The sequence below is a fragment of the Callospermophilus lateralis genome, chromosome 4, assembly GCF_048772815.1.
Source record: "Callospermophilus lateralis isolate mCalLat2 chromosome 4, mCalLat2.hap1, whole genome shotgun sequence".
NCBI classification, from domain to species: Eukaryota; Metazoa; Chordata; class Mammalia; order Rodentia; family Sciuridae; genus Callospermophilus; species Callospermophilus lateralis.
The window spans coordinates 53,449,735-53,570,529 of NC_135308.1; the positions used below are offsets into that span (position 1 = coordinate 53,449,735).

Here is a 120,795-nt window from a genome sequence, read left to right on the forward strand (position 1 = left end):
TCCTGGACTGCTCCACGGTAGTAGATGGTAAAATGCCTGCTCTGTCTCCCAAATAGGAAAGCTGGCTTTTTTCTTCTGGTTATATTTACACAAATAGATGGGTTCAAGAGACTTGGTTTCTTGTATCTAATTGAACAAAATTAAAATGCCCGCTACCCCTATACTAACAACCATGTGGGACGAACTAGACCACTATTTGGGGTTCAGAGCTGCCACCTGGCATACAAGGCCAACCCTGCATTTGTTATGGGCCACAGCAGTTCTAGAAACTGGGAGGGGTACGTGAACAGGGAGTGACAGCCTTCAGCTGGTGGTGAGTCAAGTTTCAGGTGCTGGTGAACTTCATCCCTTGTGCTATGACCCATGAATCTCTCCATCCTTCAACAAATGTCAGGTGACCACACCACCTTATAGCATGTGTCACACTGTTCTCTCTGTGTGCCCAAATCCACTTTCCTACTACAGCTCACCTCCCTTCCAGCCCTGAATCTAAGAAAAGGCAACTGGTTGGGGATATGATTCAGCGGTAGAGCGCCTGCCCAGCATGCATGACGCCCGGGTTCAAAAAAAGAGAGAAGGCAACTATTGCCTGTCTTGGCTGTTGGCATTTCCAAGGTGATTATGAATCACATCCTGCAGGCCCTGGGTAAACAGATTCTGCTGCTGTCAGCAGAGCAAGCCTAGCCCAAGTCCAGCTGCTTCCTGTCTGGGTCTGAGCCTCTGCATTGGGCCTAGTGATGGGTCGGTGGGTTCCAGTCTGACTAAGGTCATCTAGCAGTACTTACACTACATTACCCCACAGCAGAGAAGTCAGATGCTCTGGCAAGCTAGTCATGTTGTCACAAAGAGCCCTTTTACACACATAGCTGCCAGGGTGGCTGCTCTGATTACTTGGGAGGTGGGGATACCAGGAAGCACCTGGCTACCAAATGTCGAAGCTGCAAAGACAACGGGCCACATTGTTTCTATCTGTCTTCATAGAGGATCCACTAAGGAACAAACACCCAGCTAGGAGACTGCCGGATGTGTTTCTTATCTTGTAGACATGTGATTTCACAGAGGGCGAGTACACTGCGTCTTAAGTTGTCTCCTGCATCACGAGCACCATGGGTGTAGTCCAAGCATTGCACATGCACAGTAATGCTTTGGGGAATTATACAGAGGGCCATGCTTATGAAAACTGTGTGAAATCACTGCCATTTTAGACAAGCTCCTGCTGTTTACATGACCTGGTGGTATCAAATCACCTTTCCTGGGGTTCTTGGGCCCCTTTCAAGGACAAAATTGGTACCTCTGAGAATTCTACTCTCCATCCCAACTCCCACCCTCTGGAGTCTGAAGTGCTCCATAGGGTGTGGGAAAGGGTCACCACCATTCCCCTCCCTGGAATTCCCCCTAGAGGACAGGACATTTCCCTTCCCGGAGACTGCCTGCCATGCCTGCCACTTACCGCCTGCCCGCTTATCTTCTGGACTGTTGCGCAGATGGCTCTGGCTGGCTTCCGTGGAGGGCTCATCACTGGCTGGGCTGGTGACTCCAGGAATGGTGGGCAGGTCCCTTGGGGGTGTTTTGGCCACAGGTGAGTTTCTACATTCCATCAAGAATTTCCGGTCATAGATGATCCTGGTACCTGAAAGGCACAGGGAGGTTGGTAAAGCCACCTTAAACCCCCCTGTCTGCCAGTTTTTCTACTTCTTGGAGGCAGGGTTGCAACAGAGGCAGTTGGTTCTCTTATAAAAACCTGGACCAAGAAGGAGAGAGGCTCATCCAGCAGCCTGACTATAACCTAGGAGTCGGCCACCTCTTCATGGCCTTGACACTCGAAAGAAACACTCACTGGCCATCAGACTGTACCTTTGTCTTTGTGTGTGTGTGTGTGTGTGCGTGCGCGTGCGCAAGGGATTGAACCCAGAGGTGCTTAACTACCGAGCCATATCCCCAGCTCTTTTTAAAATATTTTGTTAGAGACAGGGTCTCACTGAATTGCTTAGCACGTCACTAAATTGCTGAGGCTGGCTTTGAACTTGTGATCCTCCTGCCTCAGCCTCCCCAGTCACTGGGATTACAGGTGTGCACCTTTGTCTTCTTAGAGCTCTTGGTCCCTAAAATCCCTCAACTTGCTCACCCATCAGAATTCAGTGTTAATTACCCATGACAATCATACTTGAAAGTGGAAAAGATGCATTTCTATTCATTATTCCATCCTATCCTTATAGTACTTCCTGTGGGATACTCAGAATAGGTATCTTTAATCTCATTTTCTAGATGAATAAAGGGAAAATGAAGCTATTCACCCAGACTAGCAAAAATGCGAGTTTTTCCTGCTGGGGCTTTGTGGCAGATAGGTTACCTGCCCCACAAAGGCTTTCTTCCTTTTGAAGCCCCCTGCTACCTTTGCTGATGTCACCACACTTCAGAGTTTGTACAATCTGTGTTCTATTCATTACAAGGTAGTCTTACTCCCTAGGTGAGGAACTGTCTCACTGAATTATTCATCATTCTTAAACCACACCCAGGACCCCTCCCATGTAGACCTGCCCCCATGATACCATTTGAGGGAGTGTTTCCCAAGGCGAGGGACCCAAGATCCTAGGGATGCATCAGATGACAGTGAACGGAGCGGGTTGTTCATGTTGTGCCCATTACGTCCAAATCAGCACTATGTGTCTTTAATACCTTAATAGCAGTTCCTGATTACTCCCTTCAAAAGAGCAGACCTCAGGCTCAGAGCCTTCAGCAGGCAATGGAATCTAGCTAGAATTTAAAAACTGTCATTGTGTGTCTTTTTATAGTTACCTTCTATTTATGGCAAGTGAATCTGGTTTCCCATATATAGTAGTGACATCAAGTTTCCTTTTAACATACAATATATAATTTAATGATGATATGTAGGGTATATACTACACAACATTATGTGATATATAATAAAATGTAATAATACAAATCAAAATTAAAGGGCTGAATACATAGCTTAGTGGTAGAATGCCTCTGGGTTCAATCTCCAGTACTATAGAAAAATAAATTGAATAAATAAAGTGTTAGAAAAATATTAAAGATAGTACAAGTAGGGGCTGGGGTTGTGGCTCAAGCGCCTGCCTGGCATGCGTGCGGCCTGGGTTTGATCCTCAGCACCACATATCAACAAAGACGTTGTGTCCGCTGATAACTAGAATAAATATTGAAATTCTCTCTCTCTCTCTCTAAAAATAAATAAATAAATAAATTAAATAAATAAAAATTAAATTAAAAAAATACCTTTAAAAAAAAAAAAAGATAGTACAAGTAGGATTCAAATTATAGAGCCGGGTGCAGTGGTGCATGCCTGTAATCCCAGCAATTCAGGAGGCTGAGAGAGGAGGATCATGAGCCAAAGAGGAGCCAGCCTCAGCAACTTAGCAAGGACCCAGGTAACTTTAATTTTGAGACCCTGTCTCAAAATTAAAAAGAATAAAAAGGACTGGAGATATGGCTCAATGGTTGTGTGCCTCTGGGTTCAATCCCTGGTATCAAAACAAAACAAAACAAAAACCCAAAAACAAATGATTAGAGTCCAGTATATATACAGTATATATATAAAGTCTCCAAACAGAGGGATATGTGGGGACCCAAGGGGCAGGGTGTAGTTTCCTCACCTGTAAAAAAGGGTGTTGTATTAGGCTCAGTCAGACTATTTTTAAAGCACTAGCCTTGTGCCATCTATTTTTAGGATCTCGTGTTTTGGCAGATGCTTAAATATGCAAATAGTATGGGGTTACAGGCAGAAATTCTGGGCTCAAATCAGGTCTCACCACATTCCAGTCCCTTAACTCTGAGTTGTGGCTACAAGAGGATAAGAACAAAATTCATACCTCACTAGAGTATCACAAAGACTTAATAACAACCCTCAAGATTCATTGAGGGCTGGAAATGCAGCTCAGAGGTAGAATGCTTATTTGGCATCTGCACGACTCAGGATCTGCTCCCCAGTACCAAAAGGGGAGAGGGGAGATTCTCCTACAAGAATAAAGTATGTATCCATGTAACTTAGAAAATCGCTTGAGGCCAAGGGTCCCAGCAGCTGGGGAGGCAGAGGCAGGAGGATTGAGAGTTTAAAGACAGCCTCAGCAATTTAGCTGAGGTGCTAAGCAACTCAGTGAGACCCCCATCTCTAATAAAATACAAGTGCCCCTGAGTTCAATCCCTGATACCCCCTACCCCCCCAAAAAACCCCTTGAGTTGGGCCTGTAATCCCTGGATGAGGCAGGAAAATCACAAGTTTTGGGGTCAGCCTGGGCGATTTGGTGAGACCCTGTTTCAAAATACAAAGGACTAGAGATATATATCTCAGTGGTAAAGCACCCCTGGGTGCAAACCCCAGTACCAAAAAAAAAAAAAAAAAGAGAGAGAGATAGATTACTTGGGAGACCCTATACATAATCAAAGAAAAAAGTCACAAGCCAGGAATAGGAAGCTCCTCAGAAGCCAAGGAACACAAATAAATGTATGTATATGCACTGCATGAATAAACACTTAGATTTTCATGTGATATGCATACATCAATTACCATCACCATCTATCGTTACTCATCATACCCATCTGTGCTCATAACCTATACCATGGTTCCTCCCATAACTCCCCTCCCCACAAGGAGGATGACATCATTATTATCATCAATCTGCAGATGAGGAAACTGATATATATCAATATATCAGAAAGGTTGAGCCATCCATCCAGAGGTAGACCCAGCCTGCCTTTTTTGTTTGGTTTTGTACTGGGGATTAAACCCAGGACACTTTACCACTGAGCAAAGTCCCCATCCCCCCTACCTTTTTTAAATGAAGCTTTAAAAAAAAAAAAAATCTTTATTTTATTTTTATGTAGTGCTGAGGATCAAACCCAGGGCCTCGCACATGCTAGGCAAGCACTCTATCCCTGAGTCACAATTTCAGCCCCCCATCCCTTTTTTATTTTGAGACAAAGTCTCACTAAATTGCTTAGGACCTCACTAAATTGCTGAGGCTGGCTTTGAACTTATGATCCTCTTGCCCCAGCCTCCTTGAGTCACTGGGATTACAGGTGTGCCCCACTGTACCCAGCTAGACCCATTCAGTCTTGACTCCAATTCTAAATATTATGCATTTTTAAAAATTGTCAAGGCATAGATCGGAGGTAGTAGATTGCCTGGGCAACTTGGGGTGTTCCCTCTCAAAATATAATTTTAAAAAGCTGGGGATATAGTTCAGTGGTAGAGCTCTCTTGGGTCTAGTACTGAAAGGAAAAAAAAAAGAAAGAAAGAAAAAAGGCAGGGCAGACTGGGGTACCAACTCTCAGCCAATGCTCCTTCCTACTGGGAATAGTAAAAGGGTCTTCAGGCCTTTACCTAGACTTTCAGTGTGTCCAGAACAGGATGTTCCCCAAAGGAAGATGCCTGCCTTGAGTTCTTGCCCATCCATCCCCCTATTGTACCCACATTCTGCTGTTGGATGTGACATCTGTGAACTGAGCCCAGTTCCTCCCTTCCTTTCCCCTGGGCCTCTCCTGGCTCAAGCACACTTCCCCTTGAATGGGGAACATGAGGATTAGGAAAGTACAAGGACAGAATTCCTAGAACTGCTGTTCCCATTCCAGGGAGAGGGAGAGCATTTCACAACAGGGTTCAGGGGGAGGTTTAAATGCCTGGGCTCAGGCTCAAGCCAGTGGCCTGTGAACTAAGTACTCCAGTTCTGAGCAGGGGCTCCAGGTCGTCCTGGAGGCAAATTCGCAGACATGCTGGGGTCTGCCTAGACTTCTTTCTCTCTCTCTCTTCTCTCCCTCTCGGCTACATGCACTGGAGAAGCATGTGCCTGGATGGCTTTTCTTGCTGGGCAGTCTATTTAGCAAGCAGAACAGACTTGGCAGGGAGAAAAACTTGGTGAGGAAAGCAGAGCATGCTTAGTCCAAGATTTTTCATCACCTCTGGCCCCACAGATTCTGCAAAGAGAACCAAGATCCCAATATATCTCAGGGGCCAGGAATCTTATGAAGCTAATGGATACCAAATGGAGGTGATCAGTCAGTTGCAAAGGGTCCTTTGGGTTAGTCTGTCTCCCTTAGGGACCCTGACATGTGACAGAACAGGTCAGTTTATTTGAAAATTAAGGGCTGAAGGCGTGTAGCTCAGTGGTAGAGCACTTGCCTACCATATGCATGGCCCTAGGTTTGATCTGCAGCACTGCAAAAAAGATAAAAAAAAAAATAAACAAGAGGGACAAAGTTTTTACAGAGACTTTCAGAACAAAACAGATAAAACAATTATTCTCAAAGCTGGCCAAGCTCTTTCCCCATCCCTTACCTAACCCCTAGCACTTCAAAATGCACTGTGTTCAGAGGAGGGTGAAAGTATCCCTGAAATCCACTACCAAGAGGGAGTGCCCTTCTGATGCCTCTTATTACAAATAGCAACAACAGCTGTCCCTGTGGGAATGGGGAGCGGCTATTACATATAGGCTGAACTGTATTCCCCCCAAAACTCATGCATCGAAGACAATCCCCAGTAACCTAGAATATAACTACATTTGGAGAAAGGTCTTTTAAAAGATTAGGTTAAGGGATAGGGATATATAGCTCAGTCAATAGAGCTGGGTGCGGTGGCTCAAGCCTGTAATCCCAGCAGTGGGGAGGCTGAGACAGGAGGATTGAGTTCAAAGCCAGCCTCAGCAACGACAAGACAAGGCACTAAGCAACTCAGTGAGACCCTGTCTCTAAATAAAAAATACAAAATAGGGCTGGGGATGTGGCTCAGTCCCCAGTATCCCCCCCGCACCCCCCCCCAAAAAAATCTCAGCTTTGAGTCCCTCTGATAAATACCTGAGCTAAACAATTTCAAAGGAGGAAAGACTGGCTTTGGCTCATGCATTCAGAAGTTTCAGTCCATGCTAGGCTGAATGCATTGCTTTGACACCTGTGGTGAGGCAGAACACATTGGCAGAAGGCCATGCAGGGCAAAGCTGTAACTCTCATGACAGCCAGGAAGCCCAGAAAGAAATGGGGTTCCAAGTATCCCTTTCAAAGGTACCTCTCCAATGTCTTTCTTCCTAACTAGGCCCCACCTCCTAAAGTTTTGATCACCTCCCAATAGTACCATCAGCTGGGGAACAAGTTTTCAACACATGAGCCGTTAGGGGACATTTAAATCCAAACCAGCATGGTGGCATAAGCCTGTAATCCCAGCAGCTCAGGAGGCTGAGGAAGGAGGATCACAAGTTTGAGGCCAGCCTCAGCAAATTAGTGAGGTCCTAAGCAACTCAGTGAGACCCTGGGTGAAAACAAAAAATAAAAACGGCTAGAGACATAGCTCAGTGGTAAGCAACCCTGGTTCAACTCCCAGTCCCAAAACAACAATTAACAACAAAAAACAACCCATAAGATATTTGGACACAGACCCACAAAGCAAGAACTAACTAAAGACAAAGGGAGAAGATGGCCATCTGCAAGGCAATGGGAGGTGTCTTGGAAGAAACCAATTTTACTTCCATCTTGGTCTTCCAACTGCCACTTAGTCTAGCAAATTTTATTGTTTAAGCCACCTAGTCTGAAAACTAATACAGGCCCACTTTCCTCTTCCATGCTGAAGAACAGAAAAAGAGAAGCTATCTGCACACACACTGAACCCAGAGCCTCCTGATTGCTAAGCATTTCCACTGAGCTCCACCACCAGCCCCAACACACGTTTTCTTTAAGGCAAGAATCCTGGTTTGTAACCTCTACACCGTTTGCTCCAAAACAAAGCTCTGAAGCACCTGCACCCTCTGTATTCTCACTCCTACCCGACTTTGGACTGCTGGGGACAGAAACTTGACTCCAGCCTATTGCTAGTACCCAGAAAATCAAGGACACTCAAAAGGCAGTGACGGGAGAGGCAGGCCCATCATAGACCCCTCTGAGGAGTATCCCCAAAGCCTGACCAGCAGCACCCTTGGAGCAGACAGGCTGACGGGGGGTGGCAAGGTGAGGCCTGGTGACCTGACATCGTGGCCATCTGTGGGGTTGGCTATGTGGCACTGGACACAAGGCCTTGAAAGTTAGGCATGGGATTTGTGACTCAATGTTTTCAGGAAGGCTGTGCCATCCTTAACCAACAGCTGGTTCACAGCCCTGGGATTCTAGTCTGCTTCTTCACCTGGCGGTCTCTGCTGGCCATATGTCAGGACAAGCACCAAATTCCCTCAAAGGACTGTCCTCTGAGGTTTGACCCTTGTGGAAGGCTGACAATACAGACCCCATAACTCCTCCCATACCTGTTGGAACAGGTGGCTTCTCTCCTTCAACAGAAGTTATTTCCTTTCTCCTTCAATCTAGGCAGCCTTCCCTCCCCTGGTGCCTTGCTTTAGCCAACAGAATACTTCCTAAATGATGCTATAGGCCATAAGAGGCCTTGCAAACTGCCATCTTGGTAAGCTCATGCTAGACTAAAGATGAGCCCAAGAGAACAAAATGACGTGAGAGCAAGGGAACTCCCAGGCTTCCAGCTATTCCCAGTAATGTCCCAGACATGTGGATAAGGACAATCCAGATGCTGACTGCACACAGCATATGAGTCAGCTCAGGAAAGAACAGGCAGTCATGCCCAACCAGACCAAAGAATGGACAGCAATAACAAACTATCATTGTTTAAGTTATTGACTTCTGGGGATGGCTTGTTATATGACAATATATAACGGATACAGCCATTTTTACCCAGTCAACTGTCCGTAAGTACCCAGGAAGTCCTGATATTCTTGGACTTGGGATCTAGGCTCTCCCAGTGAGATTACAAGGACATACCAAATGGATTTCAAGTTGCACTTTTTGCTGTGTCCTTGAGCACCCCAATGCCAGTAGGCACAGTTGCCTATTCTCATCTAGTCAGCAATGCTCGTGCAAACAGTTAAATAAGCACGAATCCCAGAGTTTGAGACTCTGGCCCAATACTGACTCAGAACAAGAAAAACTTACTTTGACTCCTTGTGCAATAACTGAATATGTAATATGAGTACTAGGCCTCTCTGTAATACTGAAATAAGTGGGGAAACTCAGAAAAAGTTAGCATCTGCCCCTGGTACATCTGAGATAAATTATACCCTATAACTGAAAGGAAAACTTAAACATTATCATTAACCAACTGACATCCAGGAATGATGACAAAGAAACTCGATTATCTAGAGGGGAATGCTTTCATTCCAAGATTCTTTTAAATTCTTCACCCCCCCCACTTCTTTTATTTTTCTTGCAGCACTAGGTAAGTGCTAGGCAAGTCTCTATCATTGAGTTTCACCCCAGCCCAATTCTTGAGCTTCTGAACACCTGGCATTACACAGTGGGGATATAAAGACCAGTAAGACTGCTCTGAAAGAACTTCCCGTCTAACCTACAGAATAAACATGAAAACAAACACACGTGATTCATTTCTTATGAATCATGATGGAGAGAACACCAATATGGTGTCAGACCAGAAAGTAACAGCTTTTTATTTGTTTGAACTTGCAAGGATTCACGTGTACAAACTGGGCATGGTGCGTACGCCTGTAACCCAGCATCTCAAGAGGCTGAGGCAGGAGGACTATAGGTTTGAGGCTAGCCTCAGCAACTCAGCAAGGACCTGTCTCAAAATAAAAAATAAAAAAGGCTGGGAATGGGACTCAGTAGTTAAGTGCCTCTGGATTCAATCCTTGGTACAAAAAAAGAAAAAGAAAAAGAAAAAATTCTGTTTCCAGTATCACCACTCTTTCCTATCTTATTTTCTGGAACATCAAATCAAAACTCTTTCCTCTCAGGGTAATAGTATAGAGGGAAGAGTTCTCACTTGAGTATCACATAAATCCTGTGGGTGATAGGGTCCAAGGGTAGGGGGAGGTCCAATCACTTCATTCTATAGCTATCCCTTTGATGATTATAATTCTTTTTGTCCCCAGCTCTATTGAGATATAATAGTTACAAAAACTGCATACAAAGTGTACAACATAATGATTTGCTATCATACTGCAAAACATTTATGAAACAATTACCACAAATTAACACATCCATTACTGCACTTAGGAGTGTGTGTGTGTGTGTGTGTGACTGTGGATTTTTCCATATCTACTCTCTTAGCTAATTTCTAATAAAAATATAGTATTAACTACAGTCACCATGCTAAACATTAGCTCCCCAGAATTTATTCATCTTACAACTGAAAGTCTTTGCCCTTAAGCCATCATCTCCATTTCTCCTAGTTACAACAGTGGCCATGCTACTTTCTCTTTTTGTGGTGCTGGGGATGGAATCAAGAGCCAGGCACACTGGGCAAGTCTACCACTGAGCCACACCCCCAGGTAACCATACTACTCTCTTGGAAACCTACAATCCCATTTTAGGCGTGTCTTCATCTTTCTAACTAGCAACCCCAGGCTGGGGTTGAGATCATTCTTCTAAGTCTGGGTGTGGTGAATGCCTTAAAAACAAGAAGTCTTGGCCAGGAAATAGTAGTGCATGCCTGTAATCCAGTGCCTCAGGAGTCTGAGACAGGAGAATCACAAGTTCAAGTCTAGCCTCAGCAACTTAGCAACGCCCTATCTCAAAGTAAAAAAATAAAAAGGATTGGGGATGCAGCTCAGTGGTTAAGTGCCCCTGGTTCCATTCCCAGTAGCAAAACCCTAAAACCAACCAACCAAACAAACAAAAAAGCCCCCCAAACAACAACAACAACAACAAAAAAGGAGGCTTAGACCTCAGAGGGAGTTTGGGGTACTCTACACCAGTTTCCCGTTCTACCCTACCTCCCAGTCAAAGTCTTTAATGAGGGACATAATGCAGAATGTCCCACTTTAAAAGGAAGCTCAGAACTAATAATAATAACAATAATAATAATAATAATAATAATAATAATAAATAATTTTTTTTAAAAAAAGGAAGCTCAGGTCAGTGTGAGAAAAGGGCCCATTCTATCTCCCTCATTGCCTTAACATCCAAAGGCTCTTAACCGGTCCTTAGCTGTCTTTTACAGTAACTTCTCCCCTCTATGACTAAAGCCTCAAGACACTGGCTGTACTCTAGCTTCAGTGCCCAGCATACCTTCCTTCTTCCCAGCACTGCTTGTTCTATAACCAGAGACTTGTCAGCTGCTCCAAGGTCAGCTTCCCAGGCACAGAACTTTGTTTGTCTAACAAAATAAGTGCAATTAACACCTGCAGCTCTACCTGCTTACCTCTGATTAACCTTACCAGGGTGCAGGTCTTAGGTATGACTTTCACCCAAGCAACCCCTGTACTCTTTAGGGTCAAACATCCAACACAGGCAGGGAATGTGGATATGGACAAGGGAGGAGGAAAGATTTCTTGACCCATTTGAAGGTTTTGTTGTTTATGGTATCACTGGAATTTTCACAGACTTAAATATTCACACATAACAAATCTCTGGATACCTAACCTCAGCTCAGTGGCTCAGTCTACAAAGGGCTAATGACCATAGAAAGCAAACAGAGCCACAGGAATGGATATGGATCACTTTTTAGCCTCCAGAGACAGACACTTGAGGGCCATTCCCAGCTGAGTGACTTATTGCAATAGCTCTTCAGGGAAAGCTGCAAGTAAGCCATACAGACATTTTATCAAAAGCGTGTCTCTCCAGACCTAGCTCAAGAAAATTTTACCTATATAGAATCATCATTTTTTGCCAGAGATCTGAAAGGACAAGGGAAGCTGTATAGAATCCCAGGAATTCCTGAGTACTCAGATTATGTTTTATGGAACAAAAGCTGGGAGCTAGTTATAAATGCAAAAATCTCAGTCCCACCCCAGACCTACAAAATCAAAATCTGCATTTAAAGGCATCATCAGATAATTCCCAAGCATAGAGAAGACTAAGAACAGTACTCAGGAGTTGAACAAACGACTGTCAAGGTGTGACCATTTTTCATTACATCAATAGGTGAGGTGAAGTGGGATTGGGAGGAAGATTTCATGCCTAGGCCAACAAGTTTGCAGACTTTGGTAGAAGCTGGGTTTCCTTAGGTTATGGACTGTGATTTGTGCTGGCTCCACAAAACACAATACAACTATTGGGGAGGCTCAGGCAGGAGACCCAATTACTGGTTTGAGGCCAGCCGGGTCAACTTTGAGCTTGTCTCAAAATATAATTTTTTTTTTTTTTTTTTTTTTTTTTAGAGAAAGAGAGAGAGAGAGAGAGAATTTTTTAATATTTATTTTTTAGTTTTTCGGTGGACACAATATCTTTGTTTGTATGTGGTGCTGAGGATCGAACCTGGGCCGCACGCTTGCCAGGCGAGTGCGCTAACGCTTGAGCCACATCCCCAGCCCCCCAAAAATAAAAAAAATAAATAAAATAAATAAAAATTTTAAAAGGCTGGGGATGTATTTCAGTAGTAGAGTGCTTGTCTAGCATGTATGTGGCCCTGGGTCCAATTGCCAAAAGAAAGCTAGTTTGGGGCTCCTAGCCCTGCTTTCTTCCAGTTTTCCTTAGAAACTAATGTTAAACTCTGATGCAGGAGCTTCTAAAGACCCTTAGGGAGGTTTTGCTGTGGTATGCCAAAAGCCCCAGTCCAAAGTGGGAAATAGATCCAAGTTCCTTGTAAACAGTACCCCTGACTATTGCTTACCTATCTATCTCACCGCACTCAGCAACAAAGGGGGCAAAAAAGGGCTACTTGAGCTTTCAGGACTGCCTCACTTTTAAGAACTCCAAGAGTATCAGGAAAAGGTCCTGCCAAACATCATGAGGAAGACAAAGGGAAACAACATGGACTACAAAAGGGTTCCTCAAAGGAAAGAAAATTCAAGTCAAGGGTGGCAAGAGCCCTGAGAACTTTCCCTGGGATACTTTCTAATAAAAGAAACAGCAGTGTCCTCTTCTCCACCGATTGCTATTTCTGGTTCAATCTAGGGAAACGGTATGACAATGCACAACAGACACGTGCTCAAGCTTTCGGGGACCCCAGCGTGGCGATCTACGGAATAAAAGGCACGATTGGGCAACAATCTCTAAGATTACTCAGTAGTCCCAAAGACCTCGCATCTGGCTCTGATCGCTGGTGGTGGAACAGCTGCCTGAGAAAATGAGTATGTGGCCTGGCGGCGGGCTAGGAGACAGCCTTCAGTCCCTCCCCCAGGGACACCCCTTCGCCACTCAGCAGTGCGCCAGGATCTCTAGTGTTCTCGAGTAGTTTGGGAAGTAGCGTTAAGCACTTAAGGGAGGGAAGAAAGGAAAAAGGAGGTGGGGTCGACGGGAGGGAAGTGGTGAGCCACGAGGATTTCATCATGCAAACGGGCGGGTACATTTCATCAGCGCCTGTGCGCAGGGACTCCCGAGCTGGGAGGGAATGCGGGACTCCCGGAGGCAGCTCAAGGCTGGCCCCCTCCGGTGCCAGCTCAGCTTCCTCTTCCTCATCCACTCCCAGGGAGATCACACGGTACCCCCTCCCCTCGGACAGAGGAACGTGTTCCTCCGCACAGCTCTGCCAGCGGCGCCCGGCTCCTCCGTGGGGATCCCACACGCGTAAATACGGAACATGCCACAGGTGCCGGAGGAGCGCTGCTCAAGTAAGCACCCTCGGCCCCACGCTTTGGTAAAAGGGCGCGTGTCCAACGCAACACTAGGAGTCCTCGGGAAATAAAAAGGGCTCTGCAAGAGGCAATTATTCCAAAAGAAAATGCCCATAGCTTTAGAACTCCAACCCAGGCCTTTCCTTGATCCGTGGGCCACCCTGTCCCCACCCTATCCCGCTCAAAACTGCAACATCCCTAGGCATGTGGCAGTCCTGTAATCGTGCTTGTCAGTGTTTGGGGGACACTCCGCCGTCTCTTGCAGGAGAAAACTGATGGGACAGTTTGCAGCCAGGGCTCTGGCCGATGCGCCCAGAGACCTAGAAGGCAGACCAACTCCGTGACCACTGCTGCCTCCCTGACGCCCCTTATCCGTTCTTTCTGGCTACGCCGCCCTCGAGTGTGGACGCCGAGTCCAATCAGCGATTCCTGATCCCTCCCGCTGGGTCCACCCAGGGCCCGCGTGCGACGCCCCAGCCCGTTCCTACCTCCCGGGGTGGTGCTGAAGAGCGTGCCGCCGGGAGTGGTGCTGTAGTCCCCGGGCGGTAGCTGCACGCCATCGCCGAGGACCACCCTGCGAGTGCCAGGGATGGCCCGGCTTGGAGTCTGGCTGCAGCTGCTGCCCCCTGACATGGTCTCCAGTTCGCTGCACAGCAAAGCTCTCGCAGCCCTCCCGCGCCTCCCACTTCGCCCCGCCTAGCTGTGGCCTCGCGGGCCCTAGACCTCCCCTTCCGGCTCGGCCCTCACGCCCCCTTTTCGTTCAGCTCCGCCCCAACATCTCCAGGCCGCTCCTTCCACGTGGGTTTCCCTAGGGCTGCAGACAGAGAGAGGTCGCTTCACCCTACACAGACTTCCTCTTGGGCTCCCGCTTCCTGCCCAGTGCGCTGGTGGCGGGTCGCAGAGTTTGCCTAGGTTAATCCCTTGCTGATTTGGGGCGGGGGTGGGAGTCGGGTTCGGTATTTAGCGCTGTGCGGGAATCCCAGCCGACCTGGCTCTCTCAGAAAGACCTGTTTTCCACATTAGGATTTCTGGCTGAATGTGACCCTCAGCTCTTGCTGTTCCGTGCTTTGGTTTCCTAGATGAGAAAGTGGGAATTAACTGCTCCTTCACCCCTCTTCCCTTCCTTCACCTTTCACTAGGAGAACAGCGTTGAAGACATGGTGAAACAAATGCATGTTCCTGGACTTTAAAGGGTTGTGGGAGTAGTGAACAGATTGAGCAGCTGAGTGCTAGGGCTTAAATTATTTATTTTTAAATAAATAAAAGTATTGTATAACAAGGGGCCGGGGCTGTAGCTCAGTAGTAAAGTGCCTGCCTTGCATGTGTGAAGCACTGGGTTCGATCCTCAGCACCACATAAAAATAAATAAAGATATGGCCATCTACAACTAAAAAAAAAAAAATTTTAAAGGATTGAATAATAATAAAGATTAGGAATTGAACCCTGGGCGCCTTACCACTTAATTACATCCCCAGCCTTCTTTATTTTTTTGAAGCAGGTCTTGCTGAATTGCTGAGGCTGTTCTTGAACTTGGAATCCTCCTGCCTAAGGTTCCAGAGTCGCTTGGATTATAAACTTTCAGGCTGCATTTAGAGCTGAGGTGGAGGGATAGGGGTGGGACTTCAGTGGAGACTGAGTGGGGGGATGAGGTAAGAATTGGTCAAAGGAATTTCCCAAGTAGCCCTTGAATTGGGTTCAGTGTCCCGCAGCACACTGGCAGACGTTCAGTAGGCACTCCTTGAATAAATGAATTTATCTTCGAAGAGGTTTCCATGCCAAGAAAGAAAAATGCAAGGAGGTCGCAAAAACCTGATGACTTAAAAAAAATTATATCATGTGGTCATATCTTTTGTGGGGGGTGGGGAGTACCGAGAGTATCCAAGAACACTCAATCACTGAGCCACATCCCCAGCCCTATTTTGTATTTTATTTAGAGACAGGGGCCCAAAGAGTTGTTTAGATCCTCCGGTCTCAGCCTCCAGAGCTGCTGGAATTACAGGCTTGCGCCACCGTGCCCAGCATGTGGTCATATCTTTAAGAGCCGGAGGAGAAAGAACAAGTTTAAAAGGAAATTGGGGTCAGATTGTTGAAGAGTCTTTCAAAAAATGTTACTGGTAGGAGATATCATATCTCTTAAGCAGGGGGGAATGACATGATTAGAGTTGCTTTTTAGAAGGACAAATAGGGACTGTTGAGTCTACAAGTGGACTGAAAGAGGTCAAGGTCTGAGGTAGGAAGACAAATTGGGTTTGGTCTCACTCCTAAACTAAACTCTAGGCCTGCAGTGTCTAATATAGTAGCCACAACCCACAGGTGTGTTGAGCCCTTGAAATGTGGCGTGTCCCAATTGAAGTGTGTGCTACAAGTGTAAAATACACCTCAGATATCAAAGACTTAATATTAAAAAAAAATGAAATACCTCAGTAATTCATTTCTTTTCCCCCCATAGCTTTATTGAGGTGAAATTGAAGTACAATAACATGCACATATTTGAGCTATGCAATTTGATCAGTTTTGACACATATGTAACCGATATAATCCATATAAAAAGCATTTCCATTATTTTTTAAAAAACTTGAAATCATGCAGACTGTTGTTTCCTGCATGATTTAAGTAATTTGTTTTTACATTGATTACAGGTTCAAATAATATTTTTTAAAATTTATTCGTTGTAGACACAATAGCTTTATTTATTTTTATGTGGTGCTGAGGATTGAACACAGTGCCTCACACTTGCTAGGCAAGAGCTCTACCATTGAACTACAACCCCAGACCTCAAATAATATTTGGAGAATAAGGGGATATGTATAATATGTTATTAAAATGAGCAGAATGCAGTGATGTAACACCAAGAGGCTAAGGCAGCAGCATGGCTTGAGCCCAGGAGCCTGGAAACCAGTCTTGGCAACACAGTGAGACCTTATCTTAAAAAACAGTAAAAACAAATTCTACTTATTTCCTTTTTATAGTACTAGAGGTTGAACCCAGAGCCTTTTTTTGGTAGTTGTAGATAGACATATGCCTTTATTTGTTTATTTTTATGTTGTGCTGAGGCTCGAACCCAGTGCCTTACACATGCTAGCCAAGTGCTCTGCTGCTGAGCTACAGCCCAGCCCTACTTTACATTTTTGAAGTTATATGTTACTTTTTTTTTTTTTTTTGGTGCTGAGGATTGAACTCAGGGCCTGATGCATACAAGACAAGCACTGTATCACTGAGCTACATCCCCATATTTTACATTTTTGACAAATTCTCCACTAAATTCTGTGTCCTAAGGCAGGAGGATGGCTTGAGCCATTTCAACTGTGGTGATTTCTACCAATTTCCAGAGCAAGGATTTATTCATATCAAGTCTTGTAACTGAGTACAAGGGGATGTGGGGTGGGGGAGTGTTTTTCCTATTCTTACAAGGTCAATGCAACACTTTTGACATCAGATAAAGGGGCCTTTTCCTTTTAACCAACAAGTAATTCTGCTGCAGGCATTCTGTAATGATACCAGCTGGATGTCCTCTAATTCAATTCAGTTCTGACATTACCTGCCTGGAGATAGTGTCAGAACCCCAAAGTTGAGGGCTGTCCTGAAACAGACTGTAGTTGGGGCTACTCTAAAATGAAGGACAACTTCCTCATGCTGAGTGAAGGCTGAAGATATCCCCCCCCATCACCAAATTCCCCACAACCTGGGAGACACTAAGAAAGCTGAGAATGGAGATTCTCCCTGAGATAGGAATTTGGAGATGTAGAAAAGGAAAGGTAGACTGAGTCTTAAGAGGAGTGCCTATGAACCATTGAAATGCAGAAAACACCCTTTTACTGTACTCCTGAGCAATCCAGCCCATGCCCTTTTTGAGCCCTTGACCCATGCCCTTGCTTACAAAAAGGAGAGGGCAATGCCCAAGTGCAGGGAAAACTGCACAAACTTGGGTAACCCCCACCCTGACTCCATCTCTACTGCAGCCCCTAGCAACTGTCCCTCTATAAATATCAACATCCCGCACCAACAGGTTGCTGTCTTTCCCTGAGGAGATGGCCTGCCTTATCCCTTGAATATGTATTCTTTGCATTACCCCCAAAGCTTCTCACTCTTGAGATAGCCCACATTCTCCCTTGAATGTGCCTCTGCCTTCCTAGAGAAAACTTTTTCTGTCTCTCTGACTAGTACATGCTGAAATTCTCTACCATCATGTAAGTCAAGAACCCCACTTGTCCTGAATCTAGTTCTCCTTTCTGAGAACTCCTTGGCCCTTTGGTGACATGACACCCCCTCCCCAGGCCTGACTCGCACAGGCTATTGGCATATAAATATTTCCTGTCTTTTGCCTCACTTTACCTGTCTTTTAAAAGCTTTGATTGCTCTCAGACCTGAAGATGGAATTTTTTTTTTAATATTTTGCTTTTTAGTTGTAGTTGGACACAATATCTTTATTTTATTTTTATGTGGTGCTGAGGATCGAACCCAGGGCCTCACACGTGCTAGGTGAGCGCTGTACCACTGAGCCACAACTCCAGCCTCTAAAGATGGAATTTTTGAAACCAAAGTTTTTTCTATCTTCCTTCAAAGCTGGCTTTGAATAAAACCGATTTTCTTACCAGTTTCATTCCTAACATTTGTAGAGCCTCTTCCCTCAGGCAGCATTAGTGTCATTGGGGTAATAGTCCCACAAAACTGCCCACCCTCCTTCAGGTTGCAAGCACAGACCATCTGGTTAAAAACTGGGATTTCCGTGATCCCATTCCTTGAGTTCCAATAATTTGCTGAAATGGCTCCCAGAACTCTGGGAAACATTTACATTTACTGGCCTATCAGACACTACAAAAGATACAGGTAAAGAGATGCATAGGCCGAGGTATGGGAGAAGAGGCCTGGCATCTCTATGCCTTCTCTTGGCACCGACCAACCAAGTACTAGATACCTGTTCAGATGTCTGGAAACCCCTCTCCACCTCTGTACTCTGTCCTTTTGGATCTTTTTTTGCAACTGGTGTTTGAATCCAGGGCACATGGAACCACATTGTCAGCCCTTTTTTAAAAAGTCTAAGACAGGGTCTCCCTAAATTGCTTAGGGCCTCAGTAAATTGCCAAGGCTGGCCTCGAATTTACTATCCTCCTACCTTAGCCTCCCAAGTCTCTGGGATTATAGGCATGCACCACCACACCTGGCTTGTCTTTTTGGGTCTTTATGGATGCTTCATTAATTAGGTATGATTGTTTATATCATTGGCCATTGGTGATCAACTTAACTTTCTATGCTTCTGCAGGGAACAGGGTGGGGCTGAAAGTCCCAACCCTGTAATCAAGACTTGGTCTTTCTGGTGACCAACCCCCATCCCAAAGCTAACTAGGGACCCCCTAGCCACCAAAGCACTCATTAACACAGAAAAGATACTCTTATCACTCCAGAGAGTCCAAGGGTTTCAGGAGCTGTGTGTCTGGAAACAGGACAAAAATTGTACTTTATGGTATCACAAAGTAGCAACCCCTGCAGGGCAGGGACCATGTGTTTACCCACTGTCACTCTCACAGTACCTACCTTAAAGAAGTTATTGATGATCTTTTTTGGGTGTTGGTGCTGCCTCCAAAAGCCACACTTGGGTGTTTATTTGTTTGTTTTTTTAAGTATTACAAATAATTTATCAACTGGGTACTGAACCACATCCCCAGCCCCTTTTATTTTTTATTTTGAGACGGGGTCTTGCTAAGTTGCTGGGGCTGGCTTTGAACTTGTGATTCTTCTGCCTCAGCCTCCCAAATTGCTGGGATTATAGGCATGTGCCACTACACCTAGTTTGTAGACAAAAGGTTTTTTAGGCTTTATGAGGTCCAGGTGCTGCAGTGTAACAGGAGGCTATGCAATATCAGCAAGAGGTGAGACTTCAAGTATGTGGACATGCAGGAATAAAAGAAGTGCCATTGAGTCTGCCTACCCAGCCACACATGAAAGTATGGATTCCAAGGTGTAATGCTGTTTGTTTGTTTTTTTTTTCAAAAAATTTTTTTTTTTTTTTTTTTTTTGGTGCTGGGGATCAAACCCAGGGGTGCTTTACCACTGAGCCACATCCCTAGTTCTTTTTATTTTTTATTTTGAGACAGGGTCTCACTAAGTTGCTGAATGGCTCACTAAATTGCTGAAGCTGACCTCAAACTTGTTATCCTCCTGCCTCAGCCTCTCAAATTGTTGGGATTACAGGTATGCCCCATCATGCCCTTTGTATGCTGTTTTGTTGTTATTGTTTTTGGTACTAGGGATTTAACCCAGGGTTGCTTTACCATTGAGCTATATCCACAGCCTTTTTTTATTTATTTTTTTGAGGCAAGGTCTCTCTAAGTTGTTGAGGGTCTTGCTAAATTGCTGAGGCTAGCCTTCAACTTGTGATCTGCCTGTTTCAGCCTCCTGAGTTGCTGGGATTACAAACCCATGCCACCATGCCTGGCTATATGTTGTTTTTAAAACAAAACAAAAAATTTGAGGTTCACTTACAATTAGCTTCAAGACAGTTATAAATCCTCATCCCATATTGTCTCACATGGCCCTCACTCCTTGGGTGCTGCTTGCAGTATTCTCTTTTATGGCTTATTTCTCTACAGGATTCCTCTGAATTCATCTGAACTGACTTCACCCACACAGTGGTTTTGGAGAGTAGAGGGAATGCCTGGGTTTTCCTTCTTTAGATGGCTTTGGGTGTGTCCACCTGAGATGGGTTAGGCTAAGAAGGCATCTGTGTTGGTTGGGAGAGCCAAAACACCAGAGAGAAACTTGGATGGCACTGGGGTCCTCAGTGCCAGCAGGGGATCAGCTACTGGGACTTAACGGAGTTTCATGTATGTGTCTGTCAGGGTCACCCAAATTGGGTAATTTGAAAAGTTTAATAAAGTGGATTTACAACAGGGCGAATTGAGTTCAAAACTTGTCCTGAATCAGGTTGGTGCATCCACATGTAATCCCAGCAACTCAAGAGGCTGAGGCAGGAGGATTGCAAGTTTAAGGCCAGCCTCAGTACCTTAATAAGACCTTTAGTAACTTAGTGAGACCCTGTCTCAAAATAAAATTAAAAAATGGACTGGGGATGTAACAGTGGTAAAGCACCCCTGCTTTCAATCCCTGGTATCAAAATAAATAAATAAATGACCAAATAAGTAAATAAATAAAACTGGGCCTAAAGGAACAAAGGAAAGAGGGTGGGTGGTTCTGGAATCCAGGGAGACTACAAGCTGTGTGGAGAAACCACCCGCTAGGAGCTCTCACCTTCAGTCTGGGCCACACATGGGAAGGAAGTTGGGAAATAGATAATCATAGTTTGCTTACTCACCACATGACCTCAGATATCCCTTCCAGTTCCTTGATGGCAGAATCCAGCTGGAAAAAGATCACAAGGAAGACCACTGATGTATGCTCTTAGAGGCTCCTCCTGGGGCCCAGAGCAAGGGAGAAATGGGAGGAGAGTGGAGGCTAAGGGCCAACAGAAGATTCTGGCACAGTGACATAGAGAGAAAACAGGGAGAGGGTATGCAGAGCAGACCAGAGCAAATGCCAGGCCTGAACAAATGTGTGTGTGTGTGTGTGTGTGTGTGTGTACACGCACCTGTGCACATGCAGAATATGTGTTGAAGATCATAGTGCTCTCTTCCTGCGTTGGGGTGTGGGCTGTGCCTGAAGCCCACAATTCCCTTATACACAAGTGAGGTGTCAAGAGCCTCAGTCCACATGTTCTTTCTCACCCCAAATACTTCGCAGATTGAGGCCTGAAATTGTCCTATTTTAGCATTTTTTTTTTCTTTTCACTAAAGGTTCTGTGAACTGTAATGGGGACCTTGGGGTTTCTGACCCCACAACTAAGGAAAAAAGGAAATGAGCATTTACTGAGCTTCTACCCCAGGCCAGCGCCGTGCAGGAGGTTTCACATTGATGGAGTCATTGAAATGTTGCACAAACATTTAAGAAAAGTATGACCTCATTTCACACAGGAGGAAAATGAGGTGTGAGGTTGGGATGTGGTTAGCCTGCCCAGGCCCAAAGCCCAAGTTCAGGTATTTTAGTACCATGTTTAGTTGGAAGCCCACACAATTCACCACTCCACTTGAATCCCAGATTTCAGTGTTTCATATTAGCTGAGGAGCTTGTGAAATAGGTGGTATCTTTGAGAGCAGGTTTTAATGTAAGGAGAGAGGAAAATAATTCTAGAGAAGAGCAAAGAATACAGTGGAGGCAAGGACAGTGTGTTAGCTTGGCCTGCTTGAAGAAAATGCCACCAACTGGGGGCTTAGACCACACTGGAAAGTTCAAGATCAAGGTGCCAAAAGATTTGGTTCATGGTGAGGGTCACTTCCAGGCTTGCGGACCCCTGTCTTCTCACTGTGTCCTCAAATGGCCATGGGGCTGGGTGTGGTAGCACATGCCTGTAATCCCAATGGCTCAGGAGGGTGAAGCAGGAGGATTGCAAGTTCAAAGGCAGCCTCAGCAACTGCAAGGCACTAAGCACCTCAGTGAGACCCTGTCTCTAAATAAAATACAAAACAGGGCTGGGAATGTGGCTCAGTGGCCCCTGAGTTCAATTCCTGGTACCAATAAATAAATAAAAACAAATTAAAAAACAGGACCATGGGGCTCTGGTGTCTCTTCCTCTTCTTATAAAGACACTAATCTTATGTGGGCCTTATCTCATGATTTCATTTAAATCTGCCTCCCAAAAGCCCTGCCTCTCATTTCCATCACACAGTATTAGAGTGTGCTTCCATATATAATTTGGGGGACAATAAGGACATAAACATTAAGTGCATAACAGACAGGAATCTTGAAAACTTTTGCATATGATGGGTCCATCTTCTAAGAGGTGACAGTGTCCCTCTATCCAACCCCCTAGAAAGGCTCCAGTGTAACTACCTTCCTCTGCTCTTCTCCTGACACCATCCGAAACCTGCATAGAACCTTCTAGCCTCCCTGGATCTCACATAGCAACCCTATCAATAGTGATATAATGGAAGAGAAAAAGCTGATGATATAGTATTAATTCTCTGAGTGTTTCTTCCACCCTCCACTATGGAACTAGGCCTCCAGCATGCAGGGCAAGAGCTCTACCACTGAGCTACGTACACACCCCCATTTTACTAAATAAATAAATAAATAAATAAATATTTTTGAGACAGCCTCCCTAAGTTGCCCAGTTGGGTCTCAAACTTGAGATCCTCTTGTTTCATTCAGCCTTCCCCGTGGCTGGGATTACAGGTGTGCACCACTGTACTAGGCTAATTCTATGAGATTTATAGACAGAAAGTCCTGGGTTCAAAATCCACAATCTATGTGCCCTTCACAAATCACTCTGAAATTCACTTTTCTCACATGCAAAACAGGGGTACACTAGTTGCCTGTGTCTAGGGCTGTGGTGGATTTAAGTAAAGGGATTCTTAGAAGGCTGCCTTCTGGTTCCCAGGCCTGGGATTCTGATTTTTTTTTAATATTTATTTATTCATTTTTTAGTTTTTGGCGGACACGACATCTTTGTTTGTATGTGGTGCTGAGGATCCAACCCGGCTGCACGCATGCCAGGGGAGCGCGCTACCGCTTGAGCCACATCCCCAGCCCCAGGCCTGGGATTCTAAAGCATCAAGCCCTCCATTTCCTTTATTGGAGACACAAAATGTTACATTTACTATGTGTCCCACCGACTAGGGGCTTGGCTTTGGCACAGATAAATGCGTCCCCCACCACTGGAAAGGAGGGTTGGCGCACACACGCACTTACACACACACACACACACACACACACACACACACACGAGAAAATCCGCCCACGAATGAAAAGGAAAAAGACAGGGCTGTGATAGGAATGCAGGTGGCTGAAACAGCGGATGGCTGGAAATTGCTCTTCTGCAGCCATCCTAGAGCAAGGGAGGAGCTAGGGGAACCCGAGGAACCCAGGGAGCGAGCAATTTCACCGCGACGCTCCCCAGCTCATTAGCTGCTGAGACAGAGCGCCCCCTCGTGGCCGTCCCTCTCAGCCTATAGGCTTTGCTTTGTAAAATATTTTTCTTTTTAATAAAACCAATTCAGGGGCTGGGGCTGGGGCTCAGTGGTAGAGTGCTTCCCTCGCACGTGTGAGGCACTGGGTTCGATCTTCAGCACCACATAAAGATAGATAGATAAATAAATAATAAATAAATAAAAAAATATTATGGCTATCTACAACTAAAAACATATTTTAAAAACCCCAAGAAAATCCCAATTCATTTTACAGTGGGAACCACTGTCTGTTCTTTCTTTCCCTCAACAAATGTTTACTGCGAGTATTATTGGCCAGAGGGTATTCTAGGTACTGGGGACAGAGCAGTGAAAGAAGCAAACCAAATTTTTGGATTGTTCTTTCTCTAAATTCACACTGTACTTGATTAGTAACTTCCTTTAGAACCCCTGAAACCTGTGATTTGTTCCTTTTTTTATACTGCCCAAAGTGAACATTTTAACTACTATGCACAGAACCCAAATAAAATAAAACCAGAACATCTTCTTGTAATATTAGTGTAAATTTGATGATTGAAGCTTGTGTGTGTGTGTGTGTTAGGAATTGAACACAGGGACCTTTAACCACTGAGCCATATTCCCAGCCCTTTTTAATGTTTTATTTTGAGACAGGGTCTTGCTAAGTTACTTACGGCCTTGCCAAGTTGCTGGGGCTGGCTTTGAATTCATGATCCTCCTGCTCTAGCCTCACAAATCCCTGGGATTACAGACATCCAGACATCAAGATATCCAGACATCCGTTGGCCGCCAGGCCTGGTGCAATGATTGAAACTTTTGCTCAGAGATTATTTTGGGGGGTGGGGGGTAGTACTAAGGATTGAATCCAGGGGCGCTTTACCACATCACCAATCCTTTTTATTTTGAGATAGGATTTCACTAAGTTGCTTAGGGCCTTGCTGATTTGCTGATGCTGGCCTCAAACTTTCAATCCTCCTGCCTCAGCCTCCAAAGTCACTAGGATTACAGGTATGTGCCATTGTGCCCAAATTTTGCTCAGTTTTAAGTGACTTTTTATGTCTTAGTGTTCTTTCCTTGATTATGAATTGTGATCATGATTTTTATATGGTTTTTAGGTTGTTGAATGCATACACTACTTCTGGGGTGGTGGTGGTGGGTCCTCTAGTTCTGTATTCTCTAATACAGTAGCCAGTAGTCACTTGTGGCTATTTACATTTCAGTGAAATACAATTTAAAAGGCAAGTCCTTTGTTACACTATTCCAGTGCTCGATATCCACACATGACTAGAGTCTGTCTCACTGGACAGTGAAGATACATAATATTTTCACCACAGAAGGTCCTATTGGATGATCCTGTAAGCAGTGAATGGGGACCCAGCTGTGGCTGTGAGAATGTCCTGTGGTTAGTGTGGAGGGTCCTTTTTTGGTCTTCTTACCTGCAGTTTGGAAAGTGCCCTCTGGTTGCCATAAGGAAAACACAGGGTGGGAATCAAAAGACTTCTTCCTCCTTGCTAACCCTGTTGTATGAGATTCCTGCTTTCTCTGGCCCATTTGGTATAGTCTCTTATTCAAGTTCCCACCAGTTCAAAAGAGGGAGCTGGTTCCCAGGCTGATCAGCTCTGTGGTTGCCTCTTTCTTGATAGATTTTGGTTGCCAAAGCTTTGCCCCTCAGCCCTGGGCTGCCAACTCTGTTCTTGTCCTTTTGGGCTCTAACTTTGGCCTGAGAAGCAACTTAGGAAAGTCTTCTTATTATAGGCCCTGTATAGGAGGAAACATTTATCTCCTACAAGAGAGTGCATGGGCAATGAATTTATTATCTTAAGGGTATCTGAAAAGTGAAAAGTCTCCACTTCTTAAACCATTACCATTTACTTTCTTAATTAATTAATTATTATTATTTGGTAGGGATTGAACTCAGGGGTTCTTACCCACTGAGCCACATCCCCACCCTTTTTTATATTTTATTTTGAGACAGTCTTACTGTGTTGCTTCAGGACCTTACTAAGTTGCTGAGGCTGGCTTTGAACTCACAATCCTCCCGCCTCAGCCTCCCAAGACAGGGATTCCAGGTGTGCGCCACCACTACTGGCCATTATTATTTACTTTAGCAGCAAACAAAGCTGGACTGAGCATCCTGAACCACAGGCTCTTCCATTTCTGCTGCTAACCAGCCCTGTGACCTTGGGCAAATCATTAACTGCATCCCCAGGCCTCAGTGTTTTCATCTGGGATGAGGGATAAAGGATTGGATGATTTCCAAGGTCTTTTGTAGTTCTAGAATCTATAACATGGTCAAATTTTTTGTGACCCTGTAGACAAAGAGGTTGAGATCAAGATAAAATAAATACTCTCCCCAAAGGGAAATTATCTGCTGCAATAAGAAAAAGAAGAACGGTGTAAAGAGTGGAAAGGAAAAAATAAAATTGTCCTTATTGGCAATTTTCTTTATATAATAGAATAATTTTCTTTATATAATAGTATAATAATGTCTGCCTCAATCACATTTCACTATACTAACAAGAAACATGTAGAAACTGAAATTTATCTGGGTGTTATGGTATATACTTGTGATTCCAGTGACTCAGGAGGTTGAGGCAGGAGGATGGCAAGCTTGAGATCAGTCTTAGCAGCTTAGTAACATCCTGTCTCAAAATAAAAAAATAAAAAGGGCTGGGGATATAGCTTAGTGGTAAAGCACCCCTGGGTTCAAGCCCCAGTTAAAAAAAATAATAATAATAATAGGAAAGAAAGAAAAAGAAACACTAAAGCAACCTTGGGCAGGGAGAGAAGAAAATAGGAAGAATTACTCTATCATATATTAAAATGAAACAGAGACTGTAGGATTCCAGGATGGAAGAAAGGCTAGCCTTGGCCAGCCCTTCCCTGAGAGAGCACAGGTGGAACCTCAGAAGCCTTGGCCTTGTCTGACAGCTGAAGCTTCAGTGGTCACTGGAGCACTGGAAGTCCATGGGGAACCCAGGAAGCTCTTTCCCAGAGAAGATTCCCATCTCTTTGAGTTCCTTCATGGGAAGCAGGAACTTCAGTGAGAGGAATATATGACGTGTGGGAGACAGAAGTGTGTGTGTGTGTGTGTGTGTGTGTGTGTGTGTGTGTGTGTAAGTGGGGAGGGAACACTGGGGCTTGCACATGCTAGGGCATCCCTAATCCTTGGGGGATAAAAAGTTTTTTGAGACAGGATATTTGTAAGTTGCTGAGGCTGGCTTTGAACTTGGGATCCTCCCGCCTCAGCCTCCCAAGTTGCTAGGATAATGAACATGTGCCACTGTGCCTGGCATCCCACCCTTTTTAAAATTTTATTTTGAGTCTAAGTTGCTTGGGGTGGCTTACACCCTACCCTACCATTCCCTCTCCACCCTCAGGCCTCTGCACCCTCTGCCCATATTTTCTGTGGCTCTCACTTCCTATTGCCCAACAAGGTCTATGTTCTATGAGCACCTCCAGAGTACCTCTACACACTTGATACATTGCCCAGGCTGTTCTCAAATTTGCAATTCTCCTGCCTCAGCCTTCTGAGTAGCTGTGCCACCACGCCTGGCAAAAGAGGTTGAGATGATTGAGATGAATGACCTTGTTTTAGTTCTTCTCGGGCATCTTGTATCCAGAGGGCATCAGCAGCCCAACACCCCAATTTGTGGTTTAAGAAGCTTTGTATCTGCCCAGCAGCAGCTGCTGAGTCCATTACCCAGAGCTGAGCAGAAAGAACCTACATCAAGATATACCTCCTTCCTCCTGCTAAGTTCTGTTTTGAGGCCAGTGAGGTGATCAGGAGCCCTCACCTACATTGTTTGGAGGCGTTTCCTCTTCCAGTACTCAAGGGCTCATTAAAGGGTGGAGGCTTGGGTGGTGGCCAGGAGAAACAGAACAGTCACTAGAGTGGAAGGAAGGCACCAGTGACTCTTTGTCTTCAAGCTGGAGGCATCTTGGCGAGGAAGGGTTCTGTTTTTATATTGGGGAAGTGGAAGAGGTCATGGCCAGATTACATTGGAGGGATTTCCTCCTGCAGCCTATAGAAGTGGCCCAAATCCTAGAAGGAGCTGAAAAGACAACCCCTTAACCTGTGGGGTGTGGAGTTCTCCATTCCTTGGATCCCATTCTACTTTCCTGGTGGTCAGGGAGGATGTCTAAACACTCCCCTCTCCCTGCAGGTCCAGGAATGCCTCTCTTCCACCACACCATCCTGGCACGCCTTTTTGGCTACTAGGACTGCTACTTTGGGTTTCAAATGGCATCACAACATTGGAATCAATTTCTAATCTGGGGCAGATGTGAGCCTAGGCATGCGTGGAAAGTAAGTTAAGCCAAATTAAGCACTAATGATTCCTAAATGATAAATAATTGCTCTAACAAGACCTGCATAGATATGTTGCTGCTGTGGTCCAGCACAGCCTGGGAGTTAAGTGGGCCATCAAATCACCGGTTATCCCTCTGCCCATGTTTTCTGTGGCTCTCACTTCCTGTTGCCCAACAAGGTCTATGATTTATGAGCACCTCCAGAGCACCTCTATACACACACACACACACACACACACACACACTCTCCTGCCCCACCTTGGGTAGCCTAGAGAATGTTCCAACAAGCATTTGATGTTAAGGCAGCTGTCCCTTCCTCCCTATAAAGAAGGCCTGGGCCAGCTCACACCCTACCCTACCATTCCCTCTCCACCCTCAGACCTGCAAATGGGGTTGGGGGATAGCTGGGGACCTCACTGAGTAGGGGGGTGGTTGCACCTGGTGGTCTGCCAGCATGACATTTGAAAACCAGTGGACACAGGTAGTGGGGCTGTCAGGAGGGCAATTTCTATCTTTTACCCTCTATCTTTTTCCAAAATTTACTTAGGACACTGGAGAAAATGGAGGGAAGGATACCAAGAGGAAGGGGGAGCTTTGAAGCAAGCTAAGTAATAGCAACTTTCTATTTGAGATGATGCATTCCTAAGGCTGGACTCATTCTTGTCTGCTCCCAATGGTGAATGGCAGATGTTAAGGGCCACAGCCGAGTCGGGATGACGCATTTTGCCAGAAGAAATGGTTGAGAGGCAAGCTATTAAGATGATGCTGGATTGATTCAATTGTATATAGACCCCTGCTGTCCGACTGGGGGGGGGGCGCTACTTTGGAGTTCTCGTGGGGATTCCTGGAAAGTTTGCGTTGGTTGGTGAAGTTCCCGGGGAGGGAGTTCCGGTTGGTGTGGTGTGCCTGGAAGGACCCCATGGGTGGCGTTCTAGTGAGTTCAGAAATAGTTTATTCCTGCTTGAGCGGCTGGTGATTTGTGCCCAGCCAGATGTGAGGCATTGTTAACTGACTCAAAGACTCCAGATGGACTAGTGAACCCTGTGGGTTTCATGGAAGTCCTGGTTGCAAGTCCCTGAAAAACTTGGGCACGCGTGACTCAACATGAGAACCCAGAGACTCCCCAGTAGGCCTCCAATTGACCTGTGTTTCCTTATTAGCCAGCTTTCTGTCACTATAACAAAATACCTGAGAGAAATCAACTTATAAGGAGTTTATTTTAGCTTATGTTTTCAGAAGTTTCAGTCCATGGTCACTTGGCCCTGTTGCTTTGAACCTGTGGTAGCACAGTGCACTGTGGAGAGAGCACATGGCCGAGGAGCCCTGCTCATTTCACGGTTGCTGGGAAGCAAAGAAAGAGAGGAAGAAGCCAAGGTCCCAATATCTCCTTCAAGGGCATGCCCCAAAGACCTAAATTCCTCTCACTAGGTCCCACCTTTTAAAAGTCCCACCACTCCCAATAGTGCAATGAGTTGGGGACCAAGTTTTTAACATATGGGCCTTTAGGAGACATTTCAGATCCAAACTAAAGCAATCCCAAACAGGCCCCCCACCCCAACTGGTCAACATTTAGTTGGGTTTATAAACAAACACCAATGTGACTGTAGAATGTTAACAATCCTGGTTGAATTAGCAAGTTAGTCTAGTGGGTTCAGATCAGCCTTGGGAAACTCTGGACCTTACCAGAACATTTGGCTGCAAACTCCACATTTAACTCATTTAACTCTGCAAACTCACATTTAACATTTAACTCTATGTGACAGGAAAGCATTCATGAGTATGAGCGTGGCTGCGTTCTCATAAAACTTTGTGTATGGGTCTGAGTGTGGTGAGACATGCCTGTAATTCCAGCAACTGGGGAGCCTGAGGCAGGAGAATTGTGAGTTCAAAACTAGCCTCAGCAACTTAATGAGGAGCGCCCCTGGGTTCAAACAAATACAAAAAGAAAAGAAACAACTTTCTTTTCAAAGAAAAGAAGCATATTACAAAGTTACTGACATCTAGAAGTATTGAGAACATGCTGAACTGATAAGTACCCTAAACTTTCTGAGGCATATCTATGTAAAATGTGAAGGTAGGTCAAAATAAACAGGGCAGCTTTAGAAGTGTCAACTTTAGAGGTTGACAGGTTCAAGCAGCAGCAGCCCTGTGGGGCGCAAGAGAGGAGCTGCGCCTATGGGGGAGGCACTTCTCCTTCTTTCTCTTGCCCTAGGGATCCTGCTTTCTATTTGCCCAGCCTGCTCTCTGGCACTGTCCACATTTTGCTATTCTTTTTTTTTTTTTTAATTAATTTTATTTTTTTTCACATTTTGCTATTTTTATTTGAAACTGTGGGGCTATAAATAAAGGTCTCTTGTCTTTTTGGCTCATTTGCAGCAACAATAAAGCCTAGAAGTTTTGTTTTTACTTTTTATTAAGCAACATTTTCAATATAAACGAAAGCAGAGAGAAGAACAGTATTTCTCTTCCCACGGGCCCATCACACAAAATCAATAATACATGGACAATTTCGTTTCATTTGTACACCCACTGGATTATTTTGAATTGAATCCCAGGAATCTCATAATTTCATTTGTACTTAGTCTATAACTAGAAGATAAGGGTTGTTTATTAACAATCAAACCATAATAACATCACTACCCCTAAAATAGAATCAGCAGGAGGCTAGGGATGTAGTTCCATGCTGGAGTGCTTGCTTAGCTTGTGTGGGTTCCTGAGTTTGGTACCCAGCACCACCAAACAAAGAAACAAGCAAACAATACATAAAATTCTTAAAATTTTTAATATTATTATTATTTTTTAACCAGGGATTAAATTCAGGGTGGACCACTGAGCCACGACTCTAGTCCATTTTATGTTTTATTTTGAGACAGGTCTTGCTAAGTTGCTTAAGGCCTCACTAAATTGCTGAGGCTGGCTTTGAACTCACAATCCTCCTGCCTCGGCCTCTCAAACTGGTAGGATTAAATTCTTAAAATCTTAAAATCATCAAATATTCAGTTAGTGTTATCGTATTCTCGTTCTCTCACTCTCTCTCCAGTTTTTAAAGATTTTTAAGGTTGTTGTAAAACATAAATAACATGAACTTTTCCATTTTATTTGTTTCGTACTGGGATTGAACCCAGGGGCTCACCACTGAGCTACATTCACAGCTGCCCTCCTACCTCCAGTATCTTTTTTAAAGTTTTTATTTTTATTTTTTTAGTTGTAGTTGGATACAATACCTTTATTTTATTTATTTTTATGTGGTGCTGAGGATTGAACCCAGTGTCTCACATGTGCTAGGCAAGTGCTCTACCACTGAGCCACAACCCCAGCCCTTTTTTAAAATTTTGAGACAGAGTTTCACTAAATTGCCCAAGCTGTCCGGGAATTTGGGATCCTACTACTTCAGTCTCTGGAGTCACTGGGGTTACAGGCATGCACCACTATGCCTGGCTAAAATTTGCCATTTTAAATACACAACTCAGTGGCATTAATTACATTCACATGTTGTGCAACCATCACTACTATTTTTAAAAATTTTTCATGACCCCAAAAAGAAATTCTGTACCAGTTAGGCAATACCTCCCTCTTCCACTTCCCCTCATCCCCTGATGAACTTTAATCAACTTTCAGTTTCCATGAATCTGCCTATTTTAGATAATTTATTTAAGTGCTGTCATATGATATGTGTCCTTTTGTGTCTGACTTATTGCTTAGCTTAATGTTTTCAAGGTTCTTCTGTGTTGTGGCTATTCATCAGATCCTCACTCATTTTTTTTGGATGAAAAATATTCCATTGCATGTATGTACTGCATTTTGCTCAAACATTCATCTGATGATGGACATGTGGGTTGTTTACTACTTTTGTAAATAATGCTACAATGCACACTGGTGTACAGGTAACTGTTTGAGTCCTTGTTTTCATCTTTTGGGTGTATACCAGAGTACAATTGCAGGGTCATATGGTAATTATTTTACTTTTTCTGGAATAAATTGTTTTCCATAGTGGCTGCACCATTTTACCTTCTACCAACAATGCACAAGGGTTCTGATTTTTCTAAAATCTTCTTCAACGGTTGTTATTTATTTATTTATTTATTTTGGTAGTTGCTGTTCTGTATTTTTATTATAGTCATTCTAGTAGATATAAAGTCATATCTCAATTTGGTTTTTATTTGCTTTTCCCTGATGACTAACGATGTTGAACATCTTTTTATGTTTTTGTTAGCTATTTACATAGCTTCTTTGGAGAAATGTATTCCTAAGTCCTTTACCCTTCTAAAAGTTGGATTGTTCACCTTTTTGGTGTCAAGTTGTAGTAGTTTTGTTTTATGTCCTAGATAATAAGATATATGACTTAAATTTTATCTCATCCTGGGGATTGTCATTTCACTCTGTTGATAGTGTTCTTCAGTGTATAAATATTTTTAGGTTTTTCTTTTTCTTTTCTCTGTGCCTGGGGATCAAACCCAGGGCTTTCTGCTAAGCAAGTTTTGTACCACTGAGCTCTACCCCCAGCCCTATTTATTTATTTGTTTGTTTATTCATTTTGGTATTGGGGATTGAACCAGGGGTGCTTTACCACTGAGCAACATCCATAGTCATTTTTATTTTTTTTATTTTTAGAGAGGGTCTTGCTAAGTTGTTGAGGCTGGCCTTGAACTTGCAGTTCTCCTGCCTTAGCCCGCTGAGTTGCTGGGTTTATAGGCATGAGCCACTGTGCCTGGCCCCAAATTTTTAATTTTAATAAAGTCTAATTTATCTCTTTTTTTTCCTTTGGTGCCATATTTAAGAAACTGGCTAAATCTAAGGTAATGATGATTTTTATAGTTTTATTTCTTAAATCTAGTTCTTTTATCTATTTTAAATTAATTTTCTCTACGTTATAAGGCAAATGCCTAACTTGAAGCTTTTGCATGTGGATATTCAGTTTTCCCAGCACCATTTGTTGAAGAGACTGTTCTTTTCTTATTGAATGGTTGTGGCCAAAACTAATTGACCATGTATGATGTGAAGGTTTATTTATGGTCTCTCATTTCTATTCCATTGGTCTATATGTTTATCCTTACACCAGTACCACACCAATTACTGTAGTTTTGCAGTAAGTTTTGTTTGTTTGGATGGAGAGATCTTGCTATGTTGTCTAGGCTAGTGTCAAACTCATGGGCTCAAGTGAGCTTTTCCCTCAGCCTCTTGAGTGCCTGAGACTAGAGGAATATACCACCACACCTAGCATCTGAAAGTTTTGAAATCAAAAAGTATGGGCCCTCCAGCTTTGTTCTTTTTCAATATTATTTTGGCTATTCAGTTACCTTGATATTCTAATGTGAATTTTAAGATGGGTTTTTCCATTTAGGCAAAAAAAATGGGATTTTGATATGAAGCACATTGAGTCTGTATAGTACCACAGATATCAAATCTTCCAATCCAGAACACACACCCCCATTTATTTAGGGCTATTTTAATTATTTTAAGCAATATTTTCTAGTTTTCAGTGTGAAAGACTTTTGCTTTCTTGGTTAAATTTTTTTTCCTAAATGTTTTATTCTTTTTGAGAATATGCAAATGGAATTGTTTTCTTAATTTCTTTCTTGGATGAACAGAATGTAATGTACAGAAGACTGATTTTTGTGTTTTGATTTTTTGAGATGATGTTTTGCTGTGTGGTCCAGGCTGACCTCAAAATTCTCAATCCTAGGTTGGGGTTGTGGGTCAGTGGTAGAGCACTTGTGTAGTATGTGTGAGGCACTGGGTTCAATTCTCAACACTGAATATAAATAAATAAAGAAAATAAAGGTTCATCAACAACTAATATATATATATATGTATATATATATAATATATTAGTGATATATAGAGATATCTATATCTCTATAGATCTATATATTATATATATAAAATCTCTCTCTCTCTCCCCCCCTCTCTCTATATATCTGTGAATAGAGATAATATTACCTTTACAGTTCAAATGCCTTTTCTTTCTTTTTCTTGCTTAATTACTCTGGCTAGAAATTCTAGCAGTGTGTTAAGTAAAAGTGTCTTGCTCCTGATTTAGGGGAAAACTTTCAGTCTCTCACTATTGAAAATGATGTTAACTATGACTGTTTTTTTAAACATAAGCTTTATCATGTTGAGGAAGTTTCTTTCTATTCCAGTTTGTTGTGTATTTTTTATTGTGAAAGGGTGTTGGATTTTTTTTTTTTGTCAACATCAACCTTTTCTGCATCAGTTTATATGAATATGTGTTTTTTCTTCATTAGTCTATTATTGTGGTATGTTACATTGATTTTCATATATTGAACTACTCTTGCATTTTTGGAAATAAGTTGGTTATGGTGTATAATCATTTTAGTATGCTGCTAAATTTAATCGAGTTAAAAAGTGTCTCTCATTTTAAGGTTTTAATAAGAGTTTGAGAAGAATTAGTGTTTCTTCTTCAAATGTTTGGTATAATTTTCCAGGAAAGTAATCTGTTTCTTTTCTTTTTGGGAAATTTATTTTCTTACTTGTTAAAGGATGATTAAGGGTTTCTAGTTTTTCTTTAGTCAGTTTCAGTAGGAAAATGTATTTCTTGTAGGAATTTACCAATTTCATCTAGGTTATCTAACTGGAGTACATTTGCTCATAGTATTCTTTTATAATTCTTTTTATTTCTGTAAAGTTGATGATAATGCCCATTTTTTCCTTCCCCTTTTTTCTTCTTCTTCTTTCTTTTTTCTTTATCTTTTCTTTTCTTTCTTTCTTTTTTTTTTTTGGAGGTGCTTGGGATCAAACCACTAAAGCCACATCCCCAGCCCTCCCCTCTTCCATTTCTGATTTTAGAAATTTGAGTCTTCTCTCCTTTTTTCAAGATTGAGGTGCCATGCGTTTTGATTGCATTACACTGGAAGGCATGTAAAATGTGGCTGTCTCTCTTGTGTGATATTAAAATTGATCAGTGGCATTTGGGAATTGCCATCCTGATGCATTCATTGTAAATCTCCTCTTCAACTTTTCCCTAGTGGTTTTATTAGCTGTTGATGGTCACTGCCTGCATCCATTAATCCATAGGAGGTTGTGAGGGTTTTAAAGGATAATATATTCTTAAAAAAATTTATTTTTTAGGTGTAGATGGACACAACACAATGCCTTCATTTTTATGTGGGGCTGAGGATCGAACCCGGGTCCTGCCTGTGCTAGGCGAGAGATCTACCGCCAAGCCACAATCCCAGCCCCCAGGGATAATATATTCTAATGAACTCAAATATGCCAAGACAGAATAAAGACAGATGTGTTTTTAATTTCCAGATTTCTAGTTCTGGAGCTCAGTGTGGTAGAAAGGAACTCATCTAGGAGTCAATAGCCTGGGAACTAGTCATGTGCTATGAGATCTTGCATAAATCATTTGCCCCTTCAAGTTTTAATCTGGAAAATAGTGTTCTGAGAAAGATGGATTTATTGCAATGTTTAATTGTATGTGTCAATTTTATGTGACTGAGCTAAGGAATGCTCAGTTAGATTTCCAGGTATGTGTGAGAGGGTGTTTCTGAAAGAAATTTGCAGTTGATTCAGTAGAGTGAGAAGACCTATCTTTACCAATATGGGTGGGTATAATCCAATCTATTGGGGGCCAGAATAGAATGAAAAGATAGAATAAGGGCAAGTTCCCTCTCTCTCTCTCTCTCTCTCGATGCCCAACTTCTGCCATCAGATATTGGAGCTTCCTTTTCTCAGGCCTTCAGATTTAGAATGAATCATACATACTACTAGCTTTCCTGAGTTTTCAGCTTCTAGATGGTAAGGGATGGGATTCGTTGGTCTCTATTGTTGTATGAACCAATTCCCATAAACTCTTTAGTTGTTTATATATCTATAAATACATATATAAGTATATTTATAAATATATGTATAAATATATAGATGAATATATATATTCATCCTTCCTTTTTTTGGTACTGGGGATTGAACTCAGTGTTGTTTTTTTTTACCACTGAGTTGCATACCTAGCTCTTTTTTTTTGAGACAGGGTCTTGCTAATTTGTTGAGAGTCTCACTAAGTTGCTGAGGCTAGTCTTGAACTTGTGATCCTCCTGCCTCAGCCTCTCGATTGCTGGGATTACAGTCATGAGCCACTGTGCCCAGTGCCATTTCCCTTCGTCTTCTCCTTCCCTCCTCCTCCTCCTCCTTCTCCTCCTCCCCCTCCTCCTCTTCCTCCTCTTCCTCCTCCTCTTCTTCCTCTTCCTTCTTCTCATTCTTCATTTTTTTTTTTTTTTGGGTACCGGAAATTGAACTCAGGGGCACTTAACCACTAAGTCACATCTCCAGCCCTGTTTTGTACTTGTAAATGTAATTATTTAGAGACAGGGTCTCACTGAATTGCTTAGTGCCTCACCATTGCTGAGGCTGCCTTTAAACTTGTGATCCTCCCTCAGCCTCCTGAGCCGCTGGGATTATAGGCATGCCACCAAGCTGGCTCCTTCATTGTTATCTCACAGCTACTGATGTTCACTTCCCTTCTCTGCCTTTGTCATGTTGCAGTTATTCTCTTGTGTTTAAGTCTTGCCTTTTAGAGTGGACTTTGTCTGAAGGCAGCTATCATGTCTGATGCCTTTTGGTATCTCCCAGCACCTAGTCCTGTCCAATAAATGCTGACCAAAAGAGTGAGTAATTGATGCAATAGGCTAGGTATTCTTTCTCAGCCATCTCCATCCAAACAAACAAACAAAGGACTGGCTTGAAGAGTTTCCCTGGGACAAATGACAATGAAACATGGAGAGCTGGCTAGCCAGTGACTTGTTGCCTCTGAGCAAGCAGGGGTTGTTCTGAGTTTAATTTAGGTTGCTCTGTCTTTCATCTTTAAAAGAACTTTCTCATGACAAAGTCAGCACCTGAAGTTCTGTGCCATTAGCACCATTACTGAGAGAGGAGTGGTGAGAGATGCAGCCAAGTGCCAGCCCCTGACCTGGCTCCATTTCTGCACCAGGGTTGGAGTTTTCTGCAGCCATGCAGGTTTGGTGTTTCCTTTCCAGCTCAACCAGATGGAGCATGCCATGTGGGCTACAGTCTCTGGACAACTGCACAGAGTGTGAGCTTGCATCTATTACTTAGGCTAGGTGCACATGACTATACTTATGAATGTGATGATCCTCTTGGTGGGGACTAAGGGTGTACATCTGAGTTGCTGTTGAGTGTGTATATACCTCTCTGAATTTGAGTGACATTGATGGTGTGTGTACTTATGTGTGGGAGTGTACTTATGTGCAGATTACACCTGGGCTCATCTGTGTGTGTGTCTGTGTGTGAGAGAATTCTCAGTGAGTGTCTGCCTTGCTAGGTGTGTGCATGTGTGTCCCCTCTGCAAGTACATTTGCCATCCAAAGTGAAGGTAAGCAGCTCTCCATTGGTTCCTAAGAACAATGGCTCCTTCTTGTGCCCAGACCCTAATCTTGGCACCACATGAAACAGATTCTAATTAGTTGGTTGGCTCCTCCTTCTTCTTCCTGAGAGGGGGAAGAAGGAATGGAGGAAGCCCACACTTTCCCTAGCTAGGACTCTTCTTCATAAAGCCATTTCTTCTTGGTGCTCTGAGCCCATGGGAACCCTAAGAGTCCTGGGCCTCCCAAGTCCGTGGCATTATTTGGAGTATATTAGTGGGGTCCAGGTGGCAAAAAGGGAAGACCCTTTTTAGAAAGCCAGTGTCTTCCATTGCCCCGCTCCCAGGAGAGAGTGGGCATTCCCAGCACTGTTTACATTCTTTTCCTCTTTGCCTCCTCTTCCCCACTCATTGTAGGACTTCTCACTCTGGGCTTATAAACTGTGCATCTATAAACAAAGCCATCCTTCCTGTTCTAGGGGAGCCTGGCCCACCTTGACTCCCCGTAACTCAGAATCACACACTTCTTTCACCCATTCTTCTTCTATGTCCTCCTTTTCCACTGGAACAACCCTTTCCTCTCATTTAGGGGATCAGGATGCAATCCAAATTCTGGGAAATGAAGCCAATGTTAAAGATTTGTGACTTGCTTTCTCTCTCCTTCCTGCATCTCCTGCAAACCCCTGTAAACCCTTCTCCATCAGAGAAGGTAGAACAAAAGGAGGCAAGGGGCGAAAATCTCCAGGATGCAGACTCTAGAGAACTGGCTTTTCTTGGTCATCCCATTTTCTCTCTGATTGAACAAGCCTCCTCACTAAATCTGAATAGCACTATTTATGCAAGGGAAAATATAATTGCCACCAGCTCCTGCTGCCAATATCTTGTAGAGCATCCATGAAACAACGCTTCACAGGGACCAGAGAGACAAGCTCAGGCAAGAGATTGGCAGGATGTGTAATCCAGCTTCCTCTGGCTCCTTTGGTGCTAGGGCCAGAGTTGGGAAGACAGAGAGATAATTTGTGACTATCTTACTAAGAATGAGGAAAGGCATTCCATCTTTGAAGATAACCTGCTGTCCTATTGGCTCAGGGGGGACTGGGTCAAAGGTACAGCAGGTTATCCTCAAAGGTTTTACCTTGGTGTTCCAGGAGATGCCCAAGTTTGCTTTCTTTCCCTTCTCCCTCATGGGATGAAGCCACCTCAGGCAGTGCTGATGCTCAGAGCTGTCCATCACAAGGCTGCCAGGACTCCTTTGGGGAAACAAAAACCCAACACCTTCTATAGAGCTGGGAGCCCCCTCCTGAGGGGCAGGGGAATGGGTCCTACTCACCTCTCTGTCAGCTTGCCCAATGTGGGGACTGGCAGGGACAGATGGGTTCTGAGAACAGTACGTCAAAGGGTGACAGGAGGCTGGAAGTATGGCCACCAGCAAGGTCCTCCTGTCATCATAGGAGGCCTGAAGTTGTCTCCCTCTTGCTTCTATTTTCTGTTTATCATGAGAGAGGAAGGGGAGGGTCCATCCTGACTAGAAATCAAGATGCCCTGCCTCCTCTTGGGAAAAAGCAAACCAAAACAAAACAATAGCATTTCCCCCACCCACGACTTCTTCAAAAGCAGGAAACATTTCCCTTTCTCCCTTTGTTTCAGCTGCTCCTGCTGGCATCTGGACCTTGACCATCCCCAGACTCACTCCTTTCCTAATGGGCTTTTCGCCATCTACAAGGGTTTGTGGGGGGATTATACTGGCCTCCTCTTTCCAGCCAGTCCTGTGCCTTCTTCTTTATTTTCTGGTCATCAATGAAAAAAATGACTAAAAAATGTTTCATTACTGAAGTGGGACCTTGCTCTGGTTTCTGAATAATTATTAAACCTTCTACTATCAGAAAAGAAGCTTCCCAGCCAGGGGTGGTGGCACACTCTTGTAATCCCAGCAGCTTGGGAGGCTGAGGCAGGAGGATCTGGAGTTCAAAGCCAGCCTCAGCAAAAGGGAGGTGCTAAGCAACTTAGTGAGACCCTGTCTTAAATAAAATACAAAACAGGACTGGGGATGTGACTCAGTGATTGAGTGTCCCTGAGTTCAGTTCTGGGTACAAAAAAAAAAAAAAAAGAAAGAAAAGAAAAGAAAAGAAAGAAAAAAAGAAAAAAGAAAAGAAAAGGAGCTTCCCAGGCCTGGAAAAGGTCACACATCCCATCTAGAGCCCAGGAGGGGTCTAATCCCATGAGGTATTGGTTTCCCCACTGGAGGGACCATCCTCATTGTTTTTTCCTCTGTCCCTTTAAGCACCAGCACCCTTTCCTCAGCGCATGCTCCCCAGGAGGAAGATGTGAGTTAATAGAAGGAAAGTGGCAGGGCATGTTCCTGCTCAGTACCAGCCTCTTTTTGAATCATATAGGCTCTAGTCTTGTTTGAGCTCCACCACTTCCTCTCTCTCTGGAGAAGAGGGGGAGAAAAGACCATGGACCCAAACAGCATGGTGGGTAGGCCCTCTTCCCTACTGCTTCCCTCTCCCCATAAGCCATGGCTGCACAGAGGTCAGCCTGCAGTGTCCAGGGGAACCTCTCCCACTGGTTTGGTCCTTCCCTTACTGTCTAGGAGAAGATGCCTTGCTGAGGGCCATAGCCGAGTCAGAATGACGCATGGCATTTTTGCCAGAACGGAGTGGTTGAGAGGTGACACCAGCAAGCCACTGAGATGATAATGGTTATGTTAAGCTGTGTATTCAATTGTAATATTAGACCCCTGCTGTCCACCTTGGCCTGCTACTTTGGAGTTCTCACGCTACTTTGGAGTTCTCGTGGGGATTCCTGGAGAGTTCCCATTGGTTGGGGAAGTGCTGGAGGAGGGATTTCCGGTTGGGTTCCTGGAGGAGCCACTTGGCGTTCGGGAGAGTTCCCGGGGAGCATGTGTGGAGTGTGCTGGTGGAGTTCAGAAATAAAGTTTGTTCCTGCTTCAGTGGCTCATGATTTGTGCCCAGTCATACTGTGGCAATTGCCTTACTGGACAGAGACTTAAAGATTTTTGTCTGGGCTATAGGTGGGAATGTGTGACCTTTCCCAGACCCCAGGGAGCTGTTTCTGATAGTCAAAGATTTAATTAATGATTATTCAGAGACTAGAGCATGGATTTACTCTTCTGACTTCAGGACTGAAAGACATATGTTTTAGTCCTTCTTCCATTGCTGATCAGGAAATAAGTGAGAAATGAGAAAGTACAGGTCTGGGGATGTAGCTCAGTGATAGAGCATGAACTTGGCATACTTAAGGCCCTGAGTTTGATCCCCAGCATCATAAAGATAAATAATTAAAATAAAATAAAAGACAAGGCACTGCTGGAAAACACTACATGTCTGCCTCTTTCTCTCCCAATGTAAAGCTCTGGTCCCAGGCTGGCCCTTATATACTAACACCTGAATACTATTGTTACTCTGCCTCTTCTTCAAGAGCCTCTGGATCCAACCTTGGGAAGCAACTCTAATGCACATAGAGTTAACTGGCCTGCATTATAAAAGACAAAGAAAAATCATAGATTGGGGGCTGCTTTTCAGTTCTGATATGTTCCACCTTTCTGCCCCCCAGGGGAATACTGGTCTATCCTGGGACCTCTAGAGATCAGACTAGAAGGTGGCACCAGCCACAGACTGTTTGGGAGTGAAGGGAGGTGTTCTGGAAAAGGAGCCAGGTCTTCAAATGCCCAAGGACTTGCTATGAATGAACCTTGACTGTGTGATCATGAAGAAGCCTCAGTTTCTTCTCTGGGATCCAGGTTTTTAATTCTGTAAAATGTTGGTGTTATTTTTAATTGTTACTCTCTCTTTTTTAAAAAAATATTTTTTTTAGTTGTAGATGGACACAAAACCTTTATTTTACTTATTTCTTTTTATGTGGTGCAGAGGATCGAACCCAGGACCTCTCACGTACTAAGCAAGTGCTCTACCTCTTAGTCACAATCCCAGTCCTGTTAGTCTCCTTTTTAACTCTTAGTCATACCCCACCTCCCTGCTAAACCCTAGACCTTAAACTTTTTTTTTTTTTTTGCTTCTCTGTGTTGAACCCAGGGGCGCTTAACCACTGACGTCGTCCTCAGCCCTTTTTATTTTTTATTTTGAGATAGGTTCTCGCTAACTTGCTTAGGGCCTTGCTAATTTGCTGAGTCTGGCTTTGAACTTGTGATCCTCCTGCTTCAGCCTCACAAGTTCCTGGGATTATGGGTACATGCCACTGTTCAGTCTCACCCTAGACTAATTGTGACAAAAGGAAAAACATCAACACCAAGACAACTATTTCAAAAAACTAAATGGGGGCGTTGGGGTTGCAGCTCAGTGTTTGAGCACTTGCCTAGCATGTGTGAGGCAGCAGGTTCGATCCTTAGCACCACATAAAAATGAATAAATAAAATAAAGGTATTGGGGCTGGGGTTGTGGCTCAGTGGTACAGCGCTTGCCTCGCATGTGTGAGGCACCGAGTTCAATTCTCAGCACTGCATATAAACAAATAAATAAATAAAGGTCCATTAATAACTAATAAAATATTTAAAAGATAAAAATTAAAGGTATTGTGTTCACCTACAACTAAAATAAAAAAGAAAAACAAAACAACTCAATGGATGATCATTGCAGCCTATGGAGAAGGAATACAGAGGTTACAAGGGTGAGGAGAACTTTAAAGCTAGGAGAACTGATTATGAGTGGTAGAATGTAGCCATGTTTTCGGGGTGTATTTCAGTGGTGGATCATATGCTTAACACAATCAAGGCCCTGGATTTGTAACAAGGAGCGCTCTCTCTCTCTCTCTCTCTCTCTCTCTATATATATATATATATATATATAGCCACCTTTAACACATGTAGTCTTAGACAAGGTACAAGGCAATATAGTCAAACTCTCTAGGACTTCCTTTTGCAAGAAAGTATATAAACACACATACATGCATCCAGTTGTGATGTTTGCATGACTACAAATTACAAGCCACCAGGGAGAGGGAAGACCTCCCTACCTCCCTGCTATTAGAACCTCTCTTCATCAGCTGCCTCTTCAGGCTCTGCCAACCACATATTCTGAATCCCTAACTGCTATTCTCCCAGACAGTAGAGCCAGACTACCCCTGGTGTCCCCAACACACAAACAGCAGCCTGGGAACCTCAGTAGATTCAGAGGCCCATGTTCACTGCCTGCTTCCAAGGACACAGAACAAAGGTCATCTGGGGGCTGAAGCCCTGGGTAATGCTTACTCTGGGCAATGTATGCTTCTATCCAGAGTTGGATGACCTCTACAGACCAGGCAATACTAATTCCCTTTGGGCCAGTCATTAGGATGACTTCCCAGAGCACTAGGCCACTTGCCTCCAACCCCCTGTTGGCCACCAAAAATGACGGTGAGAGTGTAAATGGGTACATTGCCTGGAGAGTGCAATGTGGCAATCTCTTCCAAATTTGGCATTCTCTTCCAAATTTGCAAGTACATATGCCTTAAACACAGCAATTCTATTTGTAGAAACTTATTCTACAAATATACTTACACACATGTGTGAACTAGTTATTTCATTGCCACATCATCTAAATAAAAATAGAAAGCCTGATGTGATGCCTCATGCCTATATTACTGGCTACCTAGGAGGCTGAGGCAGGAGAATCACAAGTTTGAGGCTAGCCTGGTCTGAGCAAGATCCTGTATCAAGATAAAATAAAATAAAATTTAAAAAGGGCTAGGTATGTAGCTCAGTAGTAGAGCATTTGCCTGGCATATATAAGTCCCCAGTACTGAAAAAGAAGAATAAGGAAGAGGAGGAGGAAGTGAAAGAGGAAAAGAAAGAAAATAACTAGATATCACTCAGTATATAATTGGTTTCATGGATTATGGTACATCCATGCAATAGAATATTTAAAAATGGGAAGATTTTATGTATTGATCTGAACAGATCACAGATATATAGTTAAGCTAAATAAGAAAGGTGCAGAACATTGTATGTTTATGTGGAGAAGAAAGGACAAAAGAATATACATTTGAGCTGGGTATGTTGGTGCATGCGTGTTGTCTCAAGTTACTTGGGAGGCTGAGGCAGGAGGATTGCAAATTTTGAAAAAATTTATTTTTTGTTCTTTTTAGATATACATGATAGTAGATTGTATTTTGACATATTATACATATATGGAGTATAACTTGTTCTAATTAGGATCCCATTCTTGTGGTTGTACTTGATGTGGAGTTTCACTGGTTGTGTATTCATACATGAACATAGGAAAGTTATGTCTGATTCATTTTACTGTCTTTCCTATTCCCATCTCTCCTCCTGTAGGATTGCAAATTTGAGGCCAGCCTGGACAACTTAGGGAGACCCTGTGTCAAAATAAAAAATAAAAAGTACTGGGGATGTAGTTCAGTGGTAGAGTGACCCTGGATTTAATCCTTAATAACACACACACACACACACACACACACACATACGCATGCACACACACACACACAGAATGTGTTTGTATTGACTTGCATGTGTATAAAGTATTATTGGCAAGATAAACAAAATTCTAATGGGAGTTACTTGTTGGGGAGATGAAAACTGGGATGAAGGCAACTTTCTATAATATGCATTTTGAGTATTTTGATGGGCAAATAATGTGAATGTATTATCTATTTTAAAAATTAAATTTAAAACACAAAATCACATAAAAGGAGACTATTCTATAGACTACAGTGGCAAAGGAGTGAGCCTTCCATGAGTCATCTGCCTGGGCAGGGGAGACAAGACCAAAGAATTAAAGGAGGAAAGGGCTAGCGCAGAGGAAGGAAGCCAAATGCTTTGGCATTGACATTGCTCTGCTTGCTCAGAAAAGCCTCTGCTTACAGGAGTCTGGCATTTTTCTTCTCAGTGTATTTGGTTATTGGCTGAATCATTTTCCAAACTCAGGCATGCTCGTGTGATTTGGGAAATCTTGACTTTTTTTGAAAATGTAAACATTTTTACACATTTCCTCCAAAGAACAAGGTCACCCCCTGAAGCAATGACATCTTTTGAAGTGGCTTCACTTCTTGGAATCCTTTTCGCTTCCCCCACCAACCCTGATGTTCTGGAAAAGAATTGTCGAATGGTATGTATTTGTTTTGGAGATTATTTTTGGGGAATCTTATGACACCCCTTTGGGATAACTAGCAACACTCTGGGGTGTTGCAAAACCTGATTTAGGAGTGATCATCTTGATCAGCAAGAAGCCAAATGAGGCCTGCACCACTCTGGCAAGACTCTGAAGTGGGAAGGGAGAGGGAGGGGAGGGGCCACCCCCCTGCGGGCTTCCAGGGATCTGAAGGCCTGTTTGGGGTACTTCAAGAGAGCTCATGACAAACCCTGCTCATGGGTGAACTGCTGGGTCCCTGGGAGATCCAGCTGGTTCTCTTTTCCTCAGGGATAATTTTAGGCTCTCACTTTGCCTTCAATCTTTCTAACTCCCAACCCCTGGCTCAGCCTCCCAGAGGGATTGCTTAGACCAGTGACTATACAGTGCTCTTTTGAAATATAGAGCTGTTCAAAGAACATGCTAGGGCCTAGCCCTGGAGGCATTTTCCATGATATTTTTTTTTCTCCTTTTGTCCCATTGTTTCAAAGGAGGAAACAAAACAGCTCAAGGATCAGGTCTTGATAGGCCTTTAATAAAGGTATCATACATCCCTGGCCCCCAATTTGGATTTTATTTTCCAACCTCTCTTCCCCACACCCAACTTGAGAGGAACTGGTTTAAAGCCTGGGAGACTGGGCTGGAAGAACCAGGCCTTGTAAGTCTGAATGAGTGAGCAGGAAAGGGGCCTCTAGGCTTCTTCAGGTGAGGGAAACTTGCTGGGAGTGAATAAGAGACCTCAGAGGCATTAAAATACCAGGTCTGTCCTACTGCACTGGAGAATGCACATGAGAATTCCTAAATCCAACATCTTCTAATTCCCCAAAGCTCATGAATAAAGTCTTCACGGTAGTGAATAATTTACCATTGGTGGCTGGTGGAAGATTTGTGGACAGTTGAGAGTGATGGTGGACAAGGCTTAACCTCAAACCCATTCATCTTTTATTTGGCAGTGCTGAGGATTGAACTCAGTGCCTCAGAATGCTGTGTTCCCACTCTGTTCCTGAGCTATACCTCCACATCCTATTCATCCTATTATTTTACTACTGTTATTGATTGATTGATTGATTGAATTTTCAGTACCGGGGATTGAACCCAGGGGCACTTAACCACTGAGCCACATCCCCAGCGCTGTTATTTATTTTTGTGGTACCAGGGATTGAACTCAGGGCTTTATCTTGCACATGCTAGGTAGGTGCTCTACCACTGAGCTACACCCCTGTCCACTGTTAAAATTTCATTTGTGACAGGGTCTTGCTAAGTTGCCTATGCTGGTCTTTTTTTTTTTTTTTTTTTGGTACCAGAGAGTGAACCCAGGGGTGCTTAACCACTGAGCAACATCCACTGCCACACACCCCCTTTAAAATTTATTTTGTAGTTTTGATGGACCTTTATTTTATTCATTTATTTATATGTGGTGCTAGGAATCGAACCCAGTGCCTCACACATGCTAGGCAAATGCTGTACCACTAAGCCACAATCCCAGCCCTCCCCTGCCCTTTTTATTTTTTTATTTTGAGACAGGTCTCTATAAGTTGCTTAGGGTCTCACTAAGTTGCTGAGGCTGACTTTGAACTCACAATCCTCCTGCCTCAGCCTCCCAAGCTGCTGAGATAACAGACATGTACTACCGCCTGACTTGGCCTGGCACTTTTATGATCCTCCTACATCAGCCTCCCCAGTAGCTGGAATTATAATGTTCACCACTCCTACTGGCTCTGTTTATCCCTTTTTCCTCAGGCTTGCTAGGTAACTGCACTGCCACTGAGCTACATCTCCAGCCCCAACTATTTTAACATGTCATCGTGACAGAGAATTTTAAGAGATGAAATCTATCTAGAAAATTTCTAGGCGGAAAGGTGTGTGGAGGGGGCAGTACAGGGAAGGGAAGATTGAGGAATCAAAACTCTTCAGCATCCCAAACTACGTAATACCAAAAATGAAATGGGCAAGCAATGAAAGACTCCTGAAATAGCAATTTCCTCAGTAGCTGGGGGAAAAATAAATATAAATAAAACCCCAGAAAACTGGAAGGGAAGAGAAGGCAAGTGAAAACCAAAAGGGAAAGTGATAAATCTCATCATGGCTTGAGGTCTTGGTAGAGGACAGGAAGTATGGGCAATTCAGGAGACTGAGGCAGGAGGCTCATAAGTTGGACACCAGTCTGAAACTCAGTGACATCTTGTCTCAAAAATAATAAACAAACAAACAGCTAGAGCTGGGGATGTAAGTCAGTGGTAGAGTGCCCCTGGATTAAATTCCCAGTACCAAAACAGTAAATAAATTTTGAAAATAAAATAAAATACCTTAGGTGGGCTGATGATATAGCTCAGTGGCTGAGCATTGGCCTGCATGCAGGAAGCCCTGGGTTCCATCCCCAGCACCACAAAACGATACAAACACTTTAGCGGAGGCACCCAAGTAGATGACAGCCTACTCTGGATATTCTGCTTGCCTTGGGAAAGTCATCTCTTCCTCTGACTCCTTAAAGGATGGAGGTGGGAGGGTTCTTTTTTACTTTCTCCCAGTGTTGCTCCTGGCCTATGGCAAGAATGGACACCCTGTGGCAGGTCTTCCCTTCCACCCTCCACTGAGGCCTCTCCCTTAGAAACTATTGGTCGCTGCCCCTTTAAGCACGGCCACACCTCCCCCCACCCCTGAGCGCTCGCAACAAGGGAGTGGGGGTGTGGTAGTGGTGGGGGGAGGCTGACCGGTCTCATCCCTGTCAACTACGGAAGATGGCCCAGGCTGGGGGAGTCGCTCCCACGTTCTACTGCTCCCTCCCCTGAACCAGGGGACGGGGAGAGCCCCTCCCTCCCTCTCTCTCCTGCTCCACTCGCGACGCGGAGATGGCTCCGTGGCCTCACGGGAACGGCTCCCTGGCCTTGTGGCCAGACGCCCCCACCCTTGTACCCAACACCGCCAACACGAGTGGGCTGCCAGGGGTACCTTGGGCTGCGGCATTGGCTGGGGCGCTGTTGGCGCTGGCCACTGTGGGAGGTAACCTGTTGGTAATCGTGGCCATCGCCCGGACGCCGAGACTCCAGACCATGACCAACGTGTTCGTCACTTCGTTGGCCGCAGCCGACTTGGTGGTGGGACTCCTGGTAGTGCCGCCAGGGGCTACTTTGGCGCTGACTGGCCACTGGCCCTTGGGCGCGACTGGTTGCGAGCTATGGACCTCGGTGGACGTGCTATGCGTGACGGCCAGCATCGAAACCCTGTGCGCCTTGGCTGTGGACCGCTACCTGGCCGTGACCAACCCACTGCGTTATAGTGCACTAGTCACCAAGCGCCGTGCTGGAGCGGCCGTGGTCCTGGTGTGGGTGGTGTCCGCCGCGGTGTCCTTTGCGCCGATCATGAGCCAGTGGTGGCGCGTAGGTGCGGACGCCGAGGCGCAGCGTTGCCACTCCAATCCGCTCTGCTGTTCCTTCGCCTCCAACATGCCCTACGCGCTGCTCTCCTCCTCAGTCTCCTTTTACCTTCCGCTTCTGGTGATGCTCTTCGTCTACGCACGAGTTTTCGTGGTGGCCAAGCGCCAACTGCGCTTGCTGCGCCGGGAGCTGGGCCGCTTCCCGCCGGAGGAGTCTCCGTCGGCTCTGTCGCACTCTGGGCACCCTGTCACCTCGGCGACGTGCACTTCGACTCAAGTGCCCTCCGGCGGTCGGCGGCCCGCGCGGCTTCTGCCTCTCCGGGAGCACCGGGCCCTGCGCACCTTGGGTCTCATCATGGGCACCTTCACTCTGTGCTGGTTGCCCTTCTTTCTGGCTAACGTGTTGCGCGCCCTAGGGGGACCCTCTCTAGTTCCTGACCCGGCTTTCCTCGCCCTTAATTGGCTAGGCTATGCCAACTCTGCCTTCAACCCACTGATCTACTGTCGTAGTCCGGACTTTCGCAGCGCTTTCCGCCGTCTTCTGTGCCGCTGCAGCAGCTGCCGTCCAGAGGAGACCCGGGCCACTGCCTCCCCAGCCCGCCATCCCTTGAGCGCTCCAGCGGCTGGGGCCAGCCCCGTGGAGTCCAGATCACGTTCACCGCTCAACAGGTAAGTAATCAGGGCCGAGGGACAGGCAGTTTAGAGTCAGAAAGTGTACGGCATCTTCATTTCTGAGTTTAGGGTTTGGTAGAAGGAAATAGGTCTCTGGGAGGGTCTCTGCCTTGAAAAAAGAGGGAGCAGAGTAGGGAACCAAAAGGGGAACAAGGTCCTTTCCTTTCCTGGATCCAACCACAAGGGCTGAAGCAAAAGAGGGGCAGGTGGTGGGTGGTTCTTCATCCTAGGATGTGTCATAGAAAAGAAGAGCTGTGTTCCGAGGCCTCTCCTCCCCGTGGTCGGCTCTCCTGTTGGTTTTTCTAGCTCAGTTCTTTGGGCGCCCAGATTTCTGGCCATCATTATACCTGGCTCAGACTTGCATCGAAAACTAGTGGCCCTCTCAACCCCTGGTCCTCAGTTGATTTCTCTCAAAGGTTTGAAGGCTATGAAGGTGAGAATGCACTTCGAATATGAAGGACAGCGCAGGAGGAACCTGTAAGTAGAAATTTGTGCCCCACCCCCTTCAAAGACTGGGCTGCAATTGAGGGATGGGATTTTTGTAACATAGTGGTCCCCCATGTGTGTAATAAAATATGCTTTCCAGGGTCCCTGTGGGGGCTATCCCTTCCCTTCAGTGCCCCATTCCCCCAGTCAGCCTTTACCCAAAATATGTTATCTCCATTTTTCAGGGCTTCCTGTGGAGTTTTAAGAAACAATTTCGTGGATGCAGAACCTTTGGAAAGTCTCTGGTCTCTGTTCAGAATGAGCCCTAAGGAGTGCCCCAGCTGTAGAACTACTTTCTAGAACCTGCCGACTGGGCTATGGAATGGGAAGGGGGTTCCTTAAACCAAGGGGTTTTTCACCATCTTCTCTCTCTCTGAGGGAAGTTTTCTAAACCTCGTCCCACTACTACCTCAGCAGCCAGGATGCCAGGCTGCCTGCACCAGCTGCCCTGAGAGCAGCCCCATGGCTATGACAGGGTGCACATCACCTGGCTCACTTGTGTGTGGTGTGTGTAGGGCAAAGAGAGCACTCTAGCTCCATTCCTGCTGCTTCCCAGACCCAGAAAAACCATGGGTATTCTCTAGGTTCTGTGACCAGGCTAGAAGAGGGTTAGGGTTAGGGTTTTGTCCCTGGTTCCTGCTCTATGGCTCTTGGCACATCAATGTCTCTCGGCACACCAATGTCTCTCACATTAGACACAGAACAAATCTGATCTACCTCACAGCAGAAGGACTTCTTCAGGGTTGGGGGGCGGATTCCAAGGTTCATAGGAAGATGAACCATTGGAACAGATCCCTTCTTTTCCATTTAAAATCAAATTAATAAATATTACGGAATACAGCTCATCCTTTGCTCTCTTTTTCTCTCCATTTGTTTTCTTTTCATAATCCATTTGCTCCCTTCCCTTTTACTCAGAGCTAGCTTTTGACAGAGACAGTAAATTATAACTAATCCCTGTCCCTTTCTTCCTAATCCTCATAAAAACAAAAAACGAAAGTCTGTTTGGGTGAAGCGAGTCAGCTCAAGCCTTTGACTCTCCTGCCTCCCTATGCTTTCTGAAATTTCTGGAATCCAGTTGCAAGGGAGTAGCAAAGCCAGGCCCACTGTGTCCAGGATCATACATGGGACATTGGTCACTTTCCATATTATAAACCCATGGGGGACCCATAATCTTTTATTGCCAGCAGGAACCAGTTTGGTTCAGTGCCATGTCTATGTGATGTGATGTGTGTGTGTGTGTGTGTGTGTCTAGACATAGCACAGTATTGTTTTTTTGTGTTGGGCAATGTCTTGGGCAATAAACAAATATTTCCATAGCCTCTACCTTCCCACTCTATTCCTAGGCTGCAGAAATTTATGTTATTCTCTTCAAGTAAAACCAAAGTTACAATTTTGAGCCTGTTGATACCTTTTACGTTTCTTTGTTTTTTTTTGTTTTTATACCAGGGATTGAACACTGGGTGCTTTACCACTGAGCCACATCCCCAGCCCTTTTTATGTTTTATTTTGAGACAGGGTCTCACCAAGTTTTGTATGGCCTCAGTTTCTGAGGCTGATCTTGAGCTTGCAATTCTCCTGCCTCAGCCTCTTGAGTCACTGGGATTACAAACATGAACCACCATGCCTGGCTCCTTACTTCAATTTTAATGAAACTTATTGGGCAGGTTTCCTATGGAAAGAAAAATTCTATGGAAATCCCTTGCTCATTCTGTGGGCTCTTATTTAGACTCCATAAACCATAGTCTGGGTTGATTCACAGGATACTCAGTAAATCACCAAATGTTTAGCATGCTTGTGACATGGTATACAGTGCATTGGCTAGGTTCAAGGGCCCTAGAGTTTTAAAACTTAGATCTGCCCTCAGGATAAGCTTAGTGTATTTCCACATATGGGTGTTCTCTGTGAATTGGACCCGGTCTACGCTGTTCTCTTTTCTTCTGGAGCCCAGGTTTTATTTCTCAGGATGTTTGCATACCAAAGATGACTTTCTCCTTTCCAATGCAGAGTAGTGTGCAATCTCTGGTGTCTGAGGTATCTAAGGTTTCTTGGAAAGGACTCAACTCTTGAACTGTCTCTTAGTGGAGAAGGAAGTCTTGCTCAAGTCTGGGATAAATAAGAGGGCCTCCTCTACCCATCTCTGAATATTTTCCTGACATCACTGAGGAAAATCGCTCAGTCAGTCCTAGGCAGGGAGAGGATGATTTGGAGGAGGGGACTCTGGTTTATAGAATCATCCTTGAATAGCATCCAGAGCTCATACTGCTTGTGTCTTGCTCGATATGCACCCGGGTGCCAACTGTCAGCCTCCTTTGGAGTGTTTAGACTTGTACTGGGCTGTGGAATCCATCTGCAGATTGTCACCAGTGTATCTGACAGCTGGAGAGGCAGCCTCTCTGGTCATTTCTCTAGCAACTTGTGGCCAGGTGTCAAACTGAGGGAGATTTACATCCTTGGGCGGAGAGCAGGCTGCTTTTGCCAGCAGGAAGCCTGTGCATTTGAACTGTGAAGATGAACAACCATGGCTGTGAACCTAGAGATGTGAAGATTACAGACCAATGAAAACTGAAGAGCCTGTGGAGCCACTTGTCCTTCCAGAAGTCTGTTAGCAGTAGCTGGGCATGGCATGGAAATGACAGCAAAAGGGGATTGAGTTGGAGAGGGAGTGAGAAGCAAGTGGGTTTTCCAGAGGCGACCTACTAGGTGGAACCAGAGTTAGAGCAAGGAGGAGGTTGGCAGCAAACTTTCCCAGGACTCCCCCATGGTAGATTCTTCTAAGAGATGGTGATAAGTGTAGCCCACCATACACCAGGCTGTAATTATACACCAGCTTCATTCCTGAAATCTTAATAGCTTCTCCCTATAGAGACAAAAACTTTCTCTCCTCTCTTGTCTTTAGGAAGATAGTCCTTCCAGCTTTGTGAAAGCCTGGGCAAGAGCTTCGCAGCCTTAGCATTGACTTCATCCCAGGCATAAATGGTTGTGGGTGCCCCCTGATGGTGATATGAAGTATAACAAGTGAGGACTTTGCAAAGCTGGTCTGTTAACTAGACTGGCAGCCAGAATTGCAGTTTTCATAAGGCTGCAAACTATCAGAGCTGGAAGTCAGCATAGAAATAATTTAGTCCAGTCTTCTGGTAATCCACTTGATAAAAATGGATGAAGAATCTAAATTCTAGAGGGATGAATTTAGTAGCCAACATTCCTTTAGCCAGTGGAAGGCAACACTGAATTAGTGTGAAGAGCACAGAATTCAGAGCTGCAAAAACAAATAATAAATGGAGGAAGGAAAGAAACGGCCATTTAGTGAGCATCTGTTGTATGCCCAACACAGAGGTGCTCTGAAAATATCATTTATTTAATAATGATAACAAAAAAATAGAGCCGCATAGAAATCAAATAGTTTGCTGGTGCTAATTTTAACCCAAATTCATTTTCTTTTCTCTAATAATCCAGTTGTGGGACAGTGAACAAGTTACTTAGCTTCTCTGAATATTTGGTTGCCAGTAAATCAAATGGAGAAATGGAAATTTTTTTTTTTTTTTTGTACTGGGGATTGAATCCAGGGTACTCTACCACCGAGCTACATCCCCAGCCTTTTTATTTTTTATTTTGAGATAGGGTCTGACTAAGTTGCTTAGGGCCTCATTAAGTTTCTGAAAATGACCTCAAATTTATAATCCTCGTGGGAAAAATAAGAATTCATACCCCATTTGAATCAAATGTATGATATATGATATGTCAAGATCATTGTAATGTTTTTAGCAACTAATAAATTTCTGATGTTTAAAAAAAAATTACAATCCTCCTGTCTCAGCCTCCCAGGTCACTGAGATTACAGATGTGCATCAGTGTGCATGGCTCAAATGGAGATATTATTGCTCTACTCGGCTCATGCAGACTGATTTTGAAGACCAAATAACATTTTGTATGTGCAGATTATTCAGAAATTGAAAGGGTTCCCCCAGAACAAAGTGGTGGAATTAAAGTTTGGAGGTAGGAGTCCCAGATCTCCTGGTTTTGGCATATAGGTAGAGTTCCATTCATAGTAGCATCCTGGATCTTGATCCACACATTTTTGCTCACTGTGGGCATGCCCTGCCTGGTATTTCTTTCCCACCTCAGACTCATTGTGGGGAGCCACCCGTGAGCCACTTGAGTGGTACTGAGCCATGAAGATTTAGGTTTTTTTTTTCCTTGGGAACTATCCTGGCTTTCCCGTGTGCATCAGATCACCCAAGGCATGAGATCTCTTGTCTTCGCTCTACTAGGGAGACAACTCTTGTAGCTCCAGAGTTGGGCGAAACCTGTTGGGAACTGGACAGTTCACCTCCTACTTTATTTGGCAAAGAACATTCCATGAAAAACCTTTGATGTTCCCCCATGTAAAAAAAAGCAAGCGAAGGCGTTATTCCTCTTTTTCTAGCATGGAAGCTCGATCCCGAAGATCAGCTAGCTATCCCACCACAGCTTTTTAAAAACTACTTTCTGTCCTGTGGCTTTTTTCGCAGCCTTGTCCTTTTTTTCTTTAATATTTATTTATTTATTTATTTATTTTTTAGTTGTAGTTGGACACAGTACCTTTATTCCATTCATTTATTTTTATGTAGTGCTGAGGATTGAACCCAGGTCCCAGCACATGCTAGGTGAGTGTTCTATCACTGAGCCACAATCCCAGCCCTTTGCCACCTCGTCTTTCTTAGCCTTTATTTCGTAGCCAGCCACTCCACGAAGAGGAACCTCAATTCTGTCATTTGTGTGGGATGCGAGCGAGAACTCATATCCTTGGTTTCATAACCTTGTCGCTAAACATTTACACCCTTGGCTCTGTTTCCATGTTCAAACTCTGGACTGGCCTGAGCCTAGTATTTTGACCCTGATTTGGATCATCCCACCATCCCTAATGCAGCATTGACAATAAGATACATTTCAAGGTTGGGTAGAAAGTTGAGAGTAGAGGGCACTCACTGCTAGATGTCAGAATTTTATGGTCCAGCCAGTGTGGCGGCATACACTTAAAATTCCAGTGGCACTGGAGGCTGAGGCAGGAGGATTGCAGGTTTGGTGCCAGCCTCAGCAATTTTAGCAAGGCCCTAAGCAACTTAGTGAGATCCTGTCTCAAAATAAAAAAAATTAAAAGGTCTAGGGATGTGACTCAGTGGTTAAGCACCCTTGGGTTCAATCCCTGGGGAAAAAGAGATCTTACAGTCTGCTTTAGTAGGGATTCATGAGCTTGGGCTCCAAGGAATCAGAAAGGACAGAGAAGGTATATAAATATGAGACGCTGCTGATAACAAATTTAGGTTTTTTCCCTTGGGAACTATGCTTGGGAATAGACATTTATTCTTTCACAGTTCTGGAGACTGGCAAGGCATGGTCCTTCAGAAAGCTCTAAGTGGAAACCTTCCTTGCCTCTCTAGCTTCTGGTAGTTGCCAGCCACCCTTGGTATTATTTGGCTTGTAGATATGTCACTGGAACTTCTGCCTCTGTCTTCACATGACCTTCTTCACGTCTGTGTCCAAATGTCTTTTATAGGGACATCAGTCATTGGGTCAGAGCCCAATCTAATGCAATAGGACCTCATTTAAAAAATATTTTTTAGTTGTAGTTGGACACAATATCTTTATGTTATTTGTTTATTTTTATGATGCTGAGGATTGAACCCAGAGCCTTGCATGTGCCAGGCGAGGACTCTATCGCTGAGCCACAACCCCAGCCCCAAGTTTAACCTCATTTTAATTTGATTACATCTGCAAAGATCCCTTTTCCAAATAAGGACACAGTTATAAGTTCTAGGGTTAAGATTTCAACATGTTTTTCAGGAGGACACAATTCAGTCACCAACAGAGAGTGTGATAGGGAAGGGGGATCCCTGTTAACTCCTGGCCTTTCTACCCTCATCCTATACCTGATGCATCAAACCTATATTGAAGCCTTTTTTTTATTAATGTGTTATAATTATACATAATAGTGGGATTCATTATGCCATATTCACACATGCATGTAACATAATTTGATCAATCTCATTCCCTGTACCTTCCCTTTCCTTCCTCACTTCCTCCCCTGAACTGTTTGCTCTACTCCGCTGATTTCCCTTCTATTATTTTTATTTTAATTAGTGAATTTAATATATTAATTTATATAATGAGTTATATTATGTATAGAAATTATATACCACATGTATATATATATATATATATTTATGGTTCATTGTGATATATTCATACATAGACAGCATAATTTGGTACATTTCATTCCTCAGTCATTCCCCATCTCTTCCTTTTTCCCTCCCTCTTGATCTCCTTCCTCTGCCCAGTTGGTCTTCTGAAGCTCTGTTTTATCCCATCATCAGCTAGAAGGGTAGTGGGGGTGCCATCCATGCCTAGATTTCATTTCTGGGCCTTTTTTCCCACCTCCTGGGTTCTGCTTTGAGAAGTCACTGATGGAAGTCAGACCTTTAGTTTTGCAGCATCCTGTGAGCAGATGCTGTTATCCGTTCTCCATTCCTCCCTTCTTCCTTTAGTAATGGTAACCCTAAGCTTTATCAGGAAACATGGCCTCGAAGCTAAGAATGCTTTGCAGCCTCACCTGTAGAGAGCTGTGGCTAGGTGACCAAGTTCTAGCCAATGGAAGTATGCGATTTGCAGACCTGCGATTAAAGGGAAAGGTGTGTACTCCATGTCCCTTGGTGAAATGGTCATGAGATGGCAACCACGTGTGGCAGATGACAGAAGAACCAGAAGGGAGAAGCCTAGGTGTCCAGTAGGGTGTAGCCCTGTTTTAGTTCTTGCACTGCTTGTGTTTAAGATCCTTAAAGAAAACTTGTTCAGGTCACAGTTGTTTTAGCCTTATTTATTTATATTCAGGAGCTGACCTGAACAAATGCATCAGGGAAGGGATGGTAAAGTAGGCTATTCCTTCTCCCCGGGTTCTGTGATGAGTGTAGCTTGTGTTAGTCTAACCATAAAACTGCCTGAGCTAGTACCTCTCAGGGCACCTCTGATCTGTGGGAACTGGCATCTTGGTAGAGTGTAAGTTCTTGTTGTACCTAATGCCACCAAGTCTGTCTCCTTGGCGCTGATTCCTCTGGGGATAATTATCAGTGAGTTTATCAGTTTCCCAAGGCTGCCCAAACAAATCACTGTAACCTTGCTGGATTAAAATAACAGAAATGAATTCCCCCATAGCTCTGGAGGCCAGCAGTCAGGAATCAAGATATGGGCAGGGCTGGTTCCTTCTGAAGACTCTGAGGGAGAGTCTCTCCCGTGCCCTCTTCCTGCTTCTGGGGACTTGAGCACCCCTTAGCATTCCTGGCTCATAGACATATCATTCCATATCCTTATATCCTTGTATCTTCTCCTTTCTGTCTTTTAAAAAGATACGTGTTAGTAGATGTGTGACCCCTCATAATTTAGGATGATCTCATCTCAAAACTCTTCCCTTAACTACATTTACAAAGACCATTCTTTAATATAAGGTCACATTCTGAGATTTTAGGTAGGCCTATCTTTTTGGGGTGGCACCATCTAACTTACTCCTGTGAGACACTTGTGAGCCCTTTAAGTGAGATTTTTGACCTCAAAAAATTATCATCCACTGCAATCACCTTTCAAGGAAGGGCTGTTCTCTCCAGAAGCTCTTGGAATCTGTGGCAGGCAGAAACCTGCCTGAGATAAGTCCCAATGGCCCATGTTCTATATACTCCTTTCCCATTGAATGTGGGTGGACCTATAAATTACTTCTAGCTCATAGAATATAATGAAGGTTCCAAGAATCTGCTCCTGCAACTATGTTGTTATATGGCATAAAGGAAGGGATTTTTTAAGATGTAATTAAGGTCCCTAGTCAATTGACTTAGTAAAGAGAGAGGTGATTCTGGGTGAGCCTAATTAGGCCAGCCGTTTAAAAGACAGCTGAGAGGTCAAAGACTGAAGAAGTCAGAGAGAGACTCTTGCTGGCCTCGAGGAAAATAGCTACCATGAGTTCTACAAAGTTAGGGAAATGGGTTCTGCCAGAAACCACAGGAGCTTAGAAAAAGATCTTGAGTCTTGGGTGAGACCCTTACCCAACATCTTGACTGCATTCTGTTGAGACCATGGAGCAGAAGATCCAGCTAACCCATACTTGGGCTCCTGACACAAGGAAACCGCAAGGTTAATAGATTTGTGTTCTTCTCAGCTGCCACATGTGTGGTGCTTTATTACACACAATAGAAAATGAATACAGAGTCACTGCACAATTCCGCTGGAGGCTGCTCTTTCCAGCACTTCTTCTCTGGCAGTGTTTTTAAAGGTTTCCCATCAGAACCCAAAGTACAACAGGACTGTAAGCTCAGGAAGGTCCCCCTGCTGTGATCTAATGTTCCCTAGCCATCCTTTGCTCCTGAGAGAATGACCAGCCTTCCCCTAATTCCTTAGCCCCACATACATCTTAAGAAATTTAGGAGCCAGAGGTCCAAAACCCCAAAGGGAGGAAGGATGGGTCACTTCTTCCCAGAGAAGAAAGAACTGGGCTTGGGACAGCTTCGCACCTGCTCAGTGCAGGTCTCTGGTTTCTCTTCTCATTGTGGGATCTCGTGAGCAAGCCCTTCCTCCTAGGGCCTCCCCAAGGATCAATTCTGAATCTAATAGATGTTAGAACACCCTCCCAGACCTGCTGGGAGGATGAGGGAAGTACAGGAAGCTGCTTTTCCATAGGAGAAATTCCTACCTTTGGGGGGAGGGGAAACACACAGGGCTGTGGGTGAACTTCACTGCTCTAGCTCCCTAGAGACTCAGAGCTTGGGGCTGCAGGTGTTGCTCAGTGGTAGAGCCCATGCCTAGCAGGCGTGAGGCCCTGGGTTCTGTCCCCAGCAGCACAAAAACAAACACATTCACAAACAAACAAAACCAAAACCCTCAGCATTTACTCCTAAGCCACTCTTACCACCATCTCCTTGGTTAGTCATAGGGTAGGATTGCTCTCTATCTGGTATTGACTTTGGGAGTCTCTTGTTAGAGCTTCTGATCTTACACCAGAACCATTTTTAAAGCCTTGCCCATGCTTCTCTTTAACATTTTTGCAAGTTGCTATAATGAAAAAATCGTGTTTCTTAAAAAGAAGACTAAGGAGGCAGAAAAGTTGGACAAAATGAGTGGACTTTTGGATACATAAGATATTGTTTAAATTTTTAAAAAGATATTGTTTTAATTAAGATATTTTTCAAAACCACCTCTGCCTGCCTGCATCTCCCCCAAAAGGCTTGGGATGGTGCCTGGTATTTTTATGGAGGACATCTGTCAATTCTACCCCTTAGTCAGTGCCTTAGCTCAGGCCTTCCTCAATTCTTAACCTAGTTAACCAAATAGGCTCCTCTTCAATCTCCATGAGCCCCCAGAAGGAATTTCTAAAACATAAGTCCAATCATGTTATTCTCATTCTTAAAATAACATGGACAGAGCCTACCTTCCTAACTTGATTTCTTACCATCCCCACTCCCATATACCTCTGTTTCAATCATACTTAAATCCACCAAGGAAATTGTCAAGTTTTTACTTTTCCTACATTGTGCCCCTGTCATCTTTACATATAACAGATTGTACCCTCTGCTTATCCATCCATCCCAGGAATGAATGAATGAATAAATAAATAAATAAATATTTATTTTTTTTTTACATTAGGGATTGAACCCAAGGCCTTGTGCATGTGAGGCAGGCACTCTACCAACTGAGCTATATCCCCAGCCTCCAGCAGTAAATTTTTATTGAGTGAAGAGACACATATTAAATATGTTACAAGGTTCAATTCTAAGATAATTTGCTGAAGGCTTAAATGTAGGATGTAATTATTTGAATATGGTTTGAATATGTTTCTAAGGGTTCACATAGTGGAAACTTGGTCTCCAGTGTGGGGGAAAATGAAACCTTTAAGAAGTGGATCCTAGTGGGAGGTGTTTAGGCAAATGGGGGTACTGCTCTTAGAAGAGATTAACATCATTCTCATGGAACCCTGAGTTAGTTTTCAGAGAGCTCAGTTGTTACTGACCCCTCCCTGTGTTCTGGCTTCGTGTCTTGCAACGTGACCTCTTCTCATAGGCACTCCTGACATTGTGATGTCATTCCCATAAGGTCTTCACCAGAGCCAAGTTTATTCAGGAGCTGAGTCCTTGAACCTCCATAACTGTGAACTAAATAAACCTTTTGTTCTTTATCAAGTTAACCAGCCTCAGGTATTTCGTTTAGTTGTGGAAAACTAATACATAGGGTATAAGAGAAAAAGAGAGATGTTAAGGGTAAGCCTAAGATTTTCAGCCTCAGCATCTGGCAGAATGAATTTGCCATTTACAAAATGGGGAAAATGTAATAAGAGCAGGCTCAGTGTGGGGATATGAAGCTATGAGTTAGTTTTTGGACACAGTATATTTGGAGAATCTATTAATTATTTATTGGAATATCAAATGAGCACTGGATTTTTCAGTTCTATAGGTCAGGCGAGAAGTTGGGACTGGATATATAAATTTGAGATATAGGTATATATGAATATATGTATTTTGAAAATGCCAGATGGGAGTTATTGTGGTTTTATCTACACACACACACACACACACACACACACACAAAGTGCACATGAGCTCTCTATTCATTTTCTTCACTGCATAGTCTAACCTCAGGATTGGTGACTGACAGCCAGCTGGGCTGCTCTTCCCATGATGCTTTGTGGTTCTAGGAGGAAACATTGTGAGCAATCTCAGTACAGTAAGGTTTGCTGCACATCAACAGCACTTCCAGCTCTTGCCATTGCAGACCAGGAACTTCCAGAAGCCACTTGGTAGCATGTGCTTTGCTTTCTTGTTTGCCCCATAACCAAGGCTGGACATCAAGATCTGGTCCTTGAATCTTCTCAGTGTTTTCAGTACCTCTGGGTTTGTGCCAGTAACACATCTTTGGTCCTCTTTTGGATGGTTTTGGGCTTCACATGAGGTCTGAGGGCAGCCAAGATGCCGAATAGGAGATGTCTGCCACCTCTCTAGGCAGCGCTAGAAGAAGACAAGAGATAGGTATTTAAGTTCATGAATGTAGATCACTTGAATGGTAGGCATAGATAGAGAAGAATTCAAAAGCCTGGGCTCTGGGGCATTTCTATATTTAGAGGTCATTTAGAGGATATTTAGAGGCAATGGTTCACCTCTTTTCCCAGACACTTGGGAGGCTGAGGCAAGGAGCATCATTTGAGCCCAGGAGTTCAGGGTCAGCCTGGGTAACAGAGTGAGATCCTATTTGGTTCCAGGGAGGAATCAAAGTCAACTGAGAAGTAGCAGTAGTGAAAGAAGAGCCAAGAGAGCAGGGTCCCAGAAGTCCTGGGAAGAAGATGTTTTAAGGAGGAAGCAGCCAGTGATGTCACGTACTGTTGAAACATTGAATAACAAGAGGACGGAGAACATACCATTGAATCTGACAATGAAGGTCTGTCCTTGGTGACCTTGATGAGACCAGCCCCAAGGATGTGATGATGATGACATGCTGATCAGATTGGACTCAGCAGAGTTCCCAGTGGAGAAGAAGTGACAGAACACGAAGCATTCTTTCAAGAGCTATTGCTTTGAAGAGGAGCATAGAAGCACAGTGAGACTGATCATCTGGTGTCATCTTGGTTAATCAGGGAACTTTGGTTCCCAGAATCTTTTTTGAGACTCTGGGGTAAAGTTGGACAAAAGGGGAATGCACACAAGCTTTGAGAGGCAGAAGTGAAGGAGGATCCATTAATGCAGGGAGGACTTCAGGAGAGATATAGAAGCAGAAGTAGTTGGGGGCTCCAGCTTGTCTTCAGACTCCCCCTCTTTGTGTCCAGCTCTGCTTGCAGACTGTTGGTTTTGCCAATCCTCAGAGGACCTGGACCCACACAAGACACTTGACTGCAAACCCATAGGGGCAATAGCTGATCTGAAGCCCCGTCTTCCCTTAGACCTCTCCATACATTCTGCCTCATGGGAACCATTTCTGCAGCTAGATGTGTTGGCTGGGCCTAATTCTTCTTCCTGCATCTTCTACCTTCACTTCCCTAGCTCCTCCCCCAGCTATGTAAGGTCTAATTCCTAGAATACCCATATTTTTCCTTGTTGAACCCTGATTGACAGGTACATGAGGTATCTGGAAGGAAGATATGAGATCAAAGGAAAGATGTTTGTTTTTAAGGTGGGACTTTTACTGCCTGTTTGTATGCTCAAGAGAACTCTCTAGAAGAGGGGGAATTGATGATAGAGGAGATGAAGATCAACTGAAGGAGGAATATAGGTGTTTCAGGAGTCAGGACTCAGAGCACTGAGAGATAGGGACATAGGTCATCACCCACTTTACTGAGAGAAAAGACAGAGATGGCTACCTATGATGGCAGCATGAGAAATTCTGAAATATCCTAAGTTTAATTAGAAAGGACAGATGATGAGGGGGGAAGGGGGAAAGAGATAAGGGAAGTTATCAGTTAACAGCTGCAGTGGTGGTATTGCAGGGACCAACAAAAAGACTGTCTCACATTCCTGAACATCTGTCTTAAATCTCATCACAGGGACCACCAGAGCCATTGTGCCCTGGTTACATATAAACTTTGCAGATGAATTCCAACCAATTCAGAAGCAACCAGTACTTCTTAGGACTGCTCTCCTATTCTATAGCCCATGTAGGTTCAATGTAGGCTTTCCTCCCTCCAAAATTTATAAAAATACTCCAGCAAATCCTGCTGCTGGCTGTTGCAGAAACTTGTCCCAAGATCTGATTCTCTCTTTCCTGCTAGCATCAATAAAGCCTATTCTTTCAGAGATCCCTCAGTCTCAAGAATTTTGGTTTCACACTTTTATTGTCTCTGTGAAATAAGATCAGTCATTGAAACTACTAGGGGAAAGGGATGGTTATTTGAGGAGAGGGAAAAGTGTGATGTAATTGTGAATGTTTGTCTTTTTTGGCCTGCTGTCCGTGAACCTTTTTCTCAAGTGTAGGGGCTTCTCCATTTTCCAAGTCTTGGTTCAAGCCACAGCCTAGGACTCTCAGGAGGCTGAGACCCCACCTCCATCCACCCCTTTCCTAGGGCATGCAAGGGGCCAGTGGGAGTGGGCTCAGTTAATCAGACACAACCTCCTGGTCTAAGCATGGGAGCTAGTGAAAGTAGGAAGTAAGGACTGAAAGAATCCTTTGCAACTGCAACATCCCTTGGCAGTAAGGTCCCATCTCTGGGACCTGCAGTGGCAGCAAGGCCAGCTGAGGAAGGTGATAGTGGAGCCAGTCACAGCATCCTCTGGTGGTCAGCAGCTGAATTCTTACCAGCTTCCTTTTTTTGATCTTGGTCAGGCTCTGGTCTAAAATCTCCAACCTCCCTATCAATGATGAGCCTACCTGATATCCTTCCAATAAATCTCTCTTTATGTTTAAATCAGTTTCTGTTGCTTGCAACTAAGAATACAAACTGATAGTGATAGGAGTAAGAGGTTAGAGTCATTTGAAGTTCTTTTCATCTTCTGTCTGCACACAGTTTTCATATTTCTTTTGAGATTTCTTACATGTCAGGGGCCAATATCTTTTGGAAGCATTAGGATTAATTCATTATGTAATGTAAGGGTTTTTTTTTCTCTGACTCCAACAGAAAATTCTAAGAAAGGTTACCTATAGGTCAGGCTTCTTCTCAGAGCAAGCACTGTGCTATTATGGTCTGGATGTTGGTGTCCCCCACAAAATTCACATGTTGAAACCTAGTGGCCAATGTAATAGTATTAAGAAGGGAGGCCTTTCAGTTTTCAAGAATACAGACAACAATAAGGGTTGGCAAGGATGTGGGGAAAAAGACACACTCATACATTGCTGGTGAGTCTGCAAATTGGTGTAACCACTCTGGGAAGCAGTTTGGAGATTCCTTAGAAACTTGGAATGGAACCACCATTTGACCCAGATATCCCACTCCTATGTCTATACCCAAAGGACTTAAAATCAGCATATTATAGTAATGCAGCCACATCAAAATTTATGGCAGCCCAATTCACAATAGCTAAACTGTGATACAAACCTTCAATAGATGAATGGATAGAGAAACTGTAGTATACACACACAATGGAATGTTACTCAGTATTAAAAGAGAATAAAATTATGGCATTTGCAGGTAAATAGTTGGAGTTGGAGAATATCATGCTAAGTGAAGTTAGCCAATCCCAGAAAACCAAAGGCTGAATGGATGCTGATACATAATGGTGGGAGGCATGGGAAAAATGGAGGAACTTTGATTGGGCAAAGGGGAGGGAGGGGAGGAGAGGTGGCATGGGGGCAGGAAGGATGGTGGAATGAGATGGGCATCATTACTCTAGGTAATGACTGCGCATATAGTGTGACACTATATTGTGACAACCAGAGAAATGAAAAGTTGTGCTGCAATTGTGTACAGTGAATCATATATACCTAATTAAAATAAATACACTGAAAAAAATAAGGGAGGCCTTTGAGAAAGTGATTAAGCCACGCAGATTCCACCTTTATGAATGTTAATAGTGTTCTTATAAAAGGGGTTGAAGGGAGCCACTTTACCCCTTTCATCACATAAGGATATAGTAAGAAGGTGCCATTTTTGGGGGGGTGGGTACCAGGGATTGAACTCAGGGGCACTTGACCACTGAATCACATCCCCAGTCCTATTTTATATTTTATTTAGAGACTGGGTCTCACTGAGTTTGCTTAGCACATTCCTGTTGCTGAGGCTGGCTTTGAACTCTTGATCCTCCTGAGTCACTTTTATTATAGGCGTGTACTACCATGCCTGTCTGAAGCTGCCATTTTTGAAGCAGAGAGCAAGCCCTCCAACTAGACTTGGAATGTGCTGGTGCCTTGATGGTGGACTTTCCAGCCTCCAGAACTATGAGCAATAAATTTCTGTAGTTTACAAATTCTTCAGTCTAAGGTGTTTTGTTATAGTAGCAGGAAGGGACTAGGACACACTGTGTGACTTGAGGTTTGGGACCTAAGATAGGAGGGGGGAGAGTTTTTGCTGGGAGCCATCAGCCAAGTAGGTATGACAATTTCCTTGCCAGCTACTCCCATGCTGTCTAGTGGAAGGACTCCTGAAAGGTGACCTTGCTCAAGGATCAGGGCGGATCCCTGTTTAGGGTGTCCCCGGTTTAGCATAATAGGAGATTAGGGTGTTCCCCCTTTAGAATCTAGTGGAAGGACTCCTGAAAGGTGACCTTGCTCAAGACAGCATGGGAGTAGCTGGCAAGGAAATTGTCATACCTACTTGGCTGATGGCTCCCAGCAAGTTTTTTCACTAGAAAGAGTAAGAAAAGGTTTTCTAGGTGAACTTAGTGAAAAATCACCACCTTTCACCCTTTGACTGCTCATCAGGCCATATTATTTTCCAGATATAAATAATTCTAGGAATTATTTTAGAATTTTACTCTAAATCAATATTTTAGAATTTTATTCTAAATTAATTTGTCCTAAATTAATTTTATTCTACAATAATGCATTTTTTTCCCACACGCAACCCCAGACTTACTCTCTCATCCCAAAAGGAAACAACCCAAAGCCATATTTAATATTTAGTTTAGAGCTCAGGATCTTTGGGTGAGATGTATTTTTCTGTATCTGAAAGTGGGTACTTATGACATTGGAACTAATGGACTAAAAGTAATGTAACTGTAAATGTAAACACTCTTAAATATACTCAGTGTACAGTGCCAGGAGGAAAACTGCTCTAAAGCCCCCATTTAGAAAAATGGGAAGAGAAGCAACATAGTCTTCATTACTTCAAAGCACATACTACCCCTATGGTTGTGGACACAAAGTATAATTACTTTTTTTTTAATATTTATTTTTTAGTATTCGGCGGACACAGCATCTTTGTATGTGGTGCTGAGGATTGAACCCGGGCCGCACGCATGCCAGGCGAGCGCGCTACCGCTTGAGCCACATCTCCAGCCCTAATTACTTTTTAATTCTTGTTTTATGTTAGTCTGCTTTCTGTTACTGTAACAAACCCTCAAGACAGATAAAAGGTTTATTTTGGTTCAGAGTTTTAGGTTTCAGTCCATGACCAATTGACCCCATTGCTTTGGGCCTGGTGGTGGCATATCATGGCAGGAGTTCAAGGTGGACCAAAACTGTTAAGTTCATGGTCAGGAAGAGAAAGAGAAAGAGGAGGAGACAAGGGTCCCACAATCTGCTTCAAGGGCACACTTTCAGGGACCTGAAGACCTCCTACTAAGTCCCAAGTCTTTAAGATTCTATCAACTCCCAATAGTACCGTAAGCTGGGGACCAAGCCTCCAATACATGGATCTCCAGGTAATACTTATTCAAATACAGCATGTTCTTAGCAATGAAATAAGCTCTTTGGATAAGCTAGCAAGGATACCTTTCTTGTCTTCATCCCTTGCTGGCATCCTTTATCCTTTGTTCCCCTTGGCTAAGCCTGAGAGGGACTGGGGAGATTGCCTAAGGGGCTATTTCACTTAAGCAGTCATCTTCAGTGAGTATCTGTGAGCTGGACATTTTCTAGGGAAAAATATAATAACCTAGTTTGTTTGAATGTCAGTTGTATTTCAGGGGAACTCCCAAGTATCCTGTACTATAAACTCTATAGTCAAAACTTACATTTGGACCTCAGTTTTTCAGTTTCTGTCTCTTTGTAACAGCTTGAAAGACATACCTATTTCCATAAATCTCACAAATAAACAAACAGAATTCTATATTTGTTATTCCCATTAAATACACACGCACATGTGTGTGCACACACACGCATGCATGGATGCACACACACACATTTATATTTCAAAAGGTTTATACCCAAAGGACTTAAAATCAGCATATACAGGGACACAGCCACATCAATGTTTATAGTAGCTCAACTCGCTATAGCTAAACTATGGAATCAACCTAGGTATCCTTCGACAGATAAAAGGATAAAGAAAATGTTGTATATATACACAATGGAATATTCTCAGCCTTAAGGAAAAATAAAATTATGGCATTTGCCGGTAAATGGATGGAGCTGGAGAATATCATGCTAAGAGAAATAAGCCAATTCCCTCAAACCCAAAGCCAAATGTTTTCTCTGATATGTGGATGCTAATTCACAATAAGGGAGGGGGCTAGGGAAGAATGGAGTTACTTTGGATTAGGTAGAGGGAAGTGAAGGGAGGGGAGAAGTATAGGGGTAGGAAGGATAGTAGAATGAATTTCACATTCTATATGACTACACAACTGGTAGAACCAAAAGAATGAGAAGTTATACTCCATTTATGTATGATGTGTCAAAATACATTCTACTGTCAGTATAACCAATTAGAATTAAAAAATGGAAAAAAGAAAGTAATAAAAGATCTTGTGAAGAAGTCAACTACTTTAAAAAAGGTTAAAAATAAGCATACTTTAGAGAAACATGCATTCCCATGTTGTAGCAGCACAATTCACAATAGCCAAGTTATGGAGCCAGACTAGGGATCTGTGAACAGATGAATAGATAAATAAAATGTGGTCTATATACACAACGGAGTCTTTATTCAGCTATGAAGAAAGATGAAATTATGACATTTGCTGGAAAATGGATGGAACAGGAGAAAGTTCAAGGGAAATAAGCCAGACTCGGTAAGACTAATATCATATGTTTTCTCTTATATGTGGAAGCTAGAGAGGAAAAAGTAAAGAGAGAGAGAGAGAGAGAGAGAGAGAGAGAGAGAGAGAGAGAGAGGCATAACTCATAAAACTAGAAAGGAGACCATTAGAGTAGAGGAAGGGGAGCAGGGAGAAGGAGAGGGGAGGTATCAGAGAGTGAAATTGATCAAATTAAGTTTTAGATGTGTAAGCGTGCATACATATGTATACTCTGAGGTGCAGAGATTTTAAACAACTTGCCCAAGGCCACAGAGGAACTAGGGCAGAGGACTGAGGTGGAGATCTAGGTCTGCCTAGCATCAAACACCCTCCTCTATCTTTGACCCTTCTCTGTCCTTAAGCTCCACTTAATGAATTCTGGTGTCTGAGTACTGTTCAGAGGCAGGGAAGAATGGAGGGAACGGTTTTCAGGGGTCCCTGAGGGCCACAGGCAGGTGCTGGCTGCTGATAGGTAACAGTTTTGCTTATGGAGGCTTCAGGGGACTATCCCATTTGGCACCTATATGGATCATGTACTTGTCATTGTGGTTGCCAGTGCCTGTGGCAGTGGGGAAATACTGAGCCCAAGTGACATTCTGAGAAGCAGATGTCAATTTAGGGGAATAGGACTGGGTGACCACGACAGCATTATTCTCAAGGTCCCACAAGAAACCATGAGGAACTCCCAGAGACAACTGGAGGAGGCTACGAGGGGCCAATGCTTCTGCGCTATGTAGACAAAGGCAATTTATTCTAGATAATATAACCTTATTTGTGCTCTGGTTTGGTCAGAGATGTAAATCTGGGGCCACAATTATTGGCTACCCAGCCAACAGGCAGAACCTCTGACACAAACTAACTCCCCTCCCCTCCCACATCCCTCACTCCCATTCACTGCTGCTACCCTCTGGGCTCTCCGTGCAGCCTGGGGTAAGCCCAAGGAAAACCTCCTCTGCTTCCCACAGCTGCTTATTGAGTTTGGAAGTTCAAGGCCAGAAATAAAAGAGTAGCTGGGGGTGTGATTCAGTGGTAGAGCACGTGCTTAGGTGTTCAGGGTACTGAATTTAATTCCCAGCACCAAAAAGAAAAAAAAAAAAAAGTAGTGTCTTTTAATTTTAGAACAGATCATGCAGTGAACATTTGCTGACTGTCTTTCCCCAGATCCCTCCTCCCTTTTCTCATTCTAAGAGAACCTGGAATATTCTTCAGGGGCATCTTTTTTAGCCATGCAGTATGGGAGGGATTGACACCACTCATGGCTCTAGGTGATTGTGTGTGTGGGCTGGGGAGTGAACCCAGGGCCTTGTATGGGAGGCAAGCACTCTACCAACTGAGCCACATTCCCAGCCCTAGGCAATTGTTTTAAACTGACCAGAGTATCTCATCTCATTCATGGGTTAAGATCAAGAAATTGGCCCTTGACTCCACTGAAGCCAAGGAGAAAGGACCAAGAAGGATGTGGGCTTCAGGGAAGGAAACGTTCTCATCCTTCCAGAGACCCCAGAGAAGCCACTCTCTCTTCTATGTAGAAAGGATATAATGTCTGAAAGACTGCAGCCATTTAAAAATGTATAAGCATGATTGGAGGTTTTTGCTTTTTTTTTTTCTTCTTCCCTGTACTGGGGAGTGAACTCAGGGGTGCTTTAAAATTGAGCTACATCCCCAGCCCTTTTTATTTTTTGAGACAGGGTCGCACTAAGTTGCTGAGACTGGCCTCAAACTTGGGATCCTCCTGCCTTGCCTCCTAAGTTTCTGGGATTACAGGTGTGCTCTCCACACCTGGCTATAAGCATGATTTTTGAACGGGAAATCTATTCACATGGTCTAGGATTAAAAAAAAAAATGTAGCTCTTTCCACCAGATACCCAATGCCACTCTCCAGAGGCAATTACACTTAGATGGCTCTTATGTATCCTCCTAGAGAATCCATATGCACACAATCTTATCCATGCAAATATACCTTTTCTTTTCCTCCAAATGTCCCTCGCATTGCTATGTATTCAGTATTTCCCATGTTTTTTGCTTCAGATATCTTAGAGATCTTCCCCCATCTGTACATCCGGGGCTGCCTACAACAGCTGCATAGAATTCCGTTATGTTGCTCTTCATGAGTCATTTAAACATTCCTTCAGTAACTGGTGTTCAGTTTTTCATTGGCATTGCAAAGAAAGCTATAATGTAGATCCTGAAAATATGTCTCATTGTGTGCGCATTGCATTGGTTTTGCTGTCTGCTGGCCTCTGCTATCTACCCGTACTGATGGGCCATCAGTGAAGCTGTTAAGTGTAGACATCTTGGCTGTAGATTACTGAGACAAACATGGACTTAACTGAGTTGCAAATTACACTGTTTCTAAACATGGGACTTTGTTAAAATAACTGTGGAAGAAAACAGCGCACTCTTTCTATTGCTTTTAAAAGATTAGACCCTTTGCAAAATGAAAGTAGAAAGTTTAAAACTTTATCCCTCTGGACTTGGAGTGTAGCTCAGTGGTAGAATGCTTGCCTAGCATGTGTGAGGCACTGGGTTCGATCCTCAGCACCATATATAAATAAATAAAGATCTATTAACAACTAATAAAATATTTAAAAAAAAATCATCCCCACTTGACTTGTGCTGCTTTGTGATCCGGGAAGACCTACCTGGTTCATTGGTCTCCAACCTTGTCCCATTTTCTAAACAGCTGACTTGTTATTTTAGATTGGATGACTTGGGGCTAGAGAGAAGGCAGTGCGTTAGAGAAAAGTGCCTGGGAATTCCATGTCCTTCCTTGCCCCTTCCCCCTGCCAACTCTCCCAGGGGATTCTCCTCAAGTGCCATGGAATGTTCCCGTGGCCCTTGAGTGTTACCCTGGTGGAGGCTGGGAGTTGTAAGGTTCTGTTGCTCTGGCAACCAGCTGTCCATAGTCTCTGTATTGGAGCTGCTAGGGTCTGGGAAGAGTGAGGACTGTCTGGCCCAGGCCTGGAGGAAGAGCACGGGTTTAGGCTCAGAGCCTGGGCTTCCTTTTCATTTTAGTTATGCCCACCCTTTCAGTGTTCATGGATGTGCCTATGATGCACAAGCTAGAAGGCACCTTGTTAAAGACCTACAAACAAGACGATTACCCTGACAAGATGTTCCTGGCCTACAAAGGTAGATGCTGGTAGTTTTAGAGTTGGAGACTTAATATAGATACAGCAGGATTTCACTGCTACAGAGGATGGAGGATGGCCCAAGCCTTTACAGGTGGAAAGGTCTTTACTTTTTAACAGAATTGCCCAGTGGGGAAAAGGGCAGAGAAGGTCCCAAGTCATTCCATGCCCTCTGCTTTTCTCTGGGACCTTCTAGGAAATAGTCAGGGCCTCTTCTACAGTTCTGTACTTTGGGCTCTCTTCAACTGCTACCTTCTCTTCCTCCTCCTCATGCTCTTCTTTCCTTCTCCTCTTCTTTCTTTCTTACTCCCCAAATTGACCCTTCTGATATGCAATCAGCCCTTGGAATTGTGAAAGTCAAGGTTGCCTTGGTTTGGTGTTGTGTATCCATACCTTGAACCTAGTATACAATTTTAATCTCTAAAATGGCATAGTTTTGGTTGTCTTTTTTTTTAAAGAGGAGGACAAAATTTATACACATCTGCTAACAGCACATTGTTTTTATGAAGAAAAAATAAAGGTGATGGTGGGGGATATCTTTTCATAGGCAATTTTCCAAAGCCCCAAGAAGCCCAGAACAGACTTATTGTTTGTGGGTTGTCTGCAAAGCCCACACTTGTAGGCTCCAAGACTGGACATCAGAGCTCCCTCTGTCGTTTCCTTCACAGTCTGCATGACCAATGAAGGCCAACCCTGGGTTTCTCTTGTGGTAAACAAGATCCGACTGCAGATTGCACAGGATCCTTCTCTGAACTATGAGTACTTGCCTATGATTGGCATGAAATCATTCATTCAGGCCTCCTTGGAACTCCTCTTCGGAAAGTACAGCCAAGCCATTGTGGAGAACAGGGTGAGAGCCAGAGAGTAGACATCTGTGTCTGCATAACCTTAAACCATCAAGGAACTTTGCAGGGCCCCCCAACATTGACAAAAGCAGCACGTGAGACTCAGAAAGTCCACAATTTTGCCCATTGAGGGTCAGCCTGGATCTGAACCCAAATCCAGTGCTGTTTGCACTCACTCACTCTGCTGGTTCGAAAACTTGAAATTCAAGAAAGACCTGAACTGGGGACTGGGGTTGTTGCTCGTGGTACAGCATATACTTAATATGCACAGCCCTGGCTTTCATCCTTAGCACTGCAAAAAAAAAAAAAAAAAAAAAAAAAAAAAGTTTGAGTTCCAGGTTACTATTACTTCTTTAAAGTAATTTTAACTGAGTTCCAGTTACTATTACTTCTTTAAAGTGTTACTTCTGCTTATTTTTTACTGACAGGTAGGAGGTGTGCACACTGTTGGTGACAGTGGTGCCTTCCAGCTTGGGGCCCAGTTCCTCAAGACCTGGCTTAGGGATGCTCAAGTCGTTTGCATGATTTCAACTCAAAAAGGTGAGTGTTGGGCCTGGGACTGTAGCTCAGTGGCAGAGTGCTTGCCTCACACATGTGAGGCATGGGTTCGATCCTCAGCACCACATAAAAATAAACAAATAAATAAAGGCATGGTATCCATCTACAACTATAAATAATAATAATAATAATAATAATAATAATAATGTGAGTGTTGTACAAGATGAGGGCAACTGAAGATCCCCATTGCCTGTTCCTAATTCCCAACCCATCTGTAATCTTTCACTCTTGTCCTTATTCTCTATCATGAGAAAAATGGTGGACAAGCCAGGCAACTCTCTTTCTGTTATTGTTCCTCTGTCAGCTGGTGACTCAGCCCTATTCTCCAGTGTCTGTGCCTCTATCTGTCCATTTCCATGTACCACAGCTGATGGAGGGCTTCATTCCCACAGAACCATATGGAATCATCTTCCAGGACATGGGCTTTACCGTCTACGAATACTGCATTTGGGATCCCAAGCACCTGTGCATGGACTCCAACATGTTCCTTGATGTGGTGGAGGTAGAGGGATCCCCACTCAGAAACTTCTGCCCAGACCTGACTTTTAGTCTTATTTTCCTCTCCTCCTCCCCGAGTTGTTCCCAGCCTTCACTAGGCTTGGATTTACCTGGCCTTGTGGTAGGAACCAACATGGACGAGCATTTCTCCTCCAAAGGCCCTGGTGCCACTATCCTTTGGTAGAAGACCTACCTGATGAGACTGTCTCTACTTGCAGCGGATGCCACGTGACTGTATCCTGGTGATTGGGAACATCACTGACTGCAAGTGGACACAAAGTCAGTTGGCCAAGTTGATGCTCACCATTAAGGTAAACTCAGCATCCTGCCTGAACTCCCTCCCTCTTGTCGTCTGCTCTCTCCTCCATCAAGTCCCATGCTTTGTTGGTTCTCCTTTCTCCTACAGAACAAACGGATATTCCCATTTTTTGACATTCCCTGTCAAGGTTTATCCACCGGTGACCTGGAAGAAGATGCCGAAATCTTACAGTACTTTGTGTCTCAAGGTTTTGAGTTCTTCTGCAGCCAGTCTCTGTCCAAGAATTTTGGCATTTATGGTATGGTATGGGCAGAAGGAGAAGGGGTAGTCTGAGGTGGAATTCGTGCCACGTCCGTGACAGGAGCAGTATGTTTGACGACACTTACCCTCTGGAAGGAGTGCAGGACTACAGGGAGAGAGAGCCATGGCGGCCGAAAGGATAAGGAATGAACTGGAAGTTGAGCTCTGATACTAAACTGGCTTCCCAAACCAACTCTGGTCCAATCATTTCACTTGGTCCAACCTCTGTTTCCTAAGACCAGAGGGTAGGGCTAGTGATCGTTCAAGTTCTTTTTCCTCCTTGAAGGAGGACTTGTGGGTGCTTTTTCTAGAAGAGAATGTAGCAACTTTCTGGGTACAGATATCACCGACTATTCTGGATGAAGACCTCATAGTTCAATCCTCTCTTCTGTAAGGCTGGGGGAGGGGTGTAGGTGAGGGCCGAGGTCACTCAGGGGGAGACTAAGGGTGAGCTGTCTTTCCCAAATTGCAGATGAAGGACTGGGGATGCTGGTCGTGGCAACGCTCAACAACCAGCACTTGCTGTGTGTCCTCTCCCAGCTGATGAACTACACCCAGGCACTGTGGCTCAACCCTCCTGCCAGGGGTGCTCGCATAATCACCTCCATCCTCTGTAACCCTGCCCTTCAGGGAGAATGGTAAGAGCAGAAGGACTGGGGTAGGGAAGGTGGGAAGAGCCCTTGGATAGTATTCATAGTATTCAGCTGGCTGGTTCTCTCTCTGCCATGTAGCCTGTTTATCTCATACATTCATCAATTCATTTGCCAAATTTTACAGAGGGACTACTGTATATGTATACCTGTAGCTATGCCAAGGGTTGCCCTACCTTGGGGAAGGTGGAAAATAGAACATTCATTTTGGAAATAGGCCAATGGGTTACTTGAACATTTTTTGGTTGCAGGAAGAGATCTGAAAGCATCAGGAGATTGTTATCCTGGAAAAATCTGCCTGGGAGCCCGGCTCAACATATTTAAATTATTGTGGGATCTGTGTTACTCAGCTTTCTGTTACTGTAATAAAATGCCTTAGATAATCAACTTAAAAAGAGGAAAGGTTAATTTTGGCTTATAGTTTTGGAGGATTCAATTTGTGGTTCTGTGGCTTAGGCCTGTGGTAAGGTAGTACAATGTGATGAGGAATGTGTGTGGAGCAAGCTGCTTATTTCATGATGGCTGAAAAGAAAAGAAGGGAGAAGAAAGGGAGTAGGGTCCCAATATTGCCTCAAAGGGCACACCCCCAATGATCTAACTGCCTCCTATGAGGCCCCACCTCCTGAAGGCTCCGCCGACTCCCAGTAACATCACAGGCGAGAGACCAAGGCACAGGGGCCTTTAGGGGACATTTAAGATCCAGACTACAGCAGGATCAAATCTTCCTCCCATTCATAGGCACCCCAGAGCCCAGACTCCCCTATGTGAGTCCCTAGGGCACTCTGCTGGGGCTTTGAGCAGTGAGAGGAGTGGAAAGGCAGTAGGGAGGTTCAAAGCAGGGGAGAGGGCTGGGTGGCAGAGCACTTGCCTAGCATGGGTGAGGCACTGGCTTCGGTTCTCAGCACCACATAGAAATAAACAAAATAAAGTCCATCAGGGGAGACCTGGTACTCTCATTTTTTGTTATCCTTTCTTGGCAGGAAGCAGAGTCTCAAAGAGGTTGTAGAGAACATCATGTTGATCAAGGAGAAGGTGAAGGAGAAGCTCCGGCTCCTGGGAACCCCTGGCTCCTGGGATCACATCACTGAACAGACTGGGACCCACGGTTATCTTGGACTCAGCCGTAAGTGTCTAGAGCAGGTGTCTCTCCTCTTCCTGATTTTGGGACTGTATCTGAGCATGAAAGTCCACTGACTAGGTAACCAGTCCACAGCATTGATCCAGATTTGCCTTACTTCCTCTGGAGAGTGGGGCTGCTTTGCCAGGCATTGGGGCACACGCCTGTAATCCCAGCAGCTTGGGAGGCTGAGGCAGGAGGATCGCCAAGTTCAAAGCCAGCCTTAGCAACTTAGTGAGGCCCTGTCCCAAAATTTAAAAATACAAATAAAAAAGGGCTGGGGAGGTGGCTCAGTGGTGAAGTGACTCTGGGTTCAATCTCTGGTACAAAAAAAAAAGTGGGGCTGCTTTAAAGACCCTCTTGGAACCCCAGAAATGCCAACAGTTTCTATCCCAAGTAATCCTGCCTGGGAAATTAAAAGTGGCCAACCCCAGGATGTGAAGTCCTGTGATTGTCACAGACCAACAGGTGGAATACCTGATCAAGAAGAAGCATATCTACATGCCCAAGAGTACTAGGATTAACTTCACCTGTATCAATGCCAGCAACATTGACTACATCACTCAGAGCATCAATGAGGCTATCCTCTTCACAAAGAACTCCGAGAAACATCTTCAGGATGTAAATGACCACTGATTGGAATAAAAGCTTTAGTCTTTGCAAAAATCCTGTGCTAATGATTAATTGCTACATTTCATCCTTTTCATCTATTTATGAAGCAACGGGCTGCCTTGGTAAATGGCGGAGGCATGGGGGAAGAGCCAGAGAAAAGGATGTCTACCTTCATTGGTCATATATTTATTGAGCAGCTATTACGTTAAGGCCTTGAGCTGGTAATGCAACAGGTACAATTCAGTCCTTTTTTGCCAGAAGCTTATAGTCTAGTTGGGAGATAAGCTTTAGTCAGATGAAACAGTTAAGTAATATTTCAAGGTTGGATGTGGTAAAAGTCACAAAAGATTCTCCAGACAGGAGATGTGTCAGAAATATCTCAATGTGGGCTGAAATAACTAGGGAAAATTTTTAAAATATTTTTTTTAGCTGTAGATGGACACAATATCTTTCTCTTTATTTATTTATTTTTTTATGTGTTGCTGAGGATTGAACCCAGGGTCTCATGTGTCCAAGACAAGTGCTCTACCATTGAGCTACAACCATAGCCCTTAGGGAATTGTGTGTGTGTGTGTGTGGCACTGGGAATTGAGCCCAGTGTTGCTTTTTCAATGAACTACATCCTGGGTCCATTTATTTATTTAGACAAAATAAGTTGCTCAGTTGCTGAGGCTGGCTTTGAACTTGCAATCCTCCTCCCTCCGCTTCCCAGCATCAAGTCATTGGGATTACAAGCCTGCATTGGTACACCTAGCTTAGAGAAAACCTAATGAGGAGGAAGGACTTGATTTGGATATTGATGGGTGGTTAGGATTGGGATGATAGGTGGAAAGGAGCTAAAGGCATATCCTAGGTTTGAGAACAACCTGAGAAAATTTCACTGGCACAATAACAAAAAATATTTACTGGGTATCTACTAATAGACGAACTCTCAAAACCCAAGACAAAATGTATAAGACACAATTCTGTATTATGGTGCCTTCTACTATAGCTGGGGAGACACAATTTATGTGTCTGAAAAGAAAAAAGTGTGTGTGTGTGTGTTTTCTCTCTACTGTTCTACTCTCTGCTACTGCTCTCAATTTTGACACCAGATTGTGTGGGGTTTCCTGCACAATGGTTCAGTTCTCTGGTGGACACAGACTACATGTCCTATGATTCAATAGTTTCTCACATGATCTACCTGGAGGTAGTGTCAAATCCCAAAGGTTAAGGGCTTAGTCCCATAAGACTGGCCCCACTTCAGATGTCAGTTGCAAGCCCAGATTGTCACCTGGGCTTCTAGCAGAACTGTTATAAACTGGAGGTTCCCACAAACCCCCTCCTTGGGTTTAATAATTTGCTAGAATGACTTTCAGAACTTAGGAAGACAGTTTATTAGATTTATCAGTTTATTATAAAAGGATGTGACTCAGGGACAGGCAGATGGAAGAGATACACAGGGCAACTATGAGGAAAGAGGCCTGGAATATCCATACCCTCTTCAAAGGTGACCCCTCCCCATTCCTCCATGCATTCAACAGCCTGAAAGTTCTCCCAATCCCTTAAGTTTGGGTTTTTAAGCAGGCATGATTGATGAGATCAGTATGCACGATTGATGAGATCAGTATGCACGATTGATGAGATCAGTATGCACGATTGATCAGATCAGTGTCCTCAGTGATTAACTCAACCTCCAGTGTCTCTTCTTTCCTGGGAGGTTGGGGCTGGGGCTAAAATTCTGAACCCTCTAATCACATGATTGGTTCCCCTGGAAACTAGCCCTTCATCCTCAGAGGCTTCTAAAAGTCACCTCCTTGACATAAGCTTAGATGTGGTTAAAAGGGGTTTGCTGTGAACAAAATGATGCTTCCTTCACCTTTATACCTCTTAACACTCAGGGAATTTCAAGGGTTTTAGGGCTCTGTGCCAAGGAACTGGGTGGAGATAAAATATATGTATTTTTAAAATTATAAATCACAACATCACAATGATAAAAATGTAGGCAACAATAAAAAGGTGGTGTACTAAATGCCAATGAGTGTTTCAGTAAGGATTTAGCCAGGAGGAACTGATTGCCCAAACCCTGAATGTTCCAAGGGTCTTCAGGTGTGGCCCTTGACCTGCTTCTCTTGGAGATCTGTCTGGTAAGAGTGTCTTGATAAGCCTGCGGCCCCAGGATGTGCTCCCAGTGTGACCTCTGGGGAATAATGGAGACTGAATAGCAAGGTCAGTTTATGTGAGCACTACATGCCTATGTGATTGATGCCCCCAATAAAAGCTCTGAACACCGAGGCCTACTGAGTTTCTCTGGTTGGCAGCATGTCATTTATGGTGCCATACATAGTTGCTGAGAGAGTTAAGTAATGTTTGTGTGACTGCACTAGAAGACAACAGCCACTCCCACCTGCTTTCTCCAGGACTCCATGTTGTGGGTCTTTTTCCTTAGCTAATTTCAGTCTGTTTTCTGTCACTGAAATCCACTGTTACCACAGGTACGACAGTTTTCTGGGTTCCATGAGCCCTTCTAAGGAATTATTACACTTGCAGGTGGCCCTGGAGGCCTTGACACACACATTAAATTAGGTGCAGAGCTGCATCTAGCACAAGGGTTCAGGCAATTTTATTTTCAGGTCCCTTGCCTTCCTTGAAGATCACGCTTATGGGGAGCGCAGACAAGCCACAGACTTTGTGGGGTTGGATTTGAGATCCCAGAACCTGTCTGTTAAACTATTGAGCTCCTGCCTGGAAATTAAATAGTCCCATTCCATTAGACTGTAATTCTTACAGAGGAAGCAGAAATTCCGTCTAGAGAAGGACTGCCATCAAGTTCATGGTCTAATGTAGCCCTCTCCTCTAGCTTTCTGCTGTTTCAAAATAGATTGATTTTTAGTCCTTCTGTTTGTCCACAAATGCATGTTCCCCTTCAGGACTTCTGAAGCTTTCTTTGTCCCCAGGTCCTAAGAGCTTCCTGTCCCAATGTCAGGATAACTCCTGAGCAACCCTTAGTACCTATGGGTGGCATGATTTAACTGTTCTCAAAAGTGGATTTACTCAGCTATGGTTTCTTCCCAAACTCCGGGGCTAGAGAAAATAACAGGCTCTTAGGGTTATGTCCATCAGAAAGTTTACATCCACTAAACTTTAAAACTTTCTATTGTAAGCATTTTCAAACACAGTAGAAAGAATTATATAAGGAATCCCCTTGTACCCATCACCTAGTTTCTGTAGTTAAATCATAGACAATATTGAGTTTCCTCTATATAGCAATGCATACCTCCAGGATATTTTGAAGCAAATCATCACATATTTTCATCCGTAAATATTTTAGTATGTATGTCTAAAGACAAGGACTCCTCTTTATAAAAAAACTACAACAGCATTGTCATGTACCCCCAAATATACATTACTTAATGTCACATATATGCAATATCACATGTACATATTATTTATATATGTATATACACATAATATATTAACATGTATATATTATATCTGTACTCTGATTTTCCTAAAATTTTTCTTTTTAACAAATTTTTATACTAAACCAATTGTTATTCTCATTATGGTGGCTTTAATTTTTTTTAAATTGTAGAGGGACACTATACCTTTATTTTACTCATTTATTTTTATGTGGTGCTGAGGATGGAACCCAGTGCCTCATAACCCACGCAAGGGCTCTACCACTGAACTACAACCCAGCTCTAAAAAAAATTTTTTTTCCCAAAAATTCTTTGACATTCCTCTCATCAAAAGGTAAAGTTTTGGGGTTGGAGGTGTAGCTCAGTGGTAAGTACATGCATAACATGCACAAAGCCCTGGATTCATTCCTTGGCAACCCCTCACCCCAGGAAATAAATAAATAAGATAAAGTGTAATTCTTCTTGCCTTAGGGAAATTTCTAACAAATGGAGAATAGCAGAGATGATGCTGGGTGACTTTTGCAGCCAAATTTTACAAAGTGGTACAGCTTCCACTGGTCCTCTATGTCTTCCCTCCCCTCCCCTGCCCCTGCCCTTCCCCCTCCCTTCTTGCTTTGTGAGCAAGCCAAGCAACCTTATGGGGTGGCCCTATGAGGTTCTGGCCCCAGCTCCAGAGAAGGTCCTAGTTCACAGCCAGGATCAGCTGCTAGACATGTGATGATTCTACCCTCCAGCCTTCGAGCCTGAGTGGAGCAGAGATAAATTGTTCCTACCCAAATGACAGATTCACGAGCAAATTAAATGTTGCCATTTTAAGGCACTAAATTTGGGGAGTATTTGTTATACAAGTATAGACAGCTAGAGCAAATTCTTTTGTCTTTCATATCTCCTTTAAAAAATATAGTTTCTTCCTCCATCTTTTTTTCCTTTGCAATTTCTTAGAGTTGAATTGGCTTGCTATAGTTTGGATCTTGAATGTCCCACAAAGACCCCAAGACAGCTTGATTTTTTTTTTTTAATGGGATTAGGATGGTCACATGATAAATGGTGTTGCTTCTTTCTCCTGGAAGCACATGAAACTTGTTGTCTTATTAATATGTTAGCAATCATTTTTGATCATTGCCTTGCTCAATTATTCATTCGTGTTGCAGAATAGCAATATTTTACTTTTATGGTGCTGTGGCTCAAACTCAGAGCCGTGCACAAACTAGGCAAGTGCTCTACTGCCAAACTCTATCCCATCCCAGAAAAGTGATGTTTCAACTCTAACATTCTTTCTTTATTGATTAGCTGGAATAGATTTATAAATAGAAACTTGCCCTCACTGTGATTTATTTTATGTGATACACATTTTATGTAAGAAAGGCAGAATTAGTAGAATTAGAGCTCAATTCCTTCATTACTTTTTTTTTTTTTTTTTGGTACTAGGGATTTAAGCCAGGGGGAACTACTGAGCCACATCCCAGCCCTTTCTTATGTTTTATTTCTCTAAATACAAGGTTTCATTAAGTTGCTTAGGGACTTACTAAGTTGCTGGGGCTGGCTTTGAACTCATGATCCTCCTGCCTCAGCCTCCCAAGCTGCTGGGATTTCAGGCGTGCGCCTCAGAGCCTGTACTATTACCTGTTTTTCAACGAAGAGGTTAGGGACTAAGGCTGTAGCTGAGTGATAAAAGCTGGCTTAGCATTTTACTTTCTTTCATGATTATGTAAAGAATGTTCCAAAGTTAAAAATGTCTAACTGCTTTTATTGTACCTTCCAGGGTAATCCTTCCCTTCCTCATTTAAAAAAAAGTCTTATGATTTTACCTTTCCATTTTGTTTAAAATATAATCAATATACATATGTATGTATAAGTATTCATAACCCCTTTAAAACAGTAGACTTTGGAGCACAAAAATAGTATTCCATTGATTAATATTAAATTTGAATGGTTCAGCCCCAAGAAGATCTGTGCTTACCCTATCCACATCCTGTTTTCATTCCAGAGTCTAACTTCTTAGTATGAATCCCTTTCATTCATGGATAATTAGTGTGATTCTTAAACTGGATGTGTATCTTTGAGCAGATAATTTCATTTTTCTGAACTTAATAAATGATAAATATTTTTAAACATCTTTTTCTAATTAAGAACTTTATTATGTACCAAACTTTCTTCAATTAAGGCATATTTTCCCCATACATTTAAAAAATATTTTGGGGGGTATGGGGGTTGAACTCAGGGGCACTCGACCACTGACCACCTCCCCAGCCCTATTTTATTTTGTATTTTATTTATAGACAGGGTCTCTCTGAGTTGCTTTGTCCCCACACAGTTTTTATTGGTGCATTATAGTTGTACATAATGTTGGAATTTGTTGCTACATATTCATACATGCACCCAAGTCATTTTTTATCCTTAAAGTATCATGTCCCATTGAATCATAACACTATCTAAACATTCTCTTGGCTCTTATATTCTATGCAACTCTATCAAGCATTTGCCTGAGGAACCTCTGGCAAATGACAACCTTTGGGCCTTAGGAAGCCTTTGCTTTAAGATATTTCTATGTCATTCCAGTCATCACTCACAGTAGATTCCAAGTTTCCTTTGTATTTTGTATGAGGAGTTGTGTTAGCTGATAAGCACACAAGGAGGTGTAGGACATTATTAGTCAGGCTATTGAAATTTCAAAATTCTGGCCAATATTTTTTTTGCTATTATAACTCCTAAGTAAATTTTTTTTTTTAAAGTTGGTTTATAATATATACAACACAAAGAAAAAGAATTCCTTAAAGGAAAAATTGGCTAAGGATACAAACCAGTAATTTACTAAAAAAGAAACATGAATATTTGAAAAAATTATTACTCATTATTTATTAAATAAAGCAAACTAAAAAAAATCATTAAGAGGGTGGAGAAATAGACAATAAAAATAAAATAGTCAATGTTCCTAGCATCCAAGAACAGGAAATAAAAGAGGATTGTATCAGTCAGCTTTTCCTTACTGTAATAAAATACCTGAGATAAATAAAAAAGAGGAAAAGTTTATTCTGGCTTATGGTTCAGAGGTTTCAGTCCATAACCAATTGGCCCCATTGCTTTAGACCAATAGCAAGACAGCACATCATGGTGGCAGTTTATTGTGGAGCAAGCTATTCATCTCATAGTAGCCAAGGAGTAAAAAAGAGAGAAAGAAGTTAGAGTTCCATTGTCCCCTTGAGGGAATACCCCCAAAGATAAGGACCCCTGAGTAGGCTGCACCTAGGCAAGCACTCTAACACTGAGCTACATTCCCAGTCATAGGCCCCACCTCTTAGAGGTATTGCCACCTCACAGTAGTGCCATGCTGGGGATCTTCCGCAGTATGACTGGGCACAAAATAACCGAGCCGCCACACAGCCTTGTAGGTTCAAACTGCAAGCTTTATTCCCGAACTCTCACCGGCCCTCTACACACACTTCCCGGGAATACACTGCCTCCACTGGGCTCCAGGCGCCAATTCTCTCAGAACCCCGCGAGAACTCAACCGGAACTCCAAAGAAGCGGGCGCCTGAGGCAGCAGGATCCGCCCTAATCCCAGAGCAGGGTCACCTTTTAACCATTCCCTCTAGCAAAATGCCAGGCGTCATTCCGACTAAACTGTGGCTCTCAACAGGAATCTAGTCTTTAACACATGGATCTTTGGGAGACATTCTAGATCCAAACTATAGCAGAGTCTGTGACACTGGATGGCAATAGAAAAATCAGGAAGTAAGACACATTATTCCGTCTCTTGTGGGAAATGAGCCAAATGAGGTGGCACACACCTGTAGTCCCAGTCACTTGGAAGGCTGAGGCAGGAGAATCTGCCTGAGTCTAGGAGTTCAAGCTCAGCTTGGGCAACATGGTGAGATCCTATCTCCAAAATAAATAGATGAATGTAGCGAAGAGTATGAACCGAGTGTACAGATTATTATCCACTTGTGTTGAACAAGGTTCTATAGTCTCTACCATAAAATTCAACTACTTGTATAAAGACTCAGAGCAGATTGGTGTAATTAGGTCTGAGATTCTACAGGAAAAAGTATGACATAGGACAGAAGCAAAAGAGATACAGAGCCCACAGGCAGTAAGCACTATTCTACTCATGGGATCTGAACCGGGTGTGAAGGAACGTTAAGATAGAGGAAGGGAAGTGACATCAGTGAAAACGGTGGGTTAAAGACCTCTGGAAATCTCCTCCTCCACAAAAGCAGGGAGAATCTGGCAAGTTGTCAGCAACAACTTTTTCAGAACTCTGGATATTATCAAAGGCTTGCAGCAACCTAGGGAGTGTTTATTCAAGAAAAATAGCTGAACAATGAGCTTTGTAGTGCTCTAACGTACCTAATTCCCATCCTCCTCTCTCCAGTTATGGCCTAGTTTTAAAAAGCAATGGCAAACAAACATGGTTAAAAACCAGTTTCTGATAGAGGGTTGAATGAGGTTGGAACTCCTTCAAAGGCTCATTCCCAGAGAATTGTCAATATTTGACCCGTCTGGTGATTCCTTGGAAGACACCACTTTTAAGTCTGACTGATAAGAGCTAACACAACACTAACGCCTTGTCTCCAGGGCATTTGTCAGAAGACATTTAGCAGTAATGGTTTAACTTTGCAGCTGTCTAGAGGGTGGGACAAATGATAACCTAACTAAAAAGCTTCACAGGAAAAGATGGAGAATAGATGTTTACAGGGTTTTTGGAAAGCTCCAACATATTCCTGAAATCTATGCATGCATAGATTATACACGTGCCTCTCGTAGCTTTGGCATGCCTGTTGCTAGGCTGGTATCTCTGATTACACCCAACTATAGCTGCCCCTGGCCCTTTGGAAGCCCTGGCACTAGCTTGGCCCAAGGCAGGAAGGATGATGAAACTCCAGTCCCTCCTGCTACTGCAAACACAGCTGGCAGATGTTTTCTGTACCACTTCTCACTACTGACCTTCCTTATACGATAGTACATTGACCTGTGCCTCATTGGGGTTCTGCCTAAAAGATGAGCTCGTTGCAGCCTCTCTAACTCAACAAAAATTCCATGGAAGGCTTTTCAGCATGTTTAATAGATGACAACGATTTCTACTGATGGGAAGTCATTATTGGTCCTCCAGATGCAATGTGGTGTTTTTATTTAGCCAGGCTCAGAGGCACACACCTGTAATCCCAGTGGCTGGGGAGGCTGAGGCAGGAGGATTGTGAGTTCAAAGCCAGCCTCAGCAACAGTGAGGTGCTAAGCAACTCAGTGAGACCCTGTACCGAAATAAAATACAAAATAGGGCTGGGAATGTGGGAATGTGGCTCAGTGACCAAGTGCCCCTGAGTTCAATCCCCAGTCCTCTCCCTGCGCACCCCCCTCCCCTGCCCGCCAAAAAAAAAAAAAAAAAAAAAAAAAGAATGTGGTGTTTTTAAGACTCATCTCACTTTCCCCAAATATTATTCCTTCCAGCCTCCTAAAATGAAATTCATTACAGAAATCTGGCACACAAGTGTTGATAAAAATGATGATGTTTGTATTTCTATTCTTCATGAGTCTAGGAAGGATAAATATGGTCATGAAAAGCCAAAGGAATACTGGCTTCCTATCCACACTGTGGAAACCATCATGTTTATTGTCATTTTTGTTGGGAAGAACTTGATACTGGAAACACCATTTTGAAACATGTCCTCCATCACCTCATGGTCACTCTGACTCAACCTCACCTAAACTCCAGAAAATACTCCATCTTCATACAAAGAAGGAAAACCATTATCTGGGACTGAAATTCTGAAAAACACCTGGTTTGACATGGATCAGTTGCCACCTCAAAGAACAGAGGTGTTGACCACAGGCCCTTTCCCTGACAACTCTCTAGCAAGGACCTAATTCCCCCATTCCCTCACGCCCCTAAACCACCCCAGGCTGAAAGCGGAAGACAGGTCTCAGTCTCTACTGGGCCCTCTCTGCAGGTTTGTCCTGATAAACCTGTGTTACTGGTGAGCCCCCTCTCCTCTCTCTTGAAGTGTGAACAATGTAGACAAGGGAGCTCTCATTTCTCTTGCTCTTTCATTAGTGGACAAACTGTCTTTAAATGCCTGGCACCTGTCAGCTGGTTAAAAGTGACTAACACAGCTGCTGGTCTGGACAGATGGAGCCGATCCCCGTCACTTAGGTGTTGGGAATGCTGGTCCTGACTTGCTTCAGTTTCCTTTCTGGGGGAGGGAATTTGTGCTTGGCACAGAGGAGGGCTTGGGACAATTGCAAGCAGAAGATTGGGGTGACTCCCCATTGCTGCACAAAAGATCAGACCAAGACAAAGTCTTAGTCTGATCCGAGGTCTTTGGGAAAGAGGTGATCTGTTAATCCCCAGTGTGAGTCAGTCTCCTTATCTGAAGAAATGCCTATTTCTACATGTATACCCTGATGGTCAGGCTACTCCCAACTTCATGTCTTGCTGACTCTCAATTATTTCACTTTCTCTCTGTCAAGTGCTAAATAGAGTCTCTAGAAACCTACAGGCTTTCTTATCAGACTGCCTTCTTTAGATTTTCACAAGATACCTTTTCTTCTGTATTTCCCCCTCATCCTGCACAGAAAAACCCAAAGTTCTATATCATTTAATTACAGTACACTTCCTCTTATCTCTCCTAGTTCGGGAAATCTGATTTTTTGCCTTCTTAATTGGGGACATCACTCAGAATTTTTTGCCTCCCATGCTCAATAGGGCAGCTTTCCTTGTTTCTTAGCTGCCTGCCTGATAGCCGTCTGAAATGTAAGCTACAGGAGCAAGTGCCCAAGCTGTTTGGAAGTCAGAAAGAAAAAAATGTCCCTTTTAAATACAAGTGGATGTGGAACATAACAGACTGTTTCCTCTTTTCTTACTCTGGGATTCTGCTCTTTCAGTAAGTTTCTTGTACTCTGTTCTGCTAAAGATGTACCATATACCATTATGGTAATTATGACCACATCACTTTTTATCTCAAAGCCTCTGTCTTTTTCTGGTGAATTTACCTTTAATCCTGCATGCTTAAATTAGTATATTTTGTCTGATTAGTCTTGTTTTGTCTAACTGGGTTTTTTTTTTTTTTCCTCCTGTGTATGCTTTTTCATGCTGACCTTATTCAGAGGCCAATCACTTAAGGGTTAACTCTCAAATACACTGGAAAAGGAAAAAAAGAGCTTCTCCTTTGGAAAATCCTAAGGAGGAAAATAAACAGTAGTGATGGTGGGAGTAGATATGCCTCTATGGAAGATGAGTGGCCCCCTGAACCTTTGATTTCAGCACCCACCACAGCTAACAGGCTCTACCCCTAACATTCCCAACTGCACAGGCCCACCCCATATCCGGGTAATACTGTAAAAATCTATGACTGGCTCTATTTTAATTTCTAAAAGGCTAAATCTGATAGATATTGTGTAATGACTTTTGCTCCCTACGTGTGGGACATAAGGTTTGTTTCAGAATATGAATTTAAGAAAGAGTCTGAAACTAGAAAAGAGATCCAGAACATTATAGGTATAAAAATATATTTTAGTATTGAAACTGAAGTTTTAAGATGATACCTGATTCACTGCGTCTGCTGGCAGGTGGGGTCTGCACAAGCTGCAGGCCGCTGAGAAGTGTTGCTGCTCTTAATGGCAGGCCATGCCCTCGGCCCACCATCAATTTCTTCTTCTTCTTTCAGGGTTATTGTCTAGTGAATTCAAAGAATGAAATCCATAGACAAGGATGAGTGAGTGTAAGGATTTATTGAAGAACAGAAGCAGAAACAAAACTCTTGCAATGCAAGAGGAGACCTGATAGCAGGTTTTCTCCATCTGTATGTGCGCTAGTCTATGGGTTTATAAAGCACTCGAATCACTGCTATTGATCCAAACTTATGCGATTTTTTTTACAATATATTTATTTATTTATTTATTTATTTATTTATTTATTAATGTAGTGCTGAGGATCGAACTCAGGGCCCTGCATGTGCTAAGCGAGCACTCTACTGCTGAGCCACAACCCCAGCCCCAAACTTACACTAATTAAGATTCAGAAATGTACTAATGCTGTTGGTCAACTCTTGAGTCCCAACTTCCATTCAGATCTGCCTCACTTCCATTTTCTCACCACAGGTCAGGAAGCAGGAGGTTGAGGTCATTCATTGGACAATCTATATTCACAGTTTTTGGGCTGCTGTGCTGTGTAGCTGCAGCAGACATCTGTTCCGTGCCTAGACCTGGCTGCCAAAGGGTGACAGGTCTGCACGCCTTGGTTTTTAACACCTCACGACTGCAACACCTGCATGATGGGCTCCATGTGGCCACAGGCCATGCCACCTGTGCTCCAAACCACCCACGCTGCCACTCCACTACTCTACCACTCCTCAGACACTCTTGGGAGGGACCCATAGACTGGCTGTGGGCCTCGCAGCCAGGGAGATGTGTCAGTATGGAAAATCAGAGGAAAAATAAATGTTTATGGATGAGAAAGTATGTTATATGATAAAGAAATATTTTGTGCTAAAGTCCAAGATGAAAAAGGACAAAGCTAAGGATATAAATAAGTTGTAGAATGTCTAAGTCGGTTGCAAAAGGTTTTTAGAAGGTGAATCTCAAAAAGTTCCTATATGTGGACTGGGGTTGTGGCTCAGTGGAAGAGCTCTTGCCTCTCATGTGTGAGGCACTGGGTTTGATCCTCAGCACCACATAAAAATAAATAAATAATGTAAAGGTGTTGTGTCCATCTACAACTAAATAATAATAATAATAATAATAATAATAATAAAACGTTCCTGTATGTGATCAAGTTGGCTATAATCAGCAGGAAATTATTCAAGGTTTTTTGTAAGGTTAACTTTTAATATTCTAATTCTCTATGTTTAGAAATAACAAGGTCTCCTTAAAATATTGATCTGCTCTTTATGTAATAGAGGTCCATTTTTAAAAGTAACCTTTGCTGCCTGGCCACTGTGGCTTATTTCAAAACTGACACTTTTTTCCCCTTTCTCTTTCTCTTCTCCCTCTCCACCTCCCTAACTTGAGAGGGAGAAAGCCAAACAGAACAGCCTGAATTAAGACAATAAGGCTTCACCTACAGGATGCTGAATGTGCAAAATCACAACATATCCACACTAAGGCACATTATAATAAAAATGCCCAACATAACAAAAAAAGGAGAGAATTTTAAAAGCCACAAGAGAAAGGAATCAGATTACATATAGGGGGAAAACCAAGTAGGATAACAGCATATTTTTCAATCCAGACCCTAAAAGCTAGAAGACCCTGGAACAACATATACCAAGCTCGTAAAGAAAATGGATGCCAACCAAAAATCTTGTATCTAGCAAAATTAAGCTTTAGGTTTCATGATGAAATAAAATCCTTCCATGATAAACAAAAGTTAAAAGAATTTATAGCTAGAAAACTGGCACTACAAAATATCCTTGGAAAAATATTCCATGAAGAGGAAACAAAAAACAACAATGCAAATCAGCAGAAGAAAGTAGTACCCTAAAGGAAAAACTAATCAAAGAAGAAAATCAAGTCAAGTTAAATGTCAAAAATAAATGAATATGGCTGGGAATACAAACTATGTCTTAATAATAACCCTGAATGTTAATGGCTTAAACTCACCAATCAAAAGACATAGACTAGCAGATTGGATTAAAAAAAGACCCAATAATATGCTGCCTCCAGGAGACCCATCTGATAGGAAAAGACATACACAGACTGAAGGTGAAAGGTTGGGAAAAACCATACCACTCATATGGACTGTGGAAGCAAGCAGGGGTTTCCATACTCATATCAAATAAAGTAGACTTCAAGCCAAAGTTAATCAAAAGGGATAAAGATGGAAATTACATACTGCTCAAGGGAACCATACACCAACAAGACATAACAATCATAAATATATATGTCCCAAACAATGGAGCAGCTATGTTCATCAAACAAACTCTTCTCAAGTTCAAGAATCAAATTGACCACAACACAATAATCTTAGGTGACTTTAACACACCTCTCTCACCACTGGATATATCTTCCAAACAAAAGTTGAATAAAGAAACTATAGATATCAATAATACAATTAATATCTTTGACTTAACTGACATATATAGAATATTTCAACCTACATCAAGTAGATACACTTTCTTTTAAGCAGCACATGAATCCTTCTCTAAATAGGCCATATAATATGCCACAAAGCAACTCTTAGCAAATACAAAAAAGTAGAGATACTACCCTGCATTTTATCATATCATAATGGAATAAAATTGGAAATTGATGACAAAATGAAAAATAAAAATTACTCCAACACCTGGAGACTAAACAATATGCTACTGAATGAACAATGGGTTGCAGAAGACATCAAGAAGGAGATTAAAAAATTCTTAGAGGTAAATGAGAACATAGACACAACATATCAAAATCTCTGGACACTATGAAAGCACTACTACTAGCAAAGTTTATTGCATAGAGTTCATTATTAAAAAAATAAAAAGTAAATAAATAAATGACCTAACATTACATCTCAAAGCCATAGGAGAAAAAAGAACAACAGCAAAAGCAGTAAAAGGCAAGAAATAATTAAAATTAGAACTGAAATCAATGAAATTGAGACAAAGAAACAATTGAAAAAATTGACAAAACAAAAAGTTGGTTCTTTGAAAAAATAAATAAAATTGACAAATGCTTAGCTATGCTAACAAAGAGAAGGAGAGAGAGAACTCAAATTACCAGCATACATGATGAAAAAGGCAATATCAAAACAGACACTACAGAATTACAGAGGATAATTAGAAATTATTTTGAAAACTTATATTCCAATAAAATAGAAGATATTGAAGGCATCAACAAATTTCTTAAGTCATACGATTTGCTCAGATTGAATCAGGATGATGTACACAATTTAAACAGACCAATATCAAGTGATGAAATAGAAGATGCCATCAAAAAACTACCAACCAAGAAAAGCCCAGGACTGAATGGATACACAGCCGAGTTCTACAAGACCTTTAAAGAAGAACCAATACCAATACTCTTCAATTTATTTTAGGAAGTAGAAAAAGAAGCAGTACTTCCAAACTCTATGAGGCCAAAATCACTCTGATTCCAAAACCAGGCATAGACGCAAAGACATATCAAAGAAAGAAAACTTCAGACCAATATCTCTAATGAACATAGATGCAAAAATTTTCAATAAACTTCTGGCAAATCGAATATAAAGACATATCAAAAAGACTGTACACCACAATCAAGTAGGATTCATCCAAGGGATGCAAGGTTGGTTCAAATACAGAAATCAATAAATGTAATTCATCACATCAATAGACTCAAAGATAAGAATCATATGACCATCTCAATAGATGCAGAAAAAGCATTTGACTAAATACAGCACCCCTTTATGTTCAAAACACTAGAAAAACTAGGGATAACAGGAACATATCTCAACATCATAAAGGTTATTGACACTAAGCCCCAGGCCAACATCATTCTAAATGGAATGCATTCCCTCTAAAAACTGGAACAAGACAGGGATGCCCTCTTTCACCACTTGGGTATATACCCAAAGGACTTAAAAACAGCATACTACAGGGACACAGCCACATCAATGTTTATAGAAACAGAATTCACAGTAGCTAAACTATGGAACCAATCTAGATGCCCTTCAGTAGATGAGTGGATAAAAAAAAGTGGCATATATACACAATGGAATATTACTCAGTAATAAATGAGAATAAAATCATGGCATTTGCAAGTAAATGGATGGAGTTCGGGAAAATAATAATGCTAAGTGAAGTTAGCCAATCCCCAAAAAACAAATGCTGAATGTTTTCTCTGATATAAGGTGACTGACTCATAGTGGGGTAGGGAGGAGAGCATGGGAGGAGTAGATGAACTCTAGATAGGTTAGAGGGGTGGGGGGAAGGGAGGGGACAGGGGGTTAGCAATGATGGTGGAATATGATGGACATCATTATCCAAAAAACATATATGAAGACACAAATTGGTGTCAACATTCTTTATGTAAACCAGAGAAATAAAAAATTGTGCTCTATATGTGTAATAAGAATTGTAGGACTGGGGTTGTGGCTCATTGGTAGAGTGCTTGCCTCACATATGTGAGGTACTAGGTTCAATTCCCATCAACAACTAAAAATATATTTTTTAAAAAGAATTGTAATGCATTCTGCTGTCATTCATTTTAAAAAATCAATAATAAAATGGAAACAATCCTCAAAAAAAAAAAAAAAAAGACAATAAGGCTTCACCTCCAGGATTGATAGGATATAATGCTGACTTCTAGTACTAATACTGACCCCAATTCAATGAATTGATAACTGTCAAATTGTAGACACTGAAGTTATAACCCATTATTACCACTAAGACTGCTGAAATTGGCCTGCTGGATGTTTAAAACTAAAAACGTAGAGACTCTAATCAAGGAAGTAAAAGGGCCAAGGGAAAAGTATCCAACATTTTATCTCTTGTTCCCTAAGGTTGGCTAGGATCCAGGGATTGATGAGACCCCTCTAAGGGCCCTGCAATGCAGATGAATCACTGAACCTCTTGATCAGGGGGATGGAAAGGACCCTAGAGAACAGGGAGCTAAACAGTGCACATTTTGCAAAGAGAAATGTCACCAGAAAGGGAAATGTCATCAGAAAGGGAAATGTCCCTGATACCTCCAAAGGAAACCACATATGGTCAGCATGACCCTGACTCACTATGGCAGGTGGCGTGACTGGTAGAAGAAGGCTAAAGGAGCCAGGAGTCTTCTCACATGTTCCCAAGAGTGAACTCTAATGAATCTCAATTGACCCTAAGAGTAAAGAAAAAGGTCAATTTTGACCAGTTTGGTCTTAAACACCTAGCAAGAGAGTATAACCAAAACACAATCCCACCTCCATGTTAAGAAAAAAGCAATGACTCTTTTAATGTAACTTGAAATGTACACTTGTGTCTGTCTTCCTGCAAGTAAATAAAACTGGGAAGTTAGAAAGGGTTATATAAGACACTGCCAGAGTCACAAATTTAGTCTAAGTCAATTTGAAACCAAAAAAATTTCTTAATCTCCTACAAATGTAAACTCAATCTGTTTTTCACTGGTATGATTATCTGGCTCTAATATTTGTCTCTTAGGTTGGCTTAAAAGGGAAATCAGACGACAGTCAGGCCTCAGTCAGGCTTGGGTGTCCAACTCCTATCCTTGGCAGGGACATCCTAATCCAATTCAAGGCCTCCATTCATTTTAATTCCCACCATAGCTCTCCACACTCCTCTGCTTTCTTTATCCTTTTATGCTGACCAGAAGCTTTTCCTTCCCCTCTAACATCCCTGTTAATGCTTCTCCCTGAGGTGTCACCACAGTGTGTAAGACACCTCCAAGCCTACAGTGACTACCCACCACACTCCTGTTAAAATTTCCTGTAACCGAGATCCTGGGGAAGCGAAATGGAGGGGTGTGTGTCTAACCTGATGGTCTGCAACCTGGCCTACAGCTGGAAGCTGGAGGAGTTGAAGGAGAGCATCCTGGCTGATAAATCACTGGCTACTAGAACTGACCAGGACAGCAGAACTGCATTGCATTGGGCATGTTCAGCCGGACATACTGAAATTGTTGAGTTCTTGCTGCAACTTGGAGTGCCAGTGAATGATAAAGATGATGCAGGCTGGTCTCCTCTTCATATTGCTGCTTCTGCTGGCCCGGATGAAATTGTAAAGGCGCTCCTGGGAAAAGGTGCACAAGTGAATGCCATCAATCCAAATGGCTGTACTTCCCTACATTATGCAGCTTCCAAAAACAGGCATGAGATTGCTGTCATGTTACTAGAAGGTGGAGCTAATCCAGATGCTAAGGATCATTATGAGTCTACAGCAAAGCACCGGGCAGCAGCCAAGAACACTTAGCCTGTGACGAGGAGAGAGTAGAAGAAGCAAAGCTGCTGGTGTCCCAAGGAGCAAGTATATACATTGAGAATAAGCAAGAAAAGACACCCCTGCAAGTGGCCAAAGGTGGCCTGAGTTTAATACTCAAGAGAATGGTCGAAGGTTAAGCAGCTTGGATATATTCTTTCTTTGTATGTTTTGTTGTCCCAGGGTTCCAGAACCTAAGGCACTTGTTCACAGAGTATCACACCTTCAAAATTGTGTAAATGTGTTGTATTGTTCCTGCTGAGGTACTTGTTCTAAGCTTACAACTTGCTTTTTAGGCATTTGAATAACTGTTGAGATTTTACTGTTGTCCTGTGTTATTCTGTATTAAATTTTCATTAATTCTCAGTAAGTGATTCTGTGGCTGTTGTGGGTCTTCATCACCCTCTAGTATACCTTCACTCATCTTCTGAAGCAGAAGAATCCCAATAGCAAACAGACCAGTTTTTCTGACAGATGTTTCTAGGTGGATTTGTATGTTCCTCTACAGAGTTGAAACACAACTTGTTTTTCAAGCTCACTCAGAAGCCTATGCCAAATATTTCTGTTTTTTCAACTGTGAGGGTTAATTTATTTTTGTTATAGGAAGAATACTGATATACTTTAATGGACCAAATTTTAAGTTGGTGGGTATATCCTAACTCTGTGTATCCATGCATCTTTCTGATAAGCTGTTTTCCTCCAAAACAATATGTATTGTGTTTAAAAAGGAAATGTTAAAGTATCTGTGTTGGTTCACCATGTATTGAAAATAGTATCAAGCTTGTTCAAGTGATATGTAACCAAAAGGTATTTTGATTTGTATTTCAGGAACTAAAAAAATAAAATATTGAAAGAATCTCCCCCCAAAAAAAAAAAATTTCCCGTAAGACCCTGCCCCCAGCTAAAGCAAGTTATCTCCTATCACCTCTCTGGCTGCCTCTACTATAATCAGGGAAACTTCTTCTTATGAGGAAATAATACGTAACATCCGTTGATCCACTAACTGGACTGGAACTCACCTAGCCCTTTTTCCCTTTATGATTCTCTGTATGGCTTTGCCATTGGGTCCTCCAGTTTTTCTCCTTTTTTACTGAGGACTATCAATGCCACTATTGATCAGAGGATCCAGAACAGTCTTCTTCTTGGCTCCATTAGAACTGTTCAGGATCAATGCCTTCAGGAGTTCTCAGCTGTCAGAAAGTAATTTAAGAGACGTGGCCTTTCAGCAGAAAGTAATTTAAGAGACATTGCCTTCCCTTCTCCCATCACCCCTTTAATATAAAAATAAAAATGCAGGAATTTTAGAAAGAACTTGACTCAGGTAGCACCATTTTGAAACATCATCTATCTTTGAATAAGAGTGACTTCACAGTGGTAGAGTGCTCACCTCGCACAAAGGAGGCACTGGGTTCGATCCTCAGCACCACATAAAAATAAAATAAAGGTATTGTGCCATCTACAATTAAAAAAAAAAGAGTAACCTCCCAGTCACACTGACTCAGCCTGACCTAAACCCTGGACAATTCCTTTATCACCATGCAATGAAAATAAATTATAATCTGGGACTGAAATTCTGAAAAACATCTAGTTCAACATGGAACAGTGACCATCTCAAAAAATGGAGGTGATGACGATAAGGCCCTTTTCCTGACAACCCCCTAGGGAGGGCCTAACACCAAAAATCCCTCCACTCCTTCATGTCCCTAAAACTACTCTAGGCTGTAAGGGAAAGTTGGGTGTCAGTCTCCACTGGGCTCCCTCTGCAGGTTTGTCTGAATTAACCTGTTACTGTTGAACTGCCTCTCCTCTTTCTCTATTTCTTTCATTTTGTTCTTTCCTTGCAATTTCTGTGCTGGTGGAACCTAACGGAGATTCACCTGCTAATACTGATGCTGCAAAAGAATGGAGGAATGATGGAAATGAAGAATTTAAAAAGAAAGTTGCCTGCTATGTAAGAAAAAGCCAAGAGACTGTTTTTGTGTGACATTGATTCAGCAGCTAGTTCACTTATTTCAGGATCTCCAATTCAGAAACATGGCACTGTTTTTCCCGCACTCTACCCACTGATTGCTGGATTTTTATTGTAACAAGTTGGCAGAACACTGGCTGGAATTGGGTTGCAATACAACGTGCCAGTTGTCAATGCTGACTGCAGCTGAACAAGTGCTCACCTACACATTTTGAATTCTAACAAACTGTTTTAACCTTCAGGAAGAATGGCAAAGATGTGTGCATAGCACAGCATGATCAGATAATATATAGTTAATGTATACCCACAAATACACATGCCTTCTTACAGTAGAATAAGAAATACAAATACACATGCCTTCTTACAGTAGAATAAGAATTGTGTAAATTCTATGCTGGGTGCAATGGCACATGCCTGTAATCTCAGCTGCTCGGGAGGCTAAGGCAGGAGGATGGTGAGTTCAAAGCCAACCTCAGCAACTTAGGGAGACCCTAAGCAACTCAGTGAGACCCTGTCTCTAAATAAAATACAAAAATAGGCTGGGGGTGTGGCTAAGTGGTTAGTTCAATCTCTAGTAAAAAAAAAAAAAAAGACAAAAAAAAGAATTATGTAAATTCTAAAAGATTTTATCTGGCTTTCTTTTTCTATTCATTGTTTCTTTTTCTTTCTTTTCTTTTTTTTTTTTTTTTCAGTTTCTTATCAGTTTAAAAAGACTCCTTAAAGTCTGGGGCTGTAGCTCAGTGGTAGAGTACTTGCCTGGCACGTGAGAGGTACTGGGTTTGATCCTCAGCACCACATAAAAATAAATAAATAAATAAATAAAATAAAGGTGTCCACATACAACTAAAAATATTAAAAAAAAAAAAAAAGGCTCCTTAAGCATGTCAGGTGAAAAGCAATTAGGATTAAAAGTTTCTGTTTATGGGCTGGGGTTGTGGCTCAGTGGTAGAGTGCTCACCTAGCAAGTGCGGAGCCCTGGGTTCGATTCTCAGCACCACATAAAAACAAATAAATAAAGATATTGTGTCCAACCACAACTAAAAAATAAATGTTAAAAAAGTTTCCATTTAATTTCTTTTAAACCATTGAGGCTTCATTAAACCCTTTCGTTTGCTAAATTTTTCTTATTTTTTTGACCCCACTTTTGCTTTTCTCTTCTATCTGCCAGAAAGTTCTCAGATGATTTAGCTCAAATGTTGAAATATTAATAAGCAGTTACTTGATTTTTAATTTGACTCCAGAGGAGTGGTCATCTCTAGGTGCTTTTCCTTTTACATATTCTAGTCGCACACATCTCTTGGATCGGATGTAGCAATAACATTTTCTGTCTGTTGAGACCTCTTGAACCTAGTCATTACCCCTGAGAACTTAAAACTTAAGAAAAGTTGGTTCTAAATTCAACTTACTGAAATTGATCCCCCAAAATACAGAATTCCACTTTGTTTTTATTTTCACCCTTCAGTTGACTAATGTTAATTTCAGATAAACAAAGTATGCATAGCTGCAGGCTTTCTACTTCTTGGCTTGTTATTAAGATTGCCATTTGTCCTCATATCCTTCTCTTTAGTCCTTCATATTTTCTTTGCCTCTATTCTTTGATACTAGAGAGTTTTCTCACCTGTTGTACAAAGCAATTGCAATGTGTGTGTGTACATATATATATATATTTTTTCTGACCTAAACAGAGCATTTAATCTGATGAGTCCAAAGCAATGTGTATTTTCATGTAATTTGATCTTAGAATTCTGTCACCTCATGTAGCAAGTTCTTCAATTAAGAAAAAAACATCTGTTCAATTGTTAGCTGACCTCTACACTAATCAACTAGAGATATCAGTGGTTGGACATGACAAACAAAAACAAAACAAAACAAACAAACAAACAAACAAAAAACCCAGACATTTTAGAATTGAGAAAAGTCACAGTAAACAGACAATAATAAAAAACAATAATAAGCACTAAAGAGTTGGAGAATCTGGTTTCCATAGTGACCACATTATATTATTTGAAGTGTCCAGGTTCAATAAAAATTTTTTGTATAATACTGAAATTAAGATTGGAGAATGTGGAGGAGATTGACCCTGGCCTCATATATGGAGGAGGAGGAGGAGAAGGAGGAGGAGGAGAAGGAGGAGGAGGAGAAGGAGGAGGAGGAGACTGATTCTAGCTCCAGGCATAAAGGGGGGACCGACAATGCTGTGGCCCTCCATCTACCAATGTGTGGCTCTCCTGGCCTGCTTCCTTCTAGATACAACAACCAGGACTGGGAAGACCATCACCAAGATTCCTGCAGGCCTAATTACACAAGAGGTAAGGTATTGGTAACTTGCAGGGACACTACAAGATTGTGGTGTAGAAACTATAATACCTCAGATCCACAATGCCAGAGAGAAAGACAAATGAGCAACAAGAAAAAACAAGGGAGGAAATTGCCCCAAACAAACCAAGATGATACAATAATGGAATCCATTGACAACACAGTAGATGAAATGTCAGAGAAGGAGTTCAGAATGTACTTAATTAAAATGATCTGTGAAGCACAGAATAATATGAGAGCAATTACAAGCAACAATTGGTCACTCCAATAGAAAGATAAGAGGGAAATACAGGTAGCAAAGGATTACCTCAAGAAAGAGAGAGAGACTCTGGGAAAAAAACAAACAGAAATCTTTGAAATGAAGAAAACAATAAACCAAATGAAAAATTCAATAAAAATCAGTATCAATAGACTAGATCACTTGGAAGACAAATGAAGACAAAATGTATAATCTTGAAAATGAAGTTGACCACACAATGAAGATGGTAAGAAACCATGAACAGAACATCTAAGAATTATGGGATAACGTGAAAAGATCAAATCTAAGAATTATCAGGATAGAGGAAGGCACTGAGATACAAACCAAAGGAATGCACAATCTCTTCAATGAAATAATATCAGAAAATTTCCCAAACACGAAGAGTGAATTGGAAAATAAAATATAAGAGGCTTACAGGATGCCAAATATACAAAACAGACTCACACCAAGGCACATTATAATGAAAGTGCCTAGCATATAGAATAAGGATAGAATTTTAAAAGCCATAAGAGAAAAGTTTCAGATTACATACAGGGCCAAACCAATTTGGATCTCAGCAGATTTCTCAATCCAGACAAAAGCTAGGAGATCCTGGAACAACATATACCAAGCTCTGAAAGAAAATGGATGCCAACCAAGATTCTTATATCCAGAAAATTAAGCTTCAGATTTAATGATGAAATAAAGCCTTCCATGATAAACAAAAGTTAAAAGAATTTACAGCAAGAAAGCCTACACTATAGAATATTCTGGGCAAAATATTCCATGAGGAGGAAATGAAAAACAACAATGAAAATCAGCAACGGGAGGAACTACACTAAAGGAAAAGCCAATTAAAGGAGAAACAAAGTAAGTTAAAAACTAAAACTAAACCAAATTAACCGGGAATACAAACCATATTTCAATAATAACCCTGAATGTTATTGGCCTAAAATCATCAATTAAAAGACATAGACTGGGATGGGGATATGGCTCAAGCGGTAGAGCGCTCGCCCGGCATGCGTGCGGCCCAGGTTTGATCCTCAGCACCACATACAAACAAAGATGTTGTGTCCGCTGAGAACTAAAAAAATAAATATTTTTAAAAAAGACATAGACTAGCATATTGGATTTAAACAAAAAACAAAAAAGACCCAACAACATGCAGCCTTCAAGAGACTCATCTCATAGGAAAAGACATCCACAGACTGAAGGTGAAAGGATAGGAAAAAAACATACCACTCACATGGGCCATACAAACAAGCAGGGGTTTCCATCCTCATATCAGATAAAGTGGACTTCAAACCAAAGTTAGTCAGAAGAGATAAAGAAGGTCATTTCACACTGCTTAAGAGGATCATACATCAACAAGAAATAATAATCATAAATATCTATGCCCCAAACAACGGAACATCCACGTATATCAAACAAACTCTTATGAATTTTAAGAATCAAATAGTCCACAACACAATAATACTGGGTGACTTTAACATACCTCTCTTACCATTGGACAGATATTTCAAACAAAAACTAGATAAAGAAACAGTAGAACTCAATAATATAATCAATAATTTAGACTTAACAGACCTATACAAAATATTTCATCCATCAACAAGTGAATACATGTTTTTCTCAGAAGCACGTGGATCCTTTTCTAAATTAGACCATATGTTATGCCACAAAGCAAGTCTTAGCAAATACAAAAACACAGAGATTCTACCCTGCATTCTATCAGACCATAATGGAATGAAGTTAGAAATCAATGATAAAATTAAATTGTTTAGTCTGGAGACTAAACAATATGCTACTGAATGACCCATGGATAACAGAAGATAACAAGGAGGAGATTAAAAAAAATTCTTAGAGGTAAATGTGAACTCTGATACAACATATCAAAATCTCTGGGACATTATGAAGGCTATGTTAAGAGGAAATTTCAGCACATTGAGCTTATTAACTAAAAGAATAAAAAGTCAACAAATAAATGACCTGACATTACATCTCAAAGTCCTAGAAAAAGAAGAACAAAACAACACCAAAAGTAGTAGAAGACAGGAAATAATTAATGTAAAGGCTGAAATCAATGAAATTAAAACAAAAGAAATAATTGAAAAAATTGACAAAACAAAAAGTTGGTTCTTTGAAAAAATAAATAAAATTAATAAACCCTTAGCCATCCTAATGAAAAGAAGGATAGAAAATTTCAAATTACTAAAATTCATGATGAAAAAGGAACTATCACAACAGACAATATTGAAACACAGAAGATAATTAGAAATTATTTTGAAAATTTATACTCCAATAAAATAGAAAATCCTGAAGACACTGACAAATTTCTAGAGGCATATGATCTGCCCAAACTGAATCAGGAGGATATACATAATTTAAACAGATCAGTTTCAGGCAAGAAAATAGAAGACACTATCAAAAGCTTACCAACCAAGAAAAGCCTGGCACCAGATGGATTCTCAGCTGAGTTTTACAAGATCTTCAAAGAAGAATTAATACCAAAATGCCTTAAATTATTCCATGAAATAGAAAAGGAGAAAACTCTATTAAACTTATTCTGTGAGGCTAGTATCACTCTGATTCCAAAACCAAACAAAGACTCATCAAAGAAAGAAAACTTCAGACCAATATACCTGATGAACATAGATGCAAAATTTCTGGCAAATCACATACAAAAACATATTTAAAAAATAGTGCATCACAATCAAGTGGGGTTCATCCCAGGGATGCAACTTTGGTTCAACATACAGAAATCAATAAAAATGTAATTCATCACATCAATAAACTAAAACACAAGAATCATAGGATTATATCAATAGATGCTGAGAAAGCATTTGACAAAATACAGCACCTCTTCATGTTCAAAACACTAGAAAAACTGGGGATAGTAGGAACATACCTCAACGCTGTAAAAGCTATCTATGCTAAGCCCAATGCCAACATCATTCTAAATGGAGAAAAACTGAAAGCATTCACTCTAAATTGGAACAAAACAAGGATGCCCTCTTTCACCATTTCTATTCAACACAGTCCTTGAAACTCTATCTAGAGAAATCAGAGAGATGAAAGAAATTAAAGGGATATGCATAGGAAAAGAAGTACTTAAACTATAACTGACATAATTCTATATTTAGAAGATACAAAAAATTCCACCAGAAAACTTCTAGAACTAATAAATGAATTAAAAAAAGTAGCAGGATATAAAATCAATACTCACAAATCAAATGCATTTCTATACATTAACTATGAATCCTCTGCAAGAAAAATTAGGAAAACCACCCCATCACAATAGCCTCAAAAAATAAAATAAAATAAATATATATATATATAGAGAGAGAGAGAGAGAGAAAGAGAGAGAGATGTGTGTGAAAGACCTGTACAATAAAAACTACAGAATACTAAAGAAAGAAATTGAAGAAAACCTCACAAGATGGAAAGGTCTCCCTTGCTCTTGGATAAGCAGATTAATATAGTCAAAATCACCATACTGTTATACAGATTTAATGCAATTCCTATAAAAATCTCAATGACATTCTTCACAGAACTAGAAAAAGCAATCATGAAATTCACTTGGAAAAATAAGAGACCCAGAATAGCCAAGGCAGTCTTTTGCAAGAAGAGTGAAGCAGGAGACATCACAATACCAGACCTTAAACTATATTACAGAGCAATTGTAATAAAAACAGCATGGTATTGGCACCAAAATAAAAATGTGGACCAATGGTACAGAATAGAAGACACAGAGACAAAGCCACATAAACATGGTTATCTCCTAGATAAAAGCACCAAAAAAATATATTGGAGAAAAGATAGCCTCTTCAACAAATGGTACTGGGAAAACTGGAAATCCATATGTAGCAGAATGAAACTGAACCTCTATCTTTCACCCTGCACAAAAATCAACTCAAAGTGGATCAAAGACTTAAAAACACTAGAACAAAGACCTGGTGCCTAATAGAAGAAAAATTAGGCCCAAATCTTCATCATGGTGGCTTAGGACCTGACTTCCTGAACAAGACTCCTAAAACACAAGAAGTAAAATCAATAATCAATAAATGGGATGGGTTCAAACTTAAAAGCTTCTTCTTAGCAGAGGAAACAATCAATAATGTGATGAGAGTTCCTACAGAATGGGAAAAAAATCTTTACCATATGCACCTCAGACAGAGCACTAATCTCCAGGATATATAAAGAACTCAAAAAACTTAACACCAAAAAAACAAATAACCCAATCAATAAATGGGCTAAGGAACTGAACAGACACTTTACAGAAGAAGAAATACAATTGATCACCAAACATATGAAAAAATGTTCATCATCTCTAGCAATTAGAGAAATGCCAATCAAAGCTAAGATTTCATCTCACTCTAGTCAGAATGAAAATTATCAAGAATACAAGCAATAATAAGTGTTGGCAAGGATATGGGGGGAAAGGTACACTCATGCATTGTTGGTGGAACTGCAAATTGGTCCAACCTCTATGGAAAGCAGTATGGAGATACCTCAGAAAACTTGGAATGAATCCACCATTTGGCCCAGTTATCCCAAAGGATTTAAAATCAGCATACTACAGTGACGCAGCCACATCCATGTTTATAGCATCTCAGTTCACAATAGCTAAACTATTTATGGAACCAAACTAGATGCCCTTCAACAGATGAATGGATAAAGAAATGGAATATTACACAACAGAATATTACTCAGCCTTAAAGAAGAATGAAATTATGGCATTTGTAGGTAAATGGATGGAACTAGAGACTATCATGCTAAGTGCAATAAGCCAACCCTAAAAAACCAAAAGCCAAATGTTTTCTCTGATAAGTGGATGCTGATCCATAGTGGGGCAAGAGGATAGGGAAGAACGAAGGAACTCTGTTTTGTGTAGAGGGGAGTAAGGGGAGGGGTGGGGCTGTGAGGATGGGAAGGACGGTAGAAAGAGATGGACATTATTACCTTGTATACATGTATGATTACACTACTGGAGTGATTGTACATGTACAATCATGTACAGCCAGAGGAATGAGAAGTTGTGCTCCATTGGTAAACTATATGTCAAAATGCATTCTACTGTAAAATAATAATAATAATAATAATGATAATAATAATAATTGGAGAATTGGTCATCTTGGGCTACTAGGACAACATACCATAAGCTGGATGGCTCATAAAACAGAAACTTAATTTATCACATTTCTAGAGGCTGGAAGTCTGAGATCAGGGTGCCAGAGTAATTAGTTTGGGTGAGGGCCCTCTTTTTGGCTTCAAAATGCCTATTTCAGAGAGAAAGAAAGAGAGAGAGAGAGGGGGGGGGGGGAGGTACATAATTCTTTGGATTAGCATTCTCCCTTATTACTTCGTTTAACCTAATCACCTCCTAAATACCATATTTCCAGATAATCAAATTGGGGATTAGGGATTCAACATATAAAACTGTGTGTGTGGCTATGCAACAATTCAGTCCATAGCAGATGGTATTAACCTGAACTAGATAGTAATAAATTAAAATGTCAATAGTAGGTCTGGGGTTGTGGCTCAGCAATAGTGCACTTGCCTTGCCTGAGTAAGGCACTGGCTTGATTCTCAACACCACATATAAATAAATAAAATAAATGTCTATCAACAACCAAAAAAAAAAAAAAATCAATTGTAATCCTCAGGTCAACCAATAAAAAAAAAAAACTAAACACATGTAGTAAAATGGCTGAAGAACATGTCCATCTAAATTCTAAGAAGCAGTTTAGCTTCAAAGACACAAATAGGTTGAAATTTAAAAAGTGTCAAAAGGTATACCATGCAAATAGCAGTCAAAGTCAAGTGACTATAATATCAAATGTAACAGATTTCAAGATAAAAAATCATTACTAGGTACAAAGATGGACTTTTATAATGATAAAAGGGAATCCACCCAGAAGATTGAACAATACAAATGTACATGCACCTAACAAAATAACCCTAAATTACATGAAGTAGAAACTATCAGAGTTGAAGAGAAAAATAATTCAGCAATGATAATTGAAAACTTTGATAGTTCATCTTCAACAATGGGTGAAACAACTGGACAGAAGGTCAACAAGGAAATAGAAGACTTGAAAAACAACATAAACAAACTAAAAGACATCCATAGGATCGTGAGAATGGCTCCTGGTAGAGCACTTGCCTAACACATACAAGGTCCTGTCCCACTACCACAAAAAAAAGTTTTTAAAAAGATATCTATAGACAGCTCTTCCCAACAATGGAAAATACACATTTTGCTGAAGTACACCTGGAACTTTTTTTTTTTTTTAATTTTTTTGGTGATGCTGGGGATTGAACCCAGGGCCTTGTGTCTGTGAGGCAAGCATTCTACCAACTGAGCTATATCCCCAGCTCTCCACATGGAACATTTTTGAGGCTAGACTAGATATTAAGCCATAAAACAAGACTTGAAAAAATATTTTAAAATATTGTTTTTAGTTGTTGATAGGCCGCTATTTTATTTACTTACATGCAGTGCTGAGAATCAAACCCAGTGCCTTACTTAGGCCAGGCAAGTGCCCTACCACTGAGCCCCAGCCCCAGCCCCAAGCCTCAAATTTTAAAAGATTGAAATCATACAAACTATATTCTCCAACCACAATGGGATGAAATTAGAAATCAATGAAAATGGGAAAGTTGGGAGATTTGTAAGTATGTGGAAATTAAACAACATACTCCTAAATAACTGATGGGTCAAGAAATAAATCACAAGGGAAATTAGAAAATGCTTTGAGATGAATAAAAATGAAAATACAACATTATGGGAAACACTGAAAGCTGTGCTTAGAAGGAAATTTATAGTTACTCATGTCTATATTTAAAAAGAAGAAATATGATTCAGAAATTTATAGCTATTTATGTCTGTATTTCAAAAGAAGAAATATGAACTAAAAATTCCACTTCTGGGACACGTTCAGTCCATAGCAATGTGGCCCATAATAGATGAAGTAAACGAAAGTAGTTGGTAGATTTTGAGAGGAGTGTGTGTGTGTGTGTGTGTGTGTGTGTGTGTGTGTTGCTTGCAGAAGAGATCACCCACGTGTTATGGCTCAGATAAATTATGGACAAATTGCTCATTAATCTGTCAATCATGTTAAAACAAATTAATAAGCTGATTCTAAAATTCATATTGAAATGCAAAGGACTTAAAGTGATTTTGCCACAATTTGAAAAAGAACAAAGTTGGAGACCTAATGCTACCTAATTTCAAGTCTTATATAGTTACAGTAATCAAGGTTATGTGGCATATTGTTAGACAAATAAATCAGTGGAACAGAAATAAACATATATGAATAACTGATATTTTATAAAGATGTGAATACACAAATGATGCTGTAAAAGTTAGATGTCGGGTGGCGATGTGGCTCAAGCGGTAGCGCACTCGCCTGGCATACGCGGGGCACTGGGTTCGATCCTCAGCACCACATTAAAAAAAATAAAAATAAAGATGTTGTGTCCACTGAGAACTAAAAAATAAATATTAAAAAAAGTTAGATGTTCATAGCAAGAAAAGAAAGAATGAAAGGAAGGAAGGAAAAAGCAAACAAATGAGAGAACTTCAATCTATACCTCACATTATACACAAAATTTAACTCAAAATTGTTCATAGACCTTAAAGTAAAACCTAAAACTATAAAACTTTAGAAGAAAAAGTTTTGTGACCTTGAGTTAAACAAAGATGGATTAGATAAAATATCAAAGCATAATTCATGAAAGAAAAAATAGATACATTTGAATTCATCAAAATTAGAAAATTCTACTCTGTTAAAATAGCTCAGAGCTGGAATGTCTCCCCTTAAAGACTCCTGTGTTAAAGGCCTGATCATCAGCCTGTGGTGCTGTTGGGAGATGGAGATGGGACCTAGTGGAAGGTCATTGTGGACACAGTGGAAGGTCATTGTGGACCTCCTGGATGCCATAGATGTGCAGCTGTCTCTACCACATACTCCCACCAGGGTGTGCTGCTCTGCTATAGGACCAACAGACCAAGGACTGAACCCGTTAAAATCATGAGCCAAAATAAACATTTCTTTTCTAGAAGTTGAGTTTCTCAGGTGTTGTGAGGGTTTTTTTTTTTCCTGTGTGTGTGTGTGTGTGTTGTTGTTGTTGTTTTAAATTTATTTATTGCAGTACAGGGCATTGAACCAGGGGTGTTTACCACTGAGCTACTACTTCCTTTTTTTGGGGGGTGGGGGGTGTCACTGGAGATGGAACCCAGGTGCATTTACCATTGATGTATACCTCTAGGCTTTTTAAAATTTTTTTATCTGAGATGAGACAGGGTCTGGCTAAGGTGCTGAGGCTGGACTTGAACTTGGGATCCTCCTGCCTCAGCCTGCCAAGTTTACAGGTGTGTGTTTCACCACATCTGGCTACTTCCTTTTTTTTTTTTTTTTTTTTTTTTTTGAGATAGAGTCTTGCTAAGTTGCCGAGGCTGGCCTCGAACTTGCCATCCTCCTGCCTCCATGTCCCAAGTAGGTGGGATTACATGTGTATGCCATCGTACTTGGTGAGTTTCTGAAGCGGCTGACTTACATGTGCTTTTTGAAGTCAGTGTTGAAAGAATGAAGACAAGCTACAGAATGGGGGAAAAGATTTAAAATCATATATTTGATGTAGGACTTGTATCCAGAATATATAGATAACTCTACAAAGTCAGTTATAACAAAATAAACAACACAATATTTTTAATGAGAAAAAGATTTTAATAGACATGTCATCCTTGACCACCCATGATAGTTAGCTAGCCAATAAAGCATATGGAAAGTTGTTCAATATCAGTAGCAAACAGGAAATTGCACATTAAAAGGCTGATCACAGTGAGTACTGGAGACTATGCGGAGGAACTGGAATTCTCCTATTCTGCTACTAGGAATGTAAAATGATGCAAACCAGTTTGGCAGTTTCTTAAAGAGATGAATGAACATACACTTATCATGTGGCCCAACTATTCCACAATAGATATTTACCCCAAAGAAAAGGAAATACACATTTTTACAGAGTCTTGTTCATAAACATTTTAAAAAAATTTTTTTAGTTGTACTTGAATATTTATTTATTTTTATGTGGTGCTGAGGATTGAACATAGAGCCTCACACTTGCTCGATGAGTGCTCTACTGCTGAGCCAAAACTCCAGTTCCTTGTTCATAAGTATTTATAGCAGTTTTATTTGTAATAGCTAATAACTGGAAATAATCAAAATGTCTATCAACAATGAGTGGATTTGACTAGATTAACAAATAATGGTATATCCATAAATGGGACACAACTCAACAATAAAAAAAATAAATACATATAATGACATGAACAAATCTCAAAATAATTATGTTAGGTAAAATAAGTCAGACAAAAAATGCATATTGTATGTTTCCATTTGTAAAATATTCTAGAAATGCAAACTAGATTGTAGAGATAAGAATCAGATCTTGGTTGTCTAGGGAGAGAATTGGAGAAGGGAAAAGAAGGGCAGATAACGAATGGGAAAAAGAAAAATTTGGAGGGGAATCATAGATATGTTCACTATCTTGATTGTGGTGATGAATTAACAAGTGTATATGTACAAGGGGGCTGGGATGTGGTAGTGCGCTTGCCTGGCATGCGTGGGGCCTGGGTTCGATCCTCAGCACCACATACAAACAAAGATGTTGTGTCCGCCGAAAACTAAAAAAAAATAAATATTAAAAAAGTGTATACGTACATATCAAAACATCAAATTGCACATATTATGTATGTGTAGTTTATTATGTGTCAAATTATACATCACTTTCTAAATTTTTTATTTGTTCTAATTAGTTATACATGACAGTAGACTGCATTTTGACACATTGTACACAAATGAAGCACAACTTCTCCTTCCTCTGGCTGTACATGGTGCAGATTCACACCAATAGTGTAATCATACATGTATATAGGGTAATAATGTCTGTCTCATTCTATCGCCCTTCCCCTCCCCACAGCCCCACCCTCCCCTCACTCCCCTCTGCTCAATCCAAAGTTCCTTCCTAACTGCTCCCCCGCCCCCTCTATGAATCAGCATCCACTTATCAGAGAAAACATTCAGCCTTTTTTTTGGAATTGGCCTATTTTATTTAGCATGATGTTCTCTAGTTCCATATGTTTACTAAACATCATACTTCTAAAAAGAGATAAAAAATGATAAAGAGTAGAAAGTTATCTGGGTGTGGTGGTGAATGCCTGTAATACCAATTACTTAGTAGGCTGAGGCAGGAGGATGGCAAATTTGAGGCCAGCCTCAGAAACTTTGTGAGATCCTGTCATAAACTAAACTAAACTAAAAGGCTAGTGATCTAGGTCAGTAGTAGAGCACTTGCCTAGGATGTGGGAGACCTTGAATCCAATCCCTAGTAATTAACACACACACAAACACACCCCCCCTAAACAAAAGAGTAGAATAGTTGTGGGGCCAGTAGAGGGTTTATTGAAATCAGAGCAGGGGAAGAGGTGAAGATCTGCTGGTGGGATGGGTGAAATCAAGACTTTAGCAATGGAGCACTTTTTGGTAATGTTAATAACTAGAATATAACTACAAAAGGGTGACTAGGTGGAGTGGAGAAAGAAGGTTGTGTTAAGGTAGGGAAACTATTGGCTCATTCTTTCAACAGAGGTCCTAATATATGTACATGTTTATTTTTGTTTTTATTTTTTTTAGTTGTTGATGAACCTTTTTAATATTTTATTTATATGAGTGCTGAGAATTGAACCCAGTATCTCATAAGAATTGAACCCAGTATCTCACACATGCTAGGCAAGTGCTCTTCCACTTACCTACAACCTCAGCGCCATACGCACGTATTTTGAAAGAAGGCAATTTCCTTAGTGCCCTGCCCAAGTGGATTACTTTTTATTTATTTAATTTATTTTTTTAATTTTTAGTGTTGATAGACCTTTATTTTATTCACTTATTTATATGCAGTGCTAAGAATTGAACCCAGTGACTCATACATGTGAGGCAAGCACTCTACCACTGAGTCACAACCCCAGCCCCCAAAGTAGATTACTATTTGATGCAGCAATACCATTTCTTAGAATTTACCTCAAGGAAATAAACTAGTACCAATAATTTTGTACAAATGCTTATTATCAAAGATTTATATTATTAAAAAATGGAGGGCTGTTGGATGTAGCTCAATTTGTAGAGTGCTTGCCTAGTATGCACAAGGCTGTGGGTTCAATCTCCAGCAACACACACACACAAACACACACACACACACACACACACACACCCCACACACAAGGAATGTGACTAAATGTTAAATGAGAGGGGATTGGCTAACTAAATAATAATATATCTATTCCTTTGAATACTATGCAGTCATTAAGAATGGAAAGAAAAGAATTGGGGATGTAGCTCAGTGGTAGAGTGCTTGCACTGGGAGAGAAAAAAGGTAAATGTAGAAGTTTAATGATTTGTAAAGCAAGGCATGTGGGGGTTAAGTATATGGACCCTCCCACATTTGTGATCCTGTCCAAGTCATGTAACTTTTCTAGGATTTAGCTTTTACAAATGACTACATGGATTAACTCAGGGTTAGGCACCTCCTGAAAACTATTCATCATGGAGTAGCTCAGAGCAGAGCACAGCCTGCTGTCCATACACAAGGAGGTGTTAGGTACATTAACCCAGTTAACATGCAAAACACTTTAGGGCTTAACATTATTAAGTACCATATTAAGAATTATCTAGTATTATCATATTTCTTATACCTTAAGTGAAAAATAGTTTATAAAACAGTATATACTACACAAGTCCATTTTTATAAGGAAATTATATTTATATTTACATTTGGAAAAATCTAGAATGATATATTTCCAAGACATCTTTGGCTGATGGAATCATGAATAACATTTTTTTTTCTTCATGTATTTAACATCTGCATTACTTTCACATTCAGAAAAAAAAAACACCTATTTTTATTTAATTAATTATTTTATTTGGTATTGGGGATTGAACCCAGAGGTGCTTTACCACCAAGCCATATCCCCAGTGCTTTCTATTTTTTTCTTTTGAAACAGGGTCTCATAAGTTACTTAGGGTCCCACTAAGTTACTTAGGGCCTCACTAAATTTCTGAGGCTGGCCTAGAATTAATTTATGATCCTCCTGCCTCAGCATCCTGAGTTGCTGGGATTGCAGGAATATGTCACCATACCCAGCAAAAAAACAAAAAAAAAAAAACAAAAAAAACACTTTTATTTTTAAATGAATACTTATATAATAGTTTTTACTTAATAATTATCATATAATCTTATTAATCACTATATAATACTTATATGGTAAATGATAAAAGAATAATATTGGCATATTCCTATAGTCCTAGTTACTCTGAAGTCTGAGGGAGGAATCTCAAGTTCAAGCCCAGCCCAGGAAACTTAGCAACAACGTGTCTCAACACCACCTCACAAAAGTCTTGGGTGTGAAATGCTGGGAGCCATCAGCCAAGTAGGTGTGACAAATTCCTTGCCAGCTTACTCCCATGCTGTCTAGTGGAAGGACTTCTGAAAGGTGACCTTGCTCAAGGACCAGGGCAGGATCCGTGTTTAGGGTGTTCCCCCTTTAGAATAGGGCAGTTTAGCATAATAGGAGAGTAGGGTGTTTCCCCTTTAGAATAGGGCGGTTTAGTAATAGGAGATTAGGGTGTTCCTCTTTTGGAATAGGGCGTATCCTGCTGCTGAGTTCCTCTTGAGTGCTTAGGGTCAAACAGTATATTTTGGGAGAGAGAAGCCCATGCGGAGTGGATTTGGGAGAGAGTGGATTAGGGCAGAGTGGAGATTTGGGAAGAGACCGTGGATTCCCCCAGAACGTGTTTGTAGACGGCCGGTGTGAGTTCGGGAATAAAGAATTGCTGTTTGAATCTACAAGCTGTGTGGAGACTCGTGATTTGTGCCCAGCCGAGAGACTGCGGCAGTGAAATATGATATATCAAGAACTATGTAATGTTTTGAACAACCAACAATTAAAAAAAAAAAAAAGCTTGGGGATGTAGTTCGGTGGTATAGCATTCCTGGGTTCAATCCCTAGTACAACAACAACAAAAATTACATGAATATAAGCCAGAGATAATATTGTTTAAAAACTGAAAATAAGCAATTTATTAGGAATTGTGGGAAGGGGACAGTTTCCTTATTTGGATTTCTTCATGCTGGGGCAGAGTTAAAATGGGAAGGAATACATTTTCACTTTTTAAACTTAGTGCCCAGCTACCTTAGCAACCCAGCCTACAATGCTGGAAACACAGGAGCTTAGGCTGAGTAAATTGTTGTAAATGCATCTGATTCTTCCAAGAAATCAAGGCAGTAATAACAACCACTATTTTAGCAATTAAGGTCGTTGAGTGCTTACTCAGACCTGTTAAGTGTGTTAAGTCCGTTGTTTCATCTACTCTTCATAAACATTCTGTTATTATTATTATCATTCTCATTTTACACTCTTGACAAGCATCAGAAACCTGCCCAACCAAGGTTCCCCAGTGAGCAAGGTGTTGGGACGATGTGCCTCGGGACTGCTACGGTGCTGACTTCCTGAGTCCAGGCTGCTTCCCATTGCTCCATCATTTTCGCCTCCAATGCTCTCGTACCTGGGGAGATGTTAAGAACCCAGAGCAGGGCCCAGAGAGCCCTGAGTCCGTGCCTAGAGCCAACTTTACCTACCATCTTAAGGAGAACGAATTGCTGCATAGCTGCGTCCCCACAGGCAGATCAGGAGACCACAGCGAGGCCAGAACCCGGACAGCGAGGAGGACAGGGAGGACGCTGCTCACTAGCGTCTGGAGGGGATGGCTGCTGAAAATCAGGTTCCAGAGCCCGGTCCGGAGGCGCTTTCTGCATAGACACGGTGGCTTAGCTTTTACTGGTGGCCGTCAGGTTCCCCCAAAGCATTGCTGACTGCTGAGTGGACCTGGCTGGCCAAAGTGGCTGAGGCTTGGGTGAGGGTTGTTGGGGAGGAATTATTACAAAGCTCAGTGTAAGGGATTCATGTGTGACCATGGTTATGGGTTGAGTGAAGCCATCAGAATGCAAAGACATCACAAAGCAGAGATTTGAGCAAAGAGATGGGGAGAAAGATTGAAGTGGAATAATGGAAGATTATAATCTGCAGACATTCTAGGAAGTCAGAGAAATAAGGAGGCCACACAAAGTTGTGCGGTGGTCGTTGATCTTCAAGTGAATCCGGCTCAGAAGCTGTTTGGCAGGGACACACCGGGATTCCAGAGCTTCCTAGGGACGTGCCTGCGTCTTGATGGCTATCGCAGGATATGAGCCTGGAGTTTGTGTCGCGCGGGAGGTCTGCCCCCAGCGTCTCTTGGGCTACTTAGGTATAACCTGCACGCTCTGGATCCTCCCTTAAAGACCTAGTCGGTAGCCTTTGGGGGTAGTATTCGGGGGCCCTATTATGTCTCTACACGGTTCCTGCACTCAGATCAGTAAATGTGGAACCCTGAGTGGAGGTGGGCCTGACCTCTACCCGTTCCCTTTCCGGGAAAATTAGCACATCATCGCGTTCCTCCAAAACTGATTCCTTGCCACAATATTGAAGCTGTCCCTGGAACCGCAGAGATGTGAATTTACTCTTTGTTGAAAACTTAGTAAATCCCTATTAGATCTCTCCAGTCTTTCCCCAAAGTCCCTGATTGGCTACCAGCAGCCTCATTTCTTCTCCCATCCCCCTGGCTTCTCACATCTCTTTTAAAGGCCTTGAGCAATTTGGTCCAGACTCCAGGGAGTGCTGGGGGGTAGGAATTAGCGGGGAGGGTTATCACTTCTCCTTGACGCAATCCAGCAGCCTACTAATTGAAAATGAATTTCCCTGGAGGGGTAGGAGGGGGAAGGGTATATTCTATACTTACGGAAAAAAAAAACAAAAACGTTTCCCCATTTTATTACAACTTTTTTAAAAAAGAGTAGTCTAGCAGGAGACTGTGTTTTGCAGTGAGAGTTTGAAATCTGGGTTGAAATCTGTTTTTGCATTGACTATGGGTAAATTACCGATTATCTCTAAGATTCTGTCTTCTCATCTGTAAAATGGAGGTGAAATACCCACTTTTATAAGTGGTGGTGAGGATGAATAAGATCATTTATGTAAAGAGCTTGGAGCATAATAACTGCTCAATAAGATCTAGCAGAAGCGTTAGGGATGTAGCTCAGTGGTAGAGGGCTTGACTTGAATGTGCAAGGTTTTGGGTTCAATCCCCCAATGCTTGGGGGGGAAAAGCTAAGCTTCTTAGCAGAAGTCTTCCATAAAGTTCTCTTATCACTAAAGTCTGCAGGAAGGAACTCAAGGAGCCCCCAAAGCCAGGATGGGTTATGAATGGCCTTTATATGGCCTCCTTATTTCTCTGACTTCCTAGAATGTCTGCAGATTATAATCTTTCATTATTCCACTTCAATCTTTCTCCCCATCTCTTTGCTCAAATCTCTGCTTTGTGATGTCTTTGCATTTTGATGGCTTCACTCAACCCATAACCATGGTCATACATGAATCATGGGTACTGTTAGGCATCACGGGACTTCCTCTTCAAGGAAGGAACCTGACAAATGAAAGCCCTAGATGCTCATTTGCAAGGGGGTCTGGGGCTCTTAAGCTTTTCTGGGTTGGGACCTTTTGAAGAACTGATAAAAGATAGATAGTCCCTGTCTCCTTAGAGAAATGTATAATGCTCACATGCATGTGTAATTTGCATACAGCTTCAGAGTGAAGCCCATTCATCATTCCTGCAGTGTCCTAGAGATCCAGGAAGCCCAGATGCCATCTTCAGGACTTTCCTGCACAGTTGTTCACAGAGCTTCAGCAGTAGGAAGACAAGCAAAATTCAACCCTCCTTCCTTTTCCTGCCTTCCCTTTGCCAGGATGTGCCAACATAAGAAAACAATCACTGCTTTAAGGAGAGTGGAGAGATAAAAAAATGAAATAAGCCAGTGCTCAGAGACAGCTCATGGCAACTGAGAAATGACTGAGATAATAGGTGCATATTTTGTGAGCTTCAGGGTGATTCACAATTCAATGAAAAATTATACGGCAATTAAGAACTTTAAGAATGGCAGGGGAAGCTGGGTACAGTGGCAAACACCTGTAATCCCAGCAGCTTGGGTGGGGGAGGGGCCGAGGCAGGAGGATTGCAAGTTCAAAGCCAGCCTCAGCAAAGCAAGGTGCTAGGCAACTCAGTGAGACCCTGTCTTTAAATAAAATACAAAACAGGGCTGGGGATGTGGCTCAGTGGACAAGTACCCTGAATTCAATCCCCAGTACCTGCCCACCTCCCACCCACCCCCCAGCAAAAAAAAAAAAAAAAAAAAAGAATGGTAGGGGAAACAGAGGTTGAGAAGGAAGAGAGAGTGGCATTAACAATGTTCCTGGGCTTAAAATGAAAATATCCCTGGAGATCAGCTGCACAACAATATGAGTATACTCAACACTACAGAATTGTACATTAGAAATATAAATTTTATCCTATGTGTATCTTACCACATTTTTTTTTTAAAAGTAGTTGCTGGGCAATACGTCCTCCAAGAGAACTTTTAAAGTCTACCCTGCAAGACCTTGAAGAGTTCATCACTCATTCTTATTAGGAAATGCAGAAGTCAATGACAGAACTTGGGTGTAGGACCCATTTTTATCAACGGGAGTTTGATGATGGAGGATCACTGATGGGGCAGGTGGGAAGGATAAGCCTAAAGCTGTGGGAAATTGGTGGGTTTTGCCACAGAGGGGCTGGAGTGGACTAGGGAGGGGATGATGAGGAGAAGACACAAAGCTGGATAGCAAGTAGGTCCTCTTCTCCCTCTGCCTTTTTTGAGGTTCTCACAGATGAGCCTAAAATGTGAATCTGTGAGGCTCATTCATATGACGGCACTTTCATGACTTTCTGGACAGCAGGTGGCGCTGTTTTACAAACGAGGGCACGGAGAAGAAACCTGAACTTTTAATTAGGAAATGGGCACCTGCATCCTGGTAATTGGCTCCATTTGATAGGCAGAGGAGGGTATGGGAAATGGGGATCTTCTTCCTCCTCAAGCTCCTTAGAGCACCCCAGCCAGCCCCGGAGAAGAGGGAGGGCGGGCTGAGATCTGTGCTTGTGTGTGTTTCCCACATGTGTTGCTATTCCAAATGTCTCTGGAATGTGGCTTAGGTGAAGTCTGGGTGGTGGCCACCTGCAGTCTTTCTAGAGGGTGAAGAAATCTAGACGGATCATTACACACCTTCCTTAGCCGGTGACTCACCCTCTACCCAACTCAGGGCAGCATCAATGACTTTGCCAGCTCCTCTTGATCCTAAGATTGTCACCTTTCCTTAGAAAGCTGGAACTAGTCTGGGGGTGTGAATCAGTGGCAGAGTGCTTGCCTAGCATGAGTGACATCCTGGGCTCCATTCCCGGCACTACAAAGAAAAACCAAAATCACCACTCTGGGGAATCTGGGACTTCCCAGTAAAACAGGCAAAACACTTGATACCCTTTCAAACATGTTTTAAAATTTTAGACTTTTTGGTCTGGGGTGGTGGCTCAGCAGTAAAGCTCTTGCCTAGCACAAGCAAGGCGCTGGGTTCAATCCTCAGCACCACATGAAAATAAATAAATATATAAAATAAAGTAATTGTGTCCAACTACAAAAAAGAAAAATTTTTAAAAAAATTTCAGACTTTTACCCAGTGAGGGCTCAAAAAGCATGAATGGAGTGGTTGATGAACCATGGCGCTTTCCAAGTGGGTGATAGTGCTGGATTATGTGGGAGGTCTCCTTCTACCTTGTGAATCAATAGATGTTTCCCCAGGCTTTGCCCCCTACAATGACAGGATTCTGGAGAATGAAAACACAGCACTGGTCTGACAGCTTCAGCAAGTTCTAAAAGGCTGGGCACTCCAAACCCTTCAGAGTGTCACGTCCTGGCCCTTGTTTTTCCTCTGCCTCACCTTTCTCACGGTGCTCAAATTTATATTGTTTAACTTCATTTATGTGGTTTTGTAGAGAGCTTTAAAATTTTTTTTTTTTGAAAACAGGCAGGGTACAAATAAACAGAAAAAAAAAAAAAAAACCCTTCAGTTCTCAAAGGTTAGATGACTTGATATTGGCTGAATCTTGTGATGATGTAAGGAAATTGCCTCATCCCTCAGAAGCACAACATCCAGAATCCTCCAGACTGGCAGTGGAGAGAACTACTCTTTCCAGAGCAAGGCAGCAGAACTCGTGACCTAACTTTTGACCCCTGGAATTCCTGGTGCCGCTCCCTTGGCATCTCGGGTAGGGTGGAGATGCTGAACTCTTTTAACAATTTTGCCATTGTTAGCTCATGACCTTTTCTTAAACTCCCCTAGCAGAGCTTCTCAATCTCTAAATTCCCAGGACTGGAACATTTTAAATGACTTTTAAAAAGGACGATGAGGGCTGGGATGTGGCTCAGCGGTGGAATACTTATCCAACATATGTAAAAGAAGGCCCTGGGATTGATTTCCAGAGACACAGATACACACACAGACACACACACAGACACACACACACACACACACACACACAATGTGATAACAAGCAAAATGTATGACAAAATTAACACAAAACCAGGTCATTCAAGGTATAACTTATACTGTATTTTCCATTGTACGAGTCTCACTTAGTCTCCAGGCTGCCTCAAGACAGTGGGGCCATCTTAGGTTGTACACATACACCTCTTCCAAGTCTACAGTGAAGGCAGCAAGGCCTGGTCAGAAACAGGAAATGCCTTGTCTGCCAGCATCCTCAAGGCCCCCTCTTAGTTCTATTTTCTCTCAAAGAATTTGCTTCTTTTCCAGATAATTGACTCTTGGAATGACCCCACCTTCCAAGGCTGTGCATATCAGAATAACACTTCACATGATGACCTCAACTTTTCTACAAAAGTCCATCAGGTCAGTGGTTAATTTATTGTACTGATTACAGACCTGAGCAATCTTCAAACTGCAGGACCTCATGTTTCCCTTCCTCAGCAGGGTGGTCCTTCTAGCACATCTTCCCAGTGTCACTTTCAAACCAGGTGATGCTTTGTGACTTCCAGCACCAACCTTGGTTTTCCATTTTAACGTTGCCTTTCCCCCATTAAAAGATAACATAAACTGGGCACACAGCACAGGCCTGTAATCCCAGTGACTCAGAAGGCTGAGACAGGAGGATTGCAAGTTCAAGGACAGCCTCAGCAATTTAGTGAGATCCTGTCTCACAAACAAACAAACAAATAAACAAACAAAGGGCTGGGGATGTAGCTCAGTGGCAGAAGCTTAAGAGTTCTAGGTCCTCAGCCAGGCACAGTGGTGCATACCTGTTATCCCAGAGACTGAGGCAGGAGTATCAGAAATTCAAGGCCAACCTTAGCAACTTAGTGAGAGCCTCAGCAACTTAACAAGACTGTCTCAAAATAAACTTGATAGTAGAGTGTCCCTGGCACCACAATAATCAAACAAAAATTCAGAAGTTAAATCCTATTCTGTTTTTGGAAAGATATAGCTCAGTGTGTGAAGCCCTGGGCTTAATATTCAGTGCTTCCAAAAACAAAACAAAACAAATATTAAGATGATGAATGAATTCATACAAATGGTTTATGAATCCATATAAATGGTTTAGTGTAATTCAGCCTGAAGTAAGGAAGTCCTTTGGAAGTCTTATCTCTGATATCAGGATTCAGTGAAATAGAGCAAAGAGGGAACTTCACATCTCATTTTCTGCCATAGATGTCTTCTCCTCTCTTGCAGGGTACAGAAAATGGGGTAAATTGAATCTTACAGAATAGAAAGATTAGGATCACTCAGACAGACTGGATGTTTCTAAAAGACCTTATAATTATAAGAATTTGTTATTATTATTATACGATAAAGAAGGATCAGAAATTCAGTAGAGTAAGGGTCAAATTGTTGGATAAATTGTGTTTTAATAATTAATTAACATTTTGGGGAAACAAGTAAAATTTATCTTTATACATCATGTACCAATACAAATTCCAGAAAGAGTAACAATATAAAATAGTAAAAATTCACACCAAAACACTACATGAAAACATAGATGAGAATTTATCTAATATCCAAAGGGAGGGAGACTTTTCAAGCTTAAGAGCAAGAGAAAATATTTGCCTCCAAAGAATATTTTTGGCTATGAAAAATTAATGATCACATTAAAAGGTAAACAACAATACCGAGGGAAGAAATAGATAATCAGAAACTATCCAAAGAGTCAGTATCTACATTACATAAGGATACTTACAGATGAGCCAAGAGCACCAAGACCCATATTGAGAAATGGGGCAAAGGATAAAAGCAGTTTTTTCACAAGATAAAACAACTGATCAACACATGGAAAAATATTCAACCTTGAAAGAAAACAAAGAAATATAAATTGCACTATTTTGTAGTTGTGTTTGTGTTTGTGTGTGTGTGTGTGTGTGTGTGTGTGTGTGTGTATCCATTTAATCTATTAACAAATAACAGTGCATCATGTTGAATACTGGTGAAGACTGGGTGAACTAGTTTTTCCATACTTGATTGGGGAGTGATATATTGTTATATATAATGAATATTAGAGATATTCACAGCTTTTGAGCATTTCCCAGCATCTACCCTAAGGAAGTACATTCAGGAAATAAATCTAAGGAAAAGTGTTTTATGCGTAAAGATACCCATGTGTTACTTATAGTAGTAATATATTCCATAAAAGGGAGATGATTAAAAGTTCCATCATATGATGGAATTTAGCAACTGATGGAAATTAAATTTATGCATTTTTCCAATTAAATGAGAAAATGTTGGGGAAATAGAATTCACAATATTGTATACAGAGTATAAACTCAACTATATCTAAAGACAAGTGTGCACAGAAAAAAAAAAAAGACTGGAAAAATACACTGTAACAGTAATAGCTATCTTTCCAAGGTGGAATAGAAGTGCTTTCTCCCCACCTCCTGGTACTGGGGATTGAACCCAGGGGCTCTGTACCACTGAACTACCTTCCAGCCTTTCCTGTTTTTTTTTTTTTTTTTTAATTTTGAGACAGGATCTCAATAAATTGTCCAGGCTGATCTTGGATTTGTAATCCTCCTGCCTAAGCCTCCAGAGTAGCTGGGAATACAGGTGTGCACAGTGTTATAAGTGCTTTAAAAAACACAACAAGGGGCTGGGGATGTGGCTCAAGCGGTAGCGCGCTCACCTGGCATGCGTGCGGCCCAGGTTGGATCTTCAGCACCACATACAAAGATGTTGTGTCCGACGAGAACTGAAAAATAAATATTGAAATTCTCTCTCTTTCTCTAAAAATAATAAAAAAAAACAGATCAAAACAATTTTTTTCTACTTTTCTATTTTTTTTTTTTTTTAATCCAGGGGAACTCAACTACTGAGCCACATCCCCAGCCCTATTTTGAAATTTATTTATAGACAGGGTCTCACTGAGTTGCATAGGCTGAGGCTTTGCTGAGGCTGGCTTTGAACTCGATATCTTCCTGTCTCAGCTTCCTGAGTAGCCAGCTACTTTTCTCCGTTTTATAGATTTCCCATGAACCAATTCTAAGTGTTTTCCTAGATGAACACTGAGTTCATGCTTTAAAAAGAAATGAAGTACTGGGGTGGGAACTGTAGCTCAGTGGTAGAGGGCTTAACTTACATGTGTGAGGCACTGGGTTTGATCCTCAGCACCACAGAAAAATAAAAGTACTGTGCCCATCCACAACTAAAATATTAAATTAAAAAAAAAAAAGAAATGAAGTACTGTTATATGCTATGACCCGGATGAACTTTGAAAACATTGTGCTAGGTGAGAGAAGCCAACACAAGGCCATGTGTTGATTCCATGTATGTAAGATGGTAAGAGTAGGCAAGGCCATTGAAACAGAAAGCAGATTAGTGGCTGCCAGTGAATGGGGAAGGAGAAATTGGAACTGACTGCTAATCTGGATTTTTTTTTCTCCTCCAGATGATGGAATTAAATATTGGTGATTACAGCATGACATAGTGAATACACTTGTCCCTTAGGGTCCCTGGAGGATTGGTTCTAGAACCCCAATCACATACTAAAACCCACAGATGTTCAAGTCCCTCAAATAAAGAAATAACACATTTGCATAAATCATAAGCACATCCTTCCAGATACTTTAAATAATCTCTAGATTATTTATAATATGTAATGCAATGCAAATATTTATTTATTGTGTTGTTTAGGGAATAAATAGAAAAAGAAAAAATTATTTGGGCCGAGGGGGTATCTAGTGGTAGAACACTCAGGCAGAAACCTGTCTTCAATCTCCAGCACTGAAAAAAAAAATATAAAAAAGAAAGAAGGAGGAGGAGAAAAAGAGAAAGGCAAAAGGAAAAGGAAAAGAGATCTATACATTTCAGTATGTATACAACCATTTTTTCCAAATATTTTCAATCTATGGTTGGTTGGGTCAGTGGATGTAAAACCAGTGGATACAGAAAGTCGACTGCATACTAAAACCCACTGATTTGCAGACTTTAAAAATGGTTAATTTGGCAGGGGGCAGTAGTGCACACCTGTAATCCTAGTGACTTAGGAGGCTGAGACAGAAGGATCTCAAGTTTGAGGTCAGCCTGAACAATTTAGTGAGGCCTTAAGCAACTTAGCAAGACACTGTCTCAAAATAAAAAATAAAAAGGGCTGAAGATGTAGCTCAGTGGTAAAGGGCCCCAAATAAATAGGTTGATCTGGGGTCGAACTGAGCTTGGGGTGTAGCATGGCTGTAGAGCATTTGCCTAGCATGCAGGAGGCCTTTGGTTCAATCCCCAGCACCACACACACACAAAAAGTAAATGAAAAGGTTAATTTTATGTTACGTATATTGTGTCCAATGAAAGAAAAAAAAAAACAAGAAAAAATTAGATTTAAATTTTAAAATAGAAAAAGAATGGGACACAGAGGCACCCGCCTGTAGCCCAGCTATTCAGGAGGCCGAGACAGGAGGATCATAGGATCACAAGTTGGAAACACACAGGAGCGATTTGGCTAGATCCTATTCATAAATAAATAAATAAAATAATAATGTTAAAATAAAGAAAGAAAAAGGGCTGTGATGGGATGCAATCAGAGGTGAAGACTCTTGGGTTCAATCCCCAGTGAAGAAGAAGAAGAGGAAAAAGGAAGAAGAAGGAAAAGAAGAGAAAGGAGGAGGATGAGAAGGAAGAAGAGGAGGAAGAAGGAAACTGAGATAAATGACAGCCTTTGGTTGGGAACTTAGTAGAACCTGCCCATTTTTAAATGGTGGTCTCTACTTTCAAGGCAGCGGCCATCAAAAGATCTAGGAGATCTCCCCATCCCTGGCAGATCTCACTGGGCGGTACATGTATCAGAGAGGGGAAGATGAAGGGGGAAAGTGAAAGAGAAGCATCAGACATTGCTCTGTGTGTTCTGACTGAAGGGTTCCTCGAAGTATCAGAAATATTTTACAAATTACAAACAGGTAGTAAAAAAAAAAAAAAAAAAAGGAAAGAAAAATAAATGTAAATTGATACCATTTACAATAATATCCAAAATGTGGAACACCTGGGAATACTTCTATCAAAAGTCATACAAAACTACTACATGGAACACTACAAACATGGAGAGAAATTAAATATAAAGAGGTCTTTTATTCATTATTTCAGATTCAGTATCATAAACATGTCAAATTTCCCCAAATTGATCTATAAATTCAATGCCATCTTCATCAAAATTCAAGCAGGCATTTTCCTCCCCAAGAGATGGGCAAGCTGATTCTAAAATGAACATGAAAATGCAAAGGAACAAAAATAGCCAAGGAATCTTTTTGTTTTACAGTGGCAGTGATCAAACCCAGGTCCTTCCTTGCACATGCTAGGCAAGCATTTTACCACAGAGCTATACCCCAGACCACCAAGAAATCTTGACAGAGGGACAAAGATGAAAGCTTTACACTATTAGATATCAAGAAGTACTGCAGCCATGTGCAGCGGTGCTCTCCTGTAATCCTAGTGACTGGGGAGGCTGAAGCAGGAGGATCCCAAGTTTGAGGCCAGCCTGGACAACTTAGCATGTCCCTAACTCAAAATAAAAATAAAAAAGAGGCTGAGGCTGTAGCTCAGTGGTAGAGTGCCCCTAGGTTTAATCCTTAGTACAGGAAAAATATGTGTTATAAAATCATTGTACTTAAAACAGTGTGCATTGATTTAAAAATAGAGTTCAGCGCTGGGGTTGTGGCGCTGGGGTTGTGGCTCAGCGGTAGAGCGCTCACCTAGCATGTGCAAGGCCCTGGGTTTGATCCTCAGCACCACATAAAAATAAATAAATAAAGGTATTAAAAAATTGAATAGAGTTCAGAAATATGATACTGAAAAGCTGGTGAGGGAAAGCCGAAACTTTCAATAAGTGGCAGCAGCTTTCTCAGATATTCATACAGAAAAGACTTCATTCCATCTCATAATATGTGGTAGGGAAATTTTTGTGCTTCAGTGGAAAACTACATTATCTATAGTACTCACTCTGGACTTTTTAATTTTGATTCTACAAAAGCTATTTTACAACACTGTGACTTTCACATAACTAACTAATAGCAATGCAAAATTCATGAAAACAACTGTCCAGCTGAGGGTCACTCTTCCTCCATCATGGAAAAGCCAGTTTTGCCTCC

At 42.0% G+C, this 120,795-nt stretch overlaps 3 protein-coding genes and 2 pseudogenes across 4 annotated transcripts in view; 4 read left to right on the forward strand and 1 right to left on the reverse strand.

Annotated features, from left to right (window-relative positions):
• The window catches only part of Eif4ebp1 (eukaryotic translation initiation factor 4E binding protein 1), a 15,841-nt gene extending 1,609 nt beyond the window's left edge, over window positions 1-14,232 (reverse strand). The window contains exons 1-2 of the mRNA XM_076853883.1: window positions 14,021-14,232; window positions 1,451-1,630 (exon numbers count right to left, since the gene is read on the reverse strand). Of these exons, the coding sequence (XP_076709998.1) occupies window positions 1,451-1,630; window positions 14,021-14,165 (325 nt within the window). The 5' untranslated portion in view covers window positions 14,166-14,232. The remainder of the gene's footprint in view (window positions 1-1,450; window positions 1,631-14,020) is intronic.
• Window positions 14,233-46,805: 32,573 nt separating this feature from the next.
• On the forward strand, window positions 46,806-49,642 carry Adrb3 (adrenoceptor beta 3). 2 transcript variants are annotated; one of them, XM_076853884.1, is made up of 3 exons: window positions 46,806-48,296; window positions 48,606-48,776; window positions 48,971-49,642. In XM_076853884.1, the coding sequence occupies exons 1-3, from the start codon at window positions 47,104-47,106 to the stop codon at window positions 49,083-49,085; spliced, it is 1,479 nt and encodes a 492-aa protein (XP_076709999.1). In that variant the 5' UTR covers window positions 46,806-47,103; the 3' UTR covers window positions 49,086-49,642. The 2 variants fall into 2 exon arrangements, with proteins under 2 accessions (XP_076709999.1, XP_076710000.1); XM_076853885.1 differs by having other exon boundaries at window positions 48,716-48,776; window positions 48,971-49,058.
• Window positions 49,643-68,949: 19,307 nt separating this feature from the next.
• Got1l1 (glutamic-oxaloacetic transaminase 1 like 1) lies at window positions 68,950-74,373 on the forward strand. Its single transcript, XM_076855277.1, has 9 exons — window positions 68,950-69,511; window positions 70,179-70,360; window positions 70,784-70,895; window positions 71,306-71,415; window positions 71,630-71,722; window positions 71,818-71,968; window positions 72,443-72,608; window positions 73,601-73,743; window positions 74,198-74,373. Exons 1-9 carry the CDS (start codon window positions 69,397-69,399, stop codon window positions 74,371-74,373), a joined length of 1,248 nt encoding a protein of 415 aa, XP_076711392.1. The 5' UTR covers window positions 68,950-69,396.
• An 8,245-nt stretch (window positions 74,374-82,618) lies between these two features.
• LOC143398248 (ubiquitin-conjugating enzyme E2 G1-like) lies at window positions 82,619-93,608 on the forward strand (annotated as a pseudogene).
• Window positions 91,163-91,798, forward strand: LOC143396576 (uncharacterized; annotated as a pseudogene).
• Window positions 93,609-120,795: the final 27,187 nt, after the last annotated feature.

Excerpts from the sequence above, each read along its gene's own strand:
- Adrb3 (XM_076853884.1), top strand. The coding sequence starts at position 47,104 with ATGGCTCCGTGGCCTCACGGGAACGGCTCCCTGGCCTTGTGGCCAGAC. Across the intron at positions 48,297-48,605 it reads TCACGTTCACCGCTCAACAG|CTCAGTTCTTTGGGCGCCCA; the intron begins GTAAGTAATCAG and ends TGGTTTTTCTAG. Across the intron at positions 48,777-48,970 it reads GGACAGCGCAGGAGGAACCT|GGCTTCCTGTGGAGTTTTAA; the intron begins GTAAGTAGAAAT and ends TCCATTTTTCAG.
- Got1l1 (XM_076855277.1), top strand. The coding sequence starts at position 69,397 with ATGCCCACCCTTTCAGTGTTCATGGATGTGCCTATGATGCACAAGCTA. Across the intron at positions 71,416-71,629 it reads TGTTCCTTGATGTGGTGGAG|CGGATGCCACGTGACTGTAT; the intron begins GTAGAGGGATCC and ends CTCTACTTGCAG. Across the intron at positions 72,609-73,600 it reads CCTGCCCTTCAGGGAGAATG|GAAGCAGAGTCTCAAAGAGG; the intron begins GTAAGAGCAGAA and ends CTTTCTTGGCAG.